At 41.1% G+C, this 121,896-nt stretch overlaps 1 protein-coding gene across 1 annotated transcript; it reads left to right on the top strand.

Annotated features, from left to right (window-relative positions):
• The first annotated feature begins 1,055 nt into the window (after positions 1-1,055).
• Positions 1,056-89,543, top strand: MTNR1A (melatonin receptor 1A). The gene is made up of 2 exons (XM_065405174.1): positions 1,056-1,236; positions 88,675-89,543. The coding sequence occupies exons 1-2, from the start codon at positions 1,056-1,058 to the stop codon at positions 89,541-89,543; spliced, it is 1,050 nt and encodes a 349-aa protein (XP_065261246.1).
• Positions 89,544-121,896: the final 32,353 nt, after the last annotated feature.

Here is a 121,896-nt window from a genome sequence, read left to right as displayed (position 1 = left end):
AAAGCAGACTGTGTGTCAGATTCGTACATTTGCACATGCATCCTCCCCCCCGAATCACGTTCTGGAAAGGAGATGAGGCTGCATTGCAAAGGAAGAAATGTCTCCACTGTGTATTTTCATGCAAAGATGAGACAGTCGGTCGGTGCTATCTCTCGCTGTGTCTCGCTTTCAGTGAAGCAATGGCATGTGCTGCTCTGGGGATTCGGGTCCTGAGGTTCCCCTCCTCCCCCCGCGAGCAGCTTCGCAAAGAGCTTTTTATAGCACACAGAGCAGATCCAAGCTTGGGGCTTTCTCACTCTCCTCGTCGACTTCACTTTAGTGGCTGAGTCCGCCTGTCCGTCAGTAAAGGGCAAATTTAGTACGGGTACAATTAACAAGAGATATTAACCCAACCGGTAAAAACCAAGTAAATAAAAAAGCAGCCCCAAATACTGTGACACAGAGCTCGAAGGGCACCGATCTCGGCTTACAGCGGCAGGGGAAGAGGGACGGGTGCCTACGCTTGCACCGCACGCGGTGTTGTGGAGAGGAATGAATGACTGAATGAATGAACGAACGAGTGAATGGGGAGAGCCGGGAAAAGAATGAATGGGGCCCCGCTGCGCAGCCACAAGCCACCCGCTCGCAATGAATGAACCGCTAGCCCGCCGCTGCGCCTCAGCGCCGCACCGGGGCGCTGTTGCCCTGCAGTGGCGGAGGCGGCGGCTGGAATCCCCCGGCCGCGCACGTGTCCGGGGCTGAGGAGGCCGAGCGCCGCCAACGCTAGATGTCACCTGGAGGCAGCAGTGGCGGAGGCTGCTGCTGTGGCTGGTGCGGGAGGGGGCGAGGGGAGGCTATAAAAGTAACTCTCCGCGGCACGTGCACACTTCAGGGAAACTTCGGAGCCCGGCCGTGGCCGTGAAAGGCGCTGGGGAAGCCTGCGCCGCGCCGGGCACCTTCCATCTGAGCCGGGCGGATCCCCGAGGGCTGCAGGCGAGCCCCCTCCTTGTCCCCCCTCCCGCCCCAACGTGGCCCTGGGATGTTGGGATAGTGAGGTTGAGGCGAGGAGGAGCAGCATGAGAGGCAATGGGAGCGGGCTGAACGCCTCCCACCCGCCCGCGGAGCTCAGCCTGGACCGGCCCGCCTGGGTGGCTTCCACTTTGGCCGCCATCCTCATCTTCACCATCGTGGTGGACGTCCTGGGCAACCTGCTGGTCATCCTGTCCGTGTACAGGAATAAGAAACTGCGGAACGCTGGTAAGGGCGGGGTGGAAGTGCACGGGGGAGGGGGCTTGGCTTGGCGGGAGGGCAGAGGAGGGGGCCTTGCCTGCAGCCCTAGCGCCTTCCTTCTGCACCCCAGCCTCCCTGCTTCATTCAGGCGTCGGGCGCTGCTAGCCAACAGCTGTCTCCCGCGCCAACCCGATGGGCACAGAAAGTTGGGACCCCGGGAGGGCTGGTCCTCATTGCCTTGGCGCTGAGGCGTGGGAAGTCTGTAGCAAACGCGATGCCTTAGGACCCGAGCCTCCGGCCAACCCCCTTCTGCAGAGCTATTTTTAACCGGCCACAACTGGAGGTTTTCTAGCTGTTGTATTCTGCTCGTTTGTAGATAAAACTGGGGATCGGGGTTTAAAATTCACTGCCAGACCGCGGATACAGTATGTGACAGATGCCCAAAGCGCCGTGTTTCACGGCAAATCAGCGCTCAAGCTCTCTGATGTGTATTTTTAGCAACTGCAACCAAACCGTGGTGCTATTTAAAGCTTTCGTTCAGTAAAAGTGTGAGCCGGTATAAAAACAAACAAACAAGCTGTGTTTTGCAATGGAATGAAATATGGAGGGAGGGAGGATGCCATAGCATGTAGTAGTATGTGAACCGTCCAGATGTCACGCTGCTGATCTCTAAGTTTAATATTATTTAATACATCTCTCTGCATAAAATAACAGGGTTGTGACATCAGACAAAGTCAAAAGGTTCAGTTATGGCTGATGCATAATTCAGAATAAATGAAGGCACAATGTTGATGAGCATCTCTCTTTGTTCACCAGTTACTTGCTGTTTACTTCTTTTAAAGGCTGAAACCATTTGTCAGAAAACCAGATTTAGGCACGCCTCAGAAAAGTGGATTTTTGACAGGATAGGATCTGTGACGGGCTATTGAGTAAATCCCTCTTAGTTTACTGATTATTGGTCCGACAGACAGGAACTTCTCCTTCAGAGGCGTTCTGCTTTATCACGTCAGACCAGCTGCTGCGCACGTGTACCAAATCTGTGCACTCAAAACCCTTTTGAAACTTTCATTGGAGAGAAAAAAAAAGGGGGGGGGGGAATATATGCAGGGAGCTGCGGTGCTAAACAAAACAGGACTGTGTGTTGCTATTTTTTCCACCCCCTAAACTATTATAAAGGATTGGCTCCTATTATTGATGAATGGCCTGCAGAATTTCAGTGTTAACTCCACAGAAGTCAGCTGAGAGATTATTAGACTGACTTGAGACTTGTGTGAGAGAGGAAGCTTGGTTTTGAATCTTGACAACTGCTATGTAACTGTTCTCTGTTTGCATTATAAATCTAACTGACATGGAATAAAAGGTTTCATGGTCACTTTCTAAGTAAGGTAATTAAAATGGTTTATAGTTTTAATTTCAGGGAATGTCCATAAGCATGATTAAAATGAAGGCAAACTGGTTTTCTTACGTAGTTATCACTGACCTAAAATGTAGATACTGGAGCTTTCTGTCACTTGCCTTGATGTAAATAAAGAGTACTTCCATCAAAACCAAAAGTGGTGTGAGATCAGCATCAGAGTCTAGAATTCCAAGTCAAGCTGAACTTTGTCTTGCCATTTTTTTTCTCATGTAGACCTTTCTTTTTATCCTAGGGATTTTTGTTGTTGAAGTAGGTGTATATTTGTAATGGGTCTATGGGTGAGAGTTAATGGATTTAGATAAACCCCAATGTTAATTCACATGCCTCAGTTCTTCTCTTGGGAATCTGAAGTCTAGAGATCCATAGTAACAGAACCACACAAAATATAGTGATGTGTACCCAAGAGTAGAATTGAATCCTTAGACGCTTATATCTATATTTGTTCTGCTTTAGCTCTCAGCACATCCCACTCACATTCTCACAAGTGCTCACTTGTCACATTTCTCACTCTCTGCCTTTTTCCTTCTCAGTGGCTATTGAGAACTGCAGCAAATTATAACATAGAGCCAAGGCCAGAGAACGTTCTTGGGATATTGAATTGTATTAGGCTAGGTTGTGGGACAGATACTGCTGTAATTTAACTAAGAAACCGGTTTCATAGCAGGAAATAATTCATATTATGTTTTAGGATAGAATTTAATAGTAAAACAAAGTAGTTTCCTAGGAGATAGATTAAAACTTCTGTCCTGTAAGAAAAACTTTGAATACTTTGATGAAAGAAAATGTTTGGACTTCAGGATCTTGGGAAACATAGAAAATGGTTAAACAAACAAATCTTATAATCCTCATACAACTAATTTGTAACATTTTAGGCCCCACCCAGCAAAAATGTAAGCAGGTGCATAACTTCAAAGATGTGTGTAGCCCCATTGAACATTACATTGAGTTCAGTGGGACCACTCATGAGTAAAGTTATGAATGTGTGTAGGTATTTCCAGGATCCAGGACTTATATTATTTTGAGCGGGGGAAGGAGGATTTTCTTTAATTTTTTGCTGTTAAATCAGGATATTTAGGAACAGGCTAAATTTTAAATGTCATACATCTTATTTGTAATTTATTAATTATAAGGAAAGTTGCAACTATTTGCAGAGCCATAATGAGAAAGAAACTTCTGATTTTGCAGCATCACATATTAATAAGTCATTTGCTGACACATTCATTGAGGAAAAAAGGATACAGGCTGAAAATTCCACCTGAAACAGGTCAGGGAGGAACAGAAGACGCCTCCTGAAGAATATGTATTTCAATGAAGATTTCTCTTCCTTCTCTGAAAAAGAGGACAAACTGAACTATGGAATATTTAACATTGTACCAAAACAGGTGGGTGTGGTAGGGGAAAATATCTTGCGTCTCCATCTCTCTATTTTATATATATATACATATATACACACACATTTTTTTGGGAGGATAACTACAAAGTCGATCCGGGGACTTCTTTTATTGCTAAAATATGCCCTGGGGAATAGTAGAAAACCTAGAAAAACCTTTACAAGAAGTGGTATCACCTGCCTGCCAGTCAGAAGGTTAGTAAGGTACTGTGATCAAAGCAAAGGAGTCAGTATCTCAAAGAAGCTTTGTCTCAGCAAGCGAGGAGTGTCTGATACACCAGACTCCTTCATAGTCACAGACGTGGCTTCAGTAGATGCTCTTCTAGACACAGAAGCCGATGATGCAACTGGTAGGAGCCTCTTTTATTTAATGTACTTGACTGTAATGAGTTTCATAGTTCTGACTTATTGTTATGGTGATTTTTATGATCCAACATACTACTAGGCCGAGTTCAGTCATGGTGCAAGCAGCTGTGACCCGGGTCGCATTGGCTTACATCAGGGCTGAATTTGACTCCTGATGTCTTTTAACTTTGACACACATTTAATGGGAAACATTCAAGGCATAAGGATTTTGATGTTTTAAGTCTTGACCTGATGTCCAGATAGGTGAAACTTTAGTAAACCATTCATGTGCTTGCTTCTCATTTTTTTTATAAATAGGTTCAGTATAAATCATGGAATGTGTTTCATGATTCTTTGTTAATGCTTATAAATTCTTATAATTCTTATCAGCTTATGCTGATAAATTTTTAATAAAAGTCCTGAATTGAAAAATTAAAGACACAGATTTTTGCTCTGTTGCTCTGCTCAATGTTGCAAAGTCTAAAGTGACTTAGGCTCTTAAGTGCCTAAGGCCCAGATTCTCAAAGGTATTTAAATTCTGAAATCAGGGGGAGTTAGGTGCCTAAATAGCTTTTGAGGCTCTGGGCCTAAATCACTTGTGAATATGAGACTTTGACTCCTGAGTCACTTAGGCCGTTCAGCGCTTAAATAGTTTAAAAATCTGGGCCAAAGTGACTAGCCTCAGGGAAGGTAAGTGGGGAAAAACAGATAGTTTTCACAACATCGCATAACGTTATTACTAAAAAAGCAAAATATTCGAGCACCTCAGTGAATTTAGAAAGCAGGTAACTTAAAGAAGTTTATAAAATGTTATAAGTAAGGATTCATACGATTGACTGTCCTTATGCCTTCCTTGTTCTCCTTGTCAAGAAAACAATGCATCAAGAACAAGGCGATGAAGCAGTTGTAAAAATTAGCTTATCACGTGGTAAGTTAAAAATGATTTCTTCCCTATTAGGACCTCATTCTGCACTCTTTGCATACACACAAAACAACCATTGTAATCACTGGGAGCTTTGCATACACAAGGACGAGGTTTGGGACCTTATTAGTTAATAAAGGGAGCTGCTTTCAGTCGTCTTATCCCTCTTGAGCTTCTTCCTCTTCCCCTTCTAAACTGTATTATTTGGGCCAAGTTCATTGGTTTTAGCATGGCTACTTGGCAGAGCCAGCATAAAGGAGTCATAAAGTGGTCTTAAGAGCCACCCACTGAATTCCTGGCGAGCCTCCGCTCCTCACCCTCTTCCACAAGCCAGAAGTGTGACCAGGCCTTTCCTACCCCTGGCCTATTTCTGGCGGTTGGAATGACTCATCCTGGCCATTGATGGCTGTGCACTCAGCTTCTGCTCAGGGATGAATTTGGTCTTTTATACACGTTAGATTCAGCCACTGATTTGGGAAACTGAACAATTACCAGCATGTCTATTACCAACAAACACTATTGTCACTAGCTAAGAGTGCAGAAAAGAGGTTCTGATATTGATACAGCTCCAAAGCCCTGAGACAGCAAGGTTACAGGCTTAGTCACATGCTTAAACTTCAGCATGTGCATAGAACCTTCCTGAATCAAGACTCAAGACAGCAGCAAAGAAGGGAGAAGGCAATTTTTGTATTCTAAATTCATTTCTTCACTAAATTGGGTTCAGGGAGCATAGTTTGTAAAGACAGGACCAAGAATGTCAGGAGAGCAGTGCATAAGGTTGAGAGCAGCCCCAAATTAAATTTGTATGTTCATTGGGGACATCTAGGAAAAAAATGAAGGAAGATAGCTACTTATGTGAAATGTCTTTTTAAAAAGTCCCTTTAAATAAAAAATAACCTGAAGTATTTTTATTAATATTGTTGTATTTTTAGAATCAGGAGCAGTCAGTAGGAATCCTGCATGTGGAGGGCTTACAGAATTGGGCCCTTTTTAAAAATTAAGTATGTTGCATAGCAGCATATTAATCTGGTTGGTGAAGAGACTTCTTAGTTTCAATATTTATATTTATTGGAAATATTATACATGGGGGTTTTCAGATGATCAGATTGCAGCTTTCATTCAACCTTTTCATTATGGTAATTGTTCTTGATGATCTGTTTTTTAATGTCAAGACGTTCTTCAACAAAATATTTGTCATTATCTGCTTACAAAAAGAAACCAAACTTCTTCTGTTGTGAAACATAAAGGAATTATTGTCTTTATTACAGATTTCCCTGGATGACTTTTGCATACCCAGGGAGAAAATGGGTAGCCAAAGAAATGTTTGGATCATCGGAGAGAGAGAACAGCTGTAGAAGACCAAATAATAACACGCGAAATAAGGGTCTGAAGAAAATTGACTGACATATTGATGGCAATGAACATTGGTATTTCAGACTTGAGTTACTTCAGGTAGCAAAAATGGTAAGCCAATTGGGGGTGGAGGGGGAAATGTCTAGCTGAGTTGTTGAACTTGTCCACCTGATGGACAAAATTACAAAGCAAGATGTACAGTTTTGAACAAAACAATTCCTTTAGAGTAGTAAATGGTGATTTTGGTTAATAATTCATTCAAGCTTAGGGTTCACTTCAGAAACTTGTTGAAGTGGACCTTGTCTTTTCAGTAACCAAAAATTAGGGGTAAGCATTTAAAAAAAAAAAAAATTTTTTTTTGTTTCTGTCAAATTATAGTCTTTCCTTACTCTTCCTGCCAGTTTTTAATTTTCTGAACTTGCTTACCTTTTTGGCGGCAATGCTTCTTGTCTCTTGCTGTCATGAAACACTGTTTCTGGTTGGAAACACTTTTCTTTGTCTCTTCTAGATTTTGGTTCACCCCTTTTCTGTTTTCTCTTCAGTTTTTTTTTCTCTTCTTAGCCTGTTGTCTCTAGTCTCTTTTCACTTCCTCTCTTCCTCCCCTGTCGCCCAGTACTCTGCTACTGTTTCTTTTACTCTTATCTCTTTGCTGTTTTTTCTTCTCCACCACCACTATATATGTTTCTAGATACTAACAACAATTCTAGTTTCTAATGATAGAGATGCTACCAGCAATAGATACCTGATACCAGTAGCACTACTAACAAACCCCTCTTAGACATTGTGGCTTGCTTTCATAGGGGAATAAAAATTCTGCAATGTCAGACCAGGTTTGCGCATCCAGAGTGCAATTTTGCAGTCTGAAAAAACACCTTGCACCCTTTCTGTTGGCAATCTTTTTTTCTTATGCACTTGCTTCAAAACTGCCTGAAATATCACATTAACGTTCCACTTTTGAGTAATGTATGCCAACATTTCCTCCAGGAGGACGTGATTAGTAAAGGAGTTTTTTTGGAATGAGACAAAAATATGTGCTGTTAATAGGGTTTTTTTTTTTATTATTATTTTATGGGTCTTTTGTAAACAAATAAACATGTATTTTAATATGTATGTAAATAATGCTTGAGCCTTTATTATATAAATACTACCAAGAGAGAAATACCCTTCCAGCAGGGTAGCCCTTCCAAAATCCACCAGCATTGGGGGCAATGATTGAGCTGAATAGGGTTGTAAAGGTGTATCTTTCATGCTGAAATGAGTCTCACCATTCTTTCGACCCATGTCATTTTAAGGATGGAAAATACAATGAAACAAGAATCCTATGGTATGCCAGAGAACAGATTTGTCAACCCTGTGGGTATGCTGCAAACCCCATCTTCCTCTCCTATGTTAGGCTTTTGAGGAGGGTGTGGGTTGGAAAAAAATATATTTGGAGCAATCTTTGGTTTATGTTGTGATTTGTAACTTATGGGATGGGTTACTTAGAGCACTGGATGGACACCTTTCGTTGTTCAGTAATATGTTCAGTAATAAATAATACAAAAGGTCCAAGTTCAGTATTTTTTAAAAAGTGCAAAGCCATGTCAATTTTCATTTAAAGGCAGTTTTGCACCAGAAATGTCTTCAACCAACTCACCTCAATAGCTAGAGGACCGAAACAACAACAAAAAAATCATACCTGAATATCACTGCTTCTGGTTCCACACTCTTTCAGGCAGGGTTAGCACCTGCTCAGGAACTCTGTTCTTGATTCTTCTGTGCCTAGTGCCTTGTCTGGCATACCTTGTAAAGCCACAGTTACAGAAATATGGAGATATGCATTACTTTGTTTGCATACTGCTAACTTCTTTTCCCTCCAGCCCCAAAGATTTCCCATCATCCTCCCTTTCTCGGTCTCCCTCCGCTTCCCCTCCTCAAGTTTCTTCTTCCCCAACACCCATGGCTTGTTTTTCCCCATTGAGACTCTCCTGTTTCCCTCCATAACATACTGAATATATAGACTCTTTCTAAGGCATGGTCCCTAACCTACACAGGATTACAGAGATGTGGTGTTAGTAATTACTTCACGCTATGCAGTGCTACAGCTATGTGATTAGATTAGGGACCATTCTCCAGACTTCTGGAGGACTCCTAGCAGTCTTTATAGCTTAGAGTCCTAGGATAGACCTAAAGGACTCAAACTATAGAGATTACAGTTTAGAACACCTCTCACTCATACCCCTGCTCTTCCAGCGAAAACAGGAGATAGAAGCATATGCTCACGATTCCAGTAGGGAGTGTCCTAACAAGGTCAGGAAATTGACCTCTGGTTTGGTAGTTTTCACCAATATAAATAAAGTGAGATATTAAAATGCTATCACTTTAGAATAGGGGTGTTTCCCCACACTTTGCATGTGTGTAATTAAGTGATTGTACATGTTACATGACAGTGGAGAAATAGATCTTCCTCCTGTTTGTTTAGAAGTTGAAGTCCGGGTACTGGGATTCCATCTGTTTATAATACTTCAGGTTCATATGATTATGATTTATTAACAATCTGTGTTGATGTTTTAGTAATGCAGTGGTTAATAATAGGGCATTTAGATAATTACAGTTTTTAATATGATTCAGTTTGCAAATTGTTTTTATTTACTGATACATTTATAGGCTGGAAGTGTAATATTTTTGTAACTGGGGGATTCCAGGATGGCTTTTTCTACAGTCAAAACATACCAACCCTTTTGTTGTTACCATGTGAATGGTTTTAAAGAAACAAAATAAATGTTTTCCATATTCCAGTTGAGCATGGGATGATCATTAATCTGTTTCTTTAAATGCAAATGATTTTTTTAAGATCATGAAATTTGAATATTTTTGGCTCTGAGCTAAGTGAAACTAAAACTGCATGGCAAGTAGCAGAGTAAACCTCATCTAATCACGAAAATTATGCCGCAAAGCAGGGGAGTGGAGTCTTGTAGTGTGCTTTCCCTGGCACCTGAGCTGTGAAGCCCTCCACATGAAGAAAACATGTTTGGGGCTCTACCGCTATTGGGAGGTAGTGTGACTGGCGGAAATATCATGGGGCTGAGGAACAGTTTCTCGACACAGCATGCTCCCCTTCAGAACCTGTAGATTTTCCCACAGAAAGCTCAGAAGAAGCTAGTGTTGTTCATTGTAGCATTGAATTCCATTGTTTCTACCTTAAATAGAGGGACCAAAGCAACATGGCTGCTCAGAGATGCCAGCATGTCAAAAAATTATCCTGACAACAAACTGGGGTAATCTGGAGTCTGCTCAGGGGGAGTTGGGAGGGAAAGGGTATGTGCATGATTTCTGAAGAGATTTTGAAGTGATTTGTAACATGAATATTTTAGTTCTCAAGGCCTCAACTGGCTTTGAGTTCAGCTAAGCAGCCAGAACCCACGGAGATCCCATTTCTCCCTAAAAAAAATTCTGACCCATAACTGGTGCCCCTCCATCTACAGTGATGATCTTCTTATGGGGAGGCCCAGTGACCTTCAATTCCCTCCTCACCTGGCATCAGCAACAAAGTTTCTCACTTTGATATTTAATTAATCTATCTTCTGCATTATTTTTCTCCAGTAGAGGGCTGTGTGCGTGATGTCTCTGATACTCTGGTCGTCTTTTTCTAGGGATTGGAAAGGTTTGGGGTTCCCCTAGTCTTGTTTTATTCTGTCTTCTCCCCCTCCCCCCAGTATGTGCCCATCTGCCCAGCTCTGTGTCCCATGAGTATTCTGGGAAATAAGTACTCCCTGGGAAATACTTTCTTTACAAATTCTCCCATCCATCCTCACCAATCCCAGCAAACTCAGGGTGAAATCCTGGCTACAGTGAAGTCAATGGGAAAACTCTGAGCTCAAGATTTCCCACTCAACATTTATATGGGGCAATAATTGGCCTATGAAAGGCAGGAATCCTGATCTGCCATAGTCAGGATCCAAATACTTACCAGGCACTGGGGACCCTGCCATAGCTGCCCTTTTTATGCATGAATAGTAACTGCAGTAAGGGACCAAGACATAACATCTTTCTCCCCATCCTGTGTGTGCCCTGGGACCATCTTTAAAAACCTAGAACTGTCTTGGCTAGACTATGACCACCAAGCCAGCTGTGCTCTCTGGTCCCCCTCTTCTCCTTATACAGCTCACAGTGGGGCTCAGGTTCAGTGCAGATGCCCAGAGAGCTATATAGTTGGGACCAGTACACTTAGTGGAAGTACGTGGCTACATAAGTAGCCATATGTACTGAATCTGTCTACTAACCCTTCTCCAATCCCTGTATCCTTTGGGGAGTATGTACTGGAAAGTCAGTTGAAATTTCATAGATGTTAGACGAACAAATTATGACTCGGATGTTGATGATTCAGGATTCTCTGTGGGGAGGGGAAAGGTGGCGGGCGGGGAGAAGACCACAGACTATTGCAATACCTCTCTTGTCTAAACATTTCAATAAATGGATTTTGTGTTCCGTGGATCAAGGACAGTTTGCCTGGATCCACGTTGTCTGGATGGATAACATCAATCTGTTCTTGATGTTCTTTGCCCCCCTCTGCCTTCTAGTTAAAAGCAAATGCTCCAGATTATCAAATTTTGCAAATTTATGAGCTGTTTGCATAAAATTGCTGGTCTGAGTGTTTATGTACATGATATGCATATATGTATTTGTGTCTGCATGTATGTGTGCACACAGAGTATATCAGGGATGGGCTCAAGAATGGGTGCTGTAGAGCCAACAAGGATAATCTCCAGCTGGCTGGTTAAGCCATTTTTCCATCCTCTATGCACAGCTTGGATAGGAACAATGGGAGTGGAGCAGGGCTGAGGATGTGTCCCAGTATGTAGTGGTAACTAATGTAAAGCTCATAAGATTCTCGCACTTGCTGTTTCCTACAAAAAAATGAAATATTTTAAACATTATTTTTAGCAAATGTGTTAGCATTTCTTTGGTTACTTCCATTATAAGTCTGCCTACCCTTTCAGCTCACTTCTTGATTGCCTTGTCTCTTCCACAGTCAGTGAATCCTACTACTGGGAATCTCTGCAGTGTCTGAAAATAATGTTGACTATAGGTGCTTTGATGGCTGCTGGAACACTTACATTGACTTTCATTGCTTTCTTTGCACAGAACTTGCATTATTTAAAGATTACCTTTTCTCAGTCCATACAGCATTATATGTGTCTCATATATCCAGTTTTTCTCAGTAGTTTCTGGAAGCTCCTAGGAATTTCTCTTGGTTCTATCTGTTGTACATTTGAAGGCTTTCAATGGATACTTCATAGGTTTAATATGCAAGTATGAAGACGGCTCCCTGATATATCTGTGGATTCCTGTAGCTTCTTTGACCACTCTCATATTACAGGATTACTCTACTGATAGTGCAAATTTAAACCTTTCTATCTTTCTTAAGTTGCCTTCTGTGTTTAATTGAATAATACTTTTCTCTCTTGTTTTTTTGATGATAGATATTTCAGTTTTCCTCTGAAATCTTGTGGAATTACAAGCTGGTTTTGACAGTGGGCTTTCCTTTAAGGCTCATGTTAAACATTTTCTGAAATTGTTTCATTAGTCTCTGGAATGTTAGGATATTGAAATGTTATCAGGGTATAGCACACTGCCATTTTAAAAGGGACCGCTATTCTTCCCCAGTAATTTTTCCTTGTAAGACTCGCTGTAACATAATAAAGACAATCTAGAGATGATTGTCAAATTGAACAGAGCTCTTTGTGTGCTTTTCCGATATAAAGCCTGAAACCTTGAATAATTTTAGTCTCAACAAGTAATGTGAGGCCCTAAAAAAAGATGTTGGACCTGATTAATGTAGGCACATTGGTTGAAGTTAAGGTAATGGTAAGTAAGCTGTGATCAGGGATCTCAGGAAAGGGTGAATTGGCAATCCAATTGCCTATATGCATTTGCCTTCTATTTGGGATATCACCCATTTGTCACAACCCTTTTATATGACTTAATTGTAAGTTTTTGTTTGTGGGTCTCTCTCTTACTTCCTTCAAGCAGTAGTAGCTACAGAACTTGGCTGACAGCATGCTGACTGGAATCAGTGTCTCTGAGCATGTTATTCTTGTGTTGAGAGGATGTCATAAATTACCAGAAGAGCTTATAGTAGATTTGCTTAAATTCAGAACTCTAAATGATCTCTTCCTACCATATTTCCTCATAAAAACGTATTAATCATCATTCCATCTGTCTGTGTATTGAATTGCTGACAATTCCTTGTGATAGAACAATATTTGTGTCTACGTCTTTTGCTTACCTTATTTAAATACATCAATCTTGCTTCCTTTGCAAATTGATCTTCAAATCATTAACTCCTTCATAGCTGTTCTTTCCTGCTATATTCTTAATGGAAATTCAGGAGCTACTACAAGAGTAACATATGGCAGCAGTTACATCATGAGGTTAAGTTTAAACATGGCTTTTAAATTTTTTGTGTGTGTGTGTTAGTGCCTGTATGAAAGGTGCTTTTGAAGTATGTGACTGATCATTTCTTCTATAAACTCTCAGAAATATGTATGCTTTAGCACAGTGGGCTGTTACTAAAAATAAAGGACTCTCAAACACAAATATCTTAAATATATAAGCACTGCAGGCATTTCATACTTGTTACATAGCAAAAAATCTGAATTTACAGAGAACATTTCATGATTGACATTATACTCCCAATTTAGTTGATTAGTAAGGGCTAAATTGTGGTTTAGATTATATGGCCACATAAAGGACTAAGGCCTAGATCCTCAAAGATCCAGATCCATTGACTTCAATGGGAGCTAGGTGCCTAAATTCCTTGGAGGGTCTGGGCCTAAGTGAACTAGGAATTCTGTTTACATCATTTTGTGATTACCTGGACCTTGGGACTTGATGCCTATATGTAAGTGCACGCCTGCATGCTCTCTTCCTGGAACAGGTGGTCAGGGAATGGGTAAGCGTTGGTTCCACCTCAACCCTCACTAGGGTAGAGAAGTTGACCTAGCACGAGTAGAGGTGTGGGAGGGGGTAATCATTTAGTGCTGGGGTAGGCCAATAGTAAGTTACTACTCCCATGGAACAAGGAGGAAACCGGAGAAGCATTGTGGCTCAGTGGTGTGTCTGAAGAAATACTGGACACTCTTTTCTTAGGTTCTTGTTTTCACACTTGTGAGATTTTGGGCAGATGGGTAAGGCGGGTTGCGATGCAACTTTAAATGTAACTAAATGTACATAAGAACATAAAAATGGCCATACTGGGTCAGACCAAAGGTCCATCAAGCCCAGTATCCTGTCTTCTGACAGTGGCCAATGGCAGGTGCCCCAAAGGGAATGAACAGACAGGTTATCATCAAGTGATCCATGTCCTGTCACCCAATCCCAGCTTCTGGCAAACAGAGGCTAGGGTCACCATTCCTGCCTATCCTGGCTAATAGCCATTGATGGACCTATCTTCCATGAATAAGAACAAAATTGTCAGACACATAGAAGAACATAATTTGTTGGGAAATAGTCAACATGGCTTTTGTAAAGGGAAATCATGCCTCTCCAATCTACTAGAATTCTTTGAGGGGGTCAACAAGCATGCGGACAAAGGAGATCCAGTGGATATAGTTTATTTAGATTTTCAGAAAGCCTTTGACAAGGTCCCTCACCAATGGCTCTTAAGCAAAATAAGCTGTCATGGGAAAAGAGGGAAGTTTCTCTCATGGATTGGTAACTGGTTAAAAGATAGGAAACAAAGGGTAGGAATAAATGGTCAGTTTTCCAAATGGAGAGAGGTAAATAGTGGTGTCCACCAGGGATCTGTACTGGGCCCAGTCCTATTTAACATATTAATAAACAATCTGGAAAAAGGGGTAAACAATGAGGTGGCAAAATTTGCAGATGATACAAAACTACTCAAGATAGTTAAGTCCCAGGCAGACTGCAAAGAGCTACAACAGGATCTCACAAAACTGGGTGACTGGGCAACAAAATGGCAGATGAAATTTAATGTTGATAAATCCAAAGTAATGCACATTGGAAAACATAATCCTAATTCTACATATATATATATAATGATGGGGTCTAAATTAGCTGTTACCACTCAAGAAAGAGATCTTGGGAGTCATTGCGGATAGTTCTCTGAAATCATCCACTCAACCTGCAGCAGCAGTCAAAAAAGTGAACAGAATGTTGGGAATCATCAAGAAAGGGATAGATAATAAGACAGAAAATATCATATTGCCTCTATAAATCCATGGTACGCCCACACCTTGAATACTGCATGCAGATGTGGTCGCCCCATCTCAAAAAAGATATATTGGAATTGGAAAAGGTTCAGAAAAGGGCAACAAAAATGATTAGGGGTATAGAACGGCTTCCGTATGAGGAGAGATTAATAAGACTGGGACTTTTCAGCTTGGAAAAGAGGCGACTAAGGGGGGATATGATAGAGGTCTATAAAATCATGAGTGGTATAGAAAAAGTAAATACAGAAGTGTTATTTACTCCTCATAATACAAGAACAAGGGGCCACCAAATGAAATTAATAGGTAGCAGGTTTAAAACAAACACAAGAAAGTATTTTTTTCATGCAACACACTGTCAACCTCTGGAACTCCTTGCCAGAGGGTGTTGTGAAGGCCAATACTATAACATGGTTCAAAAGGGAGCTAGATAGATTCATGGAAGATAAGTCCATCAATGGCTATTAGCCAGGATGGGCAGGAATGGTGTCCCTAGCCTCTGTTTGCCAGAAGCTGGGATTGGGTGACAGTGCATGGATCACTTGATGATAACCTGTCTGTTCATTCCCTTTGGGGCACCTGCCATTGGCCACTGTCAGAGGACAGGATACTGGGCTTGATGGACCTTTGGTCTGACCCAGTATGGCCGTTCTTATGTTCTTTTATAGTTATATGGCTCACATATCATGGTTTGAGCACATCATTGAAGAAGCCAGTTTATCCAGCATTCTCCTATCCTGGCTTTAATCCTACTTACATAATCCCTTCCACTTCTAGTGGAGATTTTAAATTGTTCCCCATCTGTTCTCCTATGGAATGCCTCAGACTCTCTCTGGGATGTCTAATTTTTTTGGTGGTTTCCCATTTGACATTCAGCTCTATTCTCTGTCAACTCATTCCCCCTATCCCTTTGTCTCTCGTCTACAGCGTTTACATATATTGTTTTAAACATTTGACATCCTTTCTTTAGGTAAAAAAGTTCTCCTTATTGCATGTTTCTGCCTTTAGTTTCCTTAACTCCGAAAACATAGCTCCCAAGGCTAGAAATCTCAGGAATTTTTTATCTTGAAAATTATCTACTCCGTCTTCTGCCACATCTCCTTGTCATCACCTCTGGTTCAGTACCATAATTTCTTTTTACTCAGTTGTGCTTCTTGAAAAAATTCTCATTCATGCCTTAATGATTTTCTATTCTGATTTCTTCAGTTAACTCTTCTATGATCTTGCTGCAGCCTTACTCTCTGTTTCATAGAGTCCAGAATTTTACAGTGAGGTTTCCTGCTCCCTCCAGGAAATGGGACCATATCAACATATCTTTTATAATCTTCACTGACTTGACTATACATTCATCTCCAAACTGAGTTCAAAACTGTTATCTTGTATTTCTAGCTTCTTTGTGGACCTGTTGCATCTTATAATTCTGACCTCCCACACATCTGGAAACTCAACTCCTCTCTCTCCCCCTGTGACTTTTGATTTTGGGGACGGTTCTTTCACTTTTGCTGTTCCATCTGTCTCTATTACCTTTACATTTTCCTTCTCAACCAATGCTCTTGAATAATTTCTTTTCTTTAAATCTCACCTTTAAACCTTTTTCCTTCTTTGTTATAATTTTCACTTTCTGTACAGCATTTTGTGATACTCTGCATTAAAAATGCTTTATTAAAATAGATTGTATTGTAATTTTCGATTGAATAAAGTTACTTAGACACTGGAAAAGGTTCATTTCTTATAAATATAGTTTTCTGCTGCTGTACTTAAATTAGCTCAGTATAGAAAATAGCTAAAAATCACTGGCTTCTTTTGTTTTCTGCATTTCTCAATCCATTACTTCTCTATGCAGTACCCAGCACTACACAGTTTTAAAGTGTGACTACAGTTAGAAAAAAGTGACTTTAAAAATTTCAGTTTTGACATTCTGTATTTATTCTCCTTCAGTAACTTCCATATCAAATCTCTTCAGTCTACAATTCAGTGTAAAGCACCCATGGATGTTCAGTTTCAGATCAGTCTTTTCTATGTAGATAATATTTTTATTATTTCAAAAGAATGTCAGAAAAAAAAACACTTCGTGTTTCTCTCTCAATTTACTACCAATCTATCTTAAATACAGTATTATTGTGCAAGGCTCTTGAAGAGATTTAATTAATAGTGTTCTTTGCTTCTTGCTACTTTAAATTCTTTGGATTAAGGATTCTTCAAACCTCTGTGGAAAAAAAATCTGCTGCAGCTAAGCTGTTTAATGCAGTAACTAATGCTCTGTTAATTGTCCGAACAGATTACTTACTATAATGACTTAATTTTGCCTTTAAGAGTTCCCAGGATAATGGCAATGTGGAAAGGGAAAAATATGAATCTTGAAAATGAGTTTGAGTTAAGTGATTCAACTAAAGATATTACAGATATGAACTTGTAGTCCCTGTGCACCTAAAATTCCCATTTACTACTTCTATGAATCCTTTCTAAAATGATCATTGCAAGTTTCCTATGCCACCTCTGACTCATATATTTACATACTATGCACTATTCGGGTCTGTATTTTCTCTTCATCTTAGACTGTATGTTCCTTTGAGCAAGGGCAATTTAAGTGCCAGGCATACTTTTGGTACTCAAAACCAGATATCTTCAATAATGAATATAAAGGGCCATAGGACTAGAAGACATTTTTATCTTTGGACATGAATCTAAATGATCCAGCCTTGTCAGATTCTCTCTCTCCCCCCTCCCCCTCCCCCCCCCCCCCCCCATGGGCCACTGTGATTTATAGGAAACCTGTCAGATGTGGGTTAAAGATACTGAAGCTCTTCTAAGGGATTTGATATAAATGATAATTGATTCCTAATTGATTATCTAAATCAATTGATGGGAGGGGATAGGGAGGCTACAAACTCCTCTGGGAAATATGAGGATGGTGGAGGTCTTTCTGACTGGCTCATCAGACCCATCTACATTCAATCTCTATTATTGACCTCTGAGTCTAAACCAAGAGTTGTGGGGTGGCCAAGTTGGCAGCAGCAGGAGGACTGATAGATCTTACTTCCTGAGGTGGAGATTTTCAGGAAGGAGACATCTGTCTAGCCTATTTGGAGATCTGTCCTTTGGTTCTGACTCTAACTATTGAGGTACCACAAAAGCCAAAGGAACCCATGGCTCCATGATGATGAAGAGGTCCAGAAAGCCTCCATGAATCTGTATTACCTGGAGGTTTAGGGCCTGGATAAAGTAGATGCTGGATTAGGAAAAGGAAGTAAGAGGATAAGACTTAATTTAATCAAAACACTCATGAACTCTGGCACTGGCCTTGAGCTACATTTGATGGCAGTCCAAAGACCTACTGGCTCCCAAGAGAGGCACTTGGAGCAGATTAACAAAAGGATCTCTGCTCGAATCAACCAAGGAGAAGAAAACAGAACCACTCTTACTGGTACTAAAGGAAGTATGGCTGGCATTCGTTCTTCCCAATGTTGGAAGGAGTATCATGGACATTGATGCTTGATGTCCATGGTCACAAACTGGATTATGACTTCAATTGAGGACTAAACTGCAGGAGCAGATGAAAACCTAAATAATAAACCTTTAATGTAAATTTGTCTAGCACTAATAAACCTATCAAAACAAATAGGAAGAGAGGACAGAAAATATGATTAAAATATTATCTAAATCAAATATTTTCTGATGAGTCATTAACAGATCTTTAGTGTATGTTGTTATATCAAATGAGACCGTTGTTGAGGTACCTAAATTCTAAGGCCCCAAACCTTGAAAGTGTCTTTTAAAATTTACAGGAATCTTAGTGGATTATAATGTTCTGGAATGAAACATTACTAAAATGCTTTTGTACCTTATGTGAAAACAAATCAAGAGATATATAGGACCTGGTTCAGAAAAGCACTTAGTCATATGCTTACCTTTAACCATAAGTGTTGTCTCACTGACTTCACTGGAACTAGTTTAAAGTTAGATGTGTCATTAAGTACCTTACTGAATCATGGTGTAAGAGTGCAACATAGAAAATAGAGACATGAGCGCACACTCAAATTGGATTCCAAAAATGTTATGAAATCCAGTGAAAGAAAGTTGGATCCATCCTAATGATATAATTTAGGGAAATATCTGAGAAATAGCCCCCAGTACTTTTTTAAAGTTTATTTTGTTTAAGTTCTACCTTGTAGAAAGTCAGCAAAGCAGTTTGAATAGGATGCTATTATGGAGTATGACGTACAAATCAAGAAGAAGAAGGGTATCATTGAGCAAAGAGTTCCGTTAAACAGCTGTGATAAGAACACCTACTGTAGCTCATGTGTGGCTAACCTACTGATGAGAGTATTAACTTGAAAGACAATTCTGAAGTTTTACAGGGGATGTTAGTATATTGTCCAGCATGAAAAGTATAGAAAATGTTTTATCCAGTTATATTTAATCTTCTGCCTTCCAGAAATCATTATGTATACTTTCTAACAAAGTGAGAATTTTTTTGTTAGTAAATGATAAACCCCATGATTTATAGAATTGAATAGATTATTCTCAAGAGTTTTTATGCATAAGGATTGAATTATAGGCATTTAGCTAGAAAATTCTGCCTAGGAGACAAGATGGGTGACAATTAGGAGACATGTTTATGTCTGTCTGTCTTAGGAGACAGTAAGTGATCTTTGAGGAACCATATCTGTTGGGCTGACTACTTAAATTTAACAATCTGTGAAGCTATATAGTATGCTTTCCAGAGACCTAACGTGAAGAATTTTTGCGTTCTGGATGCCTGGTGGTACAGCAGGATAATGCATTTGCCTTTCATGTCTGGAAACCTCAAAGCTGAATTAGATTACAGGTAAAATGAGTTTAGTGTGTGTGTGTGTGGGGTTCCTCAAGGATGGTCAGAAACAACATGGCAAGACTGTCTGTGCTTTAGGTAACCCAACAGAGGCCAAAGCTGAGCTATGTAGGTACCTTAGAAATTTGCAATGTCAGTTATTAAAGATTCCACAGCACTTTAACGCTCTGTGGCTGGTTACAGTGTGTGCTGAAGTTCCTGCTCAGGTACTGAAGTTCAGCAATGTATATTAAGTAATGCTTAGTTCAACCACTTTTTTTCTTCCATCAAACAATTGGCAAGTGAAACACAGTAGCAACGCTTCTTTCCTTTGTGTGTGTGTGTGTGTGTGTGTGTGTGTGTGTGTGTGTGTCTGTGTAATATTAGAGTAAATGTGTTCAGTCCCATTACTATTGCATTTGCTAGGGCTGATTTGTTATGTTAATCAGCACTCCTTTGTTTAGATGACATCATAAACTTCTATGGAAAACCTTCATATTATCAGACGGTATTTAAAAATATTTCATGGTGTAGTGGGCCAAAGAAAAATGATTTGAATGAGGGACATGTGCAAATACTGCAAAGTATCTGCATAGAAGAGCAAAGGTGACAGCAAAGTGGTTCAGTAATAATCGGATAAGCTGTCATCATTACTTATTTTTATGACTACAGTGTACATACAACAGAAGTTTCTACATGTTAGAAACTTTAAAAAATGCTATAATTAGTAGGTGCTTAGGGAACAGAACAGCTTGGAACTGCATATCAGCTTCTCTATCAAAACCGCTTATGGTTTTTCTTCTCCTAACTTTTGAACCTTTCATTCTATTTTAACTTTCAGAGACTTTATGAAGCCGAAAGTGAACATTTAAATTAGGGAGCACTGAGTCTTTTATTGGTAAAATAGGGCCAAATTGTACTAAATAGCACATGTAAACTCTCTTCTGAGGACTGCTTCCCTCCCCTCCTGCATTGTTGGGAAAATAAGTCTGAAGGAGTGGTCAGAGTGCCTAATGTGAGACCCAGGTTTGTGTTGCTGTGTAAAATGTGATATTGTGCGGACAAGATACTGACCTCAAGAATACCTTGGGCAGGGATTATAAACTCACTCCTCAATGAGTAATTGTGTCTCCAGAAACCAAAGAGTGCTGTTCTAAGTGACTCTGGTAGGCAATTAGCACAATGTAAGGGGACAGAGAATTGATTGGTGTGTTTAGAATTCTGCTGTGTCTGACATTCCACTTTAATCACTGTTTTAATCATACCCCAAACCTTTTAACCCTTTGAGATTCACCTACTAAGACAAGAAGTCTAAAAATACTTAAAGCAATTTTGCTTATTCTTTTATCTTCCTTTCCTAGTGTTGTGTTGTGGGGTTTTTTTTAAGTCGGCTATGGACATGTGGGGGACAAAAGGATCATTCCACTCTGATGGTTCATCTGTTCCTACTGCTTAGGCTTCATCTGACATGTTAATTCATTGTTTCACATTCTAAGCATGTTTACAACAATATAGTGATGTCAAATCAGAGGGAGCAAATATTTATTTTTAAACATCCGTAAACTGAAATTAAACTGACCTGTGAAAGTCAGGTGGATTAACTCATAGGAGTTTTAAAACATCATCTTTCTTTGAACAGCTTCAAAAGTGAATATTGTCCTTGATTTGTCCTTCAGATGTTCCCACTGAAAGATTTCCATGAGACCTATTTATAGTGAGAAATACAGGGATTCTTTAGTTTAAGAATCATTTTAAGCATTTGATGAAATTGTTTATATTCTTGTGAGCAGGATAAAATGCCAGTTTAGGGTCAATTACTGCCCTCAATCTTTGTGTGACAATCCCATTGACAACAAGGGACAACATGGATCAAGGACATAGCCTGGCACTAAAATTGTAGCAGATAATGCTAGTAATGCATATTACTATAATTCTAGTCCTACTTCTTCACACCATAGACATCGAGCAGTTCATTGTACTATGCTGTTACTGTTACTTTGCTAATTTGATGCTAATTTTAACAGACAATGAATATTCTGATTTAAAGGAAATCACTGAAGAATTTTCACTCTTTTGAGGTTACAGTGTGGATACAAAATTAGTGTCAGAATACCCTCCTAAATTAAACAGCCTCCGTCGCATTAAAAACAATATACAATTCCCCTGCCTGTTGAAATTACTGACCTGAGAGCAAAATTGAGGCCACATTTGGGGGGATTGGAGATGCACAGAAAATGTTGTTCTTGGTTTACAACTTTATTTAGCAATGTCTGCAAATTAGTTTCAGCAGACATTTACTAGTGGATACTATTTTAAAAATAAAGGGCTTGTTCCTCAGCTGCTGTACATTGGCTTAATCAATGATACTGTTCTGATTTTCACCAGCCAAGTGTCTGGTCCAAAATCTGGAAGAGAAGATTGTTGTTTAAAAAAACAAAAATCCATAACCCTAAAAGCAGAAAAGTTTGTTTTAGGTTTTGTCATGTTTGTGTTTCTTTTACTCAGCTGTTTTTGTTATATTCTGATTTTTAATGCCTGAGCTAAATTCAAAACTCTTTTTGTACTGATTTTATATCATGCAATCCTATTGGTTTAAATGGAGTTTAACAGAGTGTGAATAAGTGTAGAGTTTGGCCCTAAATCCCCAAGTAAGAATCTGCTCCTAAACTGACATTCTACGCTTCATCCACACATAGAACTCAGATTGATGCTAATGAGATTTCCGTATGTGGAACATATAAAATATTCCTCTTAGTTTATCAACTTTATCGTCAAGGCTGCTTTATTTCCTTTCTGTCATTCATCTATTTGAAATAGCTATTATGGTGTTCCCTTACAAATTTGTCTTTTCGGGGGTGTCCATTGCTTGTAGTTAAGAAACTAACAACTCTTCCTGTCCTCCTCCCCCCCCCCCCTTGCCAAATTCAGCACCTAAAAATGTTAGCTATGTTGGAGTTCTCTCTCTCTTTCATATGTGGCTTCACTTAAATTTAAAAATCACCTTATTACAGGTTCTTTAAGACTCTTGTCTGAAGATCTTCGTTAAAAAGAAGTAAAAAACAGAGCATTTAATATTATGAGCCTCCAGTTATTCTCTCTCTCTCCTATTTTATCCTCCTACGCATTTGGCTATTTAAGAGTGTGCAAAGAACCGGTGCAGGCAGGAAATGAGTTGGATAATATGGCAGTGATGCCAGAACCACCAGTATAGTAAAGGTCAAACAGAGAGAGCCAGATTCACTCTTGGTTGGATAGGAAGGAAGTGAGGGCATTGTCTGGAGTGCAACTGTAAAATTCCCTTGTCTAAGAAATGCTGCTTAGTACTCATTTAGCTAAATTATGAGCAAGCTGAAGGTTCTTGGAATATGTTTACACTGCAGTGTAAACTAGGATTCAAACTGAGGCTGAAGCCTAACCCCGCCCTCTTCCATCTACACACAAATCACGGTAACCAAGGTCTCATACTCCGGGTCCCAGGACCCAACTGGGGATGGAGGATCTAAGCCTGAGTCAAGTTGGAGTCCAAGCCCTATTGCCTTGCAGGGAAAATGCAGCCCCACCTGACTCATGCGCTGGACATCTGCCAAAAGTATCCCATAAGCTCATTGTCCTCTGAACAGTCAAGTTTGGTGGACAGTCAGGTTTCTCCACACTGTACCATGAACAAAGGGCTAGAGTGGCCACATTTTGGGAGGGCACTAGGAAATCTGGGATATGGGTGGTTGGACTCGGGCCTGCATAATGCAGTATGGTCATTGGAGCTCCAGGTTAGGACCCAGAGTTTAACTATTCCTAACTTGAGGTTACAAATTACTGTAGATGCTCAAGCCCCACGTTAACAAACGTAGAATCTGCTATCTCAAGTTCTACTAACCCTGGGCTCACATTGCAGTGTGGACATACCTTAGTGGTCTTCAAGCATACTTCATGCATGCTTGTTGCAGTCACTGTAAATGTGATGACTACAATCCTGAAAAAGCATATACATGTACTTAACGTTAAGCATGCAAGGAGACCTCCAGTAAATAAAAAATAAACACTCTGATGATTTGGGGGAATCTGTTTTGTACAATTCATGAATTTTGTGAGAGGTTGTGAACTCCCTGTTTGTGTCTTGACCAAGCTGCAAACTTCATTTTAAAGGTGCAGCCTTTTGTCTTCTCTGTTGTCCTTTTACCTCCATGTTGACTAATGTTTCAAATGGTTGTGATACAGGGCTGACAAAAGAGGGTTATTAAATCTTAATGGCCCTTCATTCAAATACAAACATGCTAAACAATAGACTGGCTTCCACCCAAGAGCACTGGTTCATCATAAAAGAGGTCACCTGGCAAAGAAGTCACATGGTAAAGGTCTGGGATCACCTGAGCAGGTTTATCCTGTAGACAGAGGGACTGGAAAGTTACAAAAGGCAGGAGCTGATCTGTTTATGGTCTTCAGCCATTTTCACCAGCTCAAGCAGATGGAAGCTGCTGCAGGAGTCTGATGTGGCAGGGAGGAACCCTGCCTTGAATTCAGATGGTCCCTCAAAGAAAGAGTGAGCTAGAGTCAGGGGCATTACATTCAGAATGTTTGTTGTTGTCTTTATATATACTCTGTGTATTTCTTGTGCTTAAATAAAGAGCAATGGTGTTTTAGAATCCTGTGCAAAGTCTATCATACGCATTTTATGTCTCATGCTTACTGCGTGCTGTTTGAAGAGCTAACCTGCAGACCCAGAACACGCACATGATTGGAATTCTTGGAGCTGGTGTGTTTGAGCTAAGAAGGAGTCTGAGTGAGTCAGCCCCAGTAACGGGCAAGACTGAGGTTTCTGCTTTCAGAAGGGGGTGCTCAGTAGAGGATCTGCACCCTGAGAGTGTACCCTGAGACAGGGTTCAGACTCCGGAAGTTTAAAACTGTTTGTTTGATCCACTTCCAGTAGTCTGGTGAGTGGCCAAGATGGGATACTTGACTGGATCTGTGACAGACAGACACTCTGTTTAGGTGTGGAGGAAAAATATAGTGTAAAATGTGTTTCATGATATCTGTAAAAACTCCCATTGACTTAACTTCATTTTGGATCAGGCCCCAAGTCAACAAAAGACTTCTCGATTTCCTACAGTTTAAGATTAACATTTCCTTCTTGTGTGTCTTGTTTCCAACTAATTCTTCCTCATCAGTGTCATCATAGAGTATGAGACATTCATAATGGTGGGTTACCGTGAGAATTTCATTTAATTCTTTAGCTTGTACTTTCTCGGTAAAAGTTCATTTTGTCATAACTGCAGTTGTTTCAAGTTTCTCCTTAATTTCCTTCTTAGAAACTTAAATCTATATTAAAAAGTAGAGAGATTTGTTACTCTTGACATACTACTTTTTGTTGTCCTTCTCTATGTGTATAAAATTCTGCATCTAAAGACAATGACCTTAAGAAGCCTTTAGGCTAATTCTGTGGTTTAAGTTCTTCGCTTGCCCTTCATTTGCTTTTTAACCTTCTTCAGCGATCTCTGGGAGGCCAAAATGAGCTGTCTCTTCTGTTATGAATGCCAAAGATGTTCCAGGCACTTGCCAATAGTATTTAATGCAATTCATTAATCCCTATGTTCTTTGTGCATGAGTAGAAACTTAGCAGTTACAAACAAGGTGTGTGCCGCTCCACAAGGGAATCCTATTGAAAGGCCAGAGAAGCAGTCAGTGTCTTGCTTGTAGCATATAAAGTACTATAAACCAAATAATCCTTTTCCAAGCAGCAACGTGCAGAAGGGGGGAAACTAAGTTTTACGCTTTCTTGCCTCGGTTAGTGGTGGGTTGGGGCAACAGAGTCACAGGCACAAACTTGGAGCAAAGAATGGTCCCTGTCATTTTTGTAGAGCTCAGATATTTACAGGGAATCCTTGAACTAGCCCTGATGATCCCAGGGCTGCTCTCCCTTTCTCATAATGTTGTGGAGCCTCCTCCTGCCTCTTGCAGCACAGCTTGCTCAGTCTTCCCCCCCCCCCCCCCCCGTGTCTCCTCGGCTGTGCATTAACCCCCACAGGGATACGAAGTGCATGGAGTTAATGATGCTCTGAGCAACATAAACTTCAGAGGTGATTTCTGTGGGATTCAAAGAGGAGCATGCAATCTAGAGCAGCTGCTCTCTGGCTCCACTGCCTTACATGTAGCTGTGCCATCTCAAAATCCCATAGCTTGCCAAATGAATGTTGTTACCGTCTTTGCTAGAAGCAAGGATCAGCATTTGGCCAGAAGTCAGAGTTCAGAACAGAGTAATTGGTATTGTTTGTTTGAGTCCAGTCCTCACCTCCCCAACTTTCAGTGCTTTGTCTCCGTGGGAGCTAAAGTACAAAGGAAGGTTACCACTAAATAGAATCTTCCATAGCCCCGCAATGTAGGGATGTCTTACCACCTTATCAGCTGCTGATGGGGTGCTTATGCAGAAGTAAACAATGTGCAAACAAGGTTTTGGCCTTGTTTGTTTGTGTTTTATTTTTTGTGAGGCATTTCAAATATGTTCCAGCTGCTTTTTGTGACATTTAAAAGTGCAGAAGCTTTACTATCCTTTCTAATACAGACTATTGGTTACACTTCAGAACACCCTTAACCTGACTTTTGCCTTTGTGTGGCCTTGGTTCAGGTCTATGGCAAACTGAAGGTGTAAGGCAATAAAAGTTGTAGTTGTAAACTCACTTATTGCCCATGGGTAGTCACAAGATCCCCGTCAGATAATTCCACTCATACGTTTCCTCCCCCCACCTGCTGCCAACTCTTAATTGGAGGCTGTTACAGAATCTCACTCAGAAGAAGGTTTATAATCATCAAACTTCCATCTTGAATTTGTTCAGGGCCAGTTTATACTCATTTCTTCTTGTGCCAACGTTATTCCTTAGCTTAAATAGCTCTTCAGCCTCCCTAGTATTTACTCCCCTAATATATTTATAGAGAGCAATCATATCCCCCTCTCAGCCTTCTTTTTGTTTAGGTTAAACAAGCCAAGCTCTTCCATTCTCCTCTCATAAGATAGGCCCTCCATTCCTCTGATCATCCTAGTAGCTCTTCTCTGCACCTGTTCCAGTTTGGATTCACCTTTCTAGAGCATAGATGACCAGAATTGTATGCAGTATTCCAGATGAGGTTACCTGTGCCATTTACAGTGGCATTAATACTTGTCTGTCACTCCTGGAAATGCCTTGCCTGATACATCCTAGGATTGCATTTGCCTTTTTCATAGCTGCGCCACTCTGGTGGCTCACAATCATCCTGTGATCAACAAGCTCACCCAGGTCTTCCTTCTCCTTGTCACTTTCAACTGATGAGACCCCAGTTTGTAGCAGAAATTCTTATTAAAGCACAAGTGCATGGCCTTGCACTTTGTACTATTGAATTTCATCCCATTTCTGTTACTCCAGTCTTCAAGGTCATACAGCTCTTCCTGTATAATATTCTGATGATCCTCTGCATTGAAAATGCCTCCCAACTTTGTATCCTCAGCAAATTTCACTAAACACTCCTACTTTTTGTTCCAAGGCCATTAATAAAAATATTAAATAATATGGGTCTCAAGACTGATCCTTGAGGAACTCCACTAGTAACTTCCCTCCAGTCCCATAGTTCACCTTTCAGCACAACACATTGCCTTTTCCAGTTCTTAGCCAGTTCTTCAGCCACCTTACAATTCTTATATTAATCTCCATCTTCTCTAGTTTAACTAATAATTTCTGATGTGGTATGATGTCAAATGCTTTACTGAAGTCCAAGTATATTAGATCTACTGTGTTTCCCTTATCTAAAAGATCAGTTATTTTCTCAAAGAAGGAAATCAGGTTAGTCTGGTATGATCTATTTTGGTTGCATTACTTCCCCTTTACCATTTACCTTCCTTAATTTAATTATTCTTTTCTTCACAATTTGTTCTAAAGCCTTGCATGCTACTGAGGTCAGATTGTAATGGCCCAGATCACTTCCCCACCCCCACTTTCTTAAATATAGGTCTGATGTTCTCTATTCTTCATCCCCCCCTCCACCCCCCAGATAGATAGCAAGAATGTTTCATGAATCCATGTATCTATCAGACTAGCAATCTCATGTGCGAATTTTTTCAGCATTCTGTGATGGGAAATTATTCACTTATGCCGAGTTGAGCTCATTAAGGTCTCTAAGTCTCAGATGTGGTAATGTCCATTTCTGTACATTCATTCTCCTGTGAAGCCAGGCATGGAGATTTCTAGAGTGTCTCCCAATCTTCTCCCCTCATCTCCTAGTTTTAATGCTCTTCTTATCAATCACAGTTGTTCATTATTAAATTCCCTAATATAAAACATCTTGTTTCCTATGCACAACTGAAACAATGTAATACCCACGACAGTGGAAAGATAAATTATTACCTCTCCTGTTGCCTTGTCAGTGATGTTAATTTTGAAATCTTACTTATTTTTCTTTTAAGGTGAAATGGTATAATGGTGCTCTACTGGGTAGTTGGTAAGAACCTGATTAGCAGACTCTGAATTCCCCTTATGTGAAACTTTTCAAGTTTTAAACTTTAACATTTCCATGTACAGATGACAGACTTTTCTTACTAATCCCAGTGGATTTTGTGTGTGGAAATTTCAGGGTAATTCCGAGTGCTGTGACATCAGGTGCAGGTTGGTGTAGTGCTTCCCCATTTACAACACTGGAGGGTTGAGGATCTAGAATGTCATATTCCTGTGCATATTGTGATAGACCCAGGCTAGTTGGGTACAACAAAGTAGTAGAAGGCAGATATGCTGGCCATTGGATTAGCAGTTTTCTGTTCCCTGAGTGACCAGAGCAGGGGCTGCTCCAGGCTAATGAGAACACCTGACTCCAATTAACCTGCAAAGAGTCAGGTGAGGCCATTAAGGTAATGTGAACATGTGACTCTAATTAAGGCCCTTTTGATACTATAAAAGGGCTCACTCCAGTCAGGCTGAAGAGAGCCAGAGGACTGGAAGTGCGGCTGAAGGGCTGGCTAATGAAAACACCCTCAAGCCATCGGTAAGGGAGCCCTAAGGTAAGGGTGCAGAAGAGAGAAGCGGGAGAGCCGTGGGGAAGTGGCCCAGAGAAATGTAGCAACTCTGGCAGTGAAAGGACGGCTGCCAACAGCTGCTACCATTAGGGTCCCTGGGCTGGAACCTGGGGTAGAGGGTAGGCCCAGGTTGCCCCCAACCTGCCACTATAGAAACACCTCCTGGGAGGGGAAGACAGGCAGGACAGGAAGCTAAACTGTTCTGAAATAAGCCCCTAGGGACAACAGAGACTGTGGGAGTTCTCTCACCAACCTCCTTGCTGGCTTATGTTGAAAAGAGCTCAGTAGACTGTAACCCTGGCACTAGAGAGAGAAGGGCTACGTGGAGGGTCGCAGTGAGCCACTGAGGCTAGCATAAACCACCTAGAAGCGTGGGGCCCATGGAGACAAGGTCGGAGCTCTGCCACAATATATTTATTTGCTGTACAGCCGTTATAAACACATACAAAACTCAACAGGATCAAAAGCTCACTAGATCTAGACCTCTCCACTTTCCCAAAATAAAACTCCTTCCTTTCTCTCCAATCCCACTTATGTGAGTATTTAGAAGGAAGAATTTCTTGTTTTTCTACACACTTTTTTGTTTTGTTTTTCATGAGACTGTAATATACTGTAGTGTTCAGAAAAAGGTGGAGGGGAAAAGGACTATGCTTACCGGGATAGCATGGCCATTACTGTTGTTTATTTGTATTGCACTAATGTGTCGGAGCCCCAATCATGGACCTGGGTCCCATTGTGGCAGGCACTGTATAAACACAGAACAAAATGATGGTCCCTGTCCCAGAGGATTTACAATCAATTAATTAGAAATTAGCTAAATGTGTATTTTGGGTCTGTCCTACATTCTAAGTCTATGTATTGTAGCCTTAAATTGTATTTTACTTATGTTAGAAGATGGCAGACCGCAAGTGAGCAGGTTCATAAAAACATCTATATAGTAATCATCAGAATATCATTTGATCTTAATTAACACATTCACACCTTTAATTGCAGGTTTTTGGAATGGCTGTCCTCACAAAACATGCAACTCTACTGGTATATTTATCTTCAAACAGGTTTTAAGAGATTCCTGCTGTCTCTCTCAATCTGTTCTTTCACTTCAGTGTATTATTTCATCTGTATGATGGAAGTTCAGTGCAGTCTGCCAAACTATGTTCAAGCCTGCTGAATTTTTACACTTAACTGTATCAGTAGTGCCTGCATTGCCCATAGTTTATTGTGTGATAATGGAGTTTCATGTGTCATGACTGAGTTAGGCAGTTCTTCTCTTTAACCAGTTGATTAGTATCTTGGGGGGAGATCCTTAGCTGGTGTACATTGACATAGCTCAATTATTTATGACAAATTACACCATCTGAAAATATGCCCCCTCATTATTATTTTTGCATATTTCTAATCCAGGGGGTTTCTTCTGCTACTCCTTGTCTCCCTTATCATGCATAGTCTTGGAACTGAATATTAAAATATGATGTGTTTTAAAAGAAGATCTAGCCATCAATAGTCCAAAGGGCATAGAGTATTTAATGGTACCAGTGTGGGATTTCCTACAGATGGGAGTAGGGCTCTTATAGCTGCTTGATTTTTCACAAAAGTTAATAGTTGCAGCTGCATTTAATCAACATAAAATTTGTGATATCTTTGTTTGCATGCTGGGTGGTCAAAACTGACTTTTTCCATCTCATTCAATCTGAAGTTCAGGATGGTCTCTGGAGGTTAGATTACCTGGTTTGTAAAGTAAATTTCTGGATGATTTTAGTCCATCTGTCTCAGTATACATTTCATTCTATCTTAGAATATTTGTTATTTTAAGAACTCTATTTGACACTGTTAATAGGTATCTTTTTCCATTTTCAGAAAGTATTACTAAGGTTCATGTAACAATAGGTCAGATTTGATCACTTCGACCAGAAAAACTGCTTCACTACTGCATCTGATGACTTAATGCTTTGATTGTGTCTCCTGTGCTAGTTCAAACAGCAACTTTTTTCCTAATTGTTTCTAACAGGTTGGCCATCGTGATCAAGTAGTATCTGTCTAGTGCTCATTCATTTTTGGACTTCTGAGCTAAGCTTTCAAGCAAGGAATGCCTCTTCCAGACATGGATAAACTGTCTATTACTGTGAATGGCACTTACACTGAATGGGAACCAGGGTTGGCTCCAGGCACCAGCGCACCAAGCAGGTGCTTGGGGCGGCACGTCCGGCTCTTTGGCAGCAATTCGGTGGTGGGTCCCTCAGTCCCTCTCGGAGGGAAGGACCCGCCGCCGAATTGCTGCCGAAGAATAAAGCGGCGGCAGTAGAGCTGCCGACGATCGCGGCTTCTCCCCCCCCACCCCTCACCCCCCGCCGCCACTTGGGGTGGCAAAAACGCTGGAGCCAGCCCTGATGGGAACTCTTCTTACATTCCATCTGTCATTATACTTACACATTCTAGTTATCTAACTAGAAACATGTTTCACATCAGCATATTTGAAGAGGCTGGAAACTAAGTGTACATATGAGTTGTTCTCTGGTTTCTAGCTGATAGAGTGTAATGAGTGTAATGTGCTTTTCTGATTGCAAACAGTGCTCGATGAAGCCTGTGGGCACAACTGTAATACAAATAATAAATAATAATAATGAAGAATGGATGAATTGCGTAATTAAAGGCACTTGTCAGGCCCTAAGGCATATTAGTTATGGCATCTGCTTTTGGCAAGAAATTCTGATTTGCCACATCCTCCTGTGCTGCATCTTGTTAATCTTTGCATTCTTTCAGGATAAAACATGAAGGACCCTCTTACAGACTTCAGGCTGGATATATCTCCTACTTCCTTCCGGTCCATCACTTTCTCTCACAACCTGTTAAATTAAATCTGTGTAAACTCTGGAGTTTATGAATAGCAGAGATCAGCTTTAAGCTCTGAACATGGTACCCATTTTCTCACTCTCACCAGGAAATTGGCTGTTATTTGCCTAGTCTCCTTACTTCCTATTTCTAGTGCAGTGTTTACAGTGATCATAATCTGGAAGCAGCAACTTTGAGTGGTACACTGCAAATGCTGTATTGCCAATCAACCTGCTCTGTTTTTTAATTTTTGTTTTCCTGGCTGGAGTTGCTAACCTTCACCTCCACCCACCCACACTTTAAGAAATGCTCTAGTGACAGCAATTCAGAGGATGCTGGATTGGTCTTCATACTTCAGTAAAACCTATTTTAATCTATCCCTGGTGTGCCTTGCATCTAGGAGTCTCATACAAGGATTTTTAAAAAAGCATCATTGATTTCTTATTAATAGAACTGATAGAAAAATATGAAGAATGTATCACCAAAATGTATGTCATTTCCCCTCTACTTTCACCCATAAACATTTAATGAGAATTGCCCAACAGTTCTACCAGTTAGAGAAAATAGACTTGATCCTGCAAAATTTAAGTGAGCTCATAACTTAACTCACATGAGTAGTCCCATTTAAACCTATGCAAGTAAAGGTATACACATGTTTAAGTGTTTGCAGGATCGGGTCCCAAATTCTCTGCTCCTTTTAAAGCTATGTTGTATTTATATGGGGTGTGCTTGGTGAGAGATTTCTCTCTGCAAAGGGAAAAATGTCATTGACCTATTTTACAGTACTCCTTATTGAGAGAAAGAAGCAAGTTTTGTGTTGTGTTTTGAGAGTGGCAAGTCACAACCCAAGCTGATTGCTGGCAAGGTAGTGTTTCAAACTTGAAAGCTTTCCACTGAGAACACCCTATCCGTGTGTTCCATACCCTGAGAGCTCTCACTGGGCTTTGTCAATTGCATCTTACTGATAAAAGTACTTTTTACCACAAGATGTATTAAATGCTTATATCAGCATTTTCGTAATCTCCTGTGATTAGGTCAACTTGGCAAAATTATGTGGTCCCCTTAATCTATTCAGATTCTATCTTTGGCTTTTGTATGACCCTGTGGAGCTTTCGAATCTTTTCTGTGATGTGGATAAGGAGAACTCCTTGCATTAGCTGGCACCTGAGTTGTGGTTATGGGGAGATAGCTTTTGTTGATTATACAGCTCACTATGACTTTTGGCTGACCCAGAAGTGGACAAAAAAATCACCATTCTCACATCTTTTTTTTATTTTTTCTTACATATAGTCTTGCTGACAGCAGCCGATTATTTTAAAAGCACCAAATTGTATTTTTTCTGCTATAAGTTAAATTGCTCAACAATTCTTTGAACTGGTGGATTGATCTTATTGTAACTCTTCAACTTCTGCAGTCTGATTCCGGACGTATCTGTGTTTTTGAACATTTATTCTAAGGAATGGTCATGTTCTGATGCAGTGATGATAGAATCTCTATGCTGAATGAATGAGAATATTTCTGGTATTATGTTAGAATGCCTAAATATAACTATATTTGTGTGCTCACACTTAGAATGGAGAGGTGAATGATACCATGAGAATCGAGGCAATGGTGAATTACACAGTGATGATATAAACATTAAACTAGAGAGTGCTATTCTTCTTGAATTCGATTTAATATTTTAGTAAGAAAATTGAGCCTTTGCAATTGAACCCTTAAACTGAACACACAGTTCCTTTCAACCCAATTCTAGGGTTTGGGTTTTGGGTTTTTTTCAAAAACTTAACCTTAATCAGCTTCTGCTTTACAGTCAGTGGACAGCTCAGCCCATTATCTTTGCACCATTCAACCTGTCAGATTTCATTAGCTTGCCATGTACAGAGAACTCCCTCTACAACCAATTGCTTGTTAATTCATCTACAGCAAACTCTGAGGGATTTTCTTAAAAAGCCATTTTAGGCAAAGTAGTTGATTTATACTTCCTTTGGCACCACTTAGCCAAAGGTTCAACAAACATCAGATTTTTACAGCTCACCAGAGCTTTATAAGATTATTTTCAAAATCTCAAGCAGCAAAAAAAAAAAAAAAAAAAAAAAAAATCTGTCGGCGGTGCTTTTGGCAGTAGTTACCATGTTAAAAATCTGTTCACTTTAATAGTATTGAATGGAACACTCCTTGGAACTTTTTTTTCCCCATAGGGCAGTTGTCTTCATTAAAGTACATTAGAAATAATATGATGCAGCTTCTTTTAGTTTCAACATCTAGTGACAGAAGTTTTTGATGCACATAGACTATATTTATGTTGGATTGTCAGAAGGCATTGAAACTTGCTTCTACAGGTATATAATTTTTTTGGGGTAAGTTTTACATATCATTGCGAGACTGTCTATATTGCAATTATTGAGAGTCTCTTAAGGAGAAAACTAGCTGTCAGGCTGAAAAGCTGATCATATCCATTCCCTCATTAGAATTATGAATGTTTCAAGTAGGTGTTACTGTAGTACAAATAATGAATAGTAAAGATAACTGGCTGAATATGTTGATTATCTTTCCCAACATGCTCTTCTGATGGTTGGCTCTTTCCATTTTGCAAAGATAGTATCCATTTGGCAGCTCTCTGCTGCATTTCTGTTCCTTCAAGCTGGTAAATATTCCTGTTAAGTTTTCTTTTTTCTTATCACAGAGGTAATGGCAAATCCTCACAACAACAGTGCATGCTTGAGTGACTGGGTAGATAATGAAGGGATTGTCAGTGGTGATGGAGAAGGAGGCAGAGGAGAGAGTTTAGCAGGAAAAATGAGAAGGTGTTTTTTTTTTGTTTTGTTTTCCCCCCCCCCCCAAGATTGATTTTTATGGAGCTGTAACAAATCCTTGAAGGCGATATAAGAGCAACAAGTAGAGATGGGAGTCTGCCCAGAGGGCAAAGCGGTAATGAGGAGAGAAAGATTTGAGCGTAATTAACGCAGAGCTGATGAGAGTGGGAGTGGATTAGGCCACCAGAGAGCTAGTGTAGAAGGGAAAAAAGGAGGGAACTAAGGATAGACTGATTGGGAAATTCAAGTGCAGAGTAAGAGGAAGGAGGAATATAAAGGTAATGATGGAGCAGTCACCAAGGTAGGTGGAGAGCAAGCAAAGAACAGTCACAGATGCCTAAGGAAAAGAGGGTTCTCCACACATCAAATACAGGAGAGTGATTGTGAAGAATGAATATGGAGAGGAGATTTTGAAAGGAAGAGTTATGAGTAATTTCAAGGGCAGTTTAGGCTGCATGGAGAGAATCAAGGAGAGCACTAGAGGAGATTAAGCTGAGACTCTGGAAGTAGGCATCTTATTCATAGAGCTTGGAGAAAAGGGAAGTGGGGTGGTTTGAGTAAGGGTTTTATTAGGATAGGAATAATAACCGCATATGTAAGTGCAGAAGGGAAGAAACAAAAAAAAAAGAGATAATTTAGAAGCCATCGAATGAATAAAGAGTGCAAGGGAAGACAGGGAACTTGGGCAGAGAGAGAAGGAAAAGAAATGGAAAGGGAACAGGATTTAAGGTGCTGAGTGCATGAGTGTAGATAAGAGAAGCACAATCAATGGAATGAGACTGCATCAGAGAAGAGTTGGAATGCTTGTCCAGTGGTACTGAATGAAGAAAGGACAACTGTATGCTGAGAGAAAGTATATGGTGGAGGATTTACTCCAGTAGACGCTTTTGTGAAAGCAGTCAGAAAGTGAGAGATATGGATTCTGTTATTAGCAACCACAGGTGGTTATCTTCTACAAAATTCTGAATGCAAATTTAGGTTGTGGCCCTTTTCAAAACTTAACCCATTAAAATCAAATATTTTCCATACTTTACTCCATATTTTTTTAATAAAATACAGTACTTTACCCTTTCAAATATGTTAAACTCAGCATTAAAGCCTACATCAAAATTAGTCTTCCTTTTTGTATACTTTAGAACACAGGTAACAGGAAGAAAAGAGGAAAGGGTAAGGTTTATGATAATCTAGTTGGGAGGGTGATACCATTCTTTTATTCATTCATACTGAATGTATGTATGAATACATACATACATTCTTGAAGCCCTGCAGAGCTAATTCAAGTCTTTTCATTACAAAACAGGTGTTGGGCAGGGATGGTGTCCTTAGCCTCTGGTTGCCAGAAGCTGGGAGTGGTTGACAGAGGGATGGATCACTTGATTACCTGTTCATTCGCTCTGGGGCACCTGGCATTGTCCACTATCAGAAGATAGGATACTTGGTAGATGGACCTTTGATCTGATCCAGTATGGCCACTTTTATGTCCGTATGTTCTTATGAAATAAGAAGCTAGGTTTTAAATTTTCATTTGATGGCACTTTTCCTAAATCCCTTGCTTCTTTACGTTTGCTCCATATGATACATTCAATCTGGGATCAGTAAAAATGTTTGTTTTTGAAGTAACACACAATGGTTTGGATGTATTCAGCAGGAAAATAAAATAAAAGTAACATTCATTAGTCTCCTTTCTAGTAAATAGTCCATGTGTACCTGTTTTGCTGTTTGCGTTTGTTTGTTGTTCGTTGGGGTCAGGTGGGAAAACAAGGCTTAACTGCAGTAGAAACAGTGATGCACACTCTTCGTCATACAAAGCAGATAATATTGTATATACTGAAAACAATTCTCCCATCAGCTGTGAAGGTTAATAGAAATTATAATTAACCATTGCCAATTTTAAAATGCAGGCATAAATATTCTAACAAATTTTTCAATTTGTTTTGCATTTTCAGAAAGAATTATTTAAGCCTTTGTCAGCGGATGGTATTCCATGATCCCAGTAAAGTAAATATTTTGATGGAAAGGTTGAGTTACTAATTCTTTTTCTTATTTTCAATCCCAGCAAAAACCCATGTTTGTATGATTTGGTTTGGTTTTTTTCCCTGGAGGAGGTAAATATCTTCAGGGTACAGATGTAGACATATACCTAAACAGATTGTATTGTGACTATGTGCACTACTAAAGAGCAAAGGTTTCTTTCTGCTTATTTTGGTTCAGTGAAATGAAGTACGTCATCTTGCTCGCTCTTTTTGACTATCGTGCATGAATGGTTACTTGCTTGAGAATAAAAAGAAACCTTAATATGATTTCCACTTCATCTAGAGGCTTGCCTTTTTTAGTCCAGTGCATCTTTTCTTACCTAGGGGACAGCAAAATCATATTTGTAATACTACAGATCCAATAAAAAAGTTGGAATAATGGTATTTGTGATTTTGGAAAAGAGATATGAAAAGTTGATCAAAATAAATAGCAGAGATGACCAAAAGCATGGTATTTGATTCCAGAACTAGATGAGGTTCAGAGTAGGGTTCAGGTTTGAGACTGAATCAGAGTCTGGGAATAGATTCAAAGTCAAATCAGGGCTAGGGGATGAGTTCAGAATCAATGGCACATACGTCTTGTGAGCTGTTCTCCTGAGATTTAACCTGAGCTGGCCGAAACTCAGAATTTCTGGTGCACAGAAGATATGGCTTAGAAAATTCCATGAACTGAAAAAAAAAAAAAAAATTCATTTTGGAAACACCAACATATGTTGTTTCTAAATGACATCTCATAGAATGTCAGGGTTGGAAGGGACCTCAGGAGGTCATCTAGTCCAACCCCCTGCTCAAAGCAGGATCAATCCCCAGACAGATTTTTACCCCAGTTCCCTAAATGGCCCCCTCAAGGATTGAACTCACAGCCCTGGGTTTAGCAGGCCAATGCTCAAACCACTGACCTATCCCTCCCCCCTATGCGCCATGAAACCCTGGAACCTTACTGAAACTGATATGATCCTAAACTAAATTGGAAAATCAGATGGAATTAGTAAGTAAGCTTTTCATTTCTAGGAAAGTGGTTCAAATCAGGGAGCTGAGATTTTCATGCAATGTCTGATTTTTATTGTGAGGCTTGCAATGCTATTGTGAGAGTAGCAACACTGGGGCTAACACCTGACTACTTGATTGTGACTCAGTCCTACACAGCTCTTCCACTCTCCCCCTCTGTGTGATCGTTCAAGTCTTATTCAGAGCATGAGTCTGGGTAGAGGGAGAGCAGAAAAGTTCTGTGCCCTCCCCCACTCTGAACCTTCAAGAGCAAGAGAGCAGGGAATGGTGAGGAGTAGGAGGAACCATAGCCCTGTTCTTTTCTCCACCTTCCTCCACATGCGAGGAAGTGAGGATGGGAGTATGCTGCTTCTGGAAATGGGCAGACCCTTCATTGGGGAAAAAAAAATAGGAGTTTGGTATGAAAAAAATGTGTGAGGAGTCAAGACCAGCAAAGTGCTGCAAATGCTACTTTGGCAAGTAAGTTACAGAAAATGGGACTGTCCTGAGTGGCAAAATTTATAGCCAAAAATAAGCAGTCTTGTGGTAAAATTTAACAGAAGTGAATATCTTAAGCCTGTAAGGCCCATTGATAAATAGTGGGGCTCAGTGGCAGGCTTAATCTAAGATTGCAAGGTGCTTGGAAAAGTATGTTGGCAATGTCTAGAAGCTATGGCCTTTTATTACAGATTATACTGATATATGTAGCAGTGCATTGTTCCACATCTTCCCCTATTAAAGTATCCACATTTTCCTGTGCAACAGGAATTTCTTGCCATGTTCACTGCCATTTACTAAAATTTTATTTTCTTATGACTCAGTGGTATGATATAAATTAACTTACACAGCTAATTTTTGTAGTAGCTTCCTCCTCCCCTCCCATTTTTATTATAATGGGGGATGTAGTGTCTGATGAAGTTAATGGAAAGTCTCTCCTTGACTTCAGTGGGAGGAGGATTAGGGCCCACAATCTATAGTTAATTAATTGGAAAATAAAGTCTAATAAATTCAAATTGTATCTAAACATGCCGTTGACCTATAGCAAAGTTTCATAATCTTTAAATATCCATTAAATTACTGAAATTGCTCAAAAACCCATTCAAGCAATTGTAGTTTCACCTATCAGACACCAGAGGGAAAAATATTCCACATTTTTGGAGCCTAGAGATACAATCCAAAATGTAGAACTTTTCACCTTACCCACCAATTTTCATAAATAGAATACTGTTACTTAAATAGCATTTGTTACTCATATTCTAGCACTAGTAACAATTGATTGACTATACAGCAGTCATTTTGTAATAGCTTCTTGAATCAGCACTGTGCACCATAATAATGTATTTCTTTACTGAGCAGTAATTTGCAATCAACCTATGATAGACCCCAATCGTGCAGTCCTTACTTTGGTAAACCCCCACTGAATTCAGTGGGAATTTTGCCTGACTAAGGACTGCTGGATCAGTCTCATATTCTACAATGTGTCTGAATTTCCCAGAAGCTCTGGTCCTTTAAGGTACAGAATCAGAATGTCTCCTGTACAGTGCTGAGGTCCCTCAACTCTAGCTCTCTTCAACAGTTGAGGGACTTCAGCACCCTGTAGGATTAGGCTAAAAGAACCAGTTTGAATGTTTTCCTTTCTCCCCGTCTCAGTACAAAAGACACACTTGACTATAAGTGCTGCATTTTTTTCTGAAAATGTCTACTAATCATTACTACTTGGTTATGGCCATCCTTGCAGATAACTGAAAGCAGTTTTAAAGCTAACAATCATCAGTCAGTTAAAATGAAGGAGCAGCCTACTGTTGTTCCTACCAGAATATTGTGATCTCAATGTGTGTCAGTTCTGATATTTTGGCACTCGCTTTCTCAGAGAGATTTAGGGTTTTTTTTTTTTTTTTAACATTCTTTCATTTAACAATGAATTATCCAATTTCTTCTACTTTCTTTTTTTTATATATCTGCAGGGAACAATTTTTGTAATCTTGTTAATGAAATAGCAGTCTTTCACCTCCACTACCTGGCATAGTAATAGCAAGTAAGGGAAGAAGACAGGGCCAAAAGTCTACTGCTTCAGGAGACACTACTTCTTCCTTTTGTTTTGTATTGAGCAGAAAGTATGTCCCCAGAAGAACCTACAGAGATTTTTCAGAATCCAGCAAAGATCCTCCACAAGAGGCTGTGGTGGTGGTGGTGGTGGTGGTGTTGTTTTTCCGATAAGAAAAGTGTTAGTACTTCTTGTTTTGGTAACAAGGACTTTGACTTGGATTCTCAGGACAAACTTTCTCCATCTGACTGTTTTCTTCTAAAATTAATTTAGAAATTGAAGTTAAATCTAGCTATCAATAGCACACACTTCCCCATACTGCCAATATGCTGCCTCCTTTGACTGAGGACCTTTACAGGTGAGCGTGCAGTTCAGATCCATTCACTACTTGGCCTCTCTGCTGAGATTGCCAATCAGGGTCATCATCTGGTGGTGGTTTTTGTGATCTGCAAACATCTCTTTGCTAGGAAATGAACAGAGGCCACTGACTCTTTTCTAATCACCAAACAACCAAGAGACAGAATGTTAGGATACCTATCCTATAGACGCCTGTAGTCACCACAGGGATAGTTACAATCTAGCTGACAATGAGCCTTCCTGCCCAGGTAGACAGACTCTCCCTGATTACAAATAGTACCCCTAAAGAGGAGAGTCTCCTGACTTAATAAGTAAAATAAGTAAAATAAGCAAGCAAAGGAAAAGAAAACTCAAAGCCAAAATTACACAGTGAATAATGAGCTGGAGGCCTTAACCTTCCCCTCCAGAAAATCCTTCTTGTGACAACAGAACTCATTTCACTGGAATGACACCGCAATTGCTTCGTTTTATTCACCAGCTCATGACTGATAGCTCTAGAGCCTCTCTGCACAGAGAATACAAGTCCATTGGAACCATTGGAAGGACTGATGGTCATGTTCTGTAAAAGAAAATCTATAAGTAAAATTGTCCTCCCTGTTAATATGAAGTCGTGTTTTGTGTTCATTTTTGAATACTTGAAAAGGATTGTTCCATTTATGCATGAGGTGTTTCTACTTTTAGTTTCCACCAATATCAACAGAACCACCGGCTATCCTTTTATATTGTTTCTTATTTAGTCCTTATGAAGTCCAAGAAAATATGAAGGGAATAGAGTTATTCTATAGATAATTTAAGACCATTTGAATAAAGTCACTGTTCACGGGCCTGATGAAAAATATATTGAACATGTTGCTAAATTACTCTTCATGGCTATCCCAGTACAAATTATAGCCTGTGGTTTTCTTCAGCAATTTCAGTTTGTCCTGCTTGCCTTTATTTTGTATTGTTCTATGCTATTCAGTTTTCTGTGGAGGAAACAGTTTTACAGGAAAAAGCATACAAAATGCAGTTGGAAATGGCATTGTTAACTATTAATTATTCCATAATAATATACCAGTGTAAAAATAAGAGTCTGGATTTTGTTACATGATTGCCTTAATTACTATTTGCTGTAAAACGATTTTCAAGGTATAACGTTTTTTATTGTGGTTAGCAAGAATATTCACGAATAGGTCCTATATAGATTATTACCTAGTTTTCACCAATGGACTTAACCTTGTCTCCTCTCACTGCTGGGTTGGCAGCCATTCAAAATGAAAAGTACATGCTTCTTCCATGCTAGCCCTTCTTTATTTTATATCCATCTCTCCACAAGAAATGGTTACTCACCTTCTTGTAACTAATGTTCTTTGAGATGTGTTGCACATATCTATTATACTGTAGGCAGTGCGTGTCTCGTGCACCAGCGTGGGAAAGTTTTCTCAAGCAGTATCCATAGGGGCAGCCACATATGTACCGTGACGTCCCTCGTGCTCCGAGCTGTGAGTATCAAAGGTGGAGTGTAAGCACTTATGTCCTGATAGTCAAAAGCAGCCAAATATTAATGAAAGGAGTTCTACAAGTTGATCAATTTCCATAAGAAAGTGGATTGTTTTGTATATATTTAACCAGATTAGAAGTGGAATGTTTGAAGCTTGTTTACAGTTAGTTTAAATTTCTGAAAAGTTATTACCAGACTCTAATTTTCATTTAATCGCTTAGGAATGTGATTGCATGATGACTTTGAAACTTTGTTTCCTACCAATCACTTGCCAGTGCCTGGCTCTCTCGTAGTATAACGACTTGACTAATAATGAATTTATATGCCTAATGAGAAGAACTTTTCAGGGTGCAAAATAAGTTAGAAGTGATATATTTAATACTGTGTAAAGTATATCAAGGAGATGTTTAAAGTACACATTTTGAAAGGCATTGTAAGTAACGGACTGCAAATATTTACAAAGACAGCAAACCGGCCTACTTAGCATGATTGAAAAGTTTCAGATAATGACTTCCACAAGTACACAGAAGTAAGTGATAGGCTTGTTTGAGCACGTATCCATGCAGTTGCTAGTGCGGTTGCTAAATGTCCTCTTCACCTCCTAATATGCATAAATCACTCCAAGTAATATTAATGAGACTGGTGTATGTTCAACAAGGGGAAAATATATCCCTAATGCATGAGTCTTGTTGATATTATTTATGAATAATATTAAACAATCAAGTTGCATACTATTGTTTCCTACTGTTTTCTAATACTATTTATTTAACAATTTCTATATCAAATTACCAGGTTGGATCAGATGAATGCATCTTTAAAAAAAAAACAAAAAACAAACAAACAAAAAAAAGGCTGATCTGTGTTCATAACAGATGGGCTTGAGCCATAACATAAGAATGGCCATACTGGGTCAGACCAAGGGTCCATCCAGCCCAGTACTCTGTCTACTGACAGTGACTAATGCCAGGTGTCCCAGAGGGAGTGAACCTAACAGGTAATGATCAAGTGATCTCTCTCCTGCCATCCATCTCCACCCTCTGACAAACAGAGGCTAGGGACACCATTCCTTACCCATCCTGGCTAATAACCATTAATGGACTTAACCTCCATGAATTTATCTAGTTCTCTTTTAAACCCTGTTATAGTCCTAGCCTTCACAACCTCCTCAGGCAAGGAGTTCCACAAGTTGACTGTGTGCTGTGTGAAGAAGAACTTCCTTTTATTTGTTTTAAACCTGCTGCCCATTAATTTCATTTGGTGGCCCCTAGTTCTTATATTATGGGAACAAGTAAATAACTTTTCCTTATTCACTTTCTCCACACCACTCATGATTTTATGTACCTCTATCATATCCCCCTTTAGTCTCCTCTTTTCCAAGCTTAAAAGTCCTAGCCTCTTTAATCTCTCCTCATTGGGACCCATTCCAAACCCCTAATCATTTTAGTTGCCCTTCTCTGAACCTTTTCTATTGCCAGTATATATTTTTTGAGATGAGGAGACCACATCTGTATGCAGTATTCAAGATGTGGGCGTACCATGGATTTATGAGGGCAATAAGATTTTCTCTCCACGATGACTCCAAGATCTCTTTCCTGATTAGTTGTAGCTAAATTAGCCCCCATCATATTGTATGTATAGTTAGGGTTATTTTAATGTGGATAAATGTAAAGTAATGCACATGGGAAAAAATAACCCTAACTATACATACGATATGATGGGGGCTAATTTAGCTACAACTAATCAGGAAAGAGATCTTGGAGTCTGTTTTGGTCTTAACTATCTTGAGCAGTTTAGTATCATCCACAAACTTTGCCACCTCACTGTTTACCCCTTTCTCCAGATCATTTATGAATAAGTTGACTAGCTAGGACTGACCCTTGGGGAACACCACTAGTTACCCCTCTCCATTCTGAAAACTTACCACTTATTCGTACTCTTTGTTCCCTGTCTTTTAACCAGTTCTCAATCCAAGAAAGGATCTTCCCTCTTATCCCATGACAACTTAATTTACGTAAGAGCCTTTGGTGAGGGACCTTGTCAAAGGCTTTCTGGAAATCTAAGTACACTATGTCCACTGGATCCCCCTTGTCCACATGTTTGTTGACCCCTTCAAAGAACTCTAATAGATTAGTAAGACATGATTTCCCTTTACAGAAACCATGTTGACTTTTGCCCAACAATTTGTTCTTCTATGTGTCTGACAATTTTATTCTTTACTATTGTTTCAACTAATTTGCCCGGTACTGACGTTAGACTTACCAGGCTGTAATTGCCGGGATCATCTCTAGAGCGCTTTTTAAATATTGGCGTTACATTAGCTATCTTCCAGTCATTGGGTACAGAAGCTGATTTAAAGGACAGGTTACAAACCATAGTTAATAGTTCTGAAATTTCACATTGAGTTCTTTCAGAACTCTTGGGTGAATGCCATCTGGTCCCGGTGACTTGTTACTGTTAAGTTTATCAATTAATTCCAAAACCACCTCCAGTGACACTTCAATCTGTGACAGTTCCTCAGATTTGTCACCTACAAAGGACAGCTCAGTTTTGGGAATTTGGATATGAATCTGAACTTAACTAAAATTCAAGTGAGGGTTCAGTACCTCCTTCAGAATATAGTTACATTGTCACCATTCATATGTCTACCAACATTCTGTGTGCCAAATTTATCATATGGGTTACTCCATGTCACTGTAATTATGCCAATGATGAATTTGACCCTATGTATATAATTTTTTTAAAAGAGCACTAAGGGCCCCATTAACTTAAGTGGGAACAAGAGGAGACCTTAAGAGAAGAATTTCTTGATACATCAAGAAGCTCCTTTATATAAATATTTTTTTGATTTGGCTGTGTCTTCATATTTCATAAACAGTTTGCCAATGACAATTAATGGTTTTTGTTCTAGCCATAACTATAGAAGATTTGGATCTTGAGCTCCAATCTATGTTTACAGCAAGCATTTCTATGTAATCTGCAAGAAACAGGAACATACATTTTGTTAATCTAAACAAAGATTAAGTGCAATTCAAGATGGATTAACCTGCAGTCCACAAAATTGAACTCTGCTGTACTCCGTACCAAGCTTGTTGTTCCATAGCATTGCAATTAATCCTTAATGAAAGAAATTCTCATTGAGAAAATCAGTCATAATGAAGCTGAAAACTAGTACAATATAAATGAAAAGTACAGTATTGATTTAGTTTCTCTATATTAGTGTAAGCAGAGTCAAGATGAGCTCTACCCTGACATCTAGTGCTGAATTGTGGCAAGTTGTGGAAAAGAACTTCAGGGGCTGATCATCTTTGCATAGGCACACCCACCCCGCCTAGCATGAGCTCACAGCAGCCCAAATGGTCACATGGGCTGCTGTGGAATCCCCAGTTTCTGTTATTGGGGCAGGAAGAATAAAGTGGTGTTACCCTGATTATGTGAATCAAGGACAGTGGAACTGTTTTATGACAGAGGGACTCGCCATCAACTAAGTAGCACTTGCTAGACAAGGGACATGGATTCCAAAACCCAGTGAATTGAGAGAGGCTGGGGATAGGCATTTATACCTGATGGTATGGGCCCCTTTTGAGGGCCTGACACACCAATTGCACCACCTCTTCTCTCCACTGTGGAATATCAGAGCTAATTTTGATTCCATTAGAAGTTTAGTTACAGGCCGCTGAGCTGAATTCACTTTGAGCCAATAGTGCACCAGCACTGAGGCTCCCCTACTACAAGCTGAAATCACTAAAGAGCTAAAATTACTAAGAGCTGAAATCACTGAGTGCTGGGGGGGGGGAGCTGAAGATATGTTGCTGAGTGGCTGGCGGAGCAGAGCAGTTCGCGGGACGGCTGGTGGAGTGGAGCGGCTGGCGGAGCAGAGCAGTTTGCGGGATGGCTGGAACGGCTCACGGGGTGGCTGGTGGAGTGGCTCGCGGTGAAGGCTGCAGCAGAGCCCCATGGAGAGGTGGGGCAGTAGTCGGCCTCGGACCACGTAAGGTGCCCCTGAACACCCCCGCGGTTCCCCCCTCCCCCTCGGCTGGGAGGTAAAACTCTGCAGATAAACTTTTGAACTCTGGGGCTGCACTGACCAGGGACAGAGACTTTTGGGTTGTTGGACTTTTGGGACTTTGGGTGATTTTTTGGGTTTTTGGACTTAAGACCCTGAGGGGAAAAGGACACTGCCAAACTTACCTGGGGGTGGGTCTTTTGCTCATGGGTTGTGTTATGAATCCTGTTTGTGGTGTTTCCCTAACATAATGCCGCATTGTTTCCCTCCTTTATTAAAAGGATTTTGCTACACTCAGACTCCGTGCTTGCGAGAGGCACCGGGGGGTGGTGGTGGTATGTAATTGTCCCAGGTCACTGGGTGGGGGCTCGAGCTGGTTTTGCATAGTGTTATTGAAATGAAACCCCTAGATACTGAACCCGGCCCTTGTTGCTGCCAACTCAGACAGGCAGAAGGGTTACATTAGCACAATAATATCCAGTGGTTTTTCTGCTGCAATTGTCATTTTTATGGCATGTATTTTCTATTTAAAATACTTTATAAATTTTCAGCTAAACAATGATACTTATTTCAAGAAGATATGATTTTATAACTGTTTGAATGGGAGAGAACTTTTTGTATTTAAAAAAAAAAAATAGTGCCAGTCAGTGGGTTGACATTATTTGTTTGGTTGTACCTTAAGTTCAGGTGACTTCTTTCAGAAGAAGAAATGGTTCTATAATAAGGCTTGGCATTCCCTCTGTAACCTAAGATACTATAAAAGACGTATGGGGAAACTGAAATTTTTATGGAAAATTGCAGATTCTTAACAATACCAATGTTAATTTTTTTCCTAAAAAACAAGGTGGAAAGATGATTTTCATTCATGATGGTTTGGAAAAACCTGTTTGCATCTAATAAATTTAATGGTTCAAGAATTACTCATCTGTGAGATAACATACTACTGCTGGATTACCAAGGTCCTGGAAGCTCATGTTGACTCACTGAGTAAGTGTTAGTCATGCTTGTTAAAGCTGATTCAGGACTGTTTCGGTTTATTTTAGAATCATAGGACTGGAAGGGACCTCAAGAGCTCATCTAGTTCAGTCCCCTGCACTCATGTCGAGTATTAGCAAGACCATTCCTGACAGGTGTTTGTCTAACTTGCTCTTAAAATCTCCAGTGATGGAGATTCCACAACCTCCCTAGGCATTCTATTCCAGTGCTTAACTACCCTGGCAGGGAGTTTTTCCTAATGTTTTTCCAACCTCAACCTCCCTTGCTGCAATTTAAGCCCATTGTTTATGGGCCTATCCTCGGAGGTTAAGGAGAACAATTTTTCTCCCTCCTCCTTGTAATAGCCTTTTATGTACTAGAAAACTGTTATCATATCCCCTCTCAGTCTTCTCTTTTCCAGGCTAAACAAACCCAGTCTTTCCAATCTTCCCTCATAGGTAAGGCTGTGAGTCTGTTATGGAGGTCATGAAAGTCACAGATGCCGTGACTTTCTGGGACCTCCGCGACTTCAGCAGTGGCCGGTGCAGCTGGCCTGGGGGCCGCCTGAGCCACTGCGCGCCCCCCCCCAGCAGCAGAGGGCTCAGGGTTGAGGCAAGGAGATGGGGTGCAGGAGGGGGTTTGGGCTCTGGGCGGTGCTTACCTCTGTGGGGGGCCGGGAGCCTGGAAGCAGCAACATGTCCCTCCCTTGGCTCCTAGGCGGAGGCACGGCCAGGCAGCTCTGCGCATTACCTCTGCCTGCAGGTACCAGAGCAGGCGCTGTGGTGGGAGCACCGTGGAGATCCCCCTGACCCCGTCTCTGCCTAGGGGCTGCAGGGGCATACCAGCCACTTCCGGGAGCCACGCGGAGCCAGGTAGGAAGCCTGCCAGCCTGCCTCCAGTGGCAGCGGGCGTTCCGGGCCACACACCGCCACCCCCTCCCCCAGTGGCAGCGGGGGTCCCAGACTGCGTGCTGCCACCTGCTCCCCCCAGCACCAGTAGGGATCCCCAGCTGCACCTCCCCAAAACACCCACAGAGCCCCTGGGCCGCCCCCTATCCCAGAGCACCCCCTGGACCCCTTCCCGCCTCAGAGCACCCAAGTTTTAGTCAGGGGTATATAGTACAAGTCATTGCTGCCTTTGACTTGTCCATGACTTTTACTAAAAATACCTGTGACTAAAATGTAGCCTTACTCATGTTTTCTAGACCTTTAATCATTCTTGTTGCTCTACTCTGGACTTTCTCCAATTTGTCCACATCCTTTCTGAAATGTGGCATCCAGAACTGGTTACAACACTGCCAGTTGAGGCCTAATCAGCGCAGAATAGAGTGAAATAATTATTTCTCATGTCTTGCTTACGACACTCCTGCTACTGCTGTTGTTGTTGTTTTTTTTTTTTTTTTTGTGGCAGCAGTGTTACACTATTGACTCATATTTAGCTTGTGGTCCACTATGACCCCCAGATCCCTTTCTGCAATACTCCTTCCTAGACAGTCATTTCTCTTTTTCGCATGTGTGCAACTGATTGTTCCTTCCTAAGTGGGGTACTTTGAATTTCTCCTTATTGAATTTCTTATGTCCTTATGCAACCAGTTTTTCAAGAATTAAAAACGGAGACTAGACATATATACATCTATATATACTTGTGTAAGTTAATTCCTCATTTTTCTCTACTGCCTCCATGACTTTCTTGGACATTCATCTTTCTTTTAATGTACTTATCAAGTTCCCTGAGATGCACTATGAGGAAAAAGAAAACAAAATATTGTTTAGATTAGCTGAAATTATAGGCTATATGGAGGCATACGTGAAATCAAACTAGAAGTCGTATCCTTTCTGTGTTGCAATGTGTGTTGTGTAGATAGTTATACAGTTGGGAATAGTTGTAGTATAAAATACTTTTGTCCAAATCACTGCTTGAACAGTAATTTTCACAGCAACTAAAACTATTTTCCAAATCCAATAAAATTGAGCCACTAGGACATAGTTAATCTCCCAGCAAACTTTCAAAAGCATGAATTACATAATGTTCAGTATCCGAGGGGTAGCCGTGTTAGTCTGGATCTGTAAAAAGCAACAAAGAGTCCTGTGGCACCTTATAGGCTAACAGATGTATTGGCGCATAAGCTCCATTATATGTTCAGTATAATTTCTCATATTACATATTAAAAAGAAAATGTACATGGCCCAGCACGTACTTATTCTATGAATTTCACAAATGTCTGCCACTTAAAAATTATGCTCATGACTCTGAAATTATTCTAAAAATACAGCCCATCAAATTCCATCAAACATGATTTCAAATGGTTGATCCTGTGTGGTGTTTGAGTACCCTCAATTCCTATTGTCTTCATAGTTATGAAGTTGTAGATGTCCAACATACAGCCACATAAATGGAATACAAAATCTGAAAAGAAAGAGCTAGAAAAAAACCCTTGTGTTCCACTCCAGCTTCACCTCTCAAGATTTATGTAGTCCTAATCCTTATTTATGCACCCAGTGATTTAAAAGCTTGTTCTCTCACTGCATACAACATGGCATGTTGATAGTTACATTTGAATAATCCTCTTAATTAATAAAAGTGTGATATAACGGTTAATTCTTCGTAAAACTAGTCTACAGTCTATGTGCGTGGTTCTTTCATTGATTTCTCAAAGATTGTAACATAAATGGCCATTGAGAAACCTCAAAAAGTGTCTTTACATATTTCTGATAATCTTCTAAAAGTTTTATGCTCCCAAACTTTATAGACTGCAACTTTAATACCTCAGGACATGATCAGATCATATTTCATAGTTATGAATGATCAAACCCAAATAACCTCCCTAGACTTTTCCCAAGACTGATGGGCTTTCAGCCTCTGGTGGCCCCTTCGTGGGGCCTGTGTGGACACTATTGTGAATCTGGCCTTTGAAGTATTAAATGCACCTACTTTTGAATCATGTCCTTTTGGGGAGATTCAACATCAGAACATAAAGACCAGTTATATTGTCTGCAAGAATAAAAAGGATTAACTCTTTGTTCTCCAGGTTGCTTGTAGCCCATTAACGTGTAAACGGTTCAAAATTTTGGAACTCTGCATTGAAATTCTGCTGGGGAAAAAAGTCCTTTCCAAAGTAAGGCTGATTTTAATGAAACCATAAATGTGTGTAGTGTGCAGTGAACTAGGAGATGTATGTTCTTTAAACTCTGCAGATTTTATGCCAATTCTAATGTATCTGTCAATGTTCGTAGAAGAGATTCTATTGCAGATTATTTTCCACTCATGTTTGGGAACTCTAGTTTGTGTGGGGGGGAGAAGACCAAGAGTGGTGGTGGGGGGGGGAAAGGTGGGTAATAATTCCAATTGTCTTGAGCTTTTAAGTGGTTAATCCTTTTCTAATTTGCTATGTTCTGTAGGTATCTCACTTTTGTATGCTTGACATACTCTGACCTTTTCTAGATATACAGTATATAGCTAGATGGTCAAAAGAGAGTGGCAACTTAGTTCAATCATGAGACTGATCCATACAGTATATCTAAATGTTCTGATAGACATGAAGTGAGTTTTTGAGCTGGGAGAAAGGGTCTCTCCTGAGCTCTCAGACCGTTTGGAGTGCAGTTTTTCATTCTGTTTCTTGACTCTTCCGTTAATGTGGCACAAAAACATTTTTCCTTATTTGAATGATATTGCAGAGATGTGTTGCCCAAGGATGAAGTGCCACTAGTGGAGTAATTGAAATGGAGGGGGATGTTAGGAGGGTTTTCCCACACACAGAGACATACACAGATTCTGCTTTAATGTAGGAAGTATCAGAAAGGGGAGGGAGAAAAAAGCCTCTTGCAAACTGCCAGGTAATTAATTTTTTTTTTTTTAATTCAGAGTCACAGCTGTCACAGTTCTAACCAGATAATTAAGAGGATAGAATGACTTGCCCTGGAAATCTGCATGTTGCTAGTGTAACCAATTGCAGGATCTGGGTTCGGTATGTTGATGGTTGTTTTTGTTTCCTGTCTTTTGCTGCGTCTCTTATTCTTATAAGTTGCATGGGGAGAGAAGACATGAAGTGGTGGACATTTATGATATGTCCTTTTGGCAGCAAATCTCTAAAGCACAGAGCAACAGTGATAATAACACTAAACTTTGGCTGGTCACCCTAAACTTGAATGCCAGGCTGGTCATCATTAATGCACTGGCATTCAGATTCTATGGCCATGGATATTCTTGAGATATCCATCTATGACATGGTCATGAATGTAATATTAAAGCTATCTATCACTGAGACATATGTGTAGGCCTTGTAATAGCACAATTCTTGTTAGCTATCCACATAGTGTAACACAAATCGTGGGAAGGGGAAAGATGGGGTGTTGGGATGGTCAGTGTCTGACCTCAGATATAAAATGTCTGATTCCAGAGATGAAATCCTTTGAGTGCATCCACTTAGTAGTTTGAGTCCTAAGATAAAGCTAACGTGGAAATATGTCTTACATCAGCCAGTTGAAAGGCAGTCTTTGTACTAGAGTCACCAGAAATGATCTCTGGTGGAGAATGGGGAGAGGGTCTGCAGTGTACACATGCAGATGACAACTTTAGCCTTTGGCCTGAGATATTTGGCTTTCATATCAATCAGATTTATTCCAAATGAGTTTCGTCTCTATACATGCCGAAACTCATTTGGAATAATGTGGATCCTGTATGTGATCTTAAGTGAAGAGAGAGATGTTTGGAGTATAGTGAACACACCTCTATCATGGGTCTTACCAGTTTCCTGTCAATGTGGAGGGCATGCAGAGATGATCTGCCCTCTGAGGATGCTGCTGCACACTTTGAGGGATAACATTGGCCTGATGGGACATTACAGCCTGTGCATAATTTGTGCCATGGCTGAGTCCTGGCACCTCTGGGCTTGGTAGTTCATACCCCCAGCACCTCTGGGCTTGCTGTGTCAGTTATTAAAGTAAAAATATTGCTTGAGCCCCAGTGCCTCTTTCATTACAAATTAAGCACTGATTACCACATTATGTTGACTGTGAACATCAATGTTCTGTTCTAGCTTCTGGACCATCTCTGTCCTCCATGCTGTCCTCCCAGATCACCAGTACTTACCAATGTTCTTCCAAAGATTAATTTAGAGGACATGAGAACAGAGTGCCATTTACTGAAGGACAATCTCTGAAACTAACCACCTCTGTCTTGAATAGTTTTTGTGAAACTACGCTATGGCTCTGGAGGGGCTCTGGGTCAAATTCAGATTCGGTGTAAGCAGGTACAACTCTGGAAAGATCAAGCAATTGCACTTATTTATACCAGAATTGCATTTGGCCCCAAGAAATTTCTTCTCCAACATAGCATCTGTGAAATTCCTGTTAATTAAATTCTTCTGGGTGATGGGCAATCTAATTACACCGGAATGGCTTTTGCTTTTATTTTTAAATTAGTAGGCCCATAATATGATATCTAATTCTGGTGATAGTACCAGCACATTCTGCCTGCAGTTAGAGTGACTGCTATTGCCGATTCAAAAGGCAAAATAGCTCCTGGAATTTTAAATTCCTTCAGAGTGCTCTGAAATGATTATTTTGTACATTCCTGGAATAAGGCATTAGAATTACTTAACTGGTGCAAAATTCATAGTTAGAATGTTAAAGAGCTGCTGACAATGCACACATCTGTAATATGATAACTAAATAAATTCTGCCTTAATTTGAATGCTTTTTAAAAAGTTTTTCCATGTGGTGTGAACTGTTCTTTAAATATAATAGTATGTCTAATTTATCAATAATGACATAATAAATATAACTTCTGTTCTAGTTTTTGTTAGTTGCCATAATAATTTATGAACCCAGCACAACATACTCAAATTCCAGTTGAAACCAGTAGTGTAATATTTATTATAGTGAATAATTCCACATCCCTACCCAGGGCCGGCTCCAGCGTTTTTGCCGCCCAAAGCGGCAAAAAAAAAAAAAAAAAAAAAAAAAGCCGCGATTGGCGGCACTTCAGAGGCAGCTCTACCGCCACCATTTTATTCTTCGGTGGCAATTCAGCAGCGGGTCCTTCCCTCCGAGAGGGACTGAGGGACCCGCCGCCGAAGAGCCGGACGTGCCTCCCCTTGTCGTTGGCCTCCCCAAGCACCTGCTTGGTGTGCTGGTGCCTGGAGCTGGCCCTGTCCCTACCCATGCTTCCAGACCAACTCACTCTCCCCACCCACACACACACCCAATGTTGGAAGGCATAATCAATATAGAGGAGGATCAGAGTATTGTAGGAAGAATTGAATGACCTTGAAGACTAGAATGAGAAATAAGATGAAATTTGATAGTGCAAAATGCAAGGCCATGTACCTAGGGACTAATCTGAATTTCTGCTGTAAATTGGGGTCTTATCAGTTGGAAATGATAGGAGGAGAAGAAAGACCTTTGTGTATTAGTCAGTCCTGGGATGACTATGAGCCATCAGTGGGATGCAGCTGTGAAAAAGGCAAATGCAATCCTAGGATGTATAAACTGAGGTATTTCCATTAGAGAGGGGGAAGTATTAATGCTATTGTACAAAGCACTGCTAATACTTCATCTGGAATATTGTGTGCAATTCTGGTCACCTGTGTTCAAGAAAGACAAATTCAAACTGGAACAGGTGCGGGGCAGAACTACTAAGATGATCAGGGGAATGGAGAACCTATTTTATGAGATGAGACTAAAACAGCTTGACCTGTTTAGCCTAACAAAACAAAGGCTGAGAGGGGATATGCTTGCTCTCTATAAATACATCAAAGGGGTAGCCACTAAGGAGGAAAAAGAGCTATATTAAAGTAAAGGACAATATTGATACAAAAACAAATGGGTATAAACGGGTCATGAAAAAGTTTAGGCTAGAACTTAGAACATTTCTAACCATCAGAGGAGTGAGGTTCTGGAACATCTTTCCAGAGGTCCAAAGAGGCCCGGGCCACTTCCAGCTTTTGAAGCCCCTAGCCATAATAAAAATAAAAAATGATGATACATGAAAACAAAATAAGGCACCAAAAAAAGTGAGACATAATTTGAAGATCTTTTTATTTAACAAATGCTTTTCTAACCTTTTTCTGTGCAAAAAAATGTCTTTTACCAAATCACATCTTATTTGCTTAAATTTGCAGCTTTAAGCTGAGAGTGTGTGTCACATTTTGGTCCGATAGGGATGTGCATAAAAACAAGTTGTGAAACTTATAAAATGCCAAAAAATTAACAAGTGTCTTAATTTGAGGCCCTCTTTGAGCTTGAGGCCCAGGCCAAATGGTCCTCCTGGCCCCCTCTCTGATAGGTTGTTTGCTCCCGCTATTCCCAGGACCAAACTAATTTTAAGATGGAGTTTGACAAATTTATGAATAGGATTACATGATGGGGTTGCTTGCAATAGCAGATGACTGGATTCAATGATCCAGGAGGTTCCTTTCAGTCTTACATCGCATGTTCCTATGAAATCAGAAGTGTTATGAACATGACAAATGAAGTCACTCAGAAGGTGGGTATGGTACTAAGATGAGAGGAAAGTGATGCAATTGTGCGTGAGGGGGAAGGAACAAGGGCAGACACAGGAGAGGTGGTTAGTGGCCACAGGGAAAGAGAAGAGAGGAGAAGGACTGAATGGAATGATAATGGTATAAGATAGAGATGACAAAGAGGCACTGGGTACCCACATGCTGCTAACATAACTATTGAGATGAGGGATCAAGAAAGAAAGGCTGGCAAAATGAAACAGGTATTTTGAAGAAATATATTTTCTTTGTTAAAATCCATTTCAGAAAAAGTCCCTTATTGCAGCAGGAGTATCATGATTAATATTGTAGTGGTGTCTTTTTTTTTTTTTTAATTCTATTATTTTTACTGTATATCCTTTGTGTTCTCACCCTTATACAAAGTGCATTTGTTTCTGTATATGATTTATCTAAAAACATGTACAGTTTTCCATAAGCTTAGAAATCAAGTTGAATCCTGCTGCCAGGAACTATATTTGTCACTAAAAATCACCTCACCCTGACTGAAATCCTTCACCACAGCTTGTACAGCAGAGAACTGTGAAATAGACATAGAATGTGACAAGTTTACAGAAATCTGTTTTCATCTTCTCTTCATAGCATCTTGGATTTTAGACAAAAATGTCTTCCCCTCCCTCTCCATCTCTTTATTTTGGTCTTGGCTCTGGCATCTCTATTCATGGTGGGCAATACCATACTCTGCAAGTGGCCTGATTTAAATCAGTAGGGATACCAATGGAGTAAGGTAGAACTTGGTAGATGAGATTTTCAAAACTGCCTAGAGGAGCTGGATGGCCAGTTTCCAATTACAATTAATGTAAAATGTGAATGCAAATATGCACGGTGGCTTTGAAAGTATCATTCAATGAGATTGTGGGGACCAGGGCCCTTTCTGGAGGAGGTTAACCTTCCTCCTGACACTCACCAGTTGGTGCTATGTCACTGGGGAACAGGTTAATGCTTCGTTTGCAGTATATAACTGTATATAACTCACCAGGGAAGAGCTTTTTCTTGTCACTGGAGAAATACATCTCATTGACTGCTTTTTATATTTCATTGCTGCATCAGCCATTGGCACCAAATAGATAACTGATTGGTTGATATTGCTGTAATGGAATTCAGATTGACTTGCTTGATAAGCTGCTTGCCACGTCCATTAGCTGTACAGGAGTGAAGAAGGCCATGATATACTCTGCTACTTGTGACTGTTTCATATGGAGACAAACATGTGGCCTTTTGTAGCTAATTTTAATGCTGTTTTATCTTTTTCATCTAGTGAATCTTTATGGCTCTTCCTCAGCATTTATTTTGGCCTCATTAAAAGGGGTCTCAAAGCATATTCCTTCCTTGCAACCCTGTTTGCTCCAGTGGGTACTTGTTTACTGGCCCCATATCAATACAGTATTATTATTACTCCTCCTTGCTGTCTCAGCTGAGTTGGCTGGAAGATTGGAGGTCAGAGCCTAGTCTCTGTGTACTCTATGGCCCACCCCACCCACCTGTTCAAAAGAGGAAGTTGCATGTGCTCAGAATCTGCTTACCCTTCTGCTCCCAGACCCAAGGTCCAGTGATGCTACACGGAAGCAGAGAGAGGGGTTTAACTCCCTCTTATGCCACTGCATAGCCATGCAGCTTTGACCATGATTCGGAGCTAAATATTCATTAAAAATGCTGAGATTGATTCGCCTCTCCGAATAATGTTACATTGGCCAAACTCTATTGCCTTTAGTTGAATTACTCCAAATTTACACTGGGGTGTGTGAGAAGGGACTCAGACCATTACCTGATTTGGCTATGACTTTTACTGCCTAGAAAATGCAGCTAAACCAACTTTTAATTCATTAGAAGTACCTGTCAGTGGGTATGCTTTTCACATGCTTTATACCCGTGGAGGATAACTGGCAGCATAATTCAGTATAGTCTATTATAATTCTTTTTTTACAGAAAAGTTGGAATGAGTTGGCAGTTCCATTTCAACATCCATCCCAGAGCAGACAACGAAAAACAACAGTATTGAATCTCATATTATAATGTATGCCTTATGATACAGATATTTATCTTGTTTCAGATTCATCGACTAGAATTACAAATTTAACTCTCTTAAATCAGTGATTACTAATTACACTCTATTTAAACTGTTAACAGTGGCTTTGTGTGTACAAGACTAAAGGCTAGATTGTGCCTAGTCTTAACACACCTGCACAGGTCCTGCATTAGGGCTACCTAAACTGCAGCTCCAGTATTCGAGGGAGCATAATGGGCTGCATGCCACGTTACTCCCTCCCCCTCAACATGCGAACAGGTGGGTAACCATAATGCTGCTTCCCTATGCACTAGCTTGAAGATGCAGGGGAAGAGTATGCTGCCTCCTGAATAGGAGGTTTGCAAATTACTTTCCTGCTCCAGCACAGCAGAGAGCCTCAGGGAGTATGTGTATTTCCTACTTACGGTGGTATTCCTACCACTGTCCCTTACTACTGGCAGCATTCAACCTAGCCCCAGCTTTAAAAGGAATTAAGATACAGTGCAAACATCCATTGAGTTAGTTATCACATGCCAGTTGACCATGGATTCTGGAATATCATGGAAGATTTTTGCATAGGTGGTAATTTTTGTAGAAAAATTATAAAAATATTCAAAATATTAAAAATTGTCTTAATAAACAAAAACTAAAAGATAATGTATCCAAAACAAGTGTCCATAATATCCTTTGCCTTGTCAATAGCTACAAGTACCTTCTAGATTTATTTTCCACTTTATATTTACTTATGAACCTATCCACCACCTCTTTTATCTGTAATCCCACCCAGAGGGAAGAGACTAACTCAATACCCAAACATTAAGAGGTGAGAGCAACCTCACGGCACAATTTTCAGGTCACTTAGTTCTAGTTTTTAAAACAGATCCTTGGTTGTATTCATAGAATGTATATTTAAAATGGCTAAATTTACTGAATATTTGCCTAGAATAGATCCACCACTGCAATTTGGATACTCAACTGTTGCTCTAACAACGCTTCTTTTTTAGGTATGTCAACATTTCTTTATACATAACTTGTTCTTTGACCAAATGAATTTTGAATGCTTGCCAGCTATTAGTCTCACTTCAAATGAGTGGAGCTTGGCAGGTACATAAATACTGTGCGTAATTTATTGCATGAGCAAACAAGTGCCTGGAAGAAGATCTTTCCATGTCTTTTAACTCACAGCTCAGAGCTGTTTAGGATTTTTAAAATATATTACAAATGTAAATTAAAACTTTATGAAGCAGCAGGAATCTTCTTTAGGGGAAAATTATTCATTGAATTAATAAAACCTTTGAATTAACGGAGTGTATTCCTAATGGTGGCTATTGTTGGCTTTATGCAGAACTTTTCCCAAGTAAATCTATGCTCTCCAAAACTCACTGGGCAAAATTTTGCTGTCAGATATGTGACTTCCTATCTCCAAAAAACGACTCTTTGGAACATTTTCACTAACCATAAGCCTTACTTAACTGAGGATCTTTGGGATTCTGCTAATTCATTCCAGAGGCATGTCTCCTGCATAGCAGATTATACATGGGCCTGAACCAACACTCCCCCCCCCCCTCCCCAACCTAAACTTGTGGGTAGGGGGTTAGAAGTCCAGGTCCAAATTCTCTGGGTTGGGCCCATTTATATTTCAGATAGAGCTAGTAGAAACTTGGAATTTCTGTTCTGCAGGAACTTACGACATTTCAAAAATGTTTAGTTCCAAATTGGAATAAACCTAGACATTTTCTGTGAAAATACCAAATAATTTTCATTTTGGAAAAACTGAGCTATCTGTTTGTTCTTTGTTTTCCTGAAAGAACCAGAGCAGCCAGCTGCCCCAATTCAGGGATTCCTCACACTGCCCCCATGGCACTCTCTGTGCTGCTCCCAGAGATCAGAGAACAGCCCAGGGAGTTCCCTGGAATTGGGGGGAAGCCCTGTGAGGCAAGGGAGTGGGGGAGCCTAGAAGTCCACTCAGTATTTCCAGGGCTGCCAGCCTCCATGCCATAGACCAGGAAGCCCTGGGGTCCCCAACTCTGTGGCGTCAGCATGATGGAGCTGCCCCAGAACCACCACTGAAACTCCGGGCTCCTCAGCAGCTCACTAGGCGAGGCGGCAGGAAACCAGGCAGGGTTCAGGCAGGACCCTGCCTGACTGTGTATTTCAGCAAAAGTTCATCAAAACTGAAACATTTCTGCCAAACATTTTGGTTTTGATGAATCCGCTTATCCTGACAAAAACCTGCTTCATCAAAAAATTCCCATCCAGCTCTAAGTTCACATATTGAGCCTCCAAAAGCAGGCACGCTGTGGCCAAATGTAAATGCTTTTCGGACACTGCACCACTTATTTCTTTTCTTTTATCCTTCTCCCCTCTGGTAACGTTTCTTACACTTCAGCCAGGTAAGAAGCAGAAGAGTACCAAGATTGTTGATCACCTTCAATGTATAAGTCTCTGTGCTATCAAGTATTCATCCATTACTCTCCCTGACCCCTCTACTCCCTTAGGCATAATCATTGTGGATTAGCAGTAACAGCTGTGTAGTTCAAGTTGTGACTGAGCTGCCATGATAAGCCCTTTCTGTTTCTTTCAAATAATATCAGTCTCAAAATTGTAGGTTAACACTGGGGCCAAAAGAGAGCTTATCTAACATGTATAAGTATTCAGAGTTCAAAAATTCTTCTAACACTGATTTTGCTGATTTGTAGCAAGAGAACGACAGTAACCAGAAATATAAATCATGTTTTATGATTTATAACCATCAGCCAGTGCCAAAGATTAGCAAATTAAACTTATTTTTACAGTTAACATTTCAAATAGAAAATTGAGCAGATGTCAGTTCTGGCTGTGGAACAGAAGTCTGGAATCCCTGAGATTGTACCTACTAAATCCAGTATGTTATGCTGGAAGAGGGCTATGAAGTCATTGCTGACCTGTTCTTAGGTGCTTAATTGTTTGAGTTCTGTTTCATGCTTGTGTTAATAAATGGCCATTTGTAATGGCAAGCTTCACATATCCAGTTTATCCATCCTGGAGCAGGACCCTTTGGATATCTCACAGCATGATTGATGGGGTGATTTGAAGAGCATTCATACTCATTGTCATGACATCCACTGAGTAATGTGATTGAGGAATAGGCCCTAGAACAAACAAGTTGTTCAAATGCTCTTGTTTTCTTATGAATTGAATGTTCATATCTCTAGCAATATTCCTAACAGACTGTTTTAGAATAGAATAACAGACAGGGTTTGGATGTTAATTTTTAATAAGAATTGTGTATCTATCCTTCTTTGCATAGTGTTGATGATCTAAGGCTAAAAGTATTGGTTTGATTCTCCACTATGCTGTATTTATTAATTATTATTTATTATTTGTAGTACCACAGTGTCTAGGAGCCCTCGTCAAGCACCAAGACCCCTTTGTCTAGGTGCTGTACAAACACAGAAAGATTGTTCCTGTCCCAAAAAGCTTACAGGCGGACCAACCTGGACCACCTCCTTAGAAGTAATATAATAGGAAGTATAAGGAAATGAGACCATACTGGTCAGCAGGGTAGACATTGGTCTCAACGCACCAGTGAGCTTACCGTTGTCAAGTTTTTTTGTAGTTATCATAGCAAAGGAGAGTTTGAAGAAGGATAGTGAAGTAGCTTTGTGAATGTTTATGGGGAGCTCAGCCCAACCAGAAGAGGCATCATGGGAGAAAGTATGAAGGTGTTTTAATGCTAGTGTAATGCCATAGACTTCAAAGGTATTACATTACAGTGCAGAGTTTAGGAACTTTTTGACTTTTATTTTCTGGCAGGTCTGCAGGCCATCAATAGAGACTGGCTTTATCTTTTGTTACTGGGATATTGTCAAGGTTGTTTGGCCTAAAATTTGACCAAACTTAAACCACCCAAATTCTCAGCTGTTGAAAATCTGCATAGCTTCATTGAAGTCAATGGAATTACATTGATTTACACTAGCTGAGAATAGTTTGCAGCTAGTAATGGTTATAAAGCCTCAGTCTGAATTGATTATTGCCATGTGTTTAAAAAAATCAAGAGCCCAAGTAAAGGACACTTACACTATAGTTTGTATAAGACTCAGTGCAGCTTTACATGAGGATATCAGGAGTTACAATCAAATCCCCTTTAGCATGATGTAGGCCATTGGAAAAAGTAGTGTTCCCTCTTAACTGCCTGCATGATCTACAAATACTTCACGATAAGAATTAAGTTGGGACATTGTATAATGTTTTGTGTCTGCCTAGTTGAAATGTGAATATGATATATTGTTATGGAGAGGGTCTCCTTTAACTATCTACAGCCCATCAGAGCAGAGCAGTATGCCATTACGTACCAAGAAAGAAGATCAAAATAACTGTCACTAATGGTAGGTACATATTCTCAGATGCCTTCTGTCTTTTTGTCTGTCTTTGCTCCAGAATCATGGAGTATATGCTGCTGGACACATGCTATTTTTTTAAATTTAATTTCCACAGCCTCTACATGAAGGAAACGTCAAAAAGATGCAATGATAATAAGAACTGAAGAAGAAAAAATAGCAGCTCTAAATGTTGATCAGTGTCAGATCTTGATCTATGAGGCATTCACTGGACCTGGAACATGCCGCCTCCTCAATTCTCCCCTCTATCATCCCCAGAAGGACAGAAATCCTCCCCCCATTTGCCTCATGTAATGTCCATTCTGGCTGCAGTCCCTTCAACTGAAAGTTATTAATAAGAGAAAAGCAACAGAGGGTCCTGTGGCACCTTTAAGACTAACAGAAGTATTGGGAGCATAAGCTTTCGTGGGTAAGAACCTCACTTCTTCAGATGCATCTGAAGAAGTGAGGTTCTTACCCACGAAAGCTTATGCTCCCAATACTTCTGTTAGTCTTAAAGGTGCCACAGGACCCTCTGTTGCTTTTTACAGATTCAGACTAACACGGCTACCCCTCTGATTAATAAGAGAATTAGTTCTAGTTTCTTCTGCTGCCGTACATCTAGCTTCAGACTCTGGCTCGTGGAGATGTGCAGTAAGAAGCTTTGCAGCTCTCTGATAGCCCTAGGGTTGGGGAGTTTCTCATTTCTCTACCCCTGAAAATGCCACGGGTAGCAGCTTTTGCTGCTTCTTCCTCTGACCTTTTAGCAGAACCTACATTTCAGGCAGGTGTCTTTGCTCAGTGCTACCGCTTCACACCAAGTTCTCAACCCAGTCTAGTGTTCCTGCTGCTTTAAAAAAACAAACAAAAATCCAGTTCCTCTGCCTGGAGAACGAGCAGTGAAAAGCAGGGAAAGTTCTACAGCCAACACCTACCTCAGGATATGGGAAATATTCACAGCCAAGTCTGTTAGCTAAGAGCATTGAGCAACTAGTGACACAATCATGTACTATAATTCATTTTAAAGGGCTTTAAAAAGGACATGAAATTAGTACCTTAGGGGTTTCACTATCAATTATTTCTGTGAGCCATTATTTGATTCACCTTCTAGACTGGAGGACTTGGGGACTCAGCTATATATATTTTTCAGAACTCTGAAAATCCATTTTCCAGCATTCTGTGCTTTCTGCCTTTTACCTCGAATTTGTTCCAAAAGTGAACGCAGAATTACATTTTAATGACCCTCCTGTGTTGCATTTATTCCTAACCTAAGTTCAATGCAGGTAAGTGAGCTCCCTTCACAGAATAACTAACTTTTATGAGAATACAACAGAGAATGTCAGACTTGACAGGTATACTAATCTGGGGACTGGTCCAATATTGATTACAGCATTGGAACTTGCAAAGATCAATATCTTACCATTAAAATGTAGTTATTTATTCACGCTCCATTTCAATTCAATAAAAAATAAACCTGCTCTTTATTTTCTGAACTGCATAAAAAAGAATAACCCAGAGCTACTGTCCACAAAGACATTTCAAGTAGCTCTCAAGAAGAATGACACAGATGAGCAAAAGCTAACATTTTAATACTGTTGCTTCCAGGCATAGTATTCTAACAATAGAGCAGTATTCTGAAAGCAGTGAACTCCAGTCTTACTGCCTCTTGGTAATAGGGATGAAGAATCAAGAGTGAAAGGGCAACTGCAAACAAACATAACCAATGGAAATGTACATTTGTTCTGATCTGCTGACAGGACTTGGTTTGTGGGAGAGGAGTGGATAAGCACAGATATTTTACTAGTGGCATAAGGCATCTATGGGTAATGTCTACACTGCCATTAAAAACCTGTTCCAGCTGACTCAGGGTATGACTACACTATGAAATTGGGTTGTAGGCTTGTAGGGCTCAGGAGCTGTTTAATTGTGGCATAGCTGTTCAGGCTCATGCTGGAGTCCAGGCACTAGGACCCTGTGAGTTTGGGAGGGTCCCAGAGCTCAGGCTGCAGCCCGAGCTGGAATGTCTACATGGCAATTAAACAACCCCTTCCTTTGTTAAGCATTTTGATTTCTGTGTGAGAATAGTGTTATGTAAGAACTGAGTAGTAGTATTCATAAAGGATAAAGTTTGTATTATTTTTTTTATTTATTGGTTCAAAATGTGATTGTTAGTTTCCCGAGTCCCTCACCCAACTGGTCAACAGGAGAACACATTCTACTGCAAGAGTCCTGTGGTTGGTCAGTAAAGATATACTCAGACTGTTAATGAGATAAAAGGTGGCATCAGGTCCGCCCACTGAACTCAATATCTTATAATAACATCACCACATAAACACATTCTTGAACATAAATGCAACACTATAAATAATAATGCAAAATACTGTGTATTGTAAAATACAATTGAGTTGATGTTGCTTTGGGAACTTATTTGAATTATCTGACGTCTAGCCATTTTAAATTCTCGACATTACTGTTGTATTAGCATAGTATATTGCATTTAATATTCAAAATTTCACTTATGAATTGGAGACAGCAGTGATTTCATTCAACATCCTGATTCATTTACTATCCAAAAAAATATTTTCTGCTTCATTCTTCTGGTCTTTAGAATTTAGATATAATTATTTCCAGGCATTTAAGGGTCATATTTAAAATATTCTTTTCAGTGTGCATGAATATGAATATGCCATTTATAATGCAGCTGACACATTTATTTATGTTCACATAGAGTTTAGAATACACACTCGTACAGGCAAATTTGTATATGTATGGAAACCTCTGAATAGGTCTACATATTCATAGGGAAAGATGAGACCGTATGTGTAATGTATGTTAAAATGGCCAACTTAAACACCTGAAAGCATGGCAATTCAAAGCAAAGGATATCGGTATTGAAAATGTTCTTGAAGCATTGCAGTATCCCTGAACCTCATTTTGCAGAAATGTGAGGGTCAGGAAGAGCTAGATTCCAATCTGACCTAAATTAACAACAAATCAGTTTTGGTCAATATTTAGGACTGCTAGGAACCCCTGCCTCATGACAGGAATATGCCTGTCCCCTGTTGATGACATGTGATGTGAAACCTAGATTTTCCTCATAGCAGAAGCAAGCAACTAAGTAAGTAGAATCATAGAATATTAGGGTTGGAAGGGACCTCAGGAGGTCATCTAGTCCAACCCCCTGCTCAAAGCAGGGCCAATCCCCAACTAAATCATCCCAGCCAGGGCTTTGTCAAGCCTGACCTTAAAGTAGGGAGACGAACTAGCAGCTCTTTGGGGAAAGAGGGTGTAGGATAAACTCCTCTCCCACCCATGAAAAAGACCAGCAGTAATGGAGGCAATGGAACAGGACAGGCACATGTTACCCAATGCCCTCTTTTCCCATCTACATACAGGAGGTGGGTTGGTGAAGGGAAAAGAATCCTCTCCATTTACCCAAAGAACTATTTCTATGGGGAGATGGGGCCATATTTATCCTCCCACCTCCACAAAAGAGGAAGGATAGACCAGCTTAATTTTCAGTGGAAGCTGATTGTGCTTGGATCGTCTCAGTTCTCTTTTGAAACTGTCTTTAATGTATCTGTACAGCACCCAGTACACTAGTGCTCCAACTTTGAAGTATAGTAGTACAAATAATAAAAGCAAGAGCAAGGTGATAAGCAAAAGTGGCTGTGATATCTCTGATACACAGGCAGTGGTATAACTGAGCAGGGTTTGGTCATTATTAGGGCTGTCAAGCGATTTAAAAAATGTATCAAGTGATTAATCGCACTGTTAACAATAGAATACCATTTATTTTAAATATTTTTGGATGCTTACCACATTTTCAAATATATTAATTTAAATTACAACACTGAATACAAAGTGTACAGTGCTCACTTTATATTTATTTTTTATTACAAATATTTGCACTGTAAAAAACAAAAATTTGTGTTTTTCAATTCACCTCATACAAGTACTGTAGTGTAATCTTTTTCATGAAAAAGTTGAACTTAGAAATATAGAATTATGTACAAAAAAACTGCATTCAAAAATAAAACAATGTAAAACTTTAGAGCCTACCAGCCCATTCAGTCCTACTTCTTGTTCAGCCAATCACTTAGACAAACAAGGTTGGTTACGCTTTGCAGGAGATAATGCTGCCTGCTTCTTGTTTACAATGTCACCTGAAAGTGAGAACAGGCATTTGCATGGCACTGTTGTAGCTGGCGTTGCAAAATATTTACGTGCCAGATGCGCTAAAGATTCATATGTCCCTTCATGCTTCAACAACCATTCCAGAGGACATTCTTCCATGCTGATGATGGGTTCTGCTTGATAACAATCCAAAGCAGTGCGGACCGATGCATGTTCATTTTCATCATCTGAGTCCGATGCCACCAGCAGAAGATTGATTTTCTTTTTTGGTGATTTGGGTTCTGTAGTTTCTGCACCAGAGTGTTACTCTTTTAAGACTTCTGAAAGCATGCTCCACACCTCATCCCTCTCAGATTTTGGATGGCACTTCAGATTCTAAAACTTTGGGTCAAGTGCTGTAGCTATTTTTAGAAATCTCACATTGGTACCTTCTTTGCGTTTTGTCAAAGCTGCTGTGAAAGTGTTCTTAAAACTAACATGTGCTGGGTCATCATCCGAGACTGCTATAACATGAAATATATGCATTATGCAAGTAAAACAGAGCAGGGGACACAATTCTCTCTCCAAGGAGTACGGTCACAAATTTAATTGACGCATTACTTTTTTTTTTAATGAGCATCATCAGCATGGAAGCATGTCCTCTGGAATTGTGGCCGAAGTATGGAAGGGGCACACAAATGTTTAGCATATCTGGCATGTAAATACCTTGCAACACCGGCTACAAAAGTGCCATGTGTTTTCACTTTCAGGTGACTTAAATAAAAAGGCAGAAGTATCTCCCGTCAATGTAAACAAACTTGTTTGTCTTAGTGTTTGTCAGAATAAGAAGTAGGACTGAGTGGACTTGTAGGCTCTAAAGATTTACACTGTTTTGTTTTTGAGTGCAGTTATGTAACCAAAAAAAATCTGCATTTGTAAGTTAAACTTTCACAATAAAGAGACTGCAGTTCTGTACTTGTATGAGATGAATTGAAAAATACTATTTCTTTTATCATTTTTACAGTGCATCTATTTGTAATAAGAACAGCTCTACTGGGTCAGACCAAAGGTCCATCTAGCCCAGTGTCCTGTCTTCTGACAGTGGCCAGTGCCAAGTCCCCCCAGAGGGAATGAACAGAACAGGTAATCATCAAGTGATCTATCCCCAGTCTCTCATTCCCAGCTTCTGGCAAACAGAGGCTAGGGACACCATTCCTGCCCATCCTGGCTAATAGCCATTGATGGACCTATCCTCCATGAATTTATCTAGTTCTTTTTTGATCCCTGTTATTGTCTTGGCCTTCACAACATCCTCTGGCAAGGAGTTCCACAGGTTGACTGTGCATTGTGTGAAGAAATACTTCTTTTTATTTGTTTTAAACCTGATGTCTATTAATTTCATTTAGTGACCCCCTAGTTCTTGTGTTATGAGAAGAAGTAAACAACACTTACTTATCTACTTTCTCTACACCAGTCATGATTTTATAGACCTCAATCATATCTCCCCTTAGCCATCTCTTTTCCAAGCTGAAAAGTCCCAGTCTTATTAATCTCTCCTCATACGGAAGCCGTTCCATACCCCTAATCATTTCTGTTGCCCTTTTTTGAACCTTTTCCAATTCCAATATATCTTTTTTTGAGATGGGGTGACCACATCTTCACACAAAATCAAAAATAATCAAATAATTGAAAATAATAATATAAACTGAGCACTGTGCACTTTGTATTCTGTGTTGTAATAGAAATCAATATTGAAAATGTAGGAAAAAATCCACAAATATTTAATGAATTTCAATTGGTATTCTATTGTTATAAGTGCAATTAATTGCGATTAATTTTTTTTAGTTAATCACATGAGTTAACTGCGATTAATTGACAGCCCTAGTCTTTATCATAACAAATAAGAGTAATTGCAGTTAAGAAGATAAAAGTTCAATCAGTAAAGAAGTGGCTTGACCTAACTCGTATGTTGCTGGGCAAAACAAGACCTGCAACACTTAGAATTTTGCTATCATTCACTGAAGGGGTTGGAATTGGTACTTGTAATGAACGCTAGCCTATGGAGAAGAATATATAGAGATATAGCAAATAGCGCTCTCTCTTTTCAATGGCTGGCATTGAGACCCCCAAGTTTTATAAGATAGTTTTGAAGGAGCCACCTCTCCAGATTATCAAAAAGCCCTTTCCCTTTACCACCCCTGTAGCATCCTGGCGGCAGAGCAATTCCACTACGAGTGCTGGTGGGGATAAGTGATTGTTTCTTGTTTACAAGATTAAAGAACTAAACATTCTCATGAATTTGGGGGCAACCTTTCTATTAAACTTTCTGTTACTATCAAAGGCATTCATCTGCTTCTGTCTACCTGCAGACAGAATAGGGTCTTGTATTCACCTGGGAAAATACCCACTATTGCATTTAAGTGGCTCTCCAAGAGGCCAAAACTGTCTTTCACTTCCCACTTTGTGCCAGGGACCCCACTTCACCTAAAAATCTGGATAAAGGGATGTTTATAGAAACAAGTAAAGCTAGAAGGCCCTAGTAGGGATGCAAAAGGAAGTGAAAAGAGGATGGATTCACCAAGGGGTTACTGCCAAGTTTTAATCTTCAGCCCTCTTTAGACGAGCTCAGCCAGTTTACGTGGACATTCTAAAAGACTTAAAGGTGATTGTCCCTACTGAAATGAGATTTCTCAAAGAAAACCAAATGGATGAATTTAAAACTGGTCACTTTGGTTGGCCATTGAGGCCAGGAACTAAGATTGTAGTATAACTTGGACACAATGCACTATTTAATAAACTTAATGTTATAATGCATTTGTATCACAGTGGTGCCATTATACTAGGCCTTAAAAATATATATAATGGTTAGACAGTACCTCTCCATTTTCTCAGCATTTTGCCATCCTTTCAAGATTTGATAATGGAATTTTTGATTGTTATCCATTGAGATAATTATCCCATCTTCTGTCAGCGCCCTTTTTTATTTTTAGCTTCCTAAGTGAAGAATTTCCTTGTTGTTTTCTGGTTTGTTAAATTTTGTTAAATAATAAAGTAGGTTTGCATATAGATGTGTAGCTAAAAAAAGGATGGAGAACTCAAGAGTAAGGTTCAGAGGGAGAACAGGCTGAGTTCTCATTGAATATTTAAAAGGAAACTATCTTTAGCTGTCTATATTTAGCTGTTCAGTTTCCTTAAAAGCTTTTTTTGGTGTGAGACTTTTTCTTACATGTTTAAACAGAGATTAAAAAAAACTGCATAAAACAGAAATAAAAATGCAGAAAGGGCTCTATCAGCAAAGTTATAACAGACACAATATTATGAGTCTAAAATGAGACAGGATTATATTTATTTTCATTTTGCAGAGGGAGTTATGTTCACATTCATATGACAAGCTCTGAACTTGTGATTTTTGCAGTGAATATTCTGGATTCTTGCAATGAGCAGATATCATTTCTGTATCCTGAAAAAGAAGTCAATGATTACAAATATTTCAGCTGAGATATTAAACTGAGGTCCTTCTTTCTATTCCTTAGAAACTATCCAGGTGGGATTTACACTAATAAAAATTCCAACAGCTCTGGCTCCTTTGTTTATTGCATTGCACCTGCCAGAATTGCTTGTGCACCACAGCAGGTAAGAACTGAGGGTAATTGAATTCTACCCATCAAACATTAGATAAACAGAAGCTTCTAAAAAAATGTAACTCCACTACACATGGAGGAAAAGCCTAGATAAATGTGCAAGATTAAAATTACCAAATCCAGGCTCAGGTGTACCAAAATAATATCCTCAATAATCACGTTAGGAGGGGCATTCAGTACATTGGGTTAGTTCAACTTGTTTGAAGTCAGTGGAGTTAGTTGCATTACTATAACAGAGAATAGAATTTGGTCCTAATTTCCCAGCCTATTCTAGGCATAAGCTGCCATATTTGCCAATGCACTCATTGCACTGGTGATGTATAACTTTGTATATCGTAAAGTACTATGTTCAGTGCTGATAGGAGGAAAGGTGCACTTTCTAACCACATTCTAATGTTACTAAATACATAAGTGCAACAAAGCCATGTATTATTTAATTAATCAAATTACATTGAAAAATGTTAAGATTGTGTGACAGAAGGTATTAAAAAGGAGGTTTCTTGATGAGACTAAGGCTTTGTCTACACTGGAACTTCGTCATTTAAAAAACCACCTCCCCAAAGGACAAAAGTTTTACCAAGGAAAAGTGCCAGTGTGAACAGCACTTTGTCAGCAGGAGAGTCCTCCTGCCGACAAAGCTTCTGCCGCTTGTTGGGAATGGAAAGTTTTTGTTATCAGAAGAGCTCTCTCCTGATGATAAACAGCAGCTACACTGCGTGCCTTTTAGCAGCATGGCTGTAGTGGCACAGCCATGTCGCTAAAAGCTGGGTAGTGTAGACAAAGCCTGACTTTAAATGACCTAAGTACAACAGGGTGCATTATGGAAATAGCCAAGGAGTCACCCCATTAGGGCTAGGTACAGAAGGTCAATTAGCTTCTGTCACATATTGAATGTACTTTGAGTATATTCATTGCTCGGTAAATTTCTTTTAAGTAGAGAAAAAATCCCCTCGGGTAGGAAAAAACAGAACTCTATATGAGCTTCTCCCATCAACGTAAATACTTCACCTCCCTGAGAGGTGGTAGCAGTGCAGTAAAGCACTCCCATCGCCATAACGCTGTCTACACCAGGAGTTAGGTTGATATAACTGTGTGGTTTTACCGACATCAATTTGTAGAGTATACCAGGGCTCAGGGCCTGATTCTCTTCCCACCAAAGTCTAAGGAAGTTTTATCATTCACTCTAATGGGGGAAAGATTACACTGCTTTACAGCCAAAATGCTTCTGAAATAAATGTAGTCAAACTTTACTAATTCTGGGTCACTGAGAACGAAAATGATGCTTAAAATTGTTGATTGGCTCTAGTTTTCAAGCTATGCTATTGGGTCAGTATATACGACCCTTGACTTGGGAATGGCGGAGGATAAGTGAGTTATAAAGGGAAGGGATCTCAATTTAAACCAGAAATGACTAAAATACATCTTTGACTGGATCTATGAATAAATCTATGACTGGGTTTGGACAGTACTTGCTTTTTAGGCAAAACAATGAATGATGCAATCTGAAGCTGGTATTGCATCATACATGATATGAATTGTATCATGTTATTCCTAGAAGTCATGGATGATGCAATCATAATGAAGCTTACATCACTCTGCTGAACAAATTGCCCTATATCAGCTCTAGAAATCATACAGTGTCGTGCTCTCTTATTTGTCAGTGTTTGATTTTGCAAAGGGACACATTTCTGTTTAGCCAAAGTGAGCAGAGATGCCTCGTACTTGTGTGAACAGTGCAGATAACTTCTGCTATGTTTGTGGTGAAGTGACTTTTGCATCACAAAAGCGCAGTATAACCACTATGGTTAAGAAAGCCTATCACCTTTATTTTGGCTGCAAAATTGGAGATCAGGACAAGAGGTGGGCCCCACATATATGCTGCAACACTTGTGCAACAAATCTTCGCCAGTGGTTGAACAGGAAAAGGAAATCTATGCCTTTTGCAGTGCCAATGATTTGGAGAGAGCCAACAGATCATACCAGCAATTGTTACTTCTGCATGGTGCCTCCAGTTGGGAAAGGTGTGTCAAAGAAGAAAAAGTGGACTGTGCATTATCCAAACATTCCATCAGCTATACGCCCAGTACCCCACAGAGAAGGACTGCTGGTTCCTGATGCAACAGAATCATTCTCACTTGAGTCAGACGAGGAAGAGGATGAAACTTCTGGTCCTGAACCATCAATGTCACAGGACCCACATTTTCTCCCATCCTCCTCCTCTGAACCACACCTCATAACACAAGGTGAACTGAATAACCTTGTCAGGGATTTGGAACTACCCAAGAGTAAGGCAGAGCTGTTGGGCTCCAGACTACAGCAGTGGAATCTCCTGGCAGGTGATGTTAGGGTTTCCATGTTCCGTGACCATCAAAAGGATCTTGTCCCATTCTTCTTCATGGAAGGTGATCTTGTAGCCTGCAACAACAACATCGATGGTGTGATGGCAGCCCTCAACATCGTTCACGATCCAGATGAGTGGAGACTGTTCATTGATTCATCGAAGACGAGTCTTAAAACTGTTTTACTGCATAATTGCAATGTTTTGCCATCAATTCCAGTTGGTCATGCAGTCCATATGAAGGAAACCTATGACAACATGAAACAACTTTTGAGGTGCATAATCTATGACCAACATCAGTGGCAGCTTTGTGGCAATTTGAAGGTTGTTGCTCTCTTGCTTGGTCTGCAGACTGGATACACAAAGTCCTGCTGTTTTCTCTGCGAATGGGATAGTCGTGCAAGAGATTCCCACTACATCAAGAAAGATTGGCCACTCCGACAGTCATTGGAGCCTGGGAGGAAAACTGTTCAGCATCCGCCACTTGTTGAATCAAGGAAGATTTTGTTACCACCCTTACACAGCAAGCTGGGTCTGATGAAGAACTTTGTCAAGGCCATTGACAAAACACAAGCAGCTTTCAAGTACCTCCGTGGAAAATTTCCAAGGTTAAGTGAAGCTAAGATAAAGGAAGATGACTTTGTTGGTCCTCAGATTTGTGAACTTCTTCGAGATGATGCATTTGACCATGCACTGCGTGGCAAGGAAAAGACGGCATGGAAAGCCTTCCAGTTAGTGGCAATAAATTTTCTCGGAAACAACAAGGCAGACAACTACAGGTTGTTGGTGGAAAACCTCCTCAAGGCATACAAAAGCCTTGGTTGCAACATGTCACTAAAGATACATTTTTTGCACTCTCATCTAGATTTTTTTCCACCGAACTGTGGAGCAGTGAGCGACGAGCACGGTGAGCGATTTCACCAGGACATTGCAACAATGGAGAAACACTATCAGGGGAAATGGAGCCCATCAATGCTTGCAGACTTGCTGGACAGTGACAAGAGATGCTCCATTTAATGAATACAAGAGACAAGCCAAGAAGCACCGAGTAGACACTGAATAGGACTAAACTATGTACATAATAGTTTTTTGCCTTTTTGTTTCATAATAAATTTTATTTATATAACCCTTTTGCTGATTTTTAAAGTGTTACATAAACAGGACAGGTGAAATATTATCATGTAAAGCAACCATAAACACATGAAAAGACCTAGGTTTACAATTTATGATTAAAACTCTATCTACACAATATACATAGACATAAAATGTAAAAACTTAAATATCTTAGAAACAGTAGCCAATCAGTTGTTTTAATTGTCATATTTGAATTCAGCACATCAAAATACATAATAAATAGCACATTTTATCTCTGAAGCAGACGACTTCTCAAAAATTGTAGACCAGTGTTATATTGGGAAAAGATATAATCACAAGTATTAATGCATATTTCACATTTCCCCAAATAATAGTGCAGTTCTAATTTCCTATCATGAGCTCAAAAACGATGAGGAGTCCAGTGGCACCTTAAAGACTAACAGATTTATTTGGGCATAAGCTATCATGGGTAAAAAACCCACTTCTTCAGATGCATGGAGTGAAAATTACAGATACAGGCATAGATATACTGACACATGAAGGGAGTTACCTTATGAGTGGAGAACCAGTGTTGACAAGGCCAATTCAGTCAGGGTGGATGTGGTCCACTCCCAATAATTGATGAGGAGGTGTCAATACCAAGAAAGGGGAAATTGCTTTTGTAGTGAGCCAGACACTTCTGGTCCCTATTCAAGCCCAAATTGATGGTGTTAAGTTTGCAAATGAATTGTAGCTGTGCAGTTTTTCTTTGAAGTCTGTTTTTGAAGTTTTTGTTGTTGAAGAATGGCTACTTTTAAATCTGTTACTGAATGTCCAGGGAGATTGAAGTGTTCTCCTACTGGCTTTTGTATGTTACCATTCCTGATGTCTGATTTGTGTCCATTTATCCTTTTACATAGAGACTGTCCGGTTTGTCCAATGTACATGGCAGAGGGGCATTGCTGGCACATGATGGCATATATCACATTAGTAGATGTGCAGGTGAATGAGCCCCTGATGGTGTGGCTGATGTGGTTGGGTCCTCTGATGGTGTCGCTAGAGTAGATATGGGGACAGAGTAGGCAACGGGGTTTGTTACAGGCAGCTATTGTGAGCAGTCGCTAGTCATATTGTATAAAGACAAGACACTCCAAATTCATATATCGGTTATCAGTGAAGCTCTGATGGAACTATCCACACTGTTATAACTACAATATCCCAGCCAATTGGCATTCTTTTAATTTATGAAAAGACCTAGTGAATACACTACAATGGTGACCGATGGATTAATACATGTGCATTTGTAAAATTGTACATCATGATGTGATGTGGCATGAAGGTATTGATAGTGCGCCCAAGACCAAATAACTTTTTAAAAAAACTTTTAATTTAAAAAAAAACCCTCCTGAATAGAGATTTTCCCAAACTTTATTAAATAAATTACAATACATATTGGATTGAAAGTCATATTCTACCTTCCCCACTGCAAAATGTTGATTGCAGATATGTTACTTTTCTATGCCCTTATTCAGCAAGCTACTTAAGCACTTCCCTAATTTCAAGCTAATGAATGTTGCCTTTGGAGTCAGTGACACTACTCACATGCTGAAAATTAGGGACATGCTAAAGTACCTTGCTGAACCAACGCCATGAAAAACTGCATTCTTCCCAAAATACCTTTATAAAACAGTTCTGCTGTATCATACCTTTGAATCTAGGGTTCTTGTAAGTGAGATCTAAGAAGTAAAGTTATACAACTGCTGCTAAGCTTTTGACATTACCATATTATTTGTCATTGCAATTACTTGATTTGCTTGCTGTAGCAGGAGTACTGCTTTCTTACACAGATTTTATAGACTGTCATTTATTAGCTTACATGCTATTCCTAAACCAGGTGTCTGAAACATAAATTGTAGCCTTGACATATTTAAGTTTTGACCGGCACTCTGTGTATGTAGTTCAGGTTAAACATTTTGTTCTGACAATTGTTAAAATAGTAAGGGATAAAGCAAGAATCTAGTTGCTAGGGTGAGTATTGGGCAGGGGCATGTTGGGTGGTATTCCCCACCCCTGCGCGTGCATGGAATGACTGCAGAGTTGTTTTGGAAAGGTTACTGCAGCCCAATGTCTGAAGTAGATTCCTCAGGCCCTTATGCAAGCTCCTCACAAGGAAGAAGATCCATATAGTAGTGGATCATCTGAACCTAGCTCCTCCTTCCATTGGCCCAGCCATGCAGCCTCCTGTCTCCCCTCTCCACTTAATGAACTGATGAGCAAGGAGCTGTTCTGGAGAGGGACTATCATCGCCTCCCTCTTCCACCCCATGCACACAATTAGTTTCCCCCCTTTGCACATCAGCAGTGTTCCATTGCCAAAGAGCCCTCTGTAAAGTTACCCACACAAACAAATCCTACTAATTAATTTATTAAAACAACTCTATTTAGTTATCTAGGGATGCCAACTGCCTTGCAGGTAGACAAAGAGGCAGCTGCAGGCCACTACACCAACTCAACTCCCCTCAGTAACAGCAGAGCTGAGCGCTCCAATCTAAGGCATCATCAACTTTTTTTTCTGGAGGGGGAGAAATAAGGACTCTTTCTGCTCCTCCCCACCTCTTTCAGGGACTCAGGGCAGTAAGAGGAACTAGGAGGCAAAAGGAGAAAAAAAGATTTGAATGGAGAGGTGAGGGAACTCACAGGGAAGGCAGATAGGAGAGAAGGAGCTGTGGGGAAAGATAGAGGGGAGTGAGGCGATAGAATAAGTCCAAGAAGGAAAGCAAGGGATAAAGAAATGAAAGGGAACTGGGTTGGGGGGAGCAAGAGTAAACACACCACCACCCCTGCTCAGTTGATTTTTACTGTAACGTTATTTTGTATTTCCCTGGTGGATGTCCTACATATCTGCATTGAGGAGAAAGCAGTGGGGTGGCTATTTTAAGAACTCGTGTTTAATTAACATTGCTGGCTCTCTACCCTGGATCCTGTAGTTAAATGTCGGGATTGCTTTGATGGCTAGCTATGCTTATATTACTTCTGATTTGTGTGTGGGGCTGTGGGAGGGATGTTGTTTTGTTCTTTGTTTTTTAATCTTTTCCTCCCCTGGGATAATATCCGGGACAAATTCAATCCATAAACCCTGTGTGACACCACTCACTTCAATGTAGCTGCATGGAGAGCTAAATCAGTGTATGGTCCTCCATGTTACTGGGCTGAGTTTTATACACTGGGTCAAATTCTGCTGTCAGTTACATGGATGTAACTGCACATAGCAACCTTGGTAACTATATGATTTTTATTATATTTACCATCACCCTTCCTACCCCCCTATTGTCTGTTAACTTTTGTCATGCTGCAAATTAGATTGTAAGGTCTCAGGGAAAGAGGCAATCTCTTCCTACTTTTTGTACAGCTTTTTTGGGCATGATCCTGACTGGGCTCTCTGACAATACAAATATAATAATAATAATGTGGCGGGGTCTCTCTCTCTCTCTGTGTGTGTCATGCCCTGCTTTTTCCTTTTGCTTTCTTTTAGTCCAGGGATCGGCAACCTTTGGCACGGGACCCGTCAGGGAAATCCGCTGATGGGCCAGGACGGTTTGTTTACCTGCAGCGTCTGCAGGTTCGACCATCGCAGCTCTCACTGGCCGCGGTTCGCTGTTCCAGGGTAACGGGGGCTGCAGGAAGTGGCGCGGGCCAAGGAATGTGCTGGCCACTGCTTCCCACAGCTCCCATTAGCCTGGAACAGCGAACCTGGCCAGTGGGAGTTGCGATCGGTCGAACCTGCGGACGCTGCAGGAAAACAAGCCGTCCCAGCCCGTCAGCGGATTTCCCTGTTGGGCCCGTGCCAAAGGTTGCTGATTCCTGTTTTAGTCTCCACTCTCATCTCCTTTCCCTCCCTTTGCTTGGGCTTTACTCTAGCCTCATCACCTTACACTTTATTTTCAGTCTCCACAGTGCTTGCAGCTGAGGAAGAAAATGTTCTGCAGTGGTCCAGTGCTGCTGTGTGTGGCACTCAGTAGTATTGTTATTCTAAGCAGTTGCATACGGTTTCTACAATTCTGATAATAACCCTAGTGTTTTGAAACATCTAGGCAAAGAAATAGCACTGGAGCACAGGCTGGTCTGTAGGAATTGTTTTGTAAATGAATGATAGAAATTAAAGGTGGAAATTATCAATATAAATCCATTTTGTGAAAGTGGATAAGTTACTCAGATAAATCCATTCAGTTTCTGATGCATTTCTCTCTCAGGAGGAGGGGCTAGTGGACATTTGAAGAGGACAGAGGGTGGTACCTCCAAACCACTCTGTGTCCAGGGATCCGTAGAGAATTCCCATCCTTGCAGATGCCCTGAGAGCCAAAACCAGTATCACAGAGCTCAGGCAATCTGCCCACATGCCATTGTGTTTGCTTTGGACTCCAGTTCCCACCCCCATGACAACATGGCTTATATACATGCTGTGCTGCCATTGGTGGCCTGTCTGTGGTTCACCCTACCCCTCAATCCCCGGGGTGGGGGTGGAAGCCACAGAATGCAACAACAGCATTAATCCTGAACACAATATTGGATTGATGCCAGACACTCCACAGGTTCACCCACTGATAATGCTGCGTAACGATTAGGTCCTTTGATCCAAGAGTGAGATGTATATGTGCTTTCACCCTCTCAGGGAGACAGCAGTTAATACTGCTTCCCACACTGTTTTTACTGGCAACATTTGGCTTATTACACTGGTCTACAATTTTTGAGAAGTCGTCTGCTTCAGAGATAAAATGTGCTATTTATTATGTATTTTGATGTGCTGAATTCAAATATGACAATTAAAACAACTGATTTGCTACTGTTTCTAAGATATTTAAGTTTTTACATTTTATGTCTATGTATATTGTGTAGATAGTAGAGTTTTAATCATAAATTGTAAACCTAGGTCTTTTCATGTGTTTATGGTTGCTTTACATGATAATATTTCACCTGTCCTGTTTATGTAACACTTTAAAAATCAGCAAAAGGGTTATAGAAATAAAATTTATTATGAAACAAAAGGCAAAAAACTATTATGTACATAGTTTAGTCCTATTCAGTGTCTACTCGGCGCTTCTTGGCTTGTCTCTTGTATTCATTAAATGGAGCATCTCTTGTCACTGTCCAGCAATAGTCTGCAAGCATTGATGGGCTCCATTTGCCCTGATAGTGTTTCTCCAAGGCTTTTGTATGCCTTGAGGAGGTTTTCCACCAACAACCTGTAGTTGTCTGCCTTGTTGTTTCCGAGAAAATTTATTGCCACTAACTGGAAGGCTTTCCATGCCGTCTTTTCCTTGCCACGCAGTGCATGGTCAAATGCATCATCTTGAAGAAGTTCACGAATCTGAGGACCAACAAATACACCTTCCTTTATCTTAGCTTCACTTAACCTTGGAAATTTTGCACGGAGGTACTTGAAAGCTGCTTGTGTTTTGTCAATGGCCTTGACAAAGTTCTTCATCAGACCCAGCTTGATGTGTAAGGGTGGTAACAAAATCTTCCTTGATTCAACAAGTGGTGGATGCTGAACAGTTTTCCTCACAGGCTCCAATGACTGTCGGAGTGGCCAATCTTTCTTGATGTAGTGGGAATCTCTTGCATGACTATCCCATTCGCAGAGAAAACAGCAGGACTTTGTGTATCCAGTCTGCAGACCAAGCAAGAGAGCAACAACCTTCAAATCGCCACACAGCTGCCACTGATGTTGGTCATAGTTTATGCACCTCAAAAGTTGTTTCATGTTGTCATAGGTTTCCTTCATATGGACTGCATGACCAACTGGAATTGATGGCAAAACATTGCCATTATGCAGTAAAACAGCTTTAAGACTCGTCTTCGATGAATCAATGAACAGTCTCCACTCATCTGGATCGTGAACGATGTTGAGGGCTGCCATCACACCATCGATGTTGTTGCAGGCTAGAAGATCACCTTCCATGAAGAAGAATGGGACAAGATCCTTTTGACGGTCACGGAACATGGAAACCCTAACATCACCTGCCAGGAGATTCCACTGCTGTAGTCTGGAGCCCAACAGTTCTGCCTTACTCTTGGGTAGTTCCAAATCCCTGACAAGGTCATTCAGTTCACCTTGTGTTATGAGGTGTGGTTCAGAGGAGGAGGATGGGAGAAAATGTGGGTCCTGTGACATTGATGGTTCAGGATCAGAAGTTTCATCCTCTTCCTCTTCCTCGTCTGACTCAAGTAAGAATGATTCTGGTGCATCAGGAACCGGCAGTCCTTCTCCGTGGGGTACTGGGTGTATAGCTGATGGAATGTTTGGATAATGCACAGTCCACTTTTTCTTCTTTGACACACCTTTCCCAACTGGAGGCACCATGCAGAAGTAACAATTGCTGGTATGATCTGTTGGCTCTCTCCAAATCATTGGCACTGCAAAAGGCATAGATTTCCTTTTCCTGTTCAACCACTGGCGAAGATTTGTTGCACAAGTGTTGCAGCATATGTGTGGGGCCCACCTCTTGTCCTGATCTCCAATTTTGCAGCCAAAATAAAGGTGATAGGCTTTCTTAACCATAGTGGTTATACTGCGCTTTTGTGATGCAAAAGTCACTTCACCACAAACATAGCAGAAGTTATCTGCACTGTTCACACAAGTACGAGGCATCTCTGCTCACTTTGGCTAAACAGAAATGTGTCCCTTTGCAAAATCAAACACTGACAAATAAGAGAGCATGAGACTGTATGATTCCTAGAGCTGATATAGGGCAATTTGTTCAGCAGAGTGATGTAAGCTTCGTTATGATTGCATCATCCATGACTTCTAGGAATAACATGATGCAATTCATATCATGTATGACGCAATACCAGCTTCAGATTACATCATTCATTGTTTTGCCTAAAAAGCAAGTACTGTCCAAACCCAGTCATAGATTTATTCATAGATCCAGTCAAAGATGTATTTTAGTCATTTCTGGTTTAAATTGAGATCCCTTCCCTTTATAACTCACTTATCCTCCGCCATTCCCAAGTCAAGGGTCGTATATACTGACCCAATAGCATATCTTGAAAACTAGAGCCAATCAACAATTTTAAGCATCATTTTCGTTCTCAGTGACCCAGAATTAGTGAAGTTTGACTACGTTTATTTCAGAAGCATTTTGGCTGTGGAGCAGTGTTATTTGAGCTTGTTTGATCTCTTCCATATCATGTACCAAAGGAGATAATACGACCTTGGGAGAGGGCTAAAACATACGAACACCTCGGTAACGCAGGATTTTTACACTTTATTGACAAACCTGAAACTTCTGTTAATCTGTACAGCTGTGAAATTCTCTACCCATTTTATAAAATGAATGGTTCAGGTGATCATTGTGATACAATAAATGATATTGATTTTGATTATCATAGAAGATATTAAGTTTTGTTTAGCGTACAGTACTTCAAATATTTGTAAGATAGTGATGAAATAGCAATCAGTTTTTTCAATGTTATTGCAGATATGTAAACAATGGTAAGGGATTGTTAGCAAATCTCAATTGTTGGCATCAGAAGATTGTTTAGTTAATTAGTGTGACTTTCTTCAATAGCTTCCAACGCATTAAAAATCTATTGATTTATATACCTCAGTTTTAATTTAATGCAACAGATTTCCCACCTCAAGATAAAAATGCTAGAGAATATTTCTCCTATGGATTTGATGCTGCTTTTTAAGCAAAAATCTTGTACACAGACATCAAGCCACATCTATTGGACGATCAAGCCAAAATATTTGTGTTAAACTATTTATAAAAATATAAATTTAAAAAACAGAACAATTATGTCCACAGAGGTTTTGTTTATTTTCAGAAGCCCAGATAACCTACCTTCTTCTCCTTCAAATCCTTCCTGAAAATGCATTTCTACAAAGCCTATAAAACTGACCACTACTAGATACTTAAACCCTTCCAAAATCATTTGGTACACTACCTACTATTTGGGTTTGATCTGTTTTGTCTACAAGTGAAGTAGACTGTAAGCTACTTAGGGTAGATAGTGTCTTATTTTTTTTATAAAGCATCAACTGCGTTATATTGTTGCCCTATAAATACATTCAAAATAATAATAAGCGTACATTGTTAGACTAAAATACACCCTATGTCAACTCAGGCATGGAAAAGGTTAAGTAAGCAAGCATTAATTTCCATTTGTTTTTTGTCCAGGTTCCCCATTGGGTTTTTTCCATGTTCTCCCAATTCCAATACAGTTTGATCATTTTCACCAAGTGAGGTCTTTGTTAGAAGCACAATACAAACGTCAGAATGGGAGGTGTCCTTAAGCATACGTTACCCAGGAATCTAAAACTGGGTGACAGTTTTCAGTTCTCTGCAGCTCTCAAGAACCTAGAATATTAATATAATAGGAACTCTGTTTATACAGGTTTTAGTATTGAGAGTAGAGCTAGTCAAAAAAATTGAATTTTGTAAATTTTGTTGAAAAATAGGAACACATTTTTGCAAAATTGTTTGCAGAAATCTTTCCTGTTCACTAGCTCTAATTCAGAGATACTGTCGACATGATAAGCATTTCACATGTGTTTGTGCAAGTCAAAGGGAGCTGCTGGCTGCTCAGCACTTTTGGAAATTAGGCAACTTATTTAAGAACCTAAATATGGACTTTTGATCCTAACTTTAGGCACCATTGTTTTAAACATTATCCTTTATTTGCAAACTTGTTTTATTAGTCACTCTTCTTCATATGCACAACCTATTTGGCCAAGGCCAACCTGGAACTGATCCCTAATATTTTATTCATGTATTGTGGGAGTCCCTACTGTTGCTCTCCTCCAACCACTCTAATTTGCATATAATGTCCTTGGATAGAGGATGAGCAGGCATTTCAAATCAATTTGTTGCTGTTGCTTCTTTGGATGATTCTGTATGGTAACTCTGTTCTGCAGTATACAATTAAGTATAATCTAAACATAGTATTATGATCTTTCTTATATGCAACACTAGCTATGTATCTATTCTTTCTCATCTCTCACATATAGTATATTGTTCCTGCGCTCCTGGGGTCCAGTCCTGAGCACCCTGAGTTCCCATTGACTTCAATAGGAGCTGAAGATACTCAGCTCCTTACAGAATCTGAGCTGTACTGTGGTATTCAAAATATTTGTCTTACTAGGCTTGTTATAAATGAGTGGGAGTGTAAATATTGAATACTGTCTGAGTGCTAACAAGCTTCCTGCCTCATATTATGGATGTGTCAAATTCTATGGTTGTAATAATTACACACTAGGCTTGGTTAGCCCTCACTAGGTGATATTCCTATGGCAAGAGGGCACATGCCTGCAAGGTCAAGGATCACAATACTGGATTTTTCGTGCCCTTCTGAACATTGTTTCCATTATGAGAAATTGTCTAACAATTATAACAATAAAGCCCTAATGTAATGTAAGGCCTCATTAAGATTAAAAAGAAAATTAGAGTGAGATGTTTTCATGCACGTGTTTGATGCTGAAATGTACACACTGGGCTTAAAGCCATTCACATCCTCTTGCATGACCACCTGCAGTACCAGATTTAATTTGTTAATCAGGAGTAAACCCCAAAGGTCTCCGTCATGCAATTAAAATTTAATATGCACGTGGAATTTTTGGTACAAGCCAGGTTTAGAAATAGAGCCTTGATTTTAAAAATAGGCATTTCACATCTAAGGGAGTTGATATTATGATCCGTAAAATGAATGAAGTTCCCAAGAGTAACGAATTTATACAATATTTATTTCTGCATTTCTTTTCAATGGTTTTGTACCATTTTGATGCAGAGTTGTATAGACCATTAATTTCTTAATCCTCTAGGACCTGTGCTTCAGTGACACTGGGACTGTCTGAGCAAACTTACTTATCTAAGCAAACTTATTTGGCTTTGAAATGATGGCTGAGAAGTAACCCTGAAGGGAAGAAATGGTAATTGACTCAACTTGCAGGGTACAGTATTCCTCTCCATATAATACTTTTGGGGCACTTAACCCTTGTGGAATTCCAAATGAGATACTTAAATGAAGCGGTTTTCACATTGTGCATTGCCACCAGGAAGATACTGGACTGGAGCCTGATCCTGCTTTCCTCGAACACTCAATATCTCAACTAATTTATTTTTGGGGGATATCAGTGTGCACATGGAATGCAGGATCATCCCCCTACTGTGTAGTAAATAACTAGATCAGAGACTGTAGCTGATTTCTAACAGACCTAGGCCCATCATAGTTGTACCAAGTAACGAACATATTGATATCTTGAATGTAAATGGAGCATTTTTAAAATTACTTGTGTACAGGACCAGGAATGCAAAGAAAAGTAGGTTATTTAAATAGCACTGGACACTTAGAAAACCACTGGAGAGCAGTTATCAATGAACAAATTTTAAAATTGAAGGAATGTTTAGGGCATCCCTTGTCACACAGTATGAAGGTAGCCGGTTCATGATTGGTCTAATCTTTTTGAATGCCATTATGTGCAAACCAAAAGGGGACACTGATCTCACAAAACAGTGTGGTCACAGGGAAAATGGCAGCATGATATGCTTCCTAAGAGTACGCACCATTCTATTCTACAAAACAGAAATGGCATCCAAAGGAAAGTAGCTCATGGCCTTTTCTGCAAAGTAAAGGTAAATTCACTTTGTACTGTTTTTAGCTTTCTAGTCTTGTTTTCCATAAAATCTAGACCAGTACTTTCTGGTTTGCCTGTGAAGTACTGTAATCTGGAACTGTAGTCACTCCTAGCATTGTGTTGCTCTGGAGTAGGATTGCTAGTTTAATAAAGTGTTGCTAGTTTTACAGGAGAATATCACCTTGTTTGGCTGTCTGGTTTTATGACTATGGAGCACACTGTTTGACTCTTTCCCTTCTTTCTGCACATGTGAATTAGCTGTTTGTCTATCTAATAATGCACAACTTTGGATTTATCTTTTGAGCCTGTGCATTTTATAGAACTAAATGAGAAAATATCTAGACTAAAGGGAAAATATAGTTTCACGATTAAATAAAATACAATGAGAGACCCCTGGACATAACCAGTAAAAACTTTAGCAATTATCAGAAATCTTGTAAGATGTCACTAGAAGAATTCAAGGTGCTTTACTGTGAAGATATGGTGATAAGGGTACCAAATCCTAAGAATCCTGGCAGTGAAGCATTTTGAACAAGTTATACCTCCAGAGAATTTGACCTACATTTATAGAAAAAACATCCCAATAATTAAGCCTAGCCTATAATTAGTTATATCAAGATCAGAAACTAATGCTTCTACATTCACATCTGGGCATATTTGAGAGGTGATTAAAAAAAAGCAGTTAGGAACTGCATAGACATTCTAATCAGAAACTAAATTTGATTTCATAATTGACCCTAGATTGTAAATGTTACATACCACTATCATTAGGGAGTGGGGAATTAATAAGTAAACACTAAGGGCCTGATCCAGCTCCTATTAAAGTCAATTGAAAGACTCCCATTGACTTCAGTGGCCATAGGATCAAGTCCTGCCTCAAAATAAACTCTTATGGTAAAAAAGGAAAGGCTGAAAAATGTCTCAAAGTTAGAAAAATGTAAAAACATGCTTGTGTCCCATCAGACTAGGTGAATACGAAATGTGAACAGTCCACTAAAAGAAAGAGAAGGCATTGTTTACCTGAATGCAGTACAGTCTGTATTTGTGGCTCCTGGATACCCAATACACAACAGATGGCACATCTCAATAGCAATGAGCTTGGGTGAGGGAGGTCCCTAAGCAAGAAGCTAGAATTAGGTTGCAGATAATATGTTAAACATGCATACACATCATACAGGTTTAGAAGATATTGGGAATGGAGTCTTGTATCTTGTTAGAGCTGGGGCCTCTAGCTATTAATACAATACAAATACTGAATATGTCATTAAATGATAATGATGCAAACTGGTCTTTTTTCAGGAAAATATTTTTTTTTCCAATGTATGACTGAATTTTTGAAATAATGCTAGGGTAAAAAGCATAGAGGTTGAGGTGTAAAGAAGATTGAAAGGGAGAAGATCAATTACAGGTGTTTAATAATGTTTAGGGGGGAATGCAGATGTTTGATTTGATCTATTTATTTAGATGAAAAATATTTTTCCTATTTCTAGCATAGAATAATCTGTGGCTGTTGGCAAAGTGTGAACTCTCTGCTGTTCTATACATGTAAAATAATTATTTGTCTGTTTTTCTTTTCTTCCATTCATTGAGATGATTCTAGATATTTTTGTTTCTATTCATATTTAAGTTATTGCTGCTTTGCTTGTGCTGGTTATTGGTTTGCTTGTTTCTCATAGCCAGATTTCTCAAAGCCAAAATTGTTCCCTGAAAGTCAGAAACCAGATTGCTGTATTCACCAAGGATTAACAACATGGCTAGACCATTAATCCACCTGAAAATAAATTTAGTAATAAAATAATTTTATTCTTTGGGTGAAGAATAAAAAATTAGCATAAGAAAGTAAGGATAGAAACAGCAAACTGGAAAATATTAGTCTAAATAAATGTGTTGAAAAATAATAGCAATCCCTTATCACTGTCATCACCAAAATAAGATCTCCAGTCCTCCCACTCAACTACTCAATTAAAGTTTTTCCATAATCCCAAAATCTTAAATAGGACTCACCAACCTTATAAAATGTAGTTATTTTGCATCATAGATCTAAAACCTCCAAAAAATTTTATTCTTACCACTGCTTCCAGCAGAGAGAAAGTCAACTCTGCCCCTAGTAATACCTCCCCCTTGACATTTGGGGAGCTCTGGTCTCCAGGCCAAAGTCTGCTCTCAGTTGTGTCGGCAGAATTTGGGCCTCTTTTCCCTGTTAATGTGGCTGCTTGATGCTGAGTTCCCTCAATTCTAAGTCTGAGGTTCAACATTGGCAATTTTGTCCTTTATTGGTTCTACTCATATTGTGCTAGATCCTGTTCCCATTCAAGTCACAGGCAAAACTCTGATTAACATCAGTGCTGAAGGATCAAGCCTAAACACAGAGTCTATGGAATCATTACAAGCATACAAATGCTATGTATTACACAGATATCAATTACTGCCAGTGCAACAGCCTGTGGATCTTCTGTGCTGCTTCTCCATCTATTTTGGCAATGGCATCATGAAAATTAATAGTATTAGTCTTTCCTACAACTTCCCTGTGTCACATTTATTCCATTCATGTTATGTGGTGTTTCCCTTTTGGGAAAGTGGAATTGTGTGGAAGATCTTTTTTTTTTCTTTAGTAAAAATTGTAAGATGGCAGATTGGTCTGATATGGAACATGTACTTTTTAAGAGCAGTCTCATGGGTTTCTTCTGCATTCACAGCACTGCCAATATTTTATGGAGCATTTCTTTGGACTATCTAAAAGCAGAGCCTAGTGCCTCTAGTCAGCCCAGCGCAACTTTCTCCACACTTCTTTACAAGTTAAAAGAACATTATTAAGTTTGAAAAGTCTAGCACTCAAAAGTTAGGAAACACCAGAATTCAGATGGCATGTGAAACCTTAATTAACTCCCCTTGTGTTTATGCATTACAATACAGTCTTTAATTGCATGATGGCATACTATTTTTTCAGTGCACAGAGTGGAAGGTGCTCAATTAATGAACAGCTATTTAATATTTTGTTTTCTCAGCATTTGTTCGGAGTGTAGCCACAGGGGTTATTTACTGCACAGTGTTCTCTCCTCTCCCACCAGTCTCCTTGCCCAGTCTCCCCTCTGGCTCCTGCCCCCATGAAGTCTAGCTCTTGTGAATTCTGAATTCAAACCAGCACAGGTTGACAAGCTCCTTACTCTCAGTTCTGTTGCCAGACCTCAGCCCAGCCAACAGGAGGCCAGAGCTGCAATTATAGGCAGAATTCTGCTCAGCCCCCTGCCTGGAGCATGCCCGGTCCGGACAGAATCGTTTGGGGATATAGCGACTAAAAATCTAAGCATGTTCTACTGAGCACGCGAAAACTGAAAGAGCCTGTTAATTTGGGCAGATTTGGACTGATTTTCACAAGGAAAGCAAAAGGCAAGCCCTTGACACACAAGTCCCCCTGCTGCCAAATTTCAAGCCCCAGCTCCAAAGTCTGGGGATCCTAGCACATTTTTTTCAAAGAAAAGATCAACGTTTTTCAATATGGGCAAAACAGTCATTTTTCCTTAGTCTTGTTCTTGGAAGTGGCTGAACCATTGTGGCTGAAGGTTTTTTGGGGGGAAAAAAAATCAGCCTGCAGAAGAAACCAGCCTGGAAAATTTCAGCCCAAATAGTTAGTTTGGCAAAGTTATGGGCAAATGAAACAGAGCCTTATAATAGGAAGTGACTCAGCCCCACCTGTAATTTATATAGTGTTGTATTTACACATTTACAGTATTCTGCAAACAATCTTCCAATGGGTCATGGACAGATTTTGTTAGCAAAGACCAACAGAGGGAATGTATTTTATATTTTCCTTCTCTTTCTATTCAAACTTCCTCCTTTCATGCTGCTGCTGAAATTAATAGGACCTCTGCCACAGGCTTCATCACAAGCAGACACTAGGATGGCATTAGCTCCTCAGTCAAAAAGAGGAAACAACTTCAGAAATCAACAAGAGAGAGGCATCTAGAAAACTAGGTACAAAACTTATAAAAACAGTATATCTTAATCTTTTAAATAAGGCCATTTATCCCAGCTTCTGTTATTAGGAACAGTTAATGGGCATCATGTGTCTGCACTGAATACAATTAAAATACAAAAAAAAGCACTGTTCTGAGCCAAATAATTTCCACATTTCTGCATCTCTGCATGTGTTTTGAGATTTAGTATTTCCCTCTGAACATTTAAAGTGTGGGATTAATGGGAGAAAATGCTTTTTTCAATGTTATAATTAATGTAATTATATTTAAAAAAGTGGAGCACAATGGAGAATTGCAGCAGTGCAAAGGACCTGTTACCGCATTGGTATTTTCATTTTAAAGCTGATTTTCAGTTATAGTTTAACAGTATGGTACTTGCTTACATGCTGAAAAACTTGACTAAAATGTTGTCCCAAACACATCTGTGTTAGCAAATTTACTTTTGCTTTTGATAAATTCTTTTAGTAAATTGGCTTTTTTTAAACAAATTATAGAAAGATAAGAGAGCACGTTGGGTTGTTTTGTGTATTACTAGTTCTATCAATTAGTAGTATTGCCAATAGTCCTCAGCTTGTTTAAAAAATATCCTTGCCTCATTGAAGTCAATAGTAAATATCCCATTTACTTCCATGATGCCAGGATTTCATCCCTTATAATCAATAATCTGCCACAATTTCTTTTATCTGAATTTAGGTTCCATGTTTTGCTTGTCATTGTTTTTAATTTGCAATGTGGTTGTAGAGTTGTTGGTCCCAGAGAGACAAGGGGGGTGAGGTGATACGTTTTATTGGACCAACTTCTGTTCGTGAAAGAGACAAGCTTTCCAGTTTCTACAGAGCTTTTCTTTTGGACAATAGGTGTTCTTCTGGACAATGAACACCTATTACTGTAGGTTTTGTAAATTACTGATTGTGACCTAGGGACCTCTTGATACCAACTATTAGCAGTGCATTAGGGTTACAGGGATCCTCTGGGTCTGGAATTTACATTCTGGTTCACGAAAGAGTGTCACATAAGGTCTCTAATGAAAGCCTGTGTCATACTGGTCATCTTAATGATTGAGAGATGTATGTAAAGGTGATATGTAAAGAGTTACGTATGTACAAAAATTATGTTCTTAAAGCAAGTAAGGTGACCTCTTTTAGAATGGCTCCACCAGACAGGAGGTAAGAAATGTTTAGCTGTCTGGCTACATGAAAGTGAAGTATTGTAAGCTTTACAGTGGCGACACATTTACATACTGAGTCAAATGCTAATAGAGGGATGTGAAATCAATGAAAAAAGCACACAGGAAAAAATGAGCTGTGCAGAATGATATCCTGTTCTCAAACTAAAACGATGGTTTGAGAGACTATATCTAGGAGGTGCAGAGGAACCTCCAGTGATTACTTCAGTCTGTGAAGACAAGCTGCCAGCGGGCTTGATCTCAGAAGCAAGGGTCTCAACTAAATTGGTTGAAAATGCTGGGGAAAGGACTTGGGGTAAGCTGTCTTGTAGGAAATGGGGGAATACCCTGTTAGTCGCTAGAAAACATGTTATGATTTTGTTTTATATGTAACCCTTTGTTACCAATATTCTGACTCTCTATCACTTGAATTTCTGTTTGATAATAAACTTATTGTTTTCACTATATCTAAGTGTTGTGTGTGAAGTAAAGTGGTGATACCGAGTGGAGTTTTACAACCTGGTGGACACTATTCCTTTGGGATTAGCAGAACTAAAAGTTCTGTGCGTGCTCAGTAGACCAGGGATTGAGCACTCTAGAGGGAAGATAGTCTCTATATTTGCAACAAGACCTCACGTGACCTACAGTGTATGACGTAAATATCTCATGAGAATAATAATCTTCATACTTGCAATATAGAAGTCAATCTACATGTTTATTTGCTAGTTTTAAAAACGCATGAGGATAAACTAGTTCAATATAAACTCATACATTTGTAAAATACTTGAAGGATTATGAGGTGCTCAGATGCTACAGCAATGGATGCTGTTTAAGTACCTAAAATAGATTGATTCTGATTTACCTGCTTGATTGCGGGCCCTATCCAAAGCCCATTAAAAAGTCAACAGTATCTTTTCAGCGACTTCTCTTTGCTGCTGCATCTGCTTTGCTTACCTTTAGATTGATGCCACGTACTCTTACTCCTGATTGCTCTGTGTTCCATGTGGAAGATCTTTAAACTATCTTTGTCAGGATGAAAAATTGGATTTGGATTTTTTTAGTTTTTTAGAAACGCTTTACTTGAGAAATACCAGAAGGATGACTTCTCTAAATAGTAATACAATTGCAATATTGTAGCTGGAGTCTTTAAAATTTATTAAGGTAATATCATCCAAGAAAGGCTTGAGATACAAACAGGAAAACAGATTTAAGTTTCAGAAGTAGAAAAGTTTGGGGATAATATAAGGAAAAGCAATGGAGTTAAATGTGAAAAGTGAATGAGAGTTTTAAATGGCACCATATGAATCATCGTATTATTTATGCTCCTTTTTCTAGCGAGACTATTTTAATAAGACATGAATTCTGGATCTGTGCGAGTAGGAGAACCCAAGTAAATGACATAATAAACATAGAATTTTTATGGTAACGAAACCCAATAAAACCTTTGTTTTAAAGGTACACCATAGAATTGAACCATTTCCTCCTTAAAGAAAAATAAGTGTCTTATTTCTGATACATGAAAATAAAGTTTGGTGTTAATAGAAATTAGAGTTTTCCTCTGAGACTGGTTGTTAAAAATATGGAGAGACACAAAGGAAGAAAGAACAAAAGAAAAAAGATAAATAAATATTTTTTTCCATATTTATTTTGCAGGAAATATATTTGTTGTAAGCCTGGCCATTGCAGACTTGGTAGTGGCGATCTACCCATACCCACTGGTCCTGACATCTGTATTTCATAATGGATGGAATCTGGGCTACTTCCATTGCCAAATTAGTGGCTTCCTGATGGGCCTAAGTGTTATTGGATCAATATTCAACATTACAGGCATTGCTATTAATCGATATTGCTACATCTGCCACAGCCTCAAGTATGACAAGCTGTATAGTGACAAGAATGCTCTGTGCTACGTCATTCTCATCTGGATCCTGACATTTGTTGCTATTGTTCCCAATCTGTTTGTTGGATCACTACAATATGATCCGCGGATCTACTCGTGCACATTTGCACAATCTGTGAGCTCACCGTATACAATAGCAGTGGTGTTTTTCCATTTCATGCTTCCCATAGCCATAGTTACTTTCTGTTACTTGAGAATATGGATCCTTGTTATTCAGGTAAGGCGAAGGGTTAAACCTGACAACAAGCCCAGGCTGAAGCCACATGACTTTAGGAACTTTGTCACCATGTTTGTGGTATTTGTACTGTTTGCAATCTGCTGGGCTCCTTTGAACTTCATAGGCCTGGCTGTGGCTGTTGACCCAGACACAATAATCCCCAGGATTCCAGAGTGGTTGTTTGTATCCAGTTACTACATGGCATATTTCAACAGCTGCCTTAATGCTATCATATATGGACTCCTGAACCAGAATTTCAGAAGAGAATACAAGAGAATTATTGTCACAATTTGTACAGCAAAGGTTTTCTTTCAGGATAGTTCTAACGATGCAGCAGATAGGATGAAAACCAAACCCTCACCGTTGATTACGAACAACAATCAAGTGAAGGTAGACTCTGTGTGAAAATGGGAGCCTCACCATTGCCGATCTACAACATTCAAACACTAGCTCTGTTTTATTAGCCACACAGTTGAAGTGCTGTAGTGAAATACTAGTCCTATATGAAAGGTATTTGGACAATGTTCTGTGTACAGTATTTGTGAGCCAAAGTAACATAGCCTTGACATAAAGAGCCTCCTGTTGTACAACATATCTTTCAAATAATGACTCTCATATGCTTAAGGTATTACAAGGTTACAGACATTTTTTTTAATTTTCTGTTTAACATAGATAACTGAAGATGGATTGGAACTGAACTGCCATAATAACTAACTATTTAAAAAAGCATCATCAACCCCCAGCTGGACTCCCTAAATTGCAAGGCAGGTTATGGTACTGATCCTGACACCCTTAACAACTTCTGTTAAAGGAAAAACGGGAGCTATTCATTCCAGTGTGAGGGAACGTGAAAAGACAAGGGAGAATACTTGAAATGCTTCACTAAGAATCTCAGTCTATATATTTAAGTTCCTACAGTACTCATAACTTTGTGGCAAGTAAGCCTCACCACTCCTTTCAGGTAACTACACCACCCTTGTTGAGTCCTCCTCTTTAAAACTGTTTTTAGGAGGAGAAATATTCATGTCTGATTATCTCAAAAGCTATATGGGCCTATAGAACAACTAGGGGCATGCTGGGGGTGGCAGGGAGCACACATGGGTTCATCAGGAGCTCAAAGGGCACAGGGTGATTTTGACATATGGGAACTTCCAACTTCCCTAATGTCCAGGAGAAATACAAATGGGAGAAGCCTGGAAGCCACCCAAAAGGAGAGAATGGGGGAGATATCCTCTGGAGATAGCAGAGAGAAGTGCCTGTTGCTCCTCCATGACCATTTCATAGTATGTTTTAGGAATTGCCAGACACTGGGCCTCTCCTCAGGAAGCCAAATGCACTTAAGAGGGGCAGCTGAGAGAAATGGGAGTTTGTTTGGAGAAGGACAGGGCCTCTGTGGGTTCTGAACGCTTAGCTGAACTCTCAACCACATGAAGCCTGGAGGACTGAGATAATCATATCAAATTCACGTACTGCTTTCCAAAATGAGCATGGGACCCTGTTCTAACCCCTGGAAGCCTCTAGAGCTCTGGCTCCTTCTCAAAATTGTCCAAAAAAGCTTTTGAAATGTTGGTATCTAAACATCTCATCCATAGTTTTTTTTTTTTTAAAACACAAGAATAGGTTTCAGCTTTTTCAGTTAATGGGCTGAGATCCTTTCAAACACTATGCAAGGACTGTTCTCTCCCTAACTCGTACTATCATTAAAAGGAATGATCCACTGAATTAGATCTATAAAGGTTTCCGCTATCATAGCTTTCTAATCATTAGCCATCCTCTCCTGGCATATATTTACTTCCCACAATCACTGATGCTTGAGCTTTTCCAAGACAGTTCCAGCCATCTCTACAGGACTAAGAGGTTTTAATAGCTTATCAGAATGTTGTTATTATTATATGTTAAAATATACACTATGTTGAAACTGGTTCATTAAAATAATTACATGAAACTCTAGAAAAATATTTGGTTTTCAACAGCTTAGATGTCTTTGAAAACATTAAATACTCACTGTATTCTATAATTCCTTAACTGTGGACAACCTTAAAAGCATCTCATATCTTTTGGGCATATATTATTGTACAGTTGACTTAATATAAATTATGAGCTAAACAGAACATATTCATACGTACTTGAAACCACACTGACATTTTGGCAACTGAATAGTTTCTTACCTTAAAAACAGGTGCCTCATGTTGTCCTTCGCTCACTTCAGGCTTATAATGAACCTAACTAACAATGATGAAACACTTTCCAGATGAACAAGCTGGTCAATGCATTATCAAGGTGCTTGACTCATCTTTGTTTACATTCAAATCTGTAATGTAAAAACTGCTGTGTAAATAACCAGTTCTCTTCTATTGTAGTATATAATATGATTAACAGTATAAAGTATATCACAGCTTCCTTCAGTGATTTCATCCTTACAGGATGCTTAGCTGTGTAATGACATTGCTTATAGTGTGTAGTTATATCACAATAATGAGGGAGGCAAGACCACCTTATATTAGTCACATAAGAAATTCACTATTTAAATTACTACAAAAAGTCTTGCCTTATTTAAAACAAATATTTTCACTTAAAACAATGTAATATGTTATGATAAATCTGATAAAGTAGCATAAAGATAGTTTCAGTAGCCTGACCATCAGTGAATTTAGTAGTGTCAAAGGTTTCTTCACTTGCCTGTTTCAAACTGGAAGCTTACATGTTTATCATTTCTACACACATATAAGCCTTGAAACAGCCATTAGTGTGGGTTATCTGAGGAATTAAAATCCCTTTTATTTTTGCTAAAATATATTTTTGATTATAATAAAAAAAACATTTGCTAGACACAATAAATCATATATTATACGAAAGGTCTATATTTTGGTGAGCAGGTCTGTAATTAAAATTGAGAACATTTCTGAGATCTGGTATTTTGAAATATTTGTATTAATTCTAAAACTACAGAAATTGTTTATGTTGGTGATGATATGAGCTGCTAAATATAGCAATAATTTTAAAAAGATTAATCTCTTGGTATTGTTGGTTGTAGCTATTTGTTTGCCCCCAAATTAATGACCAGCTGGCTGGAAGTTTTAGGAAATTATTTGCTGACCTCTTCAAATTTTTCTGCTTATTTTTTGACCATTCCATAGTATGCTTTTAGGAATGGTTTGCGAAGTCACTCCCAACCAGCAGCACATCCAAATGCAAAATGATTGCAAATTAAAACAAAAGTACCAATGTTTAGTTCCCTAGAATGATTTATGTCCTGATCCTGTGAGGGGCTTGCAAAATGATGAATTGCTGGAAGTTGCTCAGCACCTCACAGAACTGGGCCATCTATAATCAACAGGTAATATCTACAGCACATTGGATGCTTCTTTCTCAGTAAAAATAAAACTAAGCTCTGGCAGTTGTGGGTTTACCCAAACAGTCTTGCAATTGAACTGTACAAATGGATGAGCCCTAAGTAAAGATATTTTTACTTTCAAAGTGATGAAATTCACCCAGTGTAGAAAACCAGCATAGGGCTGCTACACCACTTAATCCAATTACTCTGTATTTTGGAGGCTTAAGTGGTGCATAGGCCCCCTGGATATGGGTGATTTTCACTCTTTAAGGCCCCATTCCTGCAACGTGTTACACATGGATAGACCTCTGCTTTCGAGCTGAGCCTCAGTGAAGCCAATGGACCCCCAGGCATGAGCAGGGATACACCCATGTGCAACACATTGTAGGATCAATGGTTAAATGAGTCTCAATTTGCCCTATGAAAATTCTTTTTTATGTATGATCCTGCCTGTGCTAACAATCAATCTGTAACTGTGTGTCACCATATCCTGAATAACACTATTGCAGTGTTTGGTACAGTCATTTTATTGGTGATGATTTTCATTGAAAGCTTTATATAACACAAAAGTATAGCACTGTTTTCTTATAACTAGCACAGAAACTATTAACACATTAATATAAGTTAGTGTTTATTGTATATAAACAGTGATTGTTTGCAGCTATGTACATTAATTTTGAATAATTTATTTATAATGCTCGTCACAATATTTCTTTCTCTCCACTCTGCTACTAGTGGAACAACACGGAAAAACAGCAAATGTGTTATTTTATATGGACATCTGAGCAACAACAAAGCTGGTATTTGGCTTTTCTTTACCTTATGTTTCAGAAGATTATCTTTCAATAATCCACAATAATCTATTCTACTGTACTCAGTCTCTGTAGTAACAAATAACCCATCCTGCTACGACCAGTCTGTACTGCACCTTTGGATTGCTTTTTGAATTACTTTTGCAATGTTGTCGTTGATTAGCTTCAAAAAGAATTATGCCACAAAGGAATTCATTGGTCCATTGAAACTGCACAGCAAACAACATAAATACAATAAGCACACACAGTCTCAATGTAAAAAGCCTAGAACCCTAGCATTCAAAGTAGCTTGTTTCTAAAGCAGTAGTAATGTAAAATAACAGATATTCTCTAATCCCTTTCCAATATGTGCACTTTCTTTCTGTTTATAATTAATAATTCCCAGCACTTTAAAAGAATTAAGATTTGCTACTGTCTGCCATTTGCTGACTGAGGCTTTAGCCTGGATATGTGCCAGCTAATATAAACTTGCTTGCCAATTCAGAACCTGTAGAAAAACACAGTAGTCGTGGCTTCATACGCCATGTTCTGTAGCTCAAATTTTTGCCTAATTGAAATGAGAACCCCATTATGTGATTCCGTTTTTTTCAATTATAAGGGGGGGGAAAAAATCTACCTCAATACCTTGTATGGTTCTGGGAAGTTCTAATTACATAACAAAGAGTGGAACTTGCCACAGTATACACCTCTTAGATTCTATTCTAGAAGAAAGAAAGGAAAGGTGAAAGGAAGAGGTGCATAGGTTAAAACTAATCTGGGATTACTTTAATACACATTGGCCACCCAAAACAGCCATATTACTGAATACTGACCATAATATTTATGATACATTATGTATAACATGCCTACAAACGAATTATTCCAATATATTAAACAATATTAAAGATAAAAGACTAGCTCCTCAGCTAATGTAAATCAGCATAGCCCCACTGATTTATAGCAGCTGAGGATCTGGCAGTATTTACTTTCATACATGTACAGGACACCTATCATACCATTACACTAGCTACGTTTCTCTCTTAATTTTAAAGAGTCCATCACTGTCAGCTATCCAGGTCTATGCCAAGGTTGTGGAGGAATGTGAAATTGCCTGCCAAATCTCTGCAAAATAAACCTCATCCAATGGAGTTGTCTATGTGATTTATTTTTTAAATAAAGTAAATATATTAACTCAATGGCTTGATTAAACTTCTGTTATCTAGCCATGCTTCAATGTTGCTATATTGGTGAAATCCTACAAGCTTTTGGCAGATATCCAGAAATTATCACCTATATGTAACTCTATGGATGTATGGAAATAGACATTCCACACACACTTCCTCTTAGTGATGTCCCCATATGGGTGCTCAAGGATTGCATTTAATTACAAACATGTAAATGGGTCCTGATCCTGAGAACTCTTTCTCAGACAAATATTCTCATGAAAATGGAGTAAGCTCATTGATTTCAGCAAGAACTACTTGTTTAACTGCTCCAGGATCAAGCTCTGGAATAGTAACCTAAATTACTGCTAAGAAGCCGTACATTAGAAAGTGTGACAGAACACTGAATACCCAATGAAACATGGGAGAATTTGTTCAAGGATGGACAAGAATCACATCAAAATGTTGTTATAGTGCAACTGCTAATGGTATGCTTGATTCCCGCTCCCCATCAAATTGTTACATGGCTACACAACTACACTTCTGTGCAATCCTTAGTGATGCATTATCTGGGTCACGCCCTCACAACACACAGAGAAAGTATATCTAGTGGTTATTTTGAGGAAAGAATCAAAATATTTTAAATTACATAGAACTACCCAGCCTATACATTGAAAAGACTTCTTCAAGCCATGCTGAAAGGTATGTTCCGCCGGTTTATATATGGCAAATATTCCAACTATACTATCCTCAGGTGTACATTTTCATCCATGGTCAGGCAATACATTGAAATATGCATGTTTAAATCCAAAAGACCAGTGTACAGCCCTTGGAACAGAAGGATGATGTATATGCTCAACCTGAGCATTTGCCCCAACCCAGTATGTAGCTCGTGCCATATTCCAGGATAATTCTTTCCCTCTCCCTTCAGAATTAACCCTTCTCTGATTTCATATTCCAAACTATGGCCCTTTATCCCCCATGTCTGAGCAGGCTGCCAGCCTGACTCTCCCTACACACCTGTTTGCAGCAGCCAATCCACTCTTTAACGAGCAGTGCTCTCGGCTGTGTGCCAGAATACCCCATCCCAATGTAACCACCAATCCTTTATTTTAAGGGATGTCAGATGGTCCTCCACCCATACCTAATAAGGCTAAGCATTTTATCAGATACAAATATATATAGTTTAAGCAATATTCATGCAAATGGTTCTACACTGTGATGCCAATGTATATTTTTGTACCATGAGGTGATGTTCCTTAAAAAGAAGTGTCCTGTATTTTTCATACAGTTTGCTTTTATTTCCAAGAAATGCAGATTGTTACCCTGCTGCACACCCCCCCTTGTTCTGCAGTCACATGACACCCTCCCTGGCTGCTTCCTGGACTGAGGGAGGGAACAGGGCTAACGAGCAGGAGGAAACAAACTCTCACTGAGGACTTGTCTACATGGAAAGTTATTGCCTAGCATGCACTGAAACAGAAGTATTGAAAGCGCATGATGGAATGTTTAGCACACAATAGCAAGGTCCACACGGCCAGTTAATGTGCCGAAAGCTAGTGCACTGTAGATTCACAGCCTTGGCTTGCCACGTACAAACTCTGTGTAGACATGCCATGAGAAAGCAAGCTGGGAGGTGGTGTTTGGTTCCCAATAGGGAGAAGACTCACATCAGATAGACAACACAACTCAGCCTACTTTCCCAGGGGCCTTCCCTCCTCCCTAGCACAGCTATCTTAATGGCCTCACTAATACTGGTTCCAACCAATGGTCCATCTAGTCAGTATCTTCTCTCTGACATTAGTCACTACAGTCTGAAGAAAACGAACAACCTCTTTAATGACCAACTTCACAATAAAGTAGCTAGGGGAGGAATTTCCATGCAGGGAGTAATTTGCTTACTCTCCTGAAATATGTAGGTTATAAATGGTTGCCCTGCCCAGTTAGTATAAAAAAATGTAGTTATTACAATTATTTTTCATATAAATGTCTACCTGCAAACTGACCAATTTCCTATGGCTGAGTGTTTGGAACTTCCTCACCATACACTGAAATGGGCAGTTTAATGAACTTGATGGTCCTAGTTCTGCTTTCAATTACACTGAATTTCATAACAGCTACATAAATGTATGTGAAACCCAGACTTCACCTGGTATGTGTCATTTTACGAGTACATATCTATTGATCAAGATTTTGTTGAATAACATTTGTCTAATCATTAAATTGGATGAAATTTGTGAAAATTTAAAAATAAATGGACTTTTTTCATAACTTCCTCATGTTGGAGAATGACTCATAATATTTCAATTGAATGTTAATTGAATATGTAACATATTGAAGAACAATTTCACATACAGTGTTTTCAATTGCTTTGATTATTCAGCCAACTCTGCTGTCATTACCTGGTTGTATGTAGTTATGGAAGTGTAAAAGTGAATACACAGTTATGCACACAATAGCTTCATAGATTGTAAGCCCAGAACAGACCACTGTGATCATCTAGGCTGACTTACTGTATAACACAGGCCACACAACTTCCTTGAATTAATTCCTGTTTGAAGCATACCTTCCAGAAAAAACATCCAATCTGGAATGTAAAATTGCCAGTGCTAGAGAATCCATCACAACCCTTGGTAAGTAATTCCAATGGTTAATTACTCTCACTGTTAAAAACATGCACCTTATTTGCAGTCTGAATTTGTCTAGCTCCAGCTTCCAGGCATTGGAAGCTATATCTTTGCTAGATTGAAGAGCTCATTATCAAATATTTGTTCCCCATATAGGTACTTACAGACAATGATCAAGTCACCCCTTACCATTCTCTATGTTAAACTATATAGATTGAGCTCCTTGTGTCTATCACAATAAGGCATGTTTTCCAATCCCTTAATTATTCTCATAGCTCTTCTCTGAACCCTCTCCAACTTACCAACATTCTTCCTGAATTGGGGTCAACAGAACAGGACACAATAGTCCTGCAGCAGTTACACCACTGCCAAATACAGCAGTACTGTAACTTCTCTACTCCTACTCCAGAGCCCCCTGTTTATGCATCTAAGGCTATGGCTGCCCTTGGAGCTGGGGGTGTGATTCTTAGCTCAAGTAGACATACTCATGTCTGTCATTAGGCTAGTGCGCTAAAAAATAGTAGTGTAGCTGCGGTAGCACAGGCAGGGTGAGCTGTAGCATGGGCTAGCCACCCTGAGTACAGTCCCACAGGGGTCTGGGAGTGTTTGTACTCAGGGCAGCTAGCCCATGCTACCATTTGTTGAGTTGGTGCCAAATTATTATGAATTGCTGTGATTGATATGGATAAATGTGGCGAGCATGAGTTTGGTATGGCTTGGTATGTTTGAACCTGCTAGAGGATTTTGGGAGCAGGACTCTCTTAGCATTAGATAAATGGAGTGGAATACTACTGGAGGTGCTGAAACTGCACTGGAATGGTTAGTGTGTGTTTTAATCCCGAATTTTTTTGGAATATATCAGCAGAGAACCTGCTCACAAAGTAAAGAACACGTAAGATCATGCGAGCAGTAGGCTTGGTGACATGGCTGACATCGGTCAAAATTACCCTTTTTGGATAACCTCACACAAAGAGCTTGAGTGAATGATTTATGAGAGGGTAAACTATGGATGAGCTTTGTTCTGTTTGTGTGTTTGCTTTGCAGTCCCCTCCAAAATTATGAAGAAAACCAGTAATAAACACCTACAAGGCATATTTCTGAACATGTGATTCCTTTGAGAACAAAAGGGTATATACATGCTAAGCAAAGTGAATGAAATCAGATCAACTCCCCAATTAATATCCAAAGAGGTTTGAGTCTGTGAGATGGAAGTCATCGGGGTAACGGAGACCCTGCCTCAAGGGATCTTAGAATCAGAGGTTGTCTGCTTTGAGGGACAGACCAAGTGCCTTAGAGGGGAAAGAAGAAAGAGAAGTAGTCTCCATCTAGAGCTGGTAGACATATCTGCTTTGTCTGCCAATCAGGATGCTGTGTAAGGCAAGCCTGCACAACTCGTAAAGTGGCGAGGGCCATATTACTCCAAAGAAAACAGCTGAGGGCCAAAACCCCTGGCCCCTGCCGAATCACCACCCCCCCAGCGCAACCCAGCCCCCCCCCCAAAACACCCCCCAGCACCGCCCGGCCCCATGGAAACAACACCTCCCCCAGCACCGCCCGCCCCACGGAAACAAACCCTCCTTCCCCAGCGCCACCCCGCCCAAACAGTGGTATTGAACCTGGGTAATATGTTATAGCAGGCCCCTAAGGGAGTATAATTAAGGTAAAAGAAAAATGTCTTTTTGCTAGAAGTAGAATAGGATCTTCCCCCCACTTTGTAATCAGTTGCCCTGTTAAATGAATGAGGTGTGAATGAGGAAGGCATGGAAGGCAGGCACCTCCAGACAGCTGCAACCCTTGGAGGGGGATGGGAGCCAGACCATGGACAATCAAACTTGTCAAGTGGGCTGACTAGAGAAGCGTAGACATACTGACGGCCTCGGGGGATAGAAGCAAGCACCTTCCTTTGAAAGCAGCACTTTCAATCTGCCACCCTCATATGCCTCAGGTTTTTATACAGCATTGGGACAACCCCCAGCCCAGAGAAAAGCAGCAAAAAGGACCAATTTTTATGAGAGACAAGATCAGTAGAACAGGTCAGCCAACAACTCGCCGCTCGCCTCCTCACCCACCTCCCAAGTATAAAGCCCGCCACCGCCCGCCCACTCGGCTCATCATCCCCCCACCCCCCGGCTCGCCTACTCACCCCCTGCTGCCCACTTGCCTCCTCAGCCCCCCCCCCCCCGCCGCTGCCGCCGTCACGAGCTCACCTGCCTGTCTGCCGCCGGCTCGCCTGCTCCCCCCGCCGCCAGCTCACCTGCCTGCCCGCCATTAGCCTCTTACCTTCTGCCGCTGCCTCACCCTCACTCCCCAGCCTGCCACTGGCCTCTTCAACACCCTGTGGCCAGCGGGCCGTATGTTGTGCAGGCCTGTTGTAAGGCAACATAGTTACTGAGGGTTTAATGCTCAGGAAACTGAGGTTTATGGAAAAGAATGTACACCATGTAACTTTAACTGCCTGTGTGATTCTCTCTCAAATAAATGACTGTGCATTAAGCATACTGGTTTCCAAATTCTCACTGGTACTGGTAAACCCCTGCCCAACTTTGGGCCATTAAAAGATCCATTTCAACACCATTCACTGCTGCCCATGCTACCACAGCTAAAATTACTATTTTTAGTGTGCTAGTGCCATGAGAATTAGCGCAAGTATGTCTACTCAAGCTGGGAATCACACCCCCAGCTCCAACTCTAGGTGTAGCCTATGACTCTCATTTGCCCATTTGGCCACAGCATTGCACTAGGAGCTCATGTTTAGCTAATTACCTCCATAACTCCCCAAGTTTGAAAAATGAATTTATCAACAGGTTTAACCATCCCTCTCAAACTACCAAACGACTGAATGTAGAACTTTTAGAAATGTAAGATTATGCTAAAAATTAGGGGTACAAAAGCAGGTGTTTTTAAATGCAGGGGATGAAATTTCACAAATTCCAGCCTGATCCTACAAGCTGATCCATGTGGTGGACACTTACTACTGTGCCGGGTCCTATAACAGTCAATGGAACTCCATACAGGTGCTCTGACCAGATTTCAGAGTATCAGGGTCTAAATAAAATTTCTCTCATCCTAGTACAAGGCAATAAGAAAAAAAAAATCAAGAGAACACTAACTCTTTGTGAGGGGAAGGGATTTTGAACCCAAGATGTGCAATTACACCCTCTTATATAATATAGCTGAGGTATTAAAAACATACTTTCCTGCATTTCTATCACTGACATGAAACACCATGTTCCCAACGGTCATGGTTTTATTGGGAATCTGGCAACATCTGTTGTTCTTCAGTCATAGCTCCTGGAGTCCAGGGTCTAGATGAGCAACTCAGCTTTTATTTAAAACAAAAATTAAGTTTCTAGCCCTCCTTGTTGCAGAGTAAAGCTTGAAAATGTGACCACAGTGTCACCATTTGGAAACCAGAAGACAAGCCAAAAAAAAAACCTCCAATTTTTTTTAATCATTATTTTGGGGGGCTGACTCATTTTTGAATGCTTGGAGTTGGCAATACTGGAAACCACCAAGAAACCCAAGGCCTTAATATGTTACATTTATTTGGTTGTTGTGCGCATAAAGATGGAAACAACAGAATCAAGCATTTAGCAATGTTTTAACCGTATTTAAACACTGAAAAAATGTTTCCAGTTTGCACGGATGAAGTTGATCAAATTCAGTCAATTTGAATCAATGTAATTTCAGCTACTGAGAATAGCTGTTCTAGCGCCACACAAATCTTGAGGACATAGTGGGAGAAACAGGATTAATGAATATAACGGGGAAAGAAATAGCAGGTGCTGATCCTGTATTCTTTATACAAGGAAAAAAGGCTCAAGCCCAATGATTGTCAGTTTTGAAGCATTGGGTTTATAAATATTTTAATAACTACTATAACTTAAAAATATAGTACCAATAAAGTTACACTAATGCAAGCTCCTCCATTGAGACATTTTTCATATCCTATTTTTATACATATATCCTCAGCCTCCATTAAAAGAATGTTAAGGCTGCAAAGTCAAACATGCCAAAGTTAGAAAATGCAAGAATTATGGTTGCCCAGGGCAACCTCAATTCATCCCCTTATGTGCGTGCAGTATGAGACAATCTTTAATTAAATGACTGCATATTATTTTTTCCATAGACCTCTGCTTTACTTAGGGCATAGAATGTATGGAGCTCACTTAATGAGCAGCTATTCAATATTTCGTGTTCTCCTCATTGTTCGATGTATGACCCTAGGGCTTATTTACTGCACATTAGTCAAACCCCTGCACACAATTCAAACCTTGCTTTGAAGTCAGAATTATTAATGTCCCCATGGGCTTGTCTATGGCACCCATCACTACAGTAGCTCAGTGCTACACAAACATGAATTTATTTCCACAACGCTCTTGTGAAATGGGGAGGGGGGGCGGAAGGGGAGATGAGTCACAGAGAGATTAAGGTAAAAAAATATCCACCAATGTTGAGACACCTATTATCTGATTTTTCAGAGCATTTAGTATTATATAGCACTCTGTATATTCAAGAGCCAGCTCCCTTTGATTTCAGTCACAGAGATGAATGTTCAGTACTTCCGCAAATCAGACTCCCAGGGACCCAGAAAATGAGGAACACAAAATCAGTAATCATCTGTAAAACATTTGGTTTAGGCAACTTGACTAGCATCACATAGGAACTCTGTGGCAAAGGCTGCAACATAGTCCAGTTCTCATGGGCAGTACTCAATTGCCTTAAGATTGAGCCCATTCTTTTTTTCCCCTTCAGTCCCCTGCCTCATTCACTAAACACCTTCCAACTTCTGCAAAAAAGAAAGCAGAGGTTCTCCAAACAGCCTTCTTCCCTACAAAATCCTGATTCATCACCAGAGCAAGTTCATCCTATGCTCTGAATCAGGATGGGGTCCAGTTGAAAAAAAAATTGTTTGTGATCCTGTGATTAAAGAGTGTATCATAATGCATATTCATTAGGGGACTAAGGTTGCCCAGGCAACTTTAATTCTGACATTTCCTATCTTTTGAGTGCTTGGCTTTGCAATGTATGGTCATTTAAAACAGGTTTTGTTTTTGTGCATAAATTCTTAGGTTTTTTTAAAAAAGTGGAAAAAACCCAGAAGTTCTGTCATGTGTCATCATATTGGCACCTACATGAGTCATAATCAGGGCTGATCCACCACACAGACCTCTGCCACGAGAGCTAAGGCAATAACTGATAACTCTAGTAGTAGGTCATCCTCTCTGTGAATCAGCACTACAGAAAGGTGGGACACTTTGCTAGTGTGTTTAACAAGTATTTGCTGGCAGCAGAGGAATGGTGAGACTCAGGAATCTTGAGGTTCATTCCAGACTCTGGAGGGGAGTGTGCTGCAGTGGACACAAACTCCACTGCCTTTTTCCCAGGCATGACCCCTTCTGCTCCTCCCCTGCAACCTGTCCCTACCCCTGTCTCCTCATCCCAATCCTATTCTCCTTTAGCCAGTTTCAGTCTTGTGACCAGGATCCCAGTGGGAGCCAGCTGAGGTCACTCAATTAAGGTGAACTGCAAAGAATGGGGCAGACAATCCCCAAAGCTGGTGGATATTTCAATACTTAGATTTACCAAGCCAGCACAAAGCAGTTTCTTTATTACCTCACTGATTGCCCAGAAGCCAACACCACAATTCCCTTAAAGTAACCCAGCCTCAGGCCTCCAGCCAGGTACCCAAGTCAAATATGATGAAGATTTCTGAAAATCTTATTTCATCATATAAAAGAAAAGGTTCTACCAATCCCAAAGGATCAGACACATTACCTCCCAGGTTATTGAATATTCCAGATATTACCCAAATACACGCTTACAGCCAATTTTTATTAAAAAAGAAAATAGCGAGTATAGGTTAAAAATCAATATACATACAGACATGAGTTTAATTCTTGAGGTTCAGATTCATGGCAGAGATGGTGAGCTTTGTAGTTGCATATTCAGGGCGTACCAGCTTACCTGGGATCTCAATCTTGCGACTCAAACTTCCCCTGATTAAGCTTAAGCAGTTCTGAGATGGCAGGATCAGGACCCAAGGATCTTTTATACAATTTCAAGCCTTCTTTGATAGGCTGGAGTCCCTTGGCTTACAATAGGTAATCAGAGAGACTTTGAAGTAGGTCCATCACCGGTAATTAGCTACACGAATTAACATAAGGCACTTGCCTGTTTTTCACCATTTGCAGATTATCGGCTATATACATTTCAAAGAGAGATAAATACAGCGATAACCCATGTTTACAGTTCATTTCAATGCTAGGATGTTCTTTTGATCACTGAATTAACAGAATACAGCATAGACAGGGACTGTTGGTTACATTGTTTACCACTACCCATATATATGTAAACACAAACATTATCTCCCCATATGTCTTTAAGGGAGAATTGGAGTCATTTATCCTGCAGGATGCTTAGCCCTTTCTGGCCATGCATCACAAGTCTCCACTCCTCAGCTTCTCTTCCTAGTCCCAGTCTCCTTTGTCCAGCAGGTCCTTGTCTTACCACTGCCCGCCTCAGTGTTCCCCACCCCTCACAGTCCCAGTCTCCTTGCCCAGCCATGTCCATTCCCCTAGCTCACAGCTTCTTCTCTGCAGGCATTTTGCCCTGCCAGACCCAGTCCTCCACTCGCATCTTCTTATGCTATCTCTCTCTTTTTACCAGATTTGCCCATTACTTTGGGGGTATGCTCATTTATTAGGGTTACTCTTCTGGGGTGGGGGTTCTGTAATTCTATCAATGTACTGCTTGTGTCACTTGTGTTCTCATATGGAGCTCTACTTCTCCCTGCTGCAACTTCCCACCCAATGGAGCTATCCTGCAGGACCTAGGTTCCCCAGGGCTGGGTTCTTCCAGCCCCAGAATCAGATTAACTCACACACATTAACAGAGCATGTCTGAGAGGACCGGGTTAATCAGCACTCCCAAGCTGACCCCCTTATATGTCCCTGGACTCAGTAGTCTGGGTCGAGCAGCATTCCCAAGCTGTCACCCTCATATGCCGTGGGCACTGCACCAGAATAGAGTACGCCTGAGCAGACTGGGTCAAGCAGCACTTTCAATCTGCCACCCTCATATGCCTCAGGTTCAGCACGTCCCTATCCCCACTGTCACGCTACAATTGTTCTCATAGTAACCCACTTGATGAGCAAACCCCACAGGATTTTGGAGCACTGCAGGGATCTTTAGCTTAGGCACGAGGAGCATTGCTGCAGAGCGAATGGGGAGCCAAAAAAACACCAAAGAGGGGGAGAAGGCGAGAGAGAGAGAAGCAACCTGCTTAAGCAGGAAAGTTATTTATTGCCAGGTAATAACCATACAAGGGGAGCCAAACAAACAAAACAGTTATAATATCAAATCTAACTTAAATTTGATTATAAAAATCAGGTTTAGAAAACTATAACTAGGGTGACCAGACGTCCCGATTTTATCGGGACAGTCCCGATTTTAGGGGACTTGTCCTGCATCCCGACCTTACATCAATCGGGACGCACTTTGTCCCAATATCAGGGGACCATCTGGTGGAGGACACAAGCCGGCGCTGCCAGCGCTGCTCACCTCTTCTTCCTGGGCCCTGGGGCAGCGCAGCTGAACTCCCGGCACCCGCCTGCCAGCAGGAGCCTGCAGAGTGCTGCAGCCCCGCTCCCCAGACACGCACAGAGGCAGCGAGGAGGTCTCCGCTGCGTGCTGCAGGGGTGGGGCTTGTAGGCGATGGCAGCCAGCAGCGGGCAGAGACACCCCCCGCCCCTGCCCCCGCCCCCGCCCCCTCGACCTGACCCGCGTGACCTTAGGAGCCAGAGGGATGGGACCTGCCTGCTGGATGCTTCCTGGGAGCCACTCCAGGTAAGGCTAGCACTGCTAGGACTCACCTGGCCCCCTGGCAGGTCCCTCTGGCTGGGGGGGAGGGGGCGCTCTACGTGCTGCCCCCTTCCCTCCCCGAGGGGGAAGGTGGAGACGGAGCAGAGGCAAGCTGGTGCGGGGGGGGGGGGGGGGAGTGGAGCTGCCGGTGGGTTCTCAGCCCCCCACCAATTTTTCCTGTGCTCCAGCGGGTTTTTTTTGTTTTGCTCCACTGCCGGCTTGTTGTTTTTTTTTTTGCTCCGTCCCCCCCGCGTCCCGATATTTCACCTCTGTCATCTGGTCACCCTAACTATAACTGATTACACAAGTCAGGGTGAGAAGGCTATACCGAGACAGAGAGCGAGCACTGGGTTCTCACCACTCTGTGAAGCTTGAATCAGTCGGGGTTCCCAGGTGGTGGTGGTAGCTGAGGGTCCAGAGTGCTGGAGACAGAGCCCCCAGCACAATCAGTCAGGAGAAGATGAAGTCCCAGTATAACTGATGCAGATTTTGGATCCAGGCATCAGAGCACTTACTTGAGCATGGGTAGCGGGGTTTGTAGGGAAACAACAATAGTTCAAGGGAGAACACTAGATTTGTTTATGGGTAAACTGATGGCTCAAGGGAGTACACCAAAGTTGTTTTGTTCAGGCTAGACAATAGGAACTGATTATTCCTGGCTATGGGCGGTGTTCCTTGGAGGGAGCGCACAATTCAATTAGGCAGCTTCAGTATTTTGGATACCAATAAAGGATTTATTACTAGAATTGGTCTGATAACTACTGAGCTGGGTGTGTGCAGCTGTGGGTTCATTAACATCTGGAGCAGAGATTCCCCATCATGCAGTGCTTTTCTGGTCCCAGAGTTCCATGTGGTTCTTTCCTTGGAATCTCTGTTTTCCATTCTGTACTAATGGAGATGCCTCCCTGTCCCATCTTTGATGCAAATGAGGCTAGGGGAGTTTCCTTAATCCTATCATCCTTGTCAGCAAGGCCAGCTCTAGGCACCAGCAAAACAAGCTGGTGCTTGGGGCAGCACATTTTTAGGGGCGGCATGGCCGGCGCCAGAATGCCGCCCCTAAAAATGTGCCGTGGCCGCTCTAGCTCACCTCCGCTGCTGCTGCCTGGGAGGGAGGGGGAGATCCCGAGCGGCCGTTTCACGCGCCGCTGCTCCCCCTCCCTCCCAGGCTCTCAAGTCTGGGAGGGAGGGGGAGAAGCGGCACCCGCGCCGCGGCCACTCGGAGTCTCCCCCTCCCTCCCAGGCTCTCAAACCTGGGCTCTCAAACCTGGGAGGGAGGGGAAGATCCCGAGCGGCCGTTTCGCGCGCCGCTGCTCCCCCTTCCTCCCAGACTTGAGAGCCTGGGAGGGAGGGGGAGAAGCGGCGCCCGCGCCGCGGCCACTCGGAGTCTCCCCCTCCCTCCCAGGCTCTCAAACCTGGGAGGGAGGGGGAGATCCCGAGCAGCTGCAGCGCGCGAAACAGCCGTTTCGCACGCCACTTCTCCCCCTCCCTCCTAGGCTTGAGAGCCTGGGGGGAGGAGACAGGGCTGGGGATTTGGGGAAGGGGCGGAGTTGAGGCGGGGCCAGGGGTGGGGTAATTAAAAAACGGGGGGGGGGGGGAGGCCAAAATTGTGTTGGCTTTGGGCGACAAAAATCCTAGAGCCGGCCCTGCTTGTCAGAGGGGTTTAGGTGTGTCTCCCACTGCCTTTTCATTGCTTTTTGTAAGTTTTTCTTCTGATCAGCTTTGGTTCAAGCAGAGGCTGCGGGGGAGAAGGTCTTTTGTGAGTCAGACAGGCCGAGTACGGCACCCTGGTTCCCCAAGAACACAGAGCAGATAGGTAACACTCATATCCCCTTTCTGGCTTCCAGTCTCCCCCTGGCTGTCAGTCCAAAATCTCCCTCCCTAGTCTCTTTGTCCAATCTCCCTATCCCTTGTCCCCCACCCTCACTGCTCCTTGCCTAGCCAGTCCTTCACCCCAAGCTCCCAGTCCCAAATTTCCCTCTCTGCCCAGCCAGCCTTTGCTCCCAGTTTCTGCCTTCCTGGCTGCTTATTCCAATCTATTGCTCCTTCCCATCCCCCAAGGTTCAAGTCTTGTGCCCTCTGCAATCCTATCAGGCAACTGTCTCATTCATATGGGGAAGACCCAGCAGGAAGCCACTGAGAGCACAGGATAGAAACTGTCTCTCGTATTTGCTCAGGTGCCCCCGCCCAGGCTTGGACCTAATACATTCCACAGCAGTTCAGAGCTGCTTCCCAGGCTGGAGTACGTCCAGTGCTGACAGAATCTTAAGCAAAGTTAGCAACTAAATTTCAGACATCTGTACTGAATATGTGTGAACTGGGATTTTTCAACTTGGCCAAATTTGTACAGAGTTCATAGAGAAAGGCAAAAGGCACATCCCTGACCCAGAGGCCACCCACCTTCCAAGTTTTGAGTCCCTGATCCAAAACAAAGAAAAGGTCACCAGAAATTAACCTGGGCAAAACAATGTATTTCTCCCTAACCTTGTTCTTGCAAATGGCTGAACTATTTTGGTCAAAATTTTCCAAAAACAATTCAGCCTGAGACAGACACCTGGTCAGGAGAAGTGGAAGCTCCCTAAACGTGTGGGGGAGCATTTCCCCCCAGCCCCCCTCAGGCCTACCCCACACTGCCTATTCTCCCTGAGGCTCTGCCCTTTCTCCCCAAAGCCCCACCCCTGATTACTCTTCTCCTACCCCTGGTCGCTCACCCTTATGGCCAGTAAAAAGTGATGGGGTCATGGCCCCTTAGTTCCCTTTGTTCTGGTGCCCCTGCCCCTGGTATGGAAAATATCAGCCCAAACTGTTTAAGTATAACCAACTGAAAACAGTGTGTCTTCTAGTGGGAAGTTCAGGCAACCTTATTATTAGGTGTTGCTACCAACCCCACTTACTATATATTTGATCTAATAAAGGCAGAATCAGAGAATAAATACATGCAGTTCTTCCAATCTTATTAGCTAACCAACATGAAATCAAATCCAACTGAGCAGTGCATCAGCAAATTCTGCATTTTCAGTTTAAGGGTTTGATCCTGCAAACCTTACTCATGAAAGCAGTCCTTAATGCATGTGAGTAGTAACTACTGTTCATGTGAATAAAAGCTGCAAACGTGCGCCCGGAGTCATTAAACTTCACAGAAATATTCAATTTTAGATGGTAAAAAAGTGCTTTGATAGTTGCTGTTATTTAAAGTGGCAGACACATCAGTTGAACACTGTACTGAACTACAGGGTAAAATATTCTGGAAGCAGGAAAAGCCAGCCAGATTAAATTTAAATTAACCCTTGTGAATGTTGATAAATACAGAGTACATAAAGGAGCAAAGCAGCACTGGTATGGCTCTTTTAGGCACACACACACTTTGCATCTCCCTGCTTGCTGCCCTATTGAAAATAGTCCTTCCCTTGGAGCACAACTCTGATGTGTTGGGCATGGAAGGGGCCACTTATGATCATTGTTCAGATAGTGAGTATCACAGGAATTAGCAGAGATAGGCATGTCAGCATTTCTAAATTAAAAGGTTACATTATTTCAATATTTTACACTGCTTTCATCATTGAAGTCCAAATGCAAATCAATTCCATCATCATCATAAGCAGAGTTATTCATTTGAAAATACTGGGAAAAGTTCTAGCATGATATTCATTGTTATGGGCCCAGCTCTGCTCCCATTGAAGTCAAAAACAAAATTCCCAGGAATAGGGTCAGGTCCATGGTTGAGTGGATGAAAACAGGAGGTGAGAGAGCCTGGCAAACAGTGTTTTCTTAGAAGATTTTAATTTTGTATTTCTAAAACATGTAACAGTTTGATTTAAGTTGATGAGCTGTTTATTGCCTGGACATTGCTGGTGCTGCTGCTATGAATCCTCTGAGAATTGCCTCAGTGGGACATTGGCCTTTATGAATTCATTTTAATAAATAATTTGAAAAACCTCTTTAAAATGGTGCTTCCTACGCCTGCCCTATGATCATTTCCCCAGTAGAATTTAAACTGTGTTGTCTATGGTAGTAATTATAAAGGAAGTTCTAGGGGAAATGAATATTTCCACATTAGGTGAAAAATACAGTAGCTATTTTAACACAGGCTTCTAGATAGGTACTGAAAAATAAGCCACATGTTTCAATTTCAGATAAACACAGTATGTGAAATTATAGACTATCATATTCAGTCTGTGAATCATTCTTACCACACATTATGTTAAATGATCATTCATCTTGCAGTATTTCTTTAAAAAGAAGGTGGGAGTGGAAACACCCTTTAAAAAAAAAAAATCAGGAAAAAAGAATCCTGACAATGGTATTGGCCCATTACTACAAGGAAATGGTAGAATTATCAATAATGTAGAAAAAGCAGAAGTGTTCAATAAATATTTATGTTGTGTATTTGGGGAAAACAGATGATATAGTCTCATCATATGGTAAGAACACCATTCTTTTCATTCCACTAGTATCCCTGGGGGATGTTAAACAGAAGCTACTAAAGTCAGACATTTTTAAGTCAGCCGGGCCAGATAAACTACATCCAAGAGTTTTAAAACAGCTGGCTAAGGAGCTCACTGGAACATTAATGTTCATTTTTAATAAGTCTTGGAGCACTGGGGAACTTCCAGCAAGACTGGAAGAAAGCTCATGTTGCCATTTTTTAGAAAGGGTAAATGGGATGAACCAGGTAATTATAGGGCTGTCATTCTGACATTGATCAGTGGCATGATAATGGAGTGGTTGATATGGGACTCAATTAATAAAGAATTAAAGGAGGGCAATATAATTAATGCAAATCAATGTGGATTTATGGAAAATAGATCCTGTTAAACTAACTTGATATGTTTTTGATTAGATTACAAGTTTGGTTGATAAAGATAATAGTATTAATGTAATATATTTAGATTTCTGTAAGACATTTGACTTGCTACTGAGAGAGATAAACTAGAGAGATATAAAATTAACATGGCACACATTAAATGGATTAAAATATCCTAACTGATGGGTCTCCAAATGTAACTGTAAATGCGGAATCCTCATCAAGTATGTTTCCAGTGGGGTCCTGCGGGGATTGGTTCTTGGCCCTATGCTATTTAACATTTCAATCAATGACTCGGAAGAAAACATAAAACATAGATAAAGTTTATAGAAGACAGAAAAACTGGGGGAGTGGTAAATATTGAAGAGGACAGGTCAGTGACAGAGTGATCTGGCGTTCTTGCTAAACTGGCTGCAAGCAAACTATGTATTTTAATATAACTAAAGTGCAAATGTGTTCAGCTAGGAATAAAGGACGTAGGCCATAGGATGCAGGGTGGGCTCTATCCTGGGAAGCAGTGACTCAAAAAGATTTGGGGATAGTGGTGGATAATCAGCTGAACATGAACTCTGAGGCCTTGCCTACACTGGCAAGTTTCTGGGCAGTAAAGCAGCTTTCTGCATTGTAACTCCTGAGGTGTACACACTGCCAAGCCACTTAGTGCGCAGAAACTGTGCAGTTGCAGTGCTGTAAACAAGCCACCCCGAGGAGAGGCGTACAGCTTTCTGCGTTGGGGCTACAGCGCCACAGTGCCAGTGTAGACACCCTAGTCGATTACTGTGCTGTGATTGGCCTCCGGGAGGTGTCCCACAATGGCTATTCTTGCTTCTCTGGTCATCGGTTTGAACTCTACTGCCCTCCCCTCAGGTGACCAACTATCATCTCCACCCCGTAAATTCCTTTGGAATTTTGAAAGTCCCCTTCCTGTTTGCTCGGTGACGCGTGCGGTGGTCTCAGTGCATCTTTCCAGGTGGCCATGCCTGCTCCACGGACCAGGCGATCCCCCGCTTGGAGCAATGGCGAGCTGCTGGACCTCATCAGCATTTGGGGAGAGGAGGCTGTCCAGTCCCAGTGGCACTCCAGCCATAGGAATTCTGATACCTACGGACAACTTTCATGATGCATGACAGAAAGGGGCCATGACCGGGACACACTGCAGTGCAGGGTCAAAGTGAAGGAGCTGCGGAACGCCTACAACAAGGCGCGAGACGTAAACCGCTGCTCCGGTGCTGCGCCCATGAGCTGCCTGTTCTACAAAGAGCTGGACGCGATATTCGGCGGCGAACCCACCTCCACTGCGAAGGCCACTGTGGATACTTCGGTGGCTTGCATGCCAGTCAAGAGTGGACCAAGCCAGGAGGAGGAAATCTTGGATGAGGATGTGGAGAGGGAGGGGAACCCAGAGGCAGAGGATGACTTGGAAGTCAGAGATACATGCAGCCAGGAGCTCTTTTCTACCCTGGAGGAGGCTAGCCCATCACAACTGTTGGATCTTGGCGAAGTGCAAACAGGAGAAGAGGCCCCTGGTAAGTGGATTTGATTTTGGGAATCACTGAAGTGAGTTGTTGGGGGGCAGGAGAGTGCAGAAAGCAGGCTTGTGTCTGCATGATGCACGTACCACATGCCTAGTCTAAGCGGCGGAACAGGGTTGTTGATTGACTCCCTCACTTCACAGGAATCTCTCATGGAGATACTGGGCAATCCACTTTGGAGAGATGCTTTGTTTCCTGCCCCATTAAGGGTAACTTTCCCATGCCACCCTGCTGTCACTGGGGGAGGACCATTGCTGCACACAGGCGAGCCACATAAGGGCCAGAGCGGAAGCCGCAGTCTTGGAGAAAACCCTCCCTTGATTCCCTGCTCACCCTCAGCAGCGAGATATCTTCCAGAATAAACACAACCTGTGGAAAATGTGGGGACAGGAATGATTATCAGGACCCCCCTACAGTGCTGGCTCTCCCCAAGAGCCACATGCCCAGGAACACGGATTTCCTCTGCCCCTGTGGTTATTCACCATTTTGGGGGTCTCGTGGCTCATGTGTGCTTGTCTGGTGTCGGCCAGTTAGTGACAGGTATGTGAATAGCGGCTGTATTTTAAATCACTGAATCAGTGTTCTGTGTGTTGCAAACAATACTGCTTCTGTAAAATGTTGCGTTTTAGCTTCACAGATATGGCGTTTGGAGCCCAACCTCCCTCTTTGTTATCGCCGACTGAACGGCTGTGCAGAATTAGAAAGCAGCCACGAAGAACTAAAGAGGACTTTCTGCGTGAGGTCATGATGCAGCCCGCGGCCGAAAAACAAGAATTGAAGGAGTGGTGGGACAGCAAGAAGAGGGACCGAAAGGAGAACACGGTGCGCCAGAATGAAGCCACGGATCGGCTCTTAAAAGTGTTATAGAGCGCCAAGTGGACATTCTCCAGGCGATACTAGAACTGGAAACTGAGCAGCTCTGCTCCCTCCCTCCCTCCCCTGCAGCCACTGTCGCAAAAAACTCTTTCCCATGCCCGCCCAAGACACCACCACCACACTCTTATCAATCTCCTGGCTCCGGTCTGTATCCGTGGCATTTCACTCCTCCCCCTTCCAATTAATGTACTAGGTGGCTAGGTGGTCTGGTGCCAGAATTGGAATATTCGTGCCATTTATCACCGCTCCGCAGTTAGAGAAGCCCATTTGTGCAAAGCCATCCACGTCTCGGACGTTGCCCAGAATCATGGCCTTTTGGAGCAGGATGCGATTAATGGCCCTGCACACTTCCATCAACACGAGTCAAACGGTCAACTTTCCCACTCCGAACTGGTTAGCAACCAATCGGTAGCCGTGTGGAGTAGCCAGCTTCCACAGTGCAATGGCCACGCGTTTCTCCAACAGCAAGGCAGCTCTCATTCTTGTGTCCTTGAGCCACAGGGCTGGGGCGAGTTCATCACACAGTCCCATGAATGTGGCTTTCCTCATCCAAAAGTTCTGCAGCCACAGCTAGTCATCCCATATGTGCATGACGATGTGATCCCACCACTCAGTGCTTGTTTCCCAAGCCCAAAAGCGGCATTCTACTGTGGTCAGTGAATGCCACAAGCAATCTCGTGTTGTAGCTACTACGCATGGTGAGATCAATATCATATTCCTCTTGCCTTTGTAGTTTAAGGAATAACTCCACTGCCACTTGTGATGTTTTAGTCAGAGCGAGCAGCATACTGGTCAACAGTTCGGGATCCATTCCGGTAGTCCAAAGAGGCGGAGCGCACAGTACACAAACCATTGAAAAATGGCGCCAAATGCAGACAGAAGCACAGGGATTGCTGGGATGCGAAGCAATGCATCATGGGGCATTGGGACAGGACCCAGGATGCCCCGCGACCCCCTCTGCCTTTCCACAACTCTTAGCGGCAGAAGAGGAAGAGGTGCTCTGTGGGATAGCTGTCCAGAGTGCACTGCTCCAAATACCACTGCAAGTGCCGCAAGTGTGAACATGCTATTGCACAGGCAGCTGGCAGTGTGAACACACTACAGCAGTTTCCCTTCAGCGCTCTCTGAGCAGCGCTGGAACTGCCGGTGCTGTAACTCTGCCAGTGTAGACATACCCCCAGCGTGAGACGCTGTGGCAAAAGAGCGAATGCAATTCTGGGACGAATAAAAAGAGGAATCTCAAGTAGGAGTAGAGAGGTTATTTTACCTCTGTAGTTGGCACTGGTGCCACCACTGCTGGGATACTGTATTCAGTTCTGGTGCCCACAATTCAAGAAGGATGTTGATAAATGGAAGAGAGTTCAGAGAAGACCCACAAGAATGATTAAAGGATTAGAAAGCATGCATCAATCTACTTAGTTTAACAAAGAGAAGATTAGGGGGTGACTTGATTACACACTAAGCATCTACATGGGGAACAAATATTTAGTAATGGGCTTTTCGGTCTAGTAGAGAAAGGTATAACATGATCCAGTGACTGGAAGTTAAAGCTAGACAACTCAGATGGAAATGAGGAGTATTTTAATAATGAGCGTAATTAATGACTGGAAAAAGAACAGGAGTACTTGTGGCACCTTAGAGACTAACAAATTTATTAGAGCATAAGCTTTCGTGGGCTACAGCCCACTTCTTCGGATGCATATAGAGTGAAACATATATTGAGGAGATATATATACACACATACAGAGAGCATGAACAGGTGGGAGTTGTCTTACCAACTCTGAGAGGCCAATTAAGTAAGAGAAAAAAAACGTTTGAAGTGATAAATCAAGAGAGCTCAGTACAGACAGTTTGATAAGAAGTGTGAGAATACTTACAAGGGGAGATAGATTCAATGTTTGTAATGGCTCAGCCATTCCCAGTCCTTATTCAATCCTGAGTTGATTGTGTCTAGTTTGCATATCAATTCCAGTTCAGCAGTCTCTCGTTGGAGTCTGTTTTTGAAGTTTTTCTGTTGTAAGATAGCCACCCGCAGGTCTGTCATTGAATGGCCAGACAGGTTAAAGTGTTCTCCCACTGGTTTTTGAGTATTACGATTCCTGATGTCAGATTTGTGTCCATTAATTCTTTTGCGTAGAGACTGTCCGGTTTGGCCAATGTACATGGCAGAGGGGCATTGCTGGCACATGATGGCATATATCACATTGGTAGATGTGCAGGTGAATGAGCCCCTGATGGTATGGCTGATGTGATTAGGCCCTATGATGATGTCACTTGAATAGATATGTGGACAGAGTTGGCATCGGGCTTTGTTACAAGGATAGGTTCCTGGGTCAGTGTTTTTGTTCAGTGATGTGTGGTTGCCGGTGAGTATTTGCTTTAGGTTGGGGGGTTGTCTGTAAGCGAGGACAGGTCTGTCTCCCAAGATCTGTGAGAGTAAAGGATCATCTTTCAGGATGGGTTGTAGATCTCTGATGATGCGCTGGAGAGGTTTTAGTTGGGGGCTGAAGGTGACAGCTAGTGGTGTTCTGTTATTTTCTTTGTTGGGCCTGTCTTGTAGGAGGTGACTTCTGGGTACTCATCTGGCTCTGTCAATCTGTTTTTTCACTTCAGCAGGTGGGTATTGTAGTTTTAAGAATGCTTGATAGAGATCTTGTAGGTGCTTGTCTCTATCTGAGGGATTGGAGCAAATGCGGTTATATCTTAGAGCTTGGCTGTAGACAATGGATCGTGTGGTGTGTCCTGGAGGCATGTAGGTAAGTGTAGCTGTCAGTAGGTTTCCGGTATAGGGTGGTATTTATGTGACCATCGCTTATTAGCACAGTAGTGTCCAGGAAATGGACCGCTTGTGTGGATTGATCTAGGCTGAGGTTGATGGTGGGATGGAAATTATTGAAATCATGGTGGAATTCCTCAAGGGCTTCTTTTCCATGGGTCCAGATGATGAAGATGTCATCAGTGTAGCGCAAGTAGAGTAGGGGCGTTAGGGGACGAGAGCTAAGGAAGCGTTGTTCTAAATCAGCCATAAAAATGTTGGCATACTGTGGGGCCATGCGGGTACCCATAGCAGTGCCGCTGACTTGAAGGTATATATTGTCCCCAAATGTGAAATAGTTGTGGGTGAGGACAAAGTCACAAAGTTCAGCCACCAGGTTAGCTGTGACATTATCGGGGATACTGTTCCTGATAGCTTGTAGTCCAACTTTGTGTGGAATATTGGTGTAGAGGGCTTCTACGTCCATAGTGGCCAGGATGGTGTTTTCTGGAAGATCACCGATGGATTGTAGTTTCCTCAGGAAGTCAGTGGTGTCTCGAAGATAGCTAGGAGTGCTGGTAGCGTAGGGTCTGAGGAGAGAGTCCACATAACCAGACAAGCCTGATGTTAGGGTGCCAATGCCTGAAATGATGGGGCGTCCAGGATTTCCAGGTTTATGGATCTTGGGTAGCAAATAGAATACCGCTGGTCGGGGTTCTAGGCATGTGTCTGTACAGATTAATGACTGTAACACTTTGCAAAGTATTTTGAGGATTCTCCACCAATTTTTAAACTGAGATTAGATATCTTTCTAAAAGATATGCTAACAAATTATTTGGGGGAAGTAATGTGGCCTGTGTTATACAGGAGGTCAAACTAGATGATCACAATTATCTCTTCTAGCCTTGGGATCTGTGAATCCACTTCTTTCTCAATAGTTCAATTCTACACAGTTATGATGATTAAAATTCTCTGATAAACAAGCATTAATCTACAAACATGCCAGCCCTAAAAAATACAAAATCACAATAGGCTCCAAGTATCTTCTCAGGAAGACCTTAATTCACCTGATAGGGAAAACGGATGCTCTGTGGCCTCCCTTGGGAGGTGGTGGCTCCTGGAACACAATAACATGTTCACCATCTCCTTCCCTTCCCTGCTCTCCAACAAGGTTATACTTTGACATGGGGACCATGTGGTCCTTTGTCTATAAGTCACATCTGTCATTTGCATACACAGTGATGCTCCCCAGGACAATAGTTTGGTAACAATAATCAAAAGGATAAAAAAGTAGAATTCAATTTTTATGGGGTTTGTGATGGTGTGTTCACCCCACACAAGTCACGGGCGGGTTAATGATGTATGCTTGAGATGCCAATTATCCTGCCTAGTTGCACTTAGTTATCAGCCTCAGCTGGTGGGAGAGTTGGGGCTTGTCATAAGGAGATGGGTGAGGTGACAAGGTTGGGGAGTGCCCTTTCTCAGAGAAGTAGCCTGAAGGTAAATTGAAGAGGAGGGAGAAGAGCAGACAGGCTTCGCTAGAGGTGAGCTAGAGCTTGCCAGGAGGCAGGAGCCCTGAGTTACAGCTTGCCTGAACCCCTGAGTAAAGGAAGGCCAGCCCCTGGGCCTTGGGGTTTTTCAAGGAACAAGAGGGTAATCTAGAGCAGCTGAGGCATATGTGCAGTGAGGCTGCTGCCAGCAGAGCCCAGTCGACCTGAAGGCTTGGTTTCGTTATATATTTTGGTTGAATTTTAGTATAGAATCCTATGGCATCAGAAAGAGCAGGATTACATAATGTGGTCTGGCAGGAGGACCAGGACATTCTTACAGTTGGAATAGGCCAAATAAGTGTGGGAAACTGAGGCAAAAGTTGCTTCATCACTGCATCTGACTGCAAGGGGGTGTTCTGGAGCAGCATCTTTGCCACTACACTATTTCATTACAATGCAAAGTTAAATTTCTCCAGAGTTATAAATGCAGCCTCCCAAGAAACCAATTTTTATATTGAAAAGTTCATCTTATTACCCAGCTAAACAGTAATTCTTTCCACCTCTTTCAGTTCTTTAATCTTCATAGAATATTCCTATAACATCTAGAAGGTGTATTGGTTACACATCTAATAAATGTAATGCATTTCTTTCTGACAACTCTTTCTTGCAGAACTCAAACTAAATATTTTAACTTGTCAAAAGAGCCATCTGCGATGTAACCCTTGCCAATTGAATGAGACGGTCTAAAATCTGCCCATGACACTTTTGGTTTCAATCTCTCTTTGCATTTTCAGATTAAATCTCTTTAGCAGTTGATGGTTCTTTAAAAGGTACCAAGCAATTAGAGTTTAATCATGTTTGTGTGGGACTGGGTCTGCTTACTGTAGCTGCCATGCAAGTTCATCACAGATAAAGTAAAGACTACTCAAAGCCACAGTGTGACTGAATCATTCACAGATCACATCTCAACTGTTTTATCAGTCCCAAAACACATTGGATTATTTTGAACTATTGAAGTCCTATTTCCTCAGCCAATTTATCATTTTATTGTCAATATACTATAATCCAGATTCTTTTCTTTATTTCAGATTTGCACAGTATGCAGTTATTATTGCAAACTGCTATTATCATGGGCCAGGCTGTTAGATAGAAGCCTTTGACTTTGCCTTGATACTAAGTATTTGAGTTTTTGCTTGTTGATTCAAGATGGGAGATCTGGAAGTGTTATTGCTGTTGCTTTTTCAAAAGGGGAAAATTAAAAATTTTCTGTGTCAATTAAAAAAGTATATATTTTAACATAGTAGAACTGCAATGTTAGTTAAAGAATTCATGTTAAAACCATATTGATATTTACTTGCAGCCATACTAGCATGTGCTGTAACATCAGCATATGCCACAAGCTAAGCAAATTTGAGTTTGGTTGGTTCTTGAATAATAACTTATAACCAGCAATAACTTCAAGAAGTGTTATCAGTGAATTAGGAGGTGGTCCTCTTCCCTTTTGGTCAGTTCTGATCCAAATTCTGCAGCACTATGTTAGGGGACATGTTTTTCAGATGAGACATATAATCAAGATATTAGTACTTGAAATGCTAAAAATACACCTCATGATACTATTGAAAGAATAGGAGAGTTATGACCCTGCTCAAATCCAGGTAATTACATTCTGCCTACACAAAGTTTGCCCTGCAGTTTGAGTTGATTGTAGTACTCTTTTCCACTTTTGCCCTAAACTATTATGTAGTGCTGATGCATTTCCTTTCCCCCACCCCCCGCCCACACACACACAGTTGCAACATGCATTGCATGTCTGGGATGATCCTCTTTAGTAATGAGTGACATGGCCTGCATAATCCAATTTCTCCAATTACCAAATACATACATACACTCACATGCAAACAGAATGAGATCATTCTCCCTATTCAAAACCATGCTGTTACCTTGAGTCTTTTCTGGTATTTTGAATAGTGCACTTGGGAATCCATAGCTATTTGGGGATCTGAAAAACCAACTGTGCATACCCCAAGTCCATCTTAGTGATAAGATGTAACAGTCTCATGACATATTACAGGGACCTGCTCTGGGTTGCAAAATGTAATTTTGACTGGGTCTTTATTTGCCTCAGGTTGTGGCTAACCTCATTCCATCTTCAATGCCATTAGCTCTTCTCTTCTGTCTCCTCTCTCTGCCTAGACATCATAACAACAGAACTAGAGTTGCTGCCATAAATCCCCCCCCCTTTTTTAGGGGGGGGTAACAGTCTCAGGGCTAAGGGTTTCTGAAATGACTTCTGAAGCTGGAGGAGGGAAGTAAAGGAGATACAAACAGACTAGTAATGCGGCTGCCAATGTTTACAAGTGGATTACTACAATTAACAAAAAACAACTAGAATTAAGTCAAAATGGTGATTGTTGGCAAATTTGTTTCCTGAGGATTTGTTATGGATCTGAACCAGGGCAAGGACAGATAATCACAGAGTTACTATCAGTTAGAGCAGGGGTCGGCAACCTTTCAGAAGTGGTATGCCAAGTCTTAATTTATTCGCAGTAATTTAAGGTTTCGCATGCCAGTAATATGTTTTACATTTACAGGGGCTGGTGGATGGAACCCCAGACTGACAGTGGGCTGAGCGGACTGGTGTCTGGGACCACAGGCCAGCAGCGGGCTGAGCGGCTCAGCCTGCTGCCGGTCTGGGGTTCCGTCCGCCAGCCCCTGCCAGCCGGGATCCCGGCTGCCGGCCCCGCTCAGCCCACTGCCGATCCGGGGTTCCGTCCATCCAGGCCAGCAGTGGGCTGAGCAGGGCTGGCGGCCAGGACCCCAGGCTGGCAGCAGTGTGACACAGTAAATCGGCATGCGTGCTATAGGTTGCTGACCCCGAGTTAGAGTCTGCAACTAATCTTGTGTGTGTTACTTTGAAAGTCAGTATGGTATGCCCTTAGGGTGACCAGATGTCCCGATTTTATAGGGACAGTCCCGATATTTGGGGCTTTTTCTTATATAGGCTCCTATTACCCCCAACACCTGTCCCGATTTTTCACACTTGCTATCTGGGCACCCTATATGCCCCAGTGGTGTGCTGGAGCCGGTTTGCACCAGTTCGCAAGAACCGGTTGCTAAATTTAGAAGCCGGTGTAGAACTGGTTCCTAAAGGGGCAGGCGGGTGGGCAAACTCCGGTTCGCGGGCCATATCCGGCCCGTGGGACCGTCCTGTCTGGCCCGCCTGAGATCCGAGCTGGGGAGGCTCCCCCAGCCCCTCCCCTGCTTCCCCCCCTTGCTTCCCCCACCCTCCCGCTACCCCAGGGCTCTGGGGGCTATTTAAAGGACCTGGGGCTCCCCTGCTTCTACCGCCCCGGCCCTTTAAATAGCTGCCGGAGTCCTGGAGTAGTGGTGGTGGGGCTCCGGCGGCTATTTAAAGGGCCGGGGTGGTAGAAGCAGCGGGAGCAACGGACTTTTTAAATAGCCCCCAGAGCCCCACTGCCGCTACCCCAGGGCTCCAGCAGTGGGGCTGTGGTGGCAATTTAAAGGACCTGGGTCTCCAGCCCCTGCTGGGAGCCCCAGGCCCTTTAAATTGCCCCCTGGGGAAGTCGGGCCACCCCGGTACAGCGCACCGGCTCTTGCCGGTATGCCGTATGGGAGCGTACTGGCTTACTTTCACCTCTGGGTAAGGGGGTGGGGCTGCAAGCTCCAGTGGCTGCACGGCATCCTTACACAGCAGCATGGTAAGGGGGCCGGGCTAGGAGGAGGGGTTGGATAAGGGGCAGGGAGCGGTTGGAGGGGGTGGAGGTTCTGGGGGGGCGGTCAGGGGACAGGGAACGGGGGGGGGGTTTGGGTAGGTGTGGGAGTTCCGGGGGTCTGTTGAGGTGGTGGTGGTGGATGGGGCAGTCAGGGGACAGGGAGTGGGGCAAGTTGGGTAGGGGTGGGGTTCTGGGGGAGCAGTTAGGGTGGGGGGTCTTGGGAGGGGGTGGTCAGGGGACAAGGAGGGGGGGTTGATGGGTTGCGGGTTCTGATGGGGGCAGTTGGGGGCAGGACGTGGGTTCGGGTCGGATAGGTGGGGGGGAGAGAAGACAGGCACGTGGGGCTTGTACTCACAGCGCGGTTCCCTATCGGGTCTTCGGCGGCGGGTCCTTCACTCGCTCTGGGTGAAGGACCTGCCGCTGAAATGCCGCCGAAAACCCGGAGCAAGTGAAGACCTCCCCCCCGCCGCCGCCACTGAAGTGCTGCCGAGGACCTGGTAGGGAACCGGTTCTTAGGATTTTGGGAGCTCATCACTGGTCTGCCCCAAGCTTTCACAAGCAGGGATTTCCTCCCCCACCCACACCCCAATTTCCCCAACATGCCCCCCCAGGGATGAACTAGTTACATGCAGTGTTGCCAATTTAGTCATTGGTTGGAAATTTGAATGGAAATTGAAGCAATAATATAGACTTTAAAAGCATACACAGTATATGATAAAATACTTGTACCTGAAAAAGCATAATAGGTCTGAAAAGTGTGAACAAATACTAGCTTCCTCACACAGCTGTTGCTTTTTATGACAATGTTGGTGCATTCATTTTGGTGATGTTGGCCCATCTAATAATTTCAAATTATTATTTGTAAGCAAGGTCTGAATAAGCTCTCTGCTGACATCTAGTGATGAGCTGGGGAGTGAGAGGAAAAGGCTTCAGGACCAGACAATATTCACATGAACACACCTACTCTGCCTAGGTATCCAGCAGACAGCTGTGTTGCCCAAGTGATCAATTTTGTCTGATGTTGGGTTACAAATCACTTTAGTATTGAATGTAGGGGTAATGAAATGTTGTTATCCTTACTGTATGAGTAAAGGGCAGCAGAACTGTGCGTAGCCTGCCTGAATGAGGGGGTCTCCCTCAATGCTTAATTTGTGCTGGGGCTTGCTAGGGCTGAGCCCCAGGATCTCTAGGCTCATGGCCCCAGCACCTCTGGGCTTGCTACATCAGTTATGAAAGTAAAAAACTTGCTTGAGCCCCGGCATCTAATTGCTTGATTCCTGGCACTCTTTCATTACAAATTAAGCACTGGTCACCCTCAACTGAACTGCACTTGCTAAGCAAGGGATTTGGATGGCAGATCCCAGTGGAGAGAGGGTGGGGAGCGTTTTGCTTGGTAGTGTGGGCTCTGCCTAAGAGTCACAGGCACTATTTGACCTGCCCCTCTCCTCTGTTTAGAGATAGAGCTGATTAGGCTCAAGTCTTTTGTTTTGTTAAATGACCAATAGCACTGAAATAATGGATAATCAGGTCTAAGTTTCTGTGGAACAGATAACCCAGCCTGCACTAGCAGTGAGATTCCCCCACTGAGAGCTGAAATCATTGAGAGACTTGGGTGGAACCTCACAAGACTGACTCAGAGGTCACAGTGACAGGTGGCAGCAGAAGGTGACGGCAGGGAGCCATCAGCGACAGAGAGGTGGAGTGAATGTTGGTACAACAAACAACAGCAGCCAAAGCAAGTGGTGAGCGGCTTGAGGAACGAGCAAGGTGCCGTCTCCCTCCTCCTGCCCCC

The sequence above is a fragment of the Emys orbicularis genome, chromosome 5 (assembly GCF_028017835.1).
Source record: "Emys orbicularis isolate rEmyOrb1 chromosome 5, rEmyOrb1.hap1, whole genome shotgun sequence".
Taxonomy (NCBI): Eukaryota; Metazoa; Chordata; order Testudines; family Emydidae; genus Emys; species Emys orbicularis.
This window is presented reverse-complemented; position numbering and strand designations above follow the sequence as displayed.

Bases quoted from the DNA above. Each gene is read 5' to 3' on its own strand.
- MTNR1A (XM_065405174.1), top strand. From the start codon at position 1,056: ATGAGAGGCAATGGGAGCGGGCTGAACGCCTCCCACCCGCCCGCGGAG. The intron at 1,237-88,674 runs GTAAGGGCGGGG...TTTATTTTGCAG, and splicing joins TAAGAAACTGCGGAACGCTG to GAAATATATTTGTTGTAAGC.